The sequence below is a fragment of the Gopherus evgoodei genome, chromosome 21, assembly GCF_007399415.2.
Source record: "Gopherus evgoodei ecotype Sinaloan lineage chromosome 21, rGopEvg1_v1.p, whole genome shotgun sequence".
In the NCBI taxonomy this organism is placed as follows: Eukaryota; Metazoa; Chordata; order Testudines; family Testudinidae; genus Gopherus; species Gopherus evgoodei.
Window position 1 is genome coordinate 17205206 of NC_044342.1, and position 133404 is coordinate 17338609.

Below are 133404 nucleotides of genomic sequence, written 5' to 3' on the forward strand. Positions count from 1 at the left end.
AATGCTGTGTAGAGTTGGGCAAAGAAATCCCACATTATTTTGAAGAAGTGGTTTCTGTGCCCTGCAAACTCACCTTGTCACAGGCTTCAGGAGGGAAATCTATAGAAGAACCAATTTCCACCTAGACCTGCTGGGGTAACACCACTGTCACCAAGGGGGTGGTAATGTGGTGACTTGGAAAGCAGTTGGATTGCAGGATCCCAGCCAAGAAAATGGGACGCATAAGCCAATTACTTGGAAGGGATGTGCTTGAGATACAGGAGAAGGGTCCAAGAAGGGGCAGCCGCCTCAGGACCATGAGAGCAAATTTCCCAAGAAGGCAGCTGGCCATGATTTCAAAGACATCAAGAGATGGAGACTCCACCACTTCCCTTGGCACTTGGTTCCAAAGTTTAATTTCCCTCACTCCTAAAAAATGGTGCCTTATTTCTAAAATGAATTTGTCTGACTTCAGCATCCAGCCATTGGTTCTTGTGACTTCTGTGCTAGATTAAAGCACCCATTAGTATCAAGGGTTTTCTGCCCACAAAGGCACTTATCCACTGAAATCAAATCACTTCAGAATCTTAATTCTAAAAAGCCAAACAGGTTGAGCTTCTTAGCTCTCACTGCAAAGAATTTTCTCTAACCCTCACATATTTTTGTGTCTCTTTTTTACACCTGCTCCAATCTTTCAATGTCTTTTTTTTAAATGAAGACATCCATCAGGACTGGATGCAGTTTGGTCTCACCAATGCCCAGTACAGAGGTAAATTATCTCTGTACACTTGCTCACCACTCCCTTGTTTTTATGTTATAGGATTGCATGAGCTCCTTGTGGCACAGCATCACACTGGGAGCTCAGGTTGAGTTGCTTGTCCACTGTGACCCCTAAACGTGCTGTGATGGTGGTGAGGGTCACACACATGAGCTGCCCCAGAGAGGAACATGATTGTGATGGGATCATGCCTGTTCCTGAGACTAGGCCGTGGCACTGACCAACAGCATATATGGGAAGATGACTCTGCCCCATGCATAAAGAGAATGTCCTGAGCAGACTCCAGAGATGCTTTATCCCCTCAGTGAACTGCCAGCAAACCCTGGGACACATTCCACCCCCAGCTGCACACAGTAACCCAGCATATGTGTGTGATTTTGGCAAGGAACCGCAGGCTGATTCTGTGTTGCAGTTCCCACAGCCACTCTCTGGAGGGTGCCAGTTCAGCAATATTCAGAGCAGTGATGAGACATATCAAGGGGAGAATGGGGAATGATACAGAACAGTAAATGCACAAACCAATTCTGTACCTGGGAGAGGGTTCAGGCTCCTTGGATTCCTAATATAGCCATTTCCCTCCCTAAGATCCTCAGGATTTGACCCAGAAATGATCAGATTTACCTTTAATCCTCAGCATGAAGTGACGACCTCTCCATTGATGGTGACTAGGTGTTAAGATCAGAATCTGGATCCCACCATCACTCTGCTCTCCTTTGTGTCTTACACTGTCTTGTTCTCTCTGAAAAGACACCTACATTGTGCTACTGCGCTGGGCTTCTCTTTCCTTCTGGCTTGATACACATGCTTGTGTCTATAACACAGAACCCTAATGCCTCCTGCTCTGGACTCTTAAATGGTTTAAAAGGGAGAGCTACCTCATGCAGACTCATGCTGCTACTGTTATTTCACTTGTGGCTGCTGCTAATGGTCATTTTTAAATTGCCTTCCCAGGGGGTTAAATCCCAAGTTGCTTGTTAAACCGGTGCACGCACCAAGTCCTTTGCAATGCCCATTGCAGCCTCCAGGGACACCTCCCTTTTTGCATGCCCTGCATGTAGCGTGTGCGTCAAGAGTCTAGGGCCCAGATACACACAGAGACTTAGATGCCCAAACCCCAAATTTAGGTCCTAAATCCCAGACTTAGGAGCCACTGTGATCTACAAAACCCCCAGCTTGGCTGCCATCCAACCCTATCAGTGCCCAAACTCACTCTGCCCTTAATTTTCCACTCTACACGTTCCCTGGACACCTACATGCCTGCCTCTGGGCACATGCACTGCTCTCTCTATCCAGGTCTTTGGACGCCCCCAAAGTAATAGTCTCCTGCAGATAGAACTCTAGATACCCAGTACACTATTCACACTGTGTAGGACTGTGCTCCTACATCAAGTCTACATTGAAATTAGACACCATGGCTGGCCTATGCCAGCTGACTCGGGTTCACAGGGCTAGGGCTGTGGGGCTGTTTTATTGTAGTGTAGACATGCCAGCCTGAGCTCTGGGACTCTTCCACCTCACTGGGTCCTAGAGCCCAGACTCTAGCCCGAGACCGGATATTTACACTGCAGTGAAACATTGTGGGGCTCAACCTGAGCCCTGGGAGCCAGAGTCAGCTGGCATGGGCCAGCCACAGATATCTAAGTGCAGTGTACACATATCTTTAGAGATATCCCTTTGAAATCAATGGAAGCATGGGTGCAGTTAGGCATTACTCAACATTGGCTGAGATTTCCCTTCCAACCATTAAGTATTATGGTGGTGAGGGACAAGTAAGCAGATAGGTAGATAGATAGATAGACAGATAAATAGATAAGTGGATTGGGATAGTGTGATCCTAGACATCCCTGTATTCATACCCTACATACTATTGCAATTATTTTGGTATGTCTTGTAAAATATGTAGTCTTTTATTTATTTAAAGTGAATTTAGTGATGGGTTGAGCTCCAGTTGCTACTGTTTCGAGCTCAACAGAGTGAAATTGCCTCTGGTCCTCGCCTCAAATCTGGAGGCTCTAGGAATACAAGCAATGATAATTACCACAGACACAATCACAAATACAAAGTCTTATCAGTACTAAAAATGTATTAAAGCAATGAGTAAAGTTACAATTACCCATGCATATAAAAATCCTATAAAAACTACACAATAATAATAACTGTAATCATACATTCTCAATTATATCCTAGGGTCCAATGGACCTGTCAATAGACAATCGTTGCTAGAGGGAAGGTTCCTGCTGGGGTTTCCTGTAGGGTCTTCCCTTGGGTCTTCCCACTTTTACCCAAGCAAGGAATCCTCATTTAAATTGAAATTCTGACCACACATAACATCTTATCCATATGCATGCAGATGACAATCCTCTTTTCCTTATCAGTACTTCCACACCCCATGAATATTGGGTTTTCTCATTTTTTTAGAGGTTGTTTGTAGTTCCTCTTATTCTTATTAGCATCTATGCATGACATGTACCCTGCGATCAAGACAGCCATTCAAAGATGTTACAATCAGGTGTTGTGTGCCCTCGGACAATACATTGCGGTCTATTGCAATCACCTTTTGGCCTATCTTTACAGTAATCTTGTTACCTTTGGGGAACAGGGTAATTCCTAGGTCATCCACTCATGTCAAGCATTCTTAAGCCTGTGGCTTTGTGATGGGTTGGAACACAGAAACCCTTGGGGCTGCCAATCCCAGAAAGTAGGATTTAAGTGGTTCCAAGTAGTAACAGACAGAAGAAAGTGAATTACCAAGAAAAATAAAATAAAACACGCAAGTCTATGCCTAATAGAGTAAGAAAACTGAATACAAATAAAACCTCGCCCTCAGAGGTGTTACAGTAAGCTTCCTTTTACAGACTAGTCTCCTTCTAGTCTGGGACCAGCAATCACTCACACCACCAGTAGTTACTGTCCTTCGTTCCAGTTTCTTTCAGGTATCTTTTGGGGGTGGAAAGGCTATGTCTTGAGCCAGATGGAGACAAAATGGAGGGGTCTCCCAAGGATTTAAATAGACTTTCTCTTGTGGGTGGACACCACTCCCTCCCCCTGTGTAGAATCCAGCTACAAAATGGAGTTTTGGAGTCACAGGGTCAAGTCACATGTCCATGCATGACTGAGTTTCTTACCAGCCAAGCCACATTCCTGGGAAAGCTCCGATGTGGATTGGCATCTTCAAGTTCATTGTTGGCTTAAGTGGTTCTTGACTGGGCACTTAATTTGCATATTCCTTTCTCAAGTAGCTGACCATATCCTCTACTAGGCTACTTAAAATCAAGCAAGTACACAGCCAATATTCATAACTTCGAATAAAAGAATGATATATACATACAAATAGGATGAATATATTCAGAAGATCATAACCTTTGTAGACATATGTTACATGGCATATGTAGCATAAAACATATTCCAGTTATGTCATATATACATTCATAAGTGCATTTCTATAAAGCCTTATGGGATGCCACGTCACAGGAGTAATATGGCTAAGCTAAATTCTTACAGGTTTCAGCCTGTAGGCCTTGAGTCTCAGCCCTGCTTTACTAAAACCTAAAACACTCATCACTGAAATATTTATCAATCCTGCACATCCATAATACTAAAAATCTATTTAGCATACTTCATAACATCACATAATACAGTGATAAATGGATGATAAAATGAATGGATTGGCTACAACTATATCTAAGAATACTGCATGTGAAATGATGGATACTCACTAATATTATGAATTAATATCTGTGACTAAAAGGTGTTCAAACCAGGAATATTAGGTGGAGTTGAAGGTTTTCTCCAGGCAATGGCAAGAGTCTCTGGCCTCTGCTATGCAGCAGAACAGACTATATTTCACTGGTCCCTTGAGGTCTTAAAACTGTTAAGAATCTCTGACTTTCAGTAAAATTGTGCTCAATAACCGTTTAAAACAATCATTTAGTGTTATTTGTCCTGCTCCTCAATCTAAATTGCAACCCCCTCTTTTCCCAAATGAATAGATTTAGGAAGAGTTTAGTACATGATAATTTATTGATAGGTTGATTGGTGGCCAAGATTTTCAAACTTGGGAGCCTAAAGCTAGTAATAATAAATGGGCTGGGATATTCAAAGGAGCCAGTGGGAATTAGGTACTTAAATACTGTCAGGTTTCAATTGGACACCTAGGTCCAGATTTGGTATGGTAGTTAGGTGACACAAGAAGCAAGGAAGGGCCTAGTGGGATTTTCAGAAGCGCAGAGGCACCCAATTCCCATGGATTTCAATGAGAGGTAGGCCCCTCATGTTTTTGAATATCTAACTGGGGCCAGACTTTTGATGGTATTTAGGCACCCAATGGGGTTTTCTGAAGTCACCTAAATAACTTTAAAAATCTGACCCTAGGTGCCTTTCTAAGTTTTCAGACTCCTACACACCTTTAAACATCTAGCCCCAGGTTCATAATCTGTTTACACATTTTTTTGAATACCACTTTGTACCTAAATACCTTTGGAAATCTGACCATTAGACATTTTTGTAAATTTTGACTTATGTTCCTACAGGAGGTCACTGGCAGAGCTTGGACTGGGACCTTTTGGGACCCAAAACACCTTTTTTTGGCCCACGATGCTTCCAATGACAGCACTAGGCTGCTGCTTTTTCAAGCCAACTGAAGGATTTGGAGGTCCAATTCCCACTGAAATTAATAGAATCAGGGCATTCAAATCCCTTAGGCAGTTTGACAATCTGTTTAGTGTTGATCTTTTTAGGTTGCTGGGCAGCCCTGAATCCCAGTGGGGGTCCCTGGGAAAAGCAGCTGCCCAATACACTTGCAAATTAAGCCACTTTGAGTAATATGGATTTTTGCTGTCTGCCTTTAGGCACTTGCGTTTGAAAATTTTTGCCTAAGTGATTTGCCTGAGGTCCCTGGGGGTGACATTTAAATGGTGTGAATGTGACGTCAGTCCAGTTACATCTAAGGGGTCACTTTAGATCAGCGGTTCTCAATGTGTGGCCCAAGGGCTGCATGCAGCCCAATTAGCTCATAGCTGTGGCCCAGCTGTGTGCTAAAGGCCACATGGTGGGGTCCGGACTCCTGGCTGCCGACTGGCCCTGAGGATGTGAGATCCAGGGCTGCTGCCTGGCTGCCCTGCTGCCTGGCCCTGCACGGTGTGGTTCAGCAGGTCAGGGCTGCTGTCCAGCCCCCTCCCCAGGGCTCTGCTCCTGGACCTACTCTGTGCAGGGGTCTCTGGGCGGGAGGCACTGGGATAGTGGTCTGTGAAGGGGGGCAAGTGGGAAGCACGCTGTGGTTCTCAACCTGCAGCCCAGGTAACACACTGTGGGCCACATATGTGGCCCACAATGATAAATAGGTTGAGAACCACTGCTTTAGATTAACACTGTGAAGGCTCAGAACAGAAAGAGCAGGATATTAAGCAGTTTTGTGATATGTGTTACTATGTACATGTATGTCTGTGTGCTGCCCCTCACTGGAGTAAATGAGCCCTGCTCAGTGTGAATGTGTGTGTGGAGAGGCTGGGGGATGCCAGCTGCTTTGTGGTGCATTGAGACAGGCTCAGCTCTGTCCCAGGCCTGGCTCGTCAGGGGGTGCCACAGGTCAGAATGCAGCAGAAAAACCAGCGCCCTGAGGATGCTGGCCCCACCACTGGATCTGTTAGGCTAGCACTGCAGTGCACTGTCCAGATGATGGGACACTGCAGGTCACAACATCTGTACACTGATTGAGCTCAGTGGCATGGTGGGCTCAATGGGAATTGTCAGTGTTGTGTGTTTGGGGAAGGACAGCAATGTTAGGGTGGTTATTGTTCATTGCTGTGATGTATTGGCAGAGTTGGACTCATAGACTCATAGACTTTAAGGTCAGAAGGGACCATTATGATCATCTAGTCTGACCTTCTGCACAATGCAGGCCACAGAATCTCGCCCATCCACTCCTGCAACAAACCCCTAACCTATGTCTGAGCCACTGAAGTCCTCAAATCGTGGTTTAAAGACCTCAAGGTGCAGAGAATCCTCCAGCAAGTGACCCGTGCCCCATGCTGCAGAGGAAGGCGAAAAACCTCCAAGGTCTCTGCCAATCTGCCCTGGAGGAAAATTCCTTCTCGACCCCAAATATGGCGATCAGTTAAACCCTGAGCATGTGGGCAAGACTGACCAGCCAGCACCCAGGAAATAATTCTCTGTAGTAACTCAGATCCCAACCCATCTAACATCCCATCACAGATCAATGGGCATATTTACCTGTTAATAATCAAAGATCAATTAATTCCCAAAATTAGGCTATCCCATCATACCATCCCCTCCATAAACTTATCAAGCTTAGTCTTGAAGCCAGATATGTCTTTTGCTCCCACCACTCCCCTTCGACAGCTGTTCCAGAACTTCACTCCTCTAATAGTTAGGACAGAAACAGTAGGGGTATTGTAAATCAGAAGGACTCTAAGACGGGACTTGTATAGCAGGGGCTGGGAGTTAGAACTGAGGGGCACCAGCAGAGCTCTGTGTGTTGTGGGAGAGCCCGGGGCTGGGATTTCAGGGGGCTGCAGATCAGGACAGAGGGGCAATGACAGAACTGTGCATGTGTGGGGAGAGCCCAGGGGGTTGCAGATCAGGATTGAAGCTCATCAGCAGAGTGCTGTGTTGTGGGGCAGCCTGGGGCAGGGATAGCAGGGGCTGCAATTTGGGATTGAGGTGCATCATCAGAGCTATGTGTGTGTGGACCTAGAGAAGGAATGGTAGAGGGGGCTGTGGGTTCGGACTGAGGGGCACTGGAGGAGCTGGGGTTTGTGGGCAGGACAGCAAAGCCTGGCACGCGCCATCCCTGGCCTAGAAACCTGTAATTGCCTCTGTCTCACCACATCTGGGCCGTGCTTCCTTAGCTATCTGAGTGGGAATCCAATGTATGTTTACATGTCAGTTTCCTTGCAGCCATACTTCCCTCTTGCATTCCCTCCCTTCCTGGGGTCTAATGGAATATATGAATGAAGGGGTCACCCGTTCACACAGGCTGGGAATGACTGGCTTGACCCCTTTCACTTTAACCAGCAGGGGCTACTTGACACAGAAACAGACCTGTGCCTTCCTTTTTCTAACATTAATCAGTGCCTCTGACTTTCTCTTCTAATCAGTCCCAACGGGACTGCTTCTGGGACCTGCATTTCCCAACAGCATTTCATTTGTAATGGCCCTCGATGGGACCCATTAAAACAAGAAATAACTTTGTTTCTGTCCCCAGCCTGTAACTCCTTGAGAAGTTTGTTAAATCTCTCAAGCTGGGCTGAACACTTCTCAGAGTGCTCATTAAGGCATGTGACGTTCTAATGACCTATGTGTCCTCCTGTAGACCTCTGTGGGATCACAAGTGCTAAATGGGTAATTGAAGAGATTTCTTTTTAGTAGGTGCTTTGCTAATGGGGATGGATTTAACAAGCACATAATGAAGAGGCTTTATTCTTAATATATATATTTTATTATCTTATACAAGATTCAATTAAATTAATGTGTTTCATGAAGGGTTCCTTTATGCTGGGGATCTGTCACAGCAAATCTGTGATGGAAACAGCCACATCCTCAAAATCAAACACATTACACACCACGGACAAACCGTTCATTGCCACCTCTCTGAATAGCCACCAGGGAACAGGATAGCACTTGTTACAGTCTGTCCCCTTGCTGCAGCTGTCCAGAACAGAGTGTAATAGTCACTCGGCAAACCTCTTGTCAGCTGCAATTCCCACCTGCTCTGCCTGTGAAATTAGCTGCACACAGAGACAAGAGGAATATGCTGTTGTAAACAAAAATACTGATACAATTTTCAACTTAATAGAGTGCCTGTGACTTTGCCCCTGGCAACTGAAGTCCACTTTCCACAGAGATGGTCCATTCATGATTAGATAGATAGATAGATAGATAGATAGATAGATAGATAGATAGATAGATAGATAGATAGATAGATAGATAGATAGATAGATGAGGTGACCAGGAAATAAATGCAATCAGATTGTTGGGTAGAGAGATGATTAGGCAGATGACAAGATAGATTGACTGATGTTTAGATGAGCCATTAAGATTACCAGATGGGTAGATAACTAGATGGTCAAATAGAAGAGGGAGGAAAAAAAATGAACAGACATCTCGAAGGACAGAGACAGGGTGGGTGAGATAATATCTTTTATTGGCCCAACTTCTGTTGTCTCTCGTCTCACTAATATCCTTGGGACTGATTCTGTTACAACTAAAATGCATATCTTGATGGACAGATAGACTAATAGGGGGATGCACTTATGGTTATGCAGATGGATAGTTAGATGGATAGATAGGTGGACAAATGATTAGATAAGTCAGAGGGTATACGAACTATTTCACACGCACACATGCACCCTGTCCCTTGAGACAATGTGCTTCAAAAGCAACCAAAGAGATTCTTTCTGTGTGTCAGAACCTCTGAGTTCACACTCCATGTCTTCTGTGCCTGCCAGTGAGGAGGCCAAGTGATGCCATACACAATGTTGTCGTTTTCACACAGCTACTCAGGGAGATGAGAGAGGCTATATTTTTTTAAAAAAAACCCTCAGTAATAATGGGGAACTTCAACTATCCCCATATTGAGTGGGTACATGTCACCTCAGGATGAGATACAGAAATAAAGTTTCTTGACACCTTAAATGACTGTTTTTTTGGAGCAGCTAGTCCTGGAACCCACAAAAGGAGAGGCAATTCTTGATTTAGTCTTAAGTGGAGCACAGGATCTGATCCAAGAGGAGAATATAGCTGAACCATTGTTAATAGTGACCATGATATAATTAAATTTAACATCCCTGTGATGGGGAAAACACAACAGCAGCCCAACATGGTAGCATTTAGTTTAAAAAAGGGGGACAATACATACATGAGGAAGTTAGTGAAACAGAAATTAAAAGGTACAAGCGCCAAAAATTAAATCTCTGCAACCTGCATGGAAACTTTTTAAAGACACCATAATGGATGCTCAACTTAAATGCATATCCTAAATTACACAAGAAATGTGCCACCGTGCATAAATAGCAAAGTAAAAGAAGCAGTGAGAGCCAAAAAGGCATCTTTTAAAAACTGGAAGTTAAATCCTAGTAAGAAAAATAGAAAGGAGCATTAACTCTGGCAAATGTGGTATAAAAATATAATTAGGAAAGCCAAAAAATAATTTGAAGAACAGCCAGCCAAAGACTCAAACAGTAATAAGAAAAAAATGTTAAGTACATCAGAAGCAGGAAGTCTGCTAAACAATCAGTGGGGCCACTGGATGATCAAGATGTTAAAGGAGCACTCAGAAATGATAAGGACATTGCAGAGAAACTAAATTATGTCTTTGAATTGGTCTTCACAGCTGAGGATGTGAGGGTGTCATAAACAGATAGCTAAGGGTTAATGTCTCTTTCACCTGAAAAAAAAAGTAACCTGAAGCACCTGACCAGAGGACCAATCAGGAAACAGGATTTTTTGAACTCTGGGTGGAGGGAAGTTTGTCTGTGAGTTCTTTGTCTTCTGCCTGAATCTCTCTCAGCTAGAGAAGGATTTTTCTATTTCCTGCTTTTCTAATCTTCTGTTTCCAAGTTGTAAGTACAAAAATGGTTTGTTGTTTTGTATTTACATGTCTATAGTTGCTAGAGTGCTTTAAATTGTATTCTTTTTAAATAAGGCTGTTTATTCAATATTCTTTTAAGCAATTTATCCTCACCACAGGACCTTCCTCCTGATGTCTGATAACACTTGTACTCCTTAGTCCTTCAGCAGCACACCCTCTCACTCTCAGCTCCTTGTGCTTCTTGCTCCCAGCTCCTCACATGCATTTCCTCTCCTCTAGCTCCCCCCTCCCTGACTGGAGTGAGCTCCTTTTTAAACCCAGGTGCCCTGATTAGCCTGCCTTGATTGGCTGCAGATGTTCTAATCAGCCTGTCTGCTTTAATTGGTTCTAGCAGATTCCTGATTACTCCAGTGCAGCTCCTGCTCTGGTCACTCAGGGAACAGAAAACTACTCATCCAGTGACCAGTATACTTACCCTCTACCAGACTTCTGTACCTCACTGGTCTGGGACTGTCACATATACCTCCCCTCTGCTCAACACCAAGGGGTTGGACAGCTTGGGATGCCAGACAGTGCACACGTGACAAGCCATCGGCATTACTGCGACGGCTCTCTGCTCTGTGTTGCACATGGAACTGGAAAGGTTGGAGGGATAAGAACCACCTGGTCACCCTTGTGTTCTCCTTGTTCCGCTGCATCCATTGAAGAGGGGCATGGTTGGTCATGAGGACAAATCCGCGCCCGAGCAAGTAGTAGCGCAATGCTTCCATGGCCCATTTTACAGCGAGGCACTCTCTCTCCACCACTGCATATTTTTGTTCCCTTGGAAGGAGTTTGCTACTGAGATAGAGAATTGAGTGTTCCTCCTCCCCGACCATCTGTGACAGAACGGCCCCCAGCCCTACTTCCGATGCATCTGTCTGCAGGATAAATTCCTTTGTGAAATCAGGGGCAATCAGTACAGGGTTACTGCAGAGGGCAGTCCGTAGGTCTGTGAATGCTTCCTCTGCTGCGTCAGACCATCGCACCAGATCAGGTCCATGGGCTTTCACTAGGTCTGTCAAGGGGCTTGCCCTTGTGGCAAAGTGGGGGATAAATCATCGGTAATATCCCACTACACCTGGGAATGCCTGGACTTGTTTCTTGCAACGCTGTTGGGGCCAATTTTGGATGGCCTCCAACTTGTTCACTTGGGGTTTTACCAGACCTTTTCCCACAATGTAGCCAAGATATTTGGCCTCTGTAAACCCTACAGCATACTTGGCAGGGTTTGCTGTAAGGCCAGCTCACCTGAAGGTATCAAGGACTGCCTCCACCTTCTCTAGGTGGGTTTCCCAGTCTGGGATATGAATGACCACATCGTCCAAGTAGGCAGCAGCATAACTGCTTTATGGGCGTAATAGCTTGTCCATGAGGTGCTGGAAAGTAGCTGGGATCCCATGTAGTCCAAAAGGGAGGACAGTATATTGAAAAAGATCCTCTGGTGTAGAGAACGCAGTCTTTTCCTTTGCGTCTCCAGCAAGGGGAATCTGCCAGTACCCCTTTGTCAAGTCAAGGGTAGTCAAGTACCGGGCATTCCCCAGATGGTCCACTAGCTCAACTCTGCGAGGTATGGGGTACACGTCAAACTGGGATACTTCGTTTAGTCACCTGAAGTCATTGCAAAACCTTGTGGTGCCATCAGGTTTGGGCACCAGCACAATGGGCTGGACCCCTGACTGTGGGATTCTTCGATGATCCCCAACTCCAGAGGTTTTTTTACTTCTGCTTTTATTTCATCTCTTTTGGTCGCTGGCACCCGATAAGGCCTCATTTTATTCTGGCCCCAGGGTTCGTGACGATGTGGTGATATGTCTCGGTTGTTCGACCTGGTTTTGTCGAGAACACATCTTAGTTCCGGAAGATCATCTCAGACACCTCATTCTTCTGGTCTGGTGTTAAATCAGGAGACACTGTAACCTGTTTGGAAGGCTCGTTTTCCTGGGTTAGGTCTTTTCGGATAGTTATGCATGCCTCTTGTGCATGCTAGGGTTTCAGAAGGTTGATGTGACAAAATCTTTTCTTGTTTTCGGTGTCCTGGCTGCCGCACCTTGTAGTTTACTTCCCCAAGGGTTCAACCACCTCATAGGGCCCCTGCCATTGGGCCAGAAGCTTGCTTTCTGCAGTGGGTACCAACACCATCACCCGATCCCCTGGTTGAAACTGTCGGACTTTTGCCTGGAGATTGTAATAGGTTTTCTGGGCCTCCTGGGCCTTTTCCAAATGTTCCCGTACAACAGGGGTGACAAGAGCTATCCGGTCTCGCATCTGTATTACATGTTCCATTATATTTCTCCTCTCATTGGATTCCTCTTCCTAAATCTCTTCGGCAATATCTAGTATGCCACGAGGGTGGCGTCTGTATAATAACTCGAATGGGGAAAACCCAGTTGAGGCCTGAGGTACCTCCTGGATAGCGAACATAAGGTAGGGCAGTAGGGTGTCACAATCCTTCCCATCCTGACTTAACACCTCCCTTATCATAGCCTTGAGGGTTTGATTAAACCTTTCTACCAACCCATCAGTCTGCGGATGGTAAACTGAAGTTCTCAGGGTATGTATATGGAGCAGCGTACAGAGGTCCTTCATTAGTTTTGACATAAATGGGGTTCCTTGGTCTGTTAATATCTCCTTTGGTAGCCCCACTCGGGCAAAGATCCCCACCAGCTCTTTGGCTATCATTTTGGAGGCTGTGTTCCGCAGGGGGACAGCTTCTGGGTAGCGAGTAGCATAGTCCAAAACAACATGTATATATTGGTGGCCCCGAGCTGTCTTCTTCACGGGTCCCACTAGGTCCATGGCTATTTTCTCAAAGGGGACCTCTATGATGGGAAAGAGTACTAAAGGTGCCCTTAGGTGGGGACGGAGACTGTGCAGCTGACACTCCGGGCAGGATGCACAGTACCTCTGCACTTCTTCATGTACTCCGGGCCAGAAGATCCGTCGTAGGACTCGTGTCAGGGTCTTCTCTACACTCAAGTGTCCCCAAAAAAGATGATTATGCACAAGACTTAATACAGCGTTCTGGTGTTTTTGAGGTACTAAGATCTGCTGTACCTTCTGTCCCTGTACTGATGCAACTCGGTATAAGAGATTCTTCGTCATTATGAACCAGGGTCCTGGTCCCTGTGTTCTCCCTTCCACGGGGACCCCATCTAGTTCAGTCACCTCCTTTCTAATGTTGTCGTACCTTGGGTCTTCAGCCTGGTCCCATACAAAATTTCCGCTTCCGGGGCTAATCTGCCCAAGATCTAGGGGCCCAGTCTCTGTTGCCTCTACTGGTTCAGAAGCGTTAGGGTGGGGGTCAGACTCAGGAGCTTCTCCCTCCTGGGTGGCCTCCTTTTCAGCTGCTTGGGTCTGCCTACCTACTAGAGTGACCCTCTGGCTTTGAGCCAGTATTCGGGTTCCCAAGGCCTTAGCTGCGTTCCTTTCCCTTTTCAACTTTCTACCATATCTGGGAATGGAAAATAAATCTGGGGATATTTCAGAGAAGGCTGAGGGTTGACAGTCTACTGTGGATGTCTCACTAACTTCAGGATTCCCCTCTTTCTCCAATCCTCTTACTGGTAGTAAGTCTCCAAACTCTGGGAAGTCCCTCCCTATGAGCACTGGGTATGGGAGTTTATAGACTACACCTGCTGCTACCTCAGTAGTGTTCCCCTGAATCTCAATTTTTACTGGGATGGTGGGGTAAGAGCCAACTGTCCCATAGACGCATGTTATCCCTGTACACTTAGCCCACAGCAGCTGACAATACTTCACAAGCTTCCCTGAGACAAGCATGACAGCACTCCCCAAATCAACCAGTGCTGTGATCTCTACCTCTTTTAGCTTTACTGGTCCGGTGTACATATGTGGGATTTGTGAGACCCCCACAAGGTGGATTAGGGAGCATGGGTCTGCCCAGTTCCCCAGGTTACACTGCATAGGCTCCTCAGCATTGGGACACTGTGCAGCTATATGCCCTACTCCCCGCAGGCATAACATCTGTATGGGGCCTTAGACATTCCCCAGTCTCTTGGTTTGGGCAGTCTAACATCACGATCCTCTTCTCCCTCAGTGCTCTGACACTTTGTGGCTTCTGGTGGGCCTTCAGCCTCTCTTTTTCCACCTGGGCTCTCCTGGTGATCCCGTCTCTCAAGCTCTAGGGCTTAGTGCTGCTAGTTTAACCCGGGGTACCTCTTCCTTAGCTGGTCGGGTCAGCTCCCTCGCTGTCCTTCGCCTTTCTACCAGTACTACAACCTCATCATAGGTGGAGGGTTCGCTCTGGCCTATGCAGGCACGAAGGTCTGGCGGCAGTCCCCTCATGTATCGGTCCATGACCAGAACCTCTAGTATCTCTTCTGGATTCTGAGACTCAGTTTGCAACCACTTTTGTGCGAGATGGATGAGGTCATACAGTTGGGACCACGGGATTTTATTTTCCTGGTACCTCCGCTCATGATACCGCTGGGCCTGCACTGCAGTTGTTACCTCAGATCTGGCCAGGATCTCTGCTTTCAGCTGGGGGTAATCTGCTGCAGCCTCTTCAGGCAGATCATAGTAAGCCTTCTGGGCCTCCCCACACAGGAATGGGGCAAGGATGCCAGACCACTGATCTTGAGGCCAGGCCTCCCATAGGGCTGTCCTCTCAAAGGCCAGAAGGTATGCCTCTACATCATCCTCCCGCATCATTTTCTGCAGCCAATGGCTGGCCCGTATGATCTGCGTCCTCTCATGGCTGCGGTTCAGCTCTGTAAGGGTCTTTATCTGGTTTACCAGTTCTCGCAACATAGCTCGGTCTTGAGAAGCCTGGCGATTAGTCTCTTGCTGCAGTCGCATTGCCTCCTGTTGGGCAGCTGCCTGGGAGGGTAGCCTCCTGCTGGGCTGCTGTAGCTTGTATCAATGCCCGTACTAAGTCATCCATTGTGGTGAAAAAAAAAGAAATCCTTTACTTTCTTTTTTTTAAATCACCTTCCTTCTTCTGCTGCGCTGTGCACACCAGATCCCACTTCTAACACCAGTTGTCACAAAGTTCCTCCTCCACCTTGATGGGTCCTGCGCTTATTGGCAGATTTGCTCACCTCAGTGATCTTCCCCACAGTCTGGATTAACTCCTCCTTTGTCTGATCAGGAGTTGAGAGGTTTGGGGGGAACCCGGGCCCACCCTCTACTCCAGGTTCCAGCCCAAGGCCCTGTAGATTGCAGCTGTCTATAGTGCCTCTTATAACAGCTACATGACAGCTACAATTCCCTGAGCTACTTCGCCATGGCTTCCTCCAAACACCTTCTTTATCCTCACCACAGGACCTTCCTCCTGGTGTCTGATAACGCTTGTACTCTGTAGTCCTTCAGCAGCACACCCTCTCACTCTCAGCTCCTTGTGCCTCTTGCTCCCAGCTCCTCACACGCACTTCTTCTCCTCTAGCTCCTCCCTCCCTGACTGGAGTGAGCTCCTTTTTAAACCCAGGTGCCCTGATTAGCCTGCCTTGATTGGCTGCAGATGTTCTAATCAGTCTGTCTGCCTTAATTGGTTCTAGCAGGTTTCTGATTACTCCAGTGCAGCCCCTGCTTTGGTCTCTCAGGAAACAGACAACTACTCATCCAGTGACCAGTATGTTTGCCCTCTACCAGTCTCCTGTATCCCACTGGCCTGGGTCTGTCACAATAGCTAATGTGATGCCAGTTTTAAAAAAGGGCTCCAGAAGTGGCCCTGGGAACAGGCCGGTATGCCTGATTTCAGTACCAGGCAAACTGGTTGAAACTATAGTAAAGAACAAAATTGTCAGAAGCATAGATAAACATAACTTCTTGGGGGAAAGTCAACATGGTTTTTGTAAAGAGAAATCAAGCTTCACCAATCTACTAAAATTTTGAGGGAGGTCACTATTAAGCATGTGGACAAGGGGGATCCTGTGAATATAGTGTATTTAGATTTTCAGAAAGCCTTTGACAAAGTCCCTCATCAAAGGCTCTTAAGCAAAGTAAGCAGTCATGGGATAAGAGGGAAGGTCCTCACATGGACTGGTAACTGGTTAAAAGATAGGAAACAAAGAGTAGGAATAAATGGTCAGTTTTCAGAATGGAGAGAGGTAAATATTGGTGTTCTCTGGGGGTCTGTACTGGGACCAATCCTATTCAACATATTCATAAGTGATCTGAGAAAGGAGTAAACAGTGAGATGGCAAAATTTGCAGGGCTGCACAAAGGATTCAGGGGGCCTGGTGTCTTTGGCAACAGGGGGCCCCCGCTGACAAATTACTGCCAAACACCTGGCACTTTGGCGGCGGGTCCTGGGGCAGAAGGACCCCCTGCTGCCAAATTGCCATTGAAGACCTGCCCCGGAACCTGCTGCCAAAGTGCCGGAAGGACCCCCCCATCGCGGGTCTTCAGGGCACTTCGGCGTTGGGTCTCAGAGCAGAAGGACCCCCTTCCACCGAAATGCCAATGACAGCCCAGAGCAGAAGAAGAAGCTCCGGGGGTCCGTGGCCCGTGAGAGTTTTCTGGGGCACCCGGAGTGAGTGAAGGACCCCGCTCTAGGGGCCCCAAAAGCCTCTTGTGGGGCCACTGCAGGGTCTGGGACAAATTGCCCCATATGCCCCTGTCAAACCTTAGTCCCAGATTTGGACCTTAGCGACCAAAATATGGGGGTTAGCATGAAAACCTCCAAGCTTAGTTACCAGCTTGGACCTGGTACTTGCTGCCACCACCCAAAAAATTAGAGTGTTTTGGGGCACTCTGGTCCCCCTGAAAAACCTTCCCTGGGGACCCCAAGACCCAAATCCCTTGAGTCTCACAACAAAGTGAAATAATCCTTTTTCCCTTCCCCCCTCCAGGTGTTCCTGGAGAGATACACAGAAGCAACCTCTGTGAATCTAAGCAGAGGGAATCCACCCTCTGTAATTCCAGTCCTGGAAACACAAGCACTTCCCTCTTCACCCAGAGGGAATGCAAAGTCAGGCGAACAAATCCAACACACACAGACCTCCCTCTGACTTCTTCCTCCCACCAATTCCCTGGTGAGTACAGACTTAATTTCCCTGAAGTTTCCCAGTAAAGAAAACTCCAACAGATCTTAAAAAGAAAGCTTTATATAAAAAGAAAGAAAAAATACATACAAATGGTCTCTCTGTATTAAGGTGACAAATACAGGGTCAATTGCTTAAAAGAATATTGAATAAACAGCCTTATTTAAAAAGAATACAAATCAAAGCACTCCAGCAACTATAGACATGTAAATACATGATCTCTGTACTCACAACTTGGAAACAGAAGATTAGAGAGCAGGAAATAGAAATCACTCCTCATAGCTGAGGGAGCATCAGGCAGACAGACAAAGACTCAGACACAAACTTCCCACCACCCCGAGTTGAAAAAAAATCCTGTTTCCTGATTGGTCCTCTGGTCAGGTGCTTCAGGTGAAAGAGACATTAACCCTTAGCTATCTGTTTATGACACGCCCCCCAAATTGCAGACAGTGGGGAAGCTCACTGGCGGCGATTTCCTCCTAGAACTTTAAAATAAACAGATTAATACAACACATGCACCTTTACATATATCACTAAGTATATAACTAACAGACCTGTACATTTTAAGAACACTGTTTAACTACTGGATTATGGGAAACTCTCACGGGAGAGTGCATCAGCTACTTTGTTAGAAGCTCTGGAGATGTACTGAATTTTAAAATCAAAATATTGGAGAGCTAAACTCCAATGAAGAAGTTTCTTGTTGTTCCCTTTGGCAGTCTGAAGCCACTTTAGTGCAGCCTGGTCAGTTTGTAGTTGGAACCGCCATCCCCAAACATATGGGCGTAGCTTTTCCAGGGCGTACACAATGGCATAGCATTTCTTTTCACTGACTGACCAGTGACTTTCCCTCTGAGACAGTTTCTTGCTGAGAAACACGACAGGATGGAAGTTGTGATCTGTTGCTTCCTGCATGAGAACTGCTCCTATACCATGCTCAGATGCATCCGTGGTTACCAGGAATGGCTTGTCAAAATTCGGGGCCCTGAGTACAGGGTCAGACATGAGCATTGCCTTAAGCTGGGTAAAGGCCTTTTGACACTCATCAGTCCACTTAACTGCATTTGGTTGGGTCTTTTTGGTCAGGTCGGTCAGTGGGGCAGCGATTTGGCTGTAGTGTGGTACAAATCGCCTGTAGTATCCGGCCAAGCCTAAGAAGGATTGAACCTGCTTCTTGGAGCTTGGGACAGGCCACTTTTGGATAGCATCCACCTTGGCCTGTAGGGGGTTTATGGTTCCTTGACCCACCTGGTGCCCCAGGTAAGTCACTTTGTTTTGGCCTATTTGACACTTTTTGGCCTTAACAGTTAGTCCGGCCTGCCTGATGTGCTTAAAGACCTTTTCCAGGTGTAGTAGGTGTTCGGGCCAGGAGTCTGAAAAAATGGCCACATCATCGAGGTAGGCAACTGCAAATTCTCCCAGTCCTGCTAGTAGACCATCTACCAGCCTCTGGAAGGTGGCGGGTGCATTTCGAAGGCCGAAAGGAAGGACATTGAATTTATACACCCCCGCATGGATGACGAATGCTGACCTCTCCTTGGCAAGGTTTATCTAGCGGTACTTGCCAGTACCCCTTGGTTAAGTCTATTGTAGAGATGAACTGGGCACGTCCCAACTTCTTCAATAGCTCATCGGTGCGTGGCATTGGATAGTTGTCTGGACGAGTTACCGCATTTAGCTTACGGTAGTTCACGCAAAAGCGAATTTTCCCATCTAGTTTGGGTACCAGAACCACTGGAGATGCCCATGCACTGGTAGATGAGCGGATTATACCCATCTGTAGCATGTTTTGGATCTCCCATTTTATAGCAGCTTGGGCATGAGGAGACACCCGGTAGGGTGGGGTTCTAATGGGGTGAGCATTACCTGTGTCAATGGAGTGGTATGCCCGTTCAGTTCGTCCTGGGGTGGCTGAGAACAATGGGGCGAAGCTAGTGCACAGCTCCTTGATTTGTCGCCGCTGCAGATGTTCCAGGGTGGTTGAGAGGTTCACCTCTTCCACGCCACCATGCTTTTTCCCGTCGTAGTAGACACCGTCAGGCCACTCAGCATCATCTCCCTGGACTGTAAACTGACAAACCTGTAAGTCTCTGGAATAGAAAGGCTTGAGAGAATTAACATGGTAAACTCTAGGTTTTAGTGAGGAATTGGGAAATGCTATGAGGTAATTCACAGTTCCCAGGCGCTCTTGGACCGTGAATGGCCCTTCCCATGATGCTTCCATCTTATGGGCCTGTTGCGCCTTTAAGACCATAACCTGGTCTCCTACCTTGAAGGAACGTTCTCTGGCATGTCTGTCATACCAGGCCTTTTGCTCTTCCTGAGCATCCTTTAGGTTCTCTTTAGCAAGGGCTAAAGAGTGTCGGAGGGTGCTTTGTAGGTTGCTTACAAAGTCCAGAATGTTAGTTTCTGGAGAAGGCGTAAACCTCTCCCATTGCTGCTTCACCAACTGTAATGGCCCCTTAACCTCATGACCATACACAAGTTCAAACGGTGAAAACCCTAAACTGGGATGTGGTACAGTCCTGTAGGCAAACAGCAACTGCTGCAACACTAGGTCCCAATTATTGGAGAATTCGTTGATGAATTTTCGTATCATGGCCCCCAAAGTTCCATTGAACCTTTCCACCAGGCCATTGGTTTGATGGTGGTACGGGGTGGCAACCAAGTGATTCACCCCATGCATTTCCCACAGTTTTTCCATGGTCCCTGCCAGGAAATTAGACCCTGAATCTGTAAGGATGTCGGAGGGCCAACCTACCCTGACAAAGATGTCTGTTAGGGCCAGGCACACAGTGTTAGCCCTGGTGTTGCCTAGAGCTACTGCTTCCGGCCATTGGGTAGCAAAGTCCACTAAAGTCAGTACGTACTGCTTTCCTCTGGGTGTCTTTTTTGAGAAAGGACCCAGAATATCCACAGCTACTTGCTGAAATGGGACCTCAATTATGGGGAGTGGCTGGAGAGGGGCCCTGACCTGGTCTTGAGGCTTTCCCACTCTTTGGCATACCTCACAAGACCGGACATACTTGGCAACGTCCTTGCCCATCCCCTCCCAGTGGAAGGACTTCCCCAACCGGCCCTTGGTTCTGTTCACCCCAGCATGGCCACTGGGATGATCATGGGCTAAGCTTAAAAGCTTCCCCCGGTACTTAGTTGGAACCACCAACTGTTTTTGCGGCTGCCATTTTTCCCGGTGTCCACCAGAAAGAATTTTCTTGTATAAAAGTCCTTGGTCTATAACAAACCGGGATCGATTAGAAGAGCTGAGAGGCAGTGGGGTGCTCCGTGCCGCCGCCCAAGCTTTCTGAAGGCTATCATCTGCTTCCTGCTCAGTCTGGAACTGTTCCCTTGAGGCTGGGGTTACCAGTTCTTCCTCAGACTGTGGACTTGGGCTTGGTCCCTCTGGAAGCGATGTAGATGATGGGGTTGTTTCCGTTGCTGGTGAACCGCTCTCCGCTGGTGCACCTGAGGGTATTTCAGGCTCTGGCTGAGCCTTTTGGGTATGGCTGTATGTTGCTTCTGCCAGTTCTGGCTCGCTGGCGCCCTCTGGCGTTGAGTTTGAAGCTGTGGTTGCAATTGCTGGTGCTGGTTGCTGTTCCAGTTCCAGGCCTGGGACTGGAGGTGCTGTGGTGGTTTCAGTGGTAGGCATGGAATCCGGGTCCACTACCTCTGTCTGGGTCTCTGGTAACACAGACGGGGCCTCTGTGGACGGCTCAAGAACAGGAATGGGTCTGGAAGCTTGCCTGGTTTGGCTACGGGTAACCATTCCCACTCTCTTGGCCCGCTTCACCTGGTTGGCTAAGTCTTCCCCCAGTAGCATGGGGATAGGATAATTGTCATAGACTGCAAAAGTCCACATTCCTGACCAGCCTTTGTACTGGACAGGCAGTTCAGCTGTAGGCAAGTCTACAGCTTGTGACATGAAGGGGTAAATGGTAACTTTGGCCTTTGGGTTGATGAATTTGGGGTCAACGAAGGATTGGTGGATAGCTGACACTTGTGCCCCCGTGTCCCTCCACGCAGTAACCTTCTTTCCTCCCACTCTCAAATTTTCCCTTCGCTCCAAGGGTATTTGAGAGGCATCCGGGCCTGGGGATTTTTGGTGTGATGGTGGTGTAATGAATTGCACTCGCATGGTGTTCTTTGGACAGTTGGCATTGATATGTCCCAGTTCATTACACTTAAAGCATCTTCCATTTGATGGGTCACTGGGCCGAGGTGAGTTACTGGAGACTGGTGAGGTGGAAGAATACTGTGTCTGTGGCTTTACTTGGGTTGTAGGTGGGGTTTTTGGCTGTCCTCGGTTGTAGGGTTTATGGTCGGTGTGCCCCCTGGGGTATTCATTCCCCTTGACCGTAGCTTTCTTGCTTTCTGCCACTTCCATCCATCTGGCTCCAATCTCCCCCGCCTCAGTGAGATTTTTGGGTTTTCCATCTTGTATGTACCGTGTGATGTCCTCAGGAACACCATCTAAGAACTGCTCCATTTGTATGAGGAGGTGCAGTTCTTCCAAGGTTTTAACATTGTGTCCTGATATCCAGGCCTCATAATTTTTCCCAACGTAGTAGGCGTGTTTGGGAAATGACACATCTGGTTTCCACTTTTGGGTTCTGAAATGCCAACGGGCATAATCCGGGGTTATCCCCATTCTGTATCTGGCCTTGGTTTGGAAAAGTTTATAGTCGTTCATGTGCTGCTTAGGCATTTCAGCTGCCACCTCTGCTAAAGGTCCACTGAGCTGTGGCCTCAATTCTACCATGTACTGGTCTTCAGGGATGCTGTACCCAAGACAGGCTCTTTCAAAATTTTCCAAGAAGGCCTTGGTGTCATCACCTGCCTAGTAGGTGGGAAATTTCCTGTGCTGTGGAACGATAATTGGCACAGGGTTGTTAGGGTTGGCTGTGTTTTGCTTAGCCTTTTCTAATTCCATGGCCTGTCGGTGGGCTTCCCTCTGGAGTTCCAGCTGTTTTTGGTGGTCTGCATCTTTGGCTGCTTGCTCTCTTTTGTAGGCTGCCTCTCTTTCTCTTTCTCTCAGCTCCATTTCTTGTAGTTTTTTTCCAGTTCGCGCCTGTGTTCAGCTTCTTTGATTTGTTTTTTGGCCTCCATTTTTGTCTTGGTAGGCATGGTTCCTGTGTTCTTGTGTTGGGGTGCCCTCCGGTGTTTATCTTCTGAACTGCAGGCTTTGTTGCCTCCTGGGGTCTGCCTAGCAACAGGGCTTTTGCCCTTTGTTTTCAATGTAAAGCAAACCAGAAAAACCACTTTATTTGCATGTATATAGTGCTGGTAATTGACTCCTAATGGGAGTGCTATTGTGTGACAAAAGACCCTTAACAGCCTCTTAATGGCTTTTTGCTTACTATGCAAGCCACAAACTGCCAGAGAGAGCAGAAAAAAAAATTCTCTCTGGTTCCCTTTTAAAACCAAACTGTTTCTCTCTGCTAAAAAGCCCTTAGCAGAGAAAAGAAAAATATAATATTCCTACTGGCTTCTGGATTCTGTCTATCCCATAACCGCTGCCACTCATGTCAAACCTTAGTCCCAGATTTGGACCTTAGCGTCCAAAATATGGGGGTTAGCATGAAAACCTCCAAGCTTAGTTACCAGCTTGGACCTGGTACTTGCTGCCACCACCCAAAAAATTAGAGTGTTTTGGGGCACTCTGGTCCCCCTGAAAAACCTTCCCTGGGGACCCCAAGACCCAAATCCCTTGAGTCTCACAACAAAGTGAAATAATCCTTTTTCCCTTCCCCCCTCCAGGTGCTCCTGGAGAGACACACACAAGCAAGCTCCGTGAATCTAAGCAGAGGGAATCCACCCTCTGTAATTCCAGTCCTGGAAACAAAAGCACTTCCCTCTTCACCCAGAGGGAATGCAAAGTCAGGCGAACAAATCCAACACACACAGACCTCCCTCTGACTTCTTCCTCCCACCAATTTCCTGGTGAGTACAGACTTAATTTCCCTGAAGTTTCCCAGTAAAGAAAACTCCAACAGATCTTAAAAAGAAAGCTTTATATAAAAAGAAAGAAAAAAATACATACAAATGGTCTCTCTGTATTAAGGTGACAAATACAGGGTCAATTGCTTAAAAGAATATTGAATAAACAGCCTTATTTAAAAAGAATACAAATCAAAGCACTCCAGCAATTATAGACATGTAAATACATGATCTCTGTACTCACAACTTGGAAACAGAAGATTAGAGAGCAGGAAATAGAAATCACTCCTCATAGCTGAGGGAGCATCAGGCAGACAGACAAAGACTCAGACACAAACTTCCCTCCACCCCGAGTTGAAAAAAAATCCTGTTTCCTGATTGGTCCTCTGGTCAGGTGCTTCAGCTGAAAGAGACATTAACCCTTAGCTATCTGTTTATGACAGCCCCCCCCCCAAGTGGCCCTGAAAATTTGCAGATGATACCAAACTACTCAAGATAGTTAAATTCCAAGCAAACTGCAAAGAGCTACAAAAGGATTTCACAAAACTGGATGATGGCAACAAGATAGCAGATGAAATTCAATGTTGATAAATGCAAAGTAATGCACATCGGACAACATAATCCTAACTATACATATAAAATGATGGGATCTAAATTAGCTGTTACCACTCAAGAAAGAGATTTTGTAGTCATTGTGGATAATTCTCTGAAAACATCCATTCAATGTGCAGTGGCAGTTCAAAAAGTTGGGAATGTTGAGAACCATTAAGAAAGGGATAAATAATGAGACAGAAAATATCATATTGCCTCTATATAAATCCATGGTACATCCACATGTGTGTATAATACTGCATGCAGATGTGATCACTCTATCTGTAAAAAGAGATATCGGAATTGGAAAAGGTTCAGAAAAGGGCAACAAAATTATTAGAATTATGGAACAGCTTCCATATGAGGAGAGATTAATACAGTTTGAACTTTCCAGGTGGAAAAGAGATTACTAAGGGGGAATATCACTGAGGTCTACAAAAGCATGACTGGTGTAAAGAAAGTAAATAAGGAAGTGTTATTTACTCCTTCTCATAGCACATGAATTAGGGGTTTCCACTTGAAATTAATAGGTGGCAGGTTTCAAACAAACAAAAGGAAGTATATTACGCACAATGCACAGTCAACCTGTGGAACTCATTGCCAGAACACATTGTGAAGACCAAAACTAACAGAACTTTCAAAACAAACTAGATAAGTTCATGGAGGATAGGGTTTATAATGCAGTGTAGACATACCATAGAGGCCTGACCAGAGCTGTAAAAAGAGACACCATATGTGACTGCTGTGAGTAATAGATACACTACAATTGACCTATCAGGAGATTTCTATGCCTGTTTAGTTGTGTGTGTCATGGATTTATAGGTTCTGTGCTATGCCCCAGCCTTTATATGTTCCTGGGAGTAACCCCTTTAGTGTGGCAGCCATACCTCCCCCACTCCAGACTGTGTCTTGGGGCTCCACGAGACTTCTCTCCCTTTGGACAGTGAGTATCTGCAATGAAGCAGGGCAGCATTTGCAAACCAAGGTAGCATTTATTAGTTTCCTGGAAAATGGCCTCCAAAAGCCAATGTGGGAATGCCCCACACACATCAGAGTCCAATCAGTGGCTCCATCCATCTTGGCTCCCTGCCTCTGCATTTCTATTTTTAATTTTATTTTAATATTTATTTATGATATTTTTATTATATTATTTTTATTTCACTTTTTTATTTTAGTTTTCTGTTCTTTGTGGTTCATTTAATTTTATATTTGTTCTGTTTATTTTCTCACACATTCCTGCAGAACATTTTTATTTCAGTGATTTGATGTTCTCTGAGGGAAAAGAACGGAATCAAATATTTTCCTTGATTTTTTTTGGTTTGCTTGTCAAACAAAGAAAAATTAATTACTCTCCAAGCTCTACTGATGATACTTGTTCCCCTGGTGTTTTGCAGTTCTTGACATAGTCCAGAAAGGAGTTAGAATAAGGGGAAAACTTTAGGCTGAAAACTGGAGCTGGCTGGGAACAGAATTTTTGTCCCATTGGGAACACCACTGTTTCAACACCTGTTTTCATCCAAAATCTGGAGAACAGTCAAAATATTGAAAATTTTTCACCAAATGAAAAGTTCCCAATATTTTTGATTCGGAAATGTTAAGCAAAAGATGCCAACATTTCTGAATGGCATTTCCATTTTGAATCTGCACTTTTGACTGAAAATGTCAAAATGTCAGCTCAGAACAAAAAATTGTGTTTCAAACAGACATTTAGAAATTTCATTTCCAAAGGTTGATTTAAAAAAAAATGTTTTACAGTTCAGCCAATCACAGAATCATAAAAATCTAGGACTTGAAGGGGCCTCAAGAAATCATCAAGTCCAGCCCAACAGGACCAAGTGTACGTAGACCATCCCTGACAGCTCTGTGCCCAATCTGTTGTTAATAACCTCCAGTGATGGGGATTCCACAAAGTCCCTTGAAAACCAGCTGCAGAACATAAGTACCCTTAGAGCTAGAAAGCTTTTCCTTATATCTAACCTAAATTTCCTTTGCTGCACATTAAGCCCACTCCTCTTGTCTTGCCCTCAGTGGACAGACACAACAATTGAAATAACAATCCAAATTGACATTTCTCCTTGTGAAATTGCAATTTTAATGAAACCACATTTTCCAATCTGAAAATATTTCTGTCTGAAAAATTCAGCCAATTCTATTGAGAACATTACTGATAGCGAGCTGTCTTCAGCTATGGAATAGGATGTTAATGGTAGACTGGAGGTCCAATAAGAAATAATCCTGCACAGAACCGGATGATGCCCAGGATTCTAGGATCTATCTGCAGTTATAACCACAGGTATTGAAAGTGCCTACCTTCAACAAAATGAGTTTAAATTAAAGCTGGCATTTTCAAAAGCACCTAAGTGAGTTAGGAGCACAAGTCCTATTGACTGTCACTCTCATACAGTCTTGATGCACAGCTTTCTTGATGTATAAATCCATTTATTTACATTCTATGCTGAAGTTTAAAACAGTGGGAAAAAAGATTAAAAACAAACAAACAAACAACATATTTTCATAGGTTACAGACCAGGATCAAGTTATGGACATTAGAGAAAAATTTCAAAAGAGACTAAAAATGTTGGATTCTGAATACTGTTTGGGTGCCTAAGCAGGCAGATAGGAGTCTCATAGGATTTTCAAAAGCACCTAATCAGCTTTGGTGCCTAAAACCCATTGAAAGAAAACCTAACCTGCTTGGCATTTTTGATAATTCCAATAGACTTTAAAAATCTGTATTTTGGGGTGTCTGATTACCTTGGACAATCTGGCCCTAAATGACTTAGATGACTACATCCCATTGAAAGTAAATAGAATTTAGGCTCTTAAGTCACTTACATGCCTTGAATATTGTACCCACTACTCACATGAAGGGAGGTAAGGGTTCCCTTTCATTGTGGATGCTATTGTGAATGGATTGCAGGGGTAGGCCTGTGCAGTGGCAAATTGGAGAGTGGGGGCTCAAACCCTCAGTCAAGGCAGAGGAATGATGAATTTAAAGTTAAAGGAAGGGAGTGAAACACAAGTGGCCTAGTTTCCGTTGCCTCCAACACGGAATGTGTGGATGCTGCTTAACAGTCTTTGCCTTGTTCTTCATGCTTATAATGATGCTTCCCAAATGCTCTTAAGTGCTGGGAGAATAAATCCTGTGAATGAGTACAAAGCTCCCAGACACCACTGTGTTGAAGGGCAGATAAGAGCCTAGACAAAGGAAAAAGGTAGAGTCCCTAAGGCACACTTGTGTCTCCACAGAAGTCTAGGAATGAAGGCTGAGAGTTTGAAATGAGCCCAAGTGAGTTAGGCAGCTAAATTCCACCAAAAGGCAGTGGGAGTTGAGTGCCTAACTCCTTCGGTTTCTGAAAATTGTGTGGGCTTTTCAAAAGCACCTGTGTGTTTAAGAGCATAACTCCATTGCAAAGTCAGTGGTCTCTTGAAAATCCCACCCAATGACTTCCGTCCTTCTGCACCCACCCTTCAGATATGGAGGATGGACTCCACTCTGTTTTCTCCAGTCTCCTTTTCTAGCAACTGCGTGGAAAAATCTGCGTAATAGTTTTCCTGCAGGGTTCTCTCCTTGGACTCTGGAGTCTTTATTTCATAGTCACCAGTGATCTCATCACATGCGCCTGGTAAGAAAGGAGATTTCCTTGAAGGGAAGCAGTTTGACACTATCCCCACTGGAGGTTGTACCGCTTTCAAGAAATAACGTGTTATTTGTATTTCCGTGTGAGTAATTTAAAGTGCTCCTCAGTGGAAAAGTCAGGGGAGACACAGCAGAGGATAAATGATGAAAGAGTCCATCACTCTTTGGAGCAGGGTACAAGATTGAAAGGACCAAGCAGAAAAGCATAATGAGATCTCTTTGCTGAGACAGTTAAAGTGTATGAAGCACATGAGGAGAGAAGCTAAATTAAAGATTGAGGTCTCTGAGTCACTGAGGAGAAACATCACATTAGAAATTTAACCTTGTGCAGGAACATATTAAGAGGTAAAACAGCATTTCCACTCTTTTTATTTAAATTAAATATTGGAATAGAAATAATGTATTAATTGATCTTAGCAGTCCCTTATTGAAGGCAAGACTTCCCTTTACAGTACTAGGAATATTTGGCATTGGTGAAACCTCATCTGGAGCACTGTGTCCAGTTTAAGGCCCCACACTTACAAGAAGGATGTGAAAAAAATTGAAAGAGTCCAGCTGAGGGCAACAGAAATGATTAGGGGGCTGGAGCACATGACTTATGAGGTGAGGCTGAGGGAACTGGGTTTATTTAATCTGCAGAAGAGAAGAATGAGGGGGGATTTGATAGCTGCTTTCAACTACCTGAAGAGGGTTCCAAAGAGGATGGATCTAGACAGTTCTCAGTGGTAGCACTTGACAGAACAAGGAGTAATGGTCTCAAGTTGCAGTGGGGGAGGTTTAGGTTGGATATTAGGAAAACTTTTTCACTAGGAGGGTGGTGAAGCACTGAAATGGGTTACCTAGGGAGGTGGTGGAATCTCCTTCCTTAGAGGTTTTTAAGGTCAGGCTTGACAAAGTCCTGGCTAGGATGATTTAGTTGGGGATTGTTCCTGCTTTGAGCAGGAGGTGGGACTAGATGACCTCCTGAGGTCCCTTACAACCCTGATATTCTATGATTCTATAATTCTATCTAGATCTTATCATTTTTTCCTCTCTTAAATTAGCTGAGTAATCCCATAGATTAGGCTAAAATACAGAATAATGAAACGTTATTATGTGACACTACATTAAAAGAAGCTTAACATGTCAGAAAGGAATGGAAGAGAGAATTCTGGAATCTATCTGTCTATCTAATCTATCCTCATACACACCCATCTACCTAATCTATCTATTTATCCCCTGTGATCTGCATGGCCAGAGGGCAGCAGAAGAGGATTAGAAGGGAGCCTTATTCCCTGTGCAGGGAAGAAAGTTTGCTATAGATTAATTAAAGGACCTGAAGCCAATTACAGCACCTGAAGCCAGTCACCTGATAACACCCTCTCCCCCGGCTTCAGACAAGTGGAGGTGTTGGAACAGAGAGCAGTTTGGAGGAGTTGGAGTAGAGTGGATTGGTGTTGGAGCAGAGAATAGTTTGGAGGAAAGCAGAGGAAAGTTTGGAGAAGTGCTGCAGCAGGCTAAGAAGACCAAGACTCTAGGTAAGGGGCACCTGGCTTGTGCAGAGGGAGGGCAGGAAGCCCCCTCAAGCTGAAGGGTAGGAGAGGGAAGTAGCCCAGGGGAAGGAAACTCTAGTTCAAGTGGTTTACCACTATCCCTAGGGCCCCTGGGCTGAGACCCGGAGTAGAGGGCAGGCCTGGGTCCCTCCCTCTCCACTCCCCTCCTCTAGGACACTAGAGGGGTAGTTAATATCCCAGTTCAGGGGCAAGAAATGGTGTCCCTTCTGACCTATGGTCTATGAGTCTATGAGTCCTACCCCCACAAGAAGAAAAAATGTGAGACCCATCATAGTAGTGCCAGCAATTTGCCATGCCCCAAACATTTTTTTTGCCAGAAGCTGAGAATGGATGACAGGGGATGGAGCACTTGATGATTACCTGTGCTGTTCATTCCCTCTGGGGCACCGGGCACTGGCAAAATGGACCTTTGGTCTCACCCAGTATGGCTGTTCTTATGCTCTCTCTTATTTCTCTCAGTATAGACTCCATTCAATGTCAAAATAATTTTCAAATGAACACTGAGATAAAACCTTAACTAAAATAATTCAAAACAGATTTACATTGTTGTGTCTGCTTCTCTTTTCTCTCCAATCAGTGTAAATCAGGAATGATTCAGTTCTATTCTCATTCACACTGAAGTGATAGAATTACTTTCAGGCATGGGAAGAGCAGCGTCATAGTAGCACCAACAACAGTGAGTGGGTTATTGGGCAAATATTCAAATGTCTAGTAATTTTGGGGTGTCTAAGCTTTAAGAAGCCCAGATTGAAACAACTTGAAGTTGCACTTTCTGAAAATCAGATACTTTTAAGATGTATCAAGAAGAACATCCAAAATCTCTAGTCACTTCTGAAAGTCTTGACCATCCTATAGAGAGACAAAGTTTAATGTCTATAGAAGAAGAAAAAAAAACATCGTGGGGGAAAAAAGGAAATGTCTAAAATCTCTCACTCTCACTCTCTCACATACACACACACTCTGTCCCCTATAACGCATATCAGGCTAGGTGGTCACAATGGCCCCTTCTGGCCTTAGAATCTGTGAATCTACCTTAGAATCTGTGAATCTAAGAACTCTAGATTTCCAAAATAGAAATCTCCAGGGACTAAGTAATAATTAAGTGCAGATATTAGTCTGTTGGTAACTGTTATATGGGAAGAGCAGCTCTTGGTGCATTTTATTCTATACTATACTCTAGGAGCAATACTAATAACAGTAAGTGGGTTATTGGGCAAGCTGCATTGTATGTAGCTAAAAGGAATTCAGTCATGTTTTCAACATTTATAATTTTTCATGGTGTGGATAGAGAGAGAATTAGCTTTGAAAAAGTGGGAAACTAGAATATATATGATCTGACAAAGAGGGTCAGTGTTACTCATAGACTCATAGACTTTAGGGTCAGAAGGGACCAATATGATCATCTACCCTTACCTCCTGCACAAAGCAGGCCACAGAACCCTACCCATCCACTTCTATAACAAACCCCTAACCTATGTCTGAGTTATTGAAGTCTTCAAATTGTGGTTTGAAGACCTCAAGCTGCAGAGAATCCACCAGCAAGTGACCCATGCCCCACACTGCAGAGGAAGACGAAAAACCTCCAGGGCCTCTGCCAATCTGCCCCAGAGGAAAATTCCTTCCCGACCCCAAATATGGCGATCAGCTAAACCCTGAGCATGTGGGCAAGACTCACCAGCCAGCACTCAAGAAAGAATTCTCTGCAGTAACTCAGATCTCATCCCATCCAACATACCATCACAGACCACTGGCCATACTTATCTGCTGATAATCAAAGATCAATTGCCAAAATTAAGCTATCCCATCATACCATCCCTTCCATAAACTTATCAAGCTTAGTCTTAAAGCCAGATATGTCTTCTGCCCCCACTACTCCCCTTGGAGAGCTGTTCCAGAACTTCACTCCTCTAATGGTTAGAAACCTTCGTCTAATTTCAAGTCTAAAATATCTAGTGTCCAGTTTATACCATTTGTTCTTGTGTCTACATTGGTACTAAGCTTAAATAATTCTTCTCCCTCCCTAGTATTAGTCCCTCTGATATATTTATAAAGAGCAAGCATATCCCCCCTCAGCCTTCTTTTGGCGAGGCTAAATAAGCCAAGCTCTTTGAGTCTCCTTTCATATGACAAGTTTTCCATTCCTCGGATCATCCTAGTAGCCCGTCTCTGAACTTGTTCCAGTTTGAATTCATCCTTCTTAAACATGGGAGACCAGAACTGCACACAGTATTCCAGATGAGGTCTCACCAGTGCCTTATATAACGGTACTAACACCTCCTTATCTTTGCTGGAATGCCCTCGCCTGATGCATCCTAAAACTGCATTAGCTTTTTTAACGTCCATATCACATTGGCGGCTCATAGTCATCCTGCGATCAACCAATACTCCAAGGTCCTTCTCCTCCTCCCTTGCTTCCAACTGATGTGTCCCCAATGTAAATCTAAAATTCTTATTATTAATCCCTAAGTGCATGACCTTGCACTTTTCACTATTAAATTTCATCCTATTACTATTACTCCAGTTTACAAGGTCATCTAGATCTTCCTGTATGATATCCTGGTCCTTCTCTGTGTTAGCAATACCCCCCAGCTTTGTGTCATCCGCAAACTTTATTAGCACATTCCCGCTTTTTGTGCCAATGTCAATAATAAAAAGGTTAAATAAGATTGGTCCCAAAACCGATCCTTGAGGAACTCCACTAGTAACCTCCTTCCAGCCTGACAGTTCACCCTTCAGTACGACCCGTTGGAGTCTCCCCTTTAACCAGTTCCTTATCCACCTTTCAATTTTCATATTGATAACCATATTTTCCAATTTAACTAATAATTCCCCATGTGGAACCGTGTCAAATGCCTTACTGAAATCGAGGTAAATTAGATCTACTGCATTTCCTTTGTCTAAATAATCTCTCACCTTCTCAAAGAAGGAGATCAGGTTGGTTTGGCATGATCAACCTTTAGTAAAACCATGTTGTAATTTGTCCCAATTACTATTGACCTCAATGTCCTTAACTACTTTCTCCTTCAAAATTTTTTCCAAGACCTTACATACTACAGATGTCAGACTAACAGGCCTATAGTTACTCTGATCACTTTTTTCCCCTTTCTTAAAGATAGGAACTATGTTAGCAATTCTCCAGTCGTACAGTACAACCCCTGAGTTTACCGATTCATTAAAAATTCTTGCTAATGGGCTTGCAATTTCATGCGCCAGTTCCTTTAATATTCATGGATGAAGATTATCTGGGCCCTCCGATTTTGTCCCATTAAGCTGATCAAGTTTGGCTTCTACCTCAGATGTGGTAATATCCACCTCCATATCCTCATTCCCATTTGTCATCCTTCCATTATATCTAAGCTCCTCATTAGCCTTATTAAAGACTGAGGCAAAGTACTTGTTTAGATATTGAGTCATGCCTAGGTTATCCTTAACCTCCATTCCATCCTCAGTGTTTAGCGGTCCCACTTCTTCTTTCTTTGTTTTCTTCTTATTTATATGGCTATAGAACCTTTTACTATTGGTTTTAATTCCCTTTGCAAGGTCCAACTGTACATGGCTTTTAGCCTTTCTCACTTTATCCCTACATGTTCTGACCTCACTAAGGTAGCTTTCCTTGCTAATCCCACCCTTCTTCCACTCCTTGTAGGCTTTCTGCTTTTTCTTAATCACTTCTCTGAGATGCTTGCTCATCCAGCTTGGTCTACAACTCCTGCCTATGGTTTTTTCCCCTTTCTTGGGATGCAGGCTTCTGATAGCTTCTGCAGCTGCGACTTAAAGTAATTCCAGGCCTCCTCCGCATTTAGATCCACAAGTTCTTCAGTCCAATCCATTTCCCTAACTAATTTCCTTAATTCTTTAAAGTTAGCCCTCGAGAAGTCAAAAACCCTAGTCCCAGATCTATTTTTGTTTATCCTTCCATCTAGTTTGAACTGAATTAGCTCATTATCACTCGAACCAAGGTTGTTCCCTACAACCATTTCTTCTATGAGGTCCTCACTAATCACCAAAACCAAATCTAAAATGGCATCCCCTCTTGTTGGTTCTTCAACTACTTGGTGAAGAAATCCATCTGCTATCACATCCAGAAAAATCTGAGCCCTATTATTCTTGCTAGCACTTGTTTTCCAGTCTATATCTGGGAAGTTAAAGTCTCCCATGATCACATGTTTCCCATTAGTGTTTACTTCATTAAAAACATTAAAGAGGTCTCTATCCATCTCCAAATCAGATCCCGGCGGTCTGTAGCACACCCCAAGCACTATCTCAGGGGAGGCTCTAGTAGCTTTCTTTCCCAGTGTGATTTTTGCCCAGACAGACTCTGTCTTGTCCATTCCATCGCTTCTTATTTCTTTACAGTTAACCTCCTCATTGATGTACAATGCTACTCCACCACCTTTGCCTTTATTTCTGTCTTTCCTAAAGAGCACATAGCCTTCAATACCTGTACTCCAGTCATGACTACTATTCCACTATGTTTCTGTTATCCCTATAATATCCGGTTTCACTTCCTGCACCAGTAGCTCTAGTTCCTCCATTTTGTTACCTAGGCTCCTCGCATTAGTGTACAGATACCTTAATTTTTGCCGTTTGGCTTCACTGACATTCTTTACCCTGTTAGGCACAGACATTCTACCACCAGCATCACCTGTTAGTCTGGTATCTACACTATCCTTCCTCCTTATGTCAATTCTTCTGTCCACGACTGTATCCCCTCTTACTTTGTTTTCTTCCCTCTCAAGGTTAAATTCTGGCGTGGAGATCTCCTGGACATCTCCCAACCATCTCCCCCAAATTCCTAGTTTAAAGCTCTCTTAATCAGTTAGACAAGCCTCCATCCTAGAGGTCTATTTCCCTCCTTACTCAGGTGAAGTCCATCCCGAGAGAACAGTCTTCTGTCCATAAATTCTTCCCAATGGCCGTACATCCCAAAGCTCATTATAGCATCACTGCCTGAGCCATCTGTTGATCGCCATAATCCTGTCACACCTTTGTTGCCCTTCTCTAGGAACCAGCAGAATCCCACTGAAGATCACCTGAGCCTCGATTTCCTTAAGTGTTGCATCACTGTCTGGGATCTTGAAAACATAACCAGCAGCGGAAGTGGGGGACTGAGTATTTCTGGAGTGAGATCCAGAGATTACATAGAAAAATGACTTCATGTTCTCCCCCTGATATTGCAGTTTATTTTCTTTTCCTCTGATAGAATCCATGGCAAACACAGAATGGGGAAATCAAACGGCCATCACAGAATTCTTCCTACTGGGATTCAGGTCCCTAAGTTACAGACCCTTCTCTTCCTGCTGTTTCTAGTGATTTATATTGCAAACATGGCTGGGAACATACTCATCATTGCTCTAGTTGCGGCTGATCAGCAACTCCACACCCTCATGTACTTCTTCCTGGGGAACTTGTCCCGCTTGGAGACCTGCTATGCCTCGACCATCCTGCCCAGGCTGCTGGCCAGTCTCCAGATTGGGGATAGAACCATTTCTGATAATAGCTGTTTTGTACAATATTATTTTTGATGGGTTGTTAGCTGCAGAATGTTATCTCTTGTCAGTGATGTCTTATGATCGGTATTTAGCAATATGTAAACCACTGCATTATGGAACCCTTGTGAACGGCAGGTTTAGCCTCCAACTATCAGTTGGGTCTTGGATCAGTTCTTTTGTGATTGTTGGCATGTTCACATATTTGATATCACAATTAACTTCCTGTGGCCACAATGAAGTTGACCGCTTCTTTTGTGAATTCACTGTATTGTTAAAACTCTCTTGCTGTGATACATGTTTGGTGGAACTTATGGCTTTCATTGTCGCTTCCGTAGATACCTTCCCACCATTCCCCCCCATAACTCTAGCATCCTACCGCTTTATTGTAGCCATCCTGAGAATTCCAACCACCAATGGAAAGCAAAGAGCATTTTCCACCTGTTCTTCTCACCTCATTGTAGCTACATCCTTCTACAGGTCCCTTATGATTGTCTATGTCCTACCAAAACATATAAATGGAGAGCCCTGAACAAAGTGTTATCTGTCTTCTACACAGTCCTGAATCCCCTGGTCAACCCCATCATGTACAGCCTGAGAAACAAAGAGGTTAAGGAGACCCTGAGAAAAAATCTCAATACATTTATTCAAATTTGGTGAATCAGAGTTAATTCCCTTAAGTTACAATGGAGCAGTTATACCCTGAATCCAAGAGGTACAAACTGTGTATTGTACCCTAGTATGGGCCTGGCCATTTTGGTTCACTTTTGAGAAACCATTGAGATGAATTTCATCTCTTTTGCTGTTTAAACATCCAAGTATCATGTGAGTCCTTTTCACTACAGCATCTCACTTGGAATTCATGTTTGGTTGTTTGTCTACTATGCCCACTAGGTCCATTTCACAGTCCCCCTTGTTTTCCAAGATACAGCCCCACTTCTTGTATGCAGGTCCTTCATTTCTGGGTCCTAAATGCATGACCTCGCATTTGGCTGTATTAAAATTCATGTGGCACATTGTGAGCATCAAGTGAGCCTAGCTTACCATGCAACCGAGACCACTCTGTGTCAGTGATCTAACCACATCATTACTCCCCACTTGCCAAAACTGTATTATTTTCAAACTGTATCAGCAACAATTTTGTATTTTCCTGCAGGTCATTGGTAGAGATAGTGGATGGTGTTGGGCTGAGAACCACTCCCTAAGCGATTGGTTGTCACACATATTTTAGTCTATTTAATACAGGTGAGATTGATTTGCATACTTCTAATATGTTAATCAGATTGTCTGGTACTAAGTCAAAAGCCTTCCAGAACTCTAAGTATATTATGTCCACATAGTTACATTTATGAACCAGACTTTTAATTTGGTCTAAGAAAGATTGTTTGACAAGACCTATTTGCCATGAAACCCTTTAATTGTTTTTTTTTTGTTTGTTTGTTTTTTGTTTTCATTCTATTGAACCAGAGAAGCTTGTGTATAAACTGTTGCATTATTTCCCTGCTCTGATTTATGTTATCTATCACACAGCCTGTTGCCTGCTTTTCTTTCTATTCAGGTATTAAAATTATTATTTTATTATTTATTATTTATTATTATTTTTTGCATTACATTAACACAGGATCTTTAGTAGCAGACTTATAAAAATAACACAGAACTCTGAGTGGCTTTTATCAAGCTTCTTTGTAATGACTGAGATTATTTTGATTACTTAGTCTTTCTTGCTGAAGAGCCAGGGAGTTACAACAATATATTTTGTGTCCTACAGCAACTCAAATTTTAATAATGAAAGGTAAGGTCTCCTACTATTGTAAAGAGAAAGCATAAATACATTTCTACATCATTCACAGTTTGCATTTTTATTTTGTACTGGCAGTATCTCCTCCTCTGTTATATTAGATAGAAAGATTGGTCTAAGCTTTTCAGCTAAAGCTCATTTGAATTATAAATCTAGGCTGGGATTTTTGAAGCAGTCTAAGAAATTTAGAGAGCAAACACCCAATACATTTCAATTTCAGTTTCACTGAATTTTATTGAGATTTGGGCACCTAACTCTTTAGGCTCATTTCAGGATCTCAGCCAAAACAAAAAACAAAACAAAAGGCCTTTTTATTTATTTTATTCCTAATACTATTTATAGACATCTGCCAATGTGCTCAGTGCTGTGTGCAACACAGAGGAAAATACAGGTAATTTTGCTTAGATGTAGAGTCAGTTTCTTATGCAAATAGTTATTCCTTCCTGTCTGACCTTGGACAAGACACTTACTGTCCAACGACACAGCAGAAAAAAATCCCTGAGGCAGCGCATTTCAGAGCCTGGGTCAACTGACTTGGGGTTCCGGAGCTGAAGCTACTGGACTAAAAATAGCAGTGTAGATATCAGGTTATAGGCTGGAGCCTGAGATCTCAGACCCTTCCCGCAGTCAAGTTTTCAGTCCTATGCTGAGTGAGAATGTTCACACTGCTCTTTTTAGCCCCACAGCCCAAGTTCTATAAGCCCAAGTCAACTGAAGTGTTTTTTTTCTTTACAGTATAAACATACCAATAGTTAAAATGTTCTAACTTTTGTAAGTTGAAAGAGAGGTATAAAGAGACGGTGGGAACTTGTAACATGGTGAGAAAAAGATAATTTTGGCGCAAACAGGTTTTGTTTATTTGTGGGTTTTGTTTTGTTTTGTTTGTTTTATTCCATTTTCATTTTTGTTGTTTTCAAAGATTCTGAAGAACTGATTCAAAAACTCCTTTTATCATGAATGAAACCATGTTTTTCAATTAAAAAAACTAGATCAGCTTTGATGATGTCTGGTTGGTGACCTAAGACCAATGGAAGTAACAATTTTGAGAAAGACTACACAAACTTCTGCATATTTAAAGTTTGGAGACTATACATTTCCCCCCTCACCTCCACTTTCCGTAAATGAGGAATAATTCAACCATCAGCAACATTTTCTCTTAGGCAAAAGAGCAGGTCTTTGAGGCTGGCCATTAGTAATTAATAGTGTTGTTTATATTATCTCCAGCATAAATATATAATTAATTCCCTGGTCACAGTGACGTCAAGTTCCTTTCATCGATGGTATGAAAGAAGGTGCTGCTTGTTCCTAGAATGGATATAAAGATGAAGACATCTATTTTTCTGTAAGGATAAAAAGCAAAATCAATGGAATGGTGCAGGCATGCGAATGCATCTTCTTAGGAGTATGCAGGGTCTCTTTAAACAAGGGATAAAGATTTATGAAGAATTTCAGGAGACCAGACATCCTGCAGAAACCATAACCCAGTCATGGAAACCCTGAGAGAGGTGGTTGCATGAGAACTTCCAGCTGGTGATCCAGGTAGCCTAGTTCTTTACCAGTGCTGTTAGAACATAAGGATGGCTGTATTAGGTCAGAAAAATGGTCCATCTAGCCCAGTATCTGGTCTTCCGACAGTGGCCAGTGCCAGGTGCTTTAGAGGGGAATGAACAGAACAAGGCAATTACCAAGTTATGCATCCCCATCATGAAGTCCCAGTTTCTGGCTGTCAGTGGTTCAGGAACACCCATACTATGAGGTTGTGTCCTTGACCATCTTGGCTATTAAGCTGTGGATGGATCTATCATCCTGGGATTTATCTTATTCTTTTCTGAATCCAGAAAATATTTTGGGTCTTTACAACATCCTCTGGTAATGAGTTCCACAGGTTTACAGTGCATTGTGGTTAGAAATACATCCTTATGTTTGTTTTAAACCTCTGCCTGGGTGACCCCAAAGTTCTTGTGTTATATGAAGAAGTTAATAACACTCCCCTGTTAAATTTCTACTTGCCATTCATAATTTTTATAGACCTCTATCATATACCTCCCTTAGTTATCTGTTTTCTAAGATGAACAGCTCCAGTCTTTTTAACCTCTTCTTGTATGAAAGCTGTTCCATACACTTAATCATTTTTGTTGTCTTCCTCTGCATCTTTTTCCAATTCTAATATATCTTTTTTGAGATGGGGCAACCAGAATTGCATGCATTATTCAAGGTATGAGTATACCATGTATTTATATGGTGGCATTATTATACATTCTGCTTTATTATCTATCCTTTTCATAACGATTCCTTACATTGCATTAGCTTTTTTGGCTGCCGCTGCACATTTAGCAAATGTTTTCAGAGAACTAGCTGCAATAATTCCAAAATCTTGTTCTTGAGTTGTAACAGCTAATTTAGACCCCGTCATTTTTTATGCATAGTTGAAGTTATTTTTCCCTAATGAGTTTATTAGTTTCCAATTATCAACATTCAATTTTATCTGGCATTTTGTTGCAACGTCACTCAGTTTTGTGAGTCCCTTCTGTAACTCCTCACAGTCAGCTTTGGACTTAACTATCTTGAGTAATTTTTTATCACTTGCAAATTTTGCCACCTCACTGTTTACCCCTTTTTTCAGATAATTTATGAATGTGTTGAACACCACTGGCCCCAGTAAAGATCCTTGATGGACCCTGCAATTTACCTCTCTCCACTGTGAAAACTGACTATGCCTACCCTTTGTTTCTTGTCTTTCAATCTGTTACTGGTTTATGACTGCTTACGTTGCTTAAGAGTCTTTGGTGAAGGACCTTGTCAAAGGCTTTCTGAAAGTCCAGGTACACTATTTCCACTGGCTCCACCTTGTCTGAATGCTTGATGACACCCTTAAATAATTCTCATAGATTGTGAAGGCATAATTCCTTACAAACCTGGAGTGACCTCAAATTTCCCAGCACTTTGTGTTTAGAACTTATTATTGGTTTGTTCTGTTTAAAAGTGATGGCAGTTGGGAATGTGATGTGGGTGGTGTTTATGTAGGAGAAGGATATATCCCTTAAACTGAGTGTTTCAATGTCTCCTTGAACTGGTATGATCCAAACAGCAAGAACTGGATTTATTAAACAAACTGTAGTTACTTCTTGGAACAGGATTTGAGCTGGTCACAAAATATTTTTTCTCCTGAAATTTTTGACTAAAACTTTTTAAAACTCATAAACTGACCATTATTTTTGGCAACTGACAACTCAACTGTCATTAGCCAAAACTTGCTCCAAACCTATACACTTTCAGCCAAAAACTGTACATTTCTGGCTGAGAACTGACAAAATATAAATATTTTGGATGGAAAATGTTCAGTTTTCTGTTCTTTCAGTTTCCCAGTGGAAAAAAATTAACATTTTTGAGCAAAGCAGACACTTCCAATGAAATTTCTCATTCAGCTGAACACACGTTCATTCTTTTGGAAAAAAAAGTTTTTATGGAAAAAAAAATGACAAGTCCTGTACAGGATACGAAAGCTGTTCTCCTCATACAGCCCAGCCCTCTCACAGTTCACATTCATAGCTGATCCTGTCTTCTCTCCCGCTAGACACTCTTATCACAATAGGAATTATTTCTTGTTGTAAGCTGTCCTATATTCTCGTCTATCTCAGACTCTTCTCTGACCCCTCTTACTACAGTATCTGTGTACCTCCATCTTTTCATGTATTCATCCTCACAACACTCCTGTGAGGTAGGGATGTTCTATTATCTCCATTTTTTTGTCCAAGGAGAAATAAGGTAAGAAGAACCGAAATACCTTGCTGCCAATTATACAGGAAATCCATGGTACCAAGATTAATTGAATGCAGGTTTCATAAATCCAAACCAAGCACTCTAACCACAGGACCATCCTTCCTTTCTTCTTTCAAAGCTCTATTTCCCTCAGTTCTAAACAGGCTCTGAACCACAGCTGGTGTGAATTGATAGCAATATGTCAATTTATACTATAAGAGGATTTTCACATGACCTCTAAATCCAACTCCCATCTTGAATATCCCAAAGTGAGTGTGAGTGTTATATATCACAAATGATTTGGTCATGTATTAGTGAATCTTTAAGATTAATAAAATTAAAATTGCCAATCTATGATATTTTTGTCAATGGTTACTTTTGGCTCATTTTCTCTGGCAAAGAATTTATGACTGTAATAATGCTATATTTCTTGTACAAGTAATCTAATTTATCATGATGAGATCCAATTTTAATGTCCAAGCACATGCTCAGAATGAACTCACTCTGCTCACACAGAAATATGTGGGAATTTTATCCATTTACATTAATAGGAGCAGTGTTAGACTTTGAAAATCTCACTCAATATCACTAAATTTTCTTTTTCTTTCTTTCTTTCTTTCTTTCTTTCTTTCTTTCTTTCTTTCTTTCTTTCTTTCAGCACTTAATTCTAGAACTGGTCAGAAATTTTTTTTTTCCACAGAAAATTTTGACAAAAATTGAGGGGGGGGGTTGGAAATTATTTCATAGAAATGTTCAGTAGAATATTGCAACTTTTCATATAAAAATTGAAAAAACGTTGTCTGCTGAAAAATATTAGTTTTAAGGATAAAGGAAAACAGATACTTTCTGCAGAAGTTTTCATGTACATAGTTGAAAACTCAGTTTTCCATTGAAAAATAATATTTTATTGAAAAGTTTCAACCTACCCAAATCCAAACTCTCTGTGTACCTATCTCTCTGTATGACTCACAAATGGTTATTTTCCTTTCTTACTATATCATCAAAGATTATAATTTCTTCATTTGTCCTCCAGACACAATCCATGGCAAACACAGAATGGGAAAATCAAACGTACATCTCAGAATTCATCCTCTTGGGATTCGGGAATCTTCCACAGCTGCGTCTCCTTCTCTTCCTGCTGTTCCTACTCATCTACATTTTGACCATGGCTGGAAACATCCTTATCATTCTGCTTGTTTTGACTGATCATCACCTACACACTCCCATGTACTTCTTTCTGTGGAATTTGTCCTTCTTAGAAACCTGCTACACCTCAAACAGCTTGCCAAGGATGCTGCAGAGTCTCCTAACTGGAAACAGAGCTATTTCAGTTTGTGCGTGTTTCATACAAAACTATATTTTTGGTCTCCTGGCAGGCTCAGAGTCTTATCTCTTATCAGCCATGTCTTATGATCGGTATTTAGCAATATGCAGACCACTGTATTATGCAGCCCTCATGAATCGCCAGTTCTGCCTCCAGCTAGTGGCTGCATCTTGGATAAGTGGTTTGCTGGGTAATTCCATTATATTATATGTGTTGTCACGGTTAGTTTTCTGTGGTCCCAACAAGATTGACCATTTCTTTTGTGATCTAATTCCAGTTATTAAACTCTCCTGCAGTGACACTCACCTCATGGAACTTATGGTTTTCCTACTCTCTTCCATATTCTCTCTGCCACCATTACTACTCACCTTGTCATCTTATTTATGTATCCTTTCCACCATCCTGCGAATCCCGTCCACCACTGGGAGGCAGAAGGCCTTTTCCACTTGCTCCTCTCACCTCACTGTGGTCACATTGTTCTACGGAACCATAATCATTGTTTATCTGTTACCAAAAAACAATGCACTGAGACACCTGAACAAAGTGTTTTCTCTTTTCTACACTGTCTTGACCCCCATGGCCAATCCTTTCATATATACCCTGAGAAATAAAGAAGTTAATAATGCACTCAGTAAAGGTGTCAGAAAAATTAGGGCTTTCATGAGAGAAAACATAGGCACATAACTCCTGCCATCCTTGGTCAGACCAGTGGTCCATCTACTCCAGCAGCTTGTTATTAAAAGGGGCCTAACTTCAGATACATCACAATAGAGCTGGTCAAATTTTAAAATAATGTTTTGATTAAAAATGATTTTTTAATTAATATGTACAATTTTTAATAAAAATGAAACTGAATTTAGGAAACTGGAAAAAAAAGATCAGGTTTAGGTTTTAACTCTGGAAATGACAAAGGAAAGAAGAGAGAGAGAGAGAGAGAGAGAGAGAGAATGGGCTGGGGAAGATGAAGGGAGAAGAGTGAAAGAGTGGAGGACCAAAAACCAAAAAGAAAACTATTGGGTTGCTTTTTTTTTTTTTGGAATGCTGAAAAATTTCATGGAAAATTTTAAGTGAAACGAGAATTTAGGGGGGAGATGGTTTGATTTTTTTGCCAAATACATTCACCATTTCTCAACCAGCTCCTTTTCAAGGGAAGGTGAAAAAAATAGCAACATATGGTACAAACTGCCTTTATGAGAAATGTTTCCCTTTCCCCTATCAGTTTATACCTGGCAGCAAGAAGGCTTATATACTTTTCAAATTTTGCTGTCTTTTAATAATACTGTCATGTAACTGATGATATTCTTGTCTATGTACATGTCTAGTCCTTTTTCATTCCTGCAAAGTTCATTGCCCCAGTGATACTTCCTATTTTTTTGAGAAATGTGAATTTTAGAGAAATGAAAGTTTTAGAGAAATGTTTTAAAGTTGTTTCCTTAAATGTTCCCTTGAGTCCCAGGATTCATCTTTCATGGTCCCTTAATTAAGGCTAGTTTGAGTTTTGATTAAAAGCAGGATTTATCACTCTCTCTTTTACCATGATGCCACACTAGGGGGAAAAATAATTTCCTTTAAAAGTCAGTTTAATAGAACCAGGGATCAAAAACTCTGAAAACCTTCACCACAACCAAACGGCTATTGGTTGTTGTCATTAAGAGCAGAAATAAGGTTGCTTGGGTGTGCTAATTGTGCAGTTCCAGAGCTTAACGTGTTTATGTTTCTTTTCAATTTAACCTTAATTCTGAATTTCCTGTATTTCTATCACTTGGCTTTTCAATAACGACACCATCACTTTAATAGAGCTTATAATAAGTCGCTGATCTGTGCTCTCCTACTTAACTCCCTCTTCATGTAGTTTTTTTGTCTAGACATTATGAAAAGGATTATAAAGCCAGTTGGTCCAAAATTTTCCATCAATATTTTTTTTCAGTGGAAAACAGTATTTTGATTGAAGAAATTTTCTCTGATCCTGCCCACTTTCCTCAGAAATATTCCAATTTCCACCAGAAAACCTGAAAAATGTTGGTTGCCTTTATCCCAACTGGCAAAGGGAGCACCCTACACACTGTTGTAGAATATTTAGCCAAACAGTGACTTGTAAGTATCAGGGAGTAGCCGTGTTAGTCTGTATCCACAAAAACAGTAAGGAGTCTGGTGGCACCTTAAAGACTAACAGATTTATTTGGGCATAAGCTTTTGTGGGTAAAAAAACCTCACTTCTTCTGATGCATCATGTCTTATAAGGTATCATATAAAAAGTGATGACATGCTGGTCATTAATATTACTGCATGATGTCTGTACGGTGAGAATGTATAGAGTTATGTAAGTTCACTGGAAATATGTGAGATCAGAGACAATGGAAGTGACCTTTGCATTTGAGTCAACAGGAGAAGGCGGCAGACAGACGGCATGGCATCTGGGACAGAGGAACTCTTCCTGGGATATGCACTTGGGAGGAATATATTTCAGAGGCTTGCAGGGCTATCAGAAAAAGGGGAGAAAATCCCTTAGTTATGTTAGTGGACAAAAGGAGCCGGTGTTTTTGGAATCTGTGAAAAGTGGAAGCTTGAACCATGGGAGTGGAAGAGGCTGAGAACTGACTACAGGTGAGAAATCACCCGAGAGCAAAATTTTAACCTGTTAAATTTTAAAAACTAGAATGAGTGTTTTTACTTGTGCTTTGTTTGTAATAATTTCTGTCTCTTTGTCCTTGCTTAGCATCGCTTTAATGTAGGTTCTATATTAATAAACTCATGCTCAGTTTTATTATAAACCATCTCAGTGCCATGTATTAAGTTAAACAGCATGTCCTCAATGAGCCAAGAGGCCAGTGGGTGTACTGTCTTATTGCAGGCAGCAAACATGATGCCGTCTGTGTCTGTCAAGTGACAGGAACTGGACATTGCAGAGAGACTCCCTGGGGAAACTGAGGAACTGGAGCTCTGTGAAGATTACCTGCAAGGCACTGTTAACACTGGCAAATAGTTTGCTGATTTGGCAGGGAGACGAGGGTCCAGCAGAGCTCTCCCTTACTGAGGTAGAGAGGTAACACAGTAGCTTACCATTAAGAGCACCAGAGGCAAGTGTCACCATAACCAGACAGATTGTATCTATATGGTCAGTTCTTGGCAGTTTTCAGAGAAAAAAACAGTTTTCATTTGTTGCATTTTTCATTTTTTGACAAAAATTCCAATTAAAATGAACAATTTTTCTTCATTTTTATTGATGACAAAATTATTTTTTCTGACCACCTCTAGTAAATAGGAGCATAAGATCGACCTTCTCTATACTGCTCACCATGGTGTATGGATGCTATTTTTGAAGGACCCTATGGGAGTTCGGAATGCAGCTCCCATCGAAGAGCAATGCAAGTTGGGTCCTTAGGTCCTATCAGCCTCCACTGGGAATCCAGTTGTCATAAACAGATAGTTAAGGGTTAATGTCTCTTTTACCTGTAAAGGGTTAAGAAGCTGAGTAAATCTGGCTGACACCTGACCAGAGGACCAATGGGGGGACAAGATACTTTCAAATCTTAGTGGAGGGAAGTCTTTGTTTGTGCTGTTTGTGTTGTTGGTTGTTCGCTCTTGTGGCTAAGAAGGGCCAGACGTGCAACCAGGTCTTTCTCCAATCTTTCTAAAACAGTCTCTCATGTTCAAAATAGTAATTACTAGCTAGAAAAGGCGGATTAGTCTTATGTTTGTTCTCTTAACTTGCAAACCTGTATTTTGCTGGAAGGATATTTTACCTCTGTTTGCTGTAAATTGTATCTTACGCTAGGGAGCACGGAATCCCTCTAGTCTATATAAGCTGAAGACCCTGTAAACATTTTCCATCCTAATTTTACAGAGATAATTTTTACTTTTTCTTTCTTTAATTAAAAGCTTTCTTTTTTTAAAGAACCTGATTGATTTTTCCTCTTGTTTAAGACCCAAGGGGATTGGGTCTGAACTCACCAGGGAGTGGTGGGAGGAAAGAAGGGGGGGGAAGGTTAATTCCTCTCTGTTTTAAGATCCCAGGAGTTTGGATCACAGTAGTCTCTCAGGATAACCCAGGGAGGGGAAAGTCTGGGAGGGGGAAGGAAGGAGAATGGTTTATTTCTCCTTGTTTTAAGACCCAAGGGGTTTGGGTTTTGGGTTCCCCAGGGAAGGTTTTTGGAGACAGGGAGTGTACCAGGCACTGGAATTTTTGGTTGGTGCCAGCGCTATCAGATCTAAGCTAGTAATTAAGCTTAGAAGGGTATATGCAGGTCCCCACATTTGTACTCTAAAGTTCAAAGTGGGAAAAATACCTTGACACCAGTCTACAAGAAAGTGGTGATAAAGTGGCTCAGACACCAACCCATTTTGTCCCCTGTAAACCTAAAGGGAGCTTCCCTATGAGGGGGAGAGTAGACCAATCTCCATGTCCATAGATTTGGCTCTGGAAATATCTACACTGTAACACATTGTGGTTGGGTCCAGGTTAAGGGAATTTAAGGCTTTGGAGACACCGACACATGGATGTCACCTGTGAACCCACTCCTTTGTTTGGCCATGCCCCATGCACTGTGGTCCTACCCATCCTTTGCGGATAGCAGTGGTATCTATGTGGCTGGTGCAGGACCCACCACAACTCCTCTTTGGGCCTGGTGGATATTGCTTTTCCCTAGGCCATCAATCTCTGTCCCAAAGTGAGCTGCAGGTTGTCTCACAGAGACAAGGTGCAGTGGGCAGCAGTCGGTGTCCATTGCTCAAGAACTTCTTTTCCTTCCATCAAACAGTCTGCAGTTCATGTCTGTATCTTTTCCTTTGGTCTAAAACATTTTAAAATGAAATCTGAGATACTGAGCCATGGAACTAGCTGAATCTCTTCTCCCTTTCAGGTACCGTCCCTATGGGAGAAAACAATAAAAGTTCCTATACACCAGTTAAAAGTGTACCTGAGGTCACCCATCAATCTTATAGGCCTTCAGTAGGGCAAAGTCTTTCCAACCATTCCCAAAAATTGTCACTGATGAAGGCTCAACCATTATCCTGGATAAATTGCTCCAATGGTTAATTACTCTCCCCATGAAAAATTTATTTGTATTTCCAGTCTCAGTTTGTCTAGCTTCAACTTCCACCCACTGGATCATGTTTTACCTTCCCCTGCTAGAATGAAGAGCCCATTATTAAATATTTATTCCCTGTGTGGATACTTATAGGCTGGAATTGAGTCAACCCTCAACCTTCTCTTTGTTAAACCAATTAATTAGTAATCATATATAAACTATTTAAAAATGTAACTGTAAAATAAAATATGACAAAATTCCCATAGTTTTGCATGCATAACTTCTCCATCTATATATATTGTAATTGCTATGTTGGTAAATGAATAATTTATGAATAATGATGAATAATTTACAATTATTTTTTTCCCTTTGTGAATAGGGATGTCTACTGTGCTTGGCCATTATCAATTAACGGTGTTGTTTACATTTACTCTGATATAAACATAGAATTAATTCCTTGGTGACATCAATGAAAAATCCCCATGATCCTAGAATGCATATAAACATGAAGAGAAGGCAACATTAGTTGTTTTCTAAGAGCATCCAACAAAATGAATGGAGTAGCAGAGAGAGATTAATGCATTGTCTCAGGAATGTCTTTTCACAACTGTATGAAGAATATCAGGAAAATGGTTGGCATGTGGGAAACACAACCCAGTTACTGAAATCTTGACTGAAGAGGTTGCATCAGAAATTCAAGCAGATAATTAAGGTAACATAAGTCTTTTCCATGGTTGTTAGCTGCAGTGAAATCATAGAATCATAGAGGAATCATAGAAGATTAAGGTTGGAAGAGACCTCAAGAGGTCATCTAGTCCAACCCCCTGCTCAAGGCAGGACCAACACCTACTAAATCATCCCAGCCAGGGCTTTGTCAAGCTGGGCCTTAAAAACCTCTAATGGTGGAGATTCCATCATCTTCCTAGGTAACCCATTCCAGGGCTTCACCACCCTCCTAGTGAAATACTTTTTTTTCCCTACTATCTAACCTAGACCTCCCCCACTGAAACTTGAGACCATTACTCCTTGTTCTGTCATCTGCCACCACTGAGAACAGCCACTGAGAAATCACAGAGTGAAATACTGAATTCCTTAGTCAGTGTTTACTCAGCCCTGAAATACAGTGGATTCCTCTTATTAGCAACCTCTTGCTTCCCAGGAATCAGTTGCTATTATCCAGGAGTTGCAAATAAGCAAAAGTCAGGGAACAAAGCTCTGGACCTTGCTTTCCCTGAGTCCAGCTTCAGAAACCTGACTGCAGCTGGGGCCTTTCCTCCAAAAAAAAGTTGTTAAGCAGTATATCTGTTGCCAATATCCATATCCTATTAACATTAAAATGAAAGTTGTTACTACTAAGATTGCTATTAATTGGCATCCATTGTAAATTATGAATGGTCTAGAGAAGGGTGATCAGGAACTTCTGTTCTCCATGTGTAACTGCACATGAACAAGAGGACATTCAATGAAATTGAAAGGTAGCAAATTTCAAAACTCATAAAAGGAAATATCTCTTCACACAATGTGTAATTAGACTGTGGGACTCATTGCCACTGGAAGTTATTGAAGCCAGGAACTTAAAGAGTGAAAGAGGATATTTGTTTGTATTAAAAATCATTCAAAGTTATAATAGTTATAAGTAAAAAGACATAATTTTTTAAAGGGATATAAAAATCTCATTCTTCGGTGTTTAAATCGATCCAATGCCCATTGCACGGTTTCTTTCACCTTACTCTGAAACAATATTATGGCCAGAGAGAGGGCCATGGCTCTGATCAAGCTGTGTGTGTGTGTGTGTGTGTGTGTGTGTGTGTGTGTGTGTGTGTGTGTGTGTGTGTGTGTGTGTGTGTGTGTGTGAAAAAAATGTATGTAAGTTTCAGTGGTGTGTCTTTCTCATGTAGCCAAGGGCTAATACAAGAATTTTATAAAATGGCCTAATGGAGTTAGGTACCTGCATTTAAATGGCTTTTGGATATTGACTCTTTAGGCTCCTTTGAAAACCCCAGAATAAGTATTTTAGATTCTGGATCATGGCATTAAGAAGACAAAGTACACAGGAACATGGACAATGTATTGCTGTCTCAAATAATCTGCTATTGAGATACTTGTGTAATTTAATTTCAAACATGTCGAATTATAGGTCTTCCATCAACTGGAGGAGATTATAGTATGACCAAGTGGCCATCATTCTCCAAAAATGTTGTTTTATGGCCAATCTAAGATGTATCTTGAACACCTTAGTGTCAATATTATACTGGTGCTCTAAATAATTGATTTTATTCCTTAGTGTTTATGCTACATGTGGACAAATTTGCTTTGCTTAATTTTTGACATTGTTGAATACAGTGGGGCAAATTCAGAGCTGAATCAAAGGGAATGCAAAGGAGAGAAAGCTTGGATAACTTATGCAGCAAACAGCTGGAAGAGATAGGTTTAGTGGGACAAGAAAAGTAAAAGTATCATAAGATCTTACGTGTTAGACATCTGAGGACCAGAGAGAATACAAACATTATCATAAGAAAATTATTTTCCCTTCTGTTCTGTGAATTAGAATTACAATGAGTAAAAACTTATCACTGCTCATTATTGGACAAGTTATTTTGGTGCCTAAAGATGCAGATTGTCACCTTCAAGGAAAGATTGAAAAACAGACAAACCTGGGTTTGTTTTGTCTGCAAAAGAGAAGAGTCGGGAGGGAGGGAGGGGGGATGGAGTACATGATAACAGTCTTCAAGTAAGTAAAAGGTGTTATAAAGATGAGTTTAATAAGTGGTTCTCCTTAATCACTGAGGACAGGACAAGAAGCAATGGGCTTAAATTGCAGCAAGAGAGATTTAGGTTGGATATTAAGAAAAACTTGCTAACTGTTAGGGTGGTTAACCACTGGAACAAATTACCAAGAGAGCTTGTAGAATCTTTGTCCTTGGAAGTTTTTAAGAACTGGTTAGATAGAAATGGTATAAGTCAGCAATGGTATAAGTAATACTTAGTCGTGCCTCAATGAAGGGGATTGGACTAGATGACCTTTCGACGTCCCTTCCAGTCATACATTTCTGTGATAATTTCTATGACTTCAAAAGCAACTACTGTAACCGTGCCTTAGTGGGTCACAATTGAGGATGCCAAATTCAGGACAAACAGCTGAGAAATAGGGCAAACACAACCCAAAACTTGTGGTTATTCTTTTATAAGATATACCAAACCAGCCACAAAAGTAAACACCTGTTTCACCACACTGGCTAAAAAGAAAACATAAAGGCAGTTTCCTCAGGCATTCCAGTCCTTATATCACCACCAAAAACACTGGCTTCATAGATGAGTGGTTCTTTACAACCAGTTTCATCAAAAAATAGGTTCTTCTGATCCCAAAGGACCAGCCACACACCCGAGTCAATATATAACTCAGATCTCACCCAAAAATCTCACTGATGCCAATTCTTTAGTATCTAAAATCTAACGGTTTATTGAAAGGAAGAAAGGAAGAAAGAAAGAAAGAAAGATGAGAGTTAAAATTGGTTAAAGGAATCAATTACATACAGTAATGGCAAAATTCTTGGTTCAGGCTTGTAGCAGTGATAGAATAAACTGCTGGCTAAAGTCAAGTCTCTGGAATACATCCACAGCTTGGATGGGTCATTCAGTCTTTTGTTCAGAGATTCAGTTTGTAGCAGAGTTCCTCCAGAGGTAAGAAGCCATATTGAAGACAAAATGGAGGGGTTTCCAGGGCCTTTTATAGCTTTTGCCATATGAAGGGCATTCCATCTTTATTACTGGAAAATTACAGCAATAAGATGGAGTTTGGTGTCATGTGGGGAAGTCCCATGTCCGTGCATTTTGCCTAGTCACAGCAGGAATTTCCATTAAGTGTAGATGGGTGTCTCCCATGGTCCATTGTCAGTTCAATGTTCTTTCGATGGGACACTCAATTTGAATAATCTCTCCAAGATGCACTGGCTGGCTACCTTGTCAGCGGTACCCCAGGAGCACGCATTTGAAATCCAAGTATGGAGCCAATACGTATAAATTCAAATACAAAAATGATACATGCATACAGATAGCATAATCATAGCCAGCAAATCATAATATTTTCATAGACACCTCACTTGACAACCTTTTTACAGTATTTGCTGCAAATATATATCAGTGGTTGCAAAAATGATCTATACAGTCATATTGTAATCAGATAACGTCACATCTACATACCTGACCAGGGCCAGCTTTAGGCCGATTCAGCCAATTCCTGGGAATCGGGCCCCATGCCTAAGAGGGCCCCGCTCCTTAGGCACCTTTTAAATTTATTTTACTTACGCCTGCTGAGGTCTGCTCCAGGGTCTTCCATGGCCCCGCTCCCCTGACCAAAGCACCACCGGGAGCGTGGCTGCCTTGCAATCCCGCTGTCCTGGCTGGAGCCCCAGCCGGAGCACGGCAAGCTGCCTCGCAGCCCCGCTCTCCCGGCTGAAGGCCCGGCTGGAGCGCGGCAAGCTGCCCCGCAGCCCCGCTCTCCCGGCTGGAGCCCCGGCCAGAGTGCGGCAAGCTGCTTCGCGACCCCAGCTGAAGCCCCGGCCGGAGCGCGGCAAGCTGCCCCGTAGCCCCGCTCTCTCCCTGCTGGAGCCCTGCTCTTCTGGCTGGAGCTCCGGGCCTTTTAAATAGTCCCCAAAGTTGTTGGATAGCGGGGGGCTCCGGGGGCTATTTAAAGGGCCGGGGCTCCAGCTGCCTCTGGCACCCCATCCTTTAAATAGCCCCCGGAGCCCCACTGCCCCCATGTATTCTCCAGGGATCCTGTGGCTATTTAAAAGTTTTGGGGTGGAGCAGAAGCAGGGGATCCCTGGGCCCTTTAAATAACCCCCAGAGCCCTGGAATAGCAGGAGGCTTGGGGGCTATTTAAAGGGCAGGGGCTCCAGCTGCCTCTGCTGCACCCCCTGCCCTGCCCGCAGCAGCCCTGCCCCCCTGCCCGCAGCCAGCTCTGCACCCCGTGCCCATAGCCAGCCCCTACCAAACCCCCTGCCCTGTCTCCATCCACCCCTGCCACACACCCCTGTGGCCCTGCCCAAAGCCAGCCAGCCCCCCCCCACAGCCCTGCCCGCACCAGCCCTGCACACCCTGCCCATACCCAGCCTCAACCCCCCTGCCCTGTCTCCAGCCAGCCCTGCACCCCTTTCCCTGCCTGCAGCTAGACCCTACCTCCAGTCAGCCCCTGTCCTGCCTCCAACCAGCCCCATGTCCACTGCTGCCCTGTAGTTCCCAGGGCAGTAACCCTGCACACCTGCTTCAATGAGGGGGGCAGGGAGCAGCTGGGACCCACACATGTGCACACCCTCAGGGAGTGGCAGAGACCCACACATGTGAAATGGCGGTCATTAATAAGCAATCAACAGCATATATGATGCTATGTACATAATATATAATTGTATTACTTATAAAGTTATGGAAAGTAAATAATACATGGAAGAAATGAAAGGCTTTTTTTTACATCTTTTTTTTTTTAGTCATCGCTGCCAGGGCCCCGCTAAAAATGTTCGAATTGGGCCCCACGCTTCGTAAAGCCGGCCCTGTACCTGACTCCTATTCAAATCTTACCCCAAATCCTGAAGTCCTTACTTTGTTATTCCTCAGATGTAATTAAATCAAATTAAAAAAAGGTCATCAGGGAAGCTGTGAAAAGCATCCAGCACTTTTCAGCCCAATTCCAATACCCCAGCCACTACTGTACTGTAAGTCCCTGTCAGACCCGATACACTGCACATCAATGTAAACGAAAGGCTGAGGTAAGAGATGAACAACATCATATTACAAGGGGAAGAGAGCCAGGTCCTACATACTTCTCTCAGTTCTCAAAGTTTAAGATGATAATGATGGAGCCAGTGGTCGTTACCTATATATCAGGGAAACCGTGTGACAGTGTTGATGAGCTATGAAATATTAATCAGCTTTCCAGCCTGAAGAGTGTATCTGAATAGTGAGTTTCAGTAAGGCATGTTTTCTTTCTTTCTTTCTTTCTTTCTTTCTTTCTTTCTTTCTTTCTTTCTTTCTTTCTTTCTTATGAGTTTTCTGTCAAGGATTCACCAATATTTATTCTGGAGTGCAATACATATGGCAAGAGAATTTTGACAGTTACCCTTTAGAAAAAATCACTTTGTTCTGTGAAAATGTATGGTTGGCAATTGAGACTTTTATCTGTATTATTTACTTCCATTTTTCATTTCATTTCCTTGTCCTTAGGAAATCAGACCCATGGTAAACACTAAATGGAGAAATCAAATGTCCATCACAGAATTCATCCTACTGGGATTCGGGAGTCTCCAGGAACTGAAGACCCCTCTCCTTCTGCTGTTCCTGGTGATCTACATTGTGACTATGGCTGGGAACATCCTCATAATTGCATTAATTCTAATTAACAAGAATCTTCACACCCCCATGTACTTCTTTTTGGGGAATTTGTCCTGCTTGGAGACCTGCTACACCTCCACCATCCTGCCTAGTATGCTGGCCGGTCTACTGACTAGGGACAGAACCATCTCTATTGCTGGCTGTTTAGTATAATATTATTTCTTTGGTTGCCTTGCAGGTTCAGAATGTTACCTCCTAGCAGCAATGTCCTATGATCGGTATTTAGCAATATGTAAACCTCTGCATTATATAATGATGATGAATGGTAGATTTTGCTTATTTCTCATTACTGGCTCCTGGATAATCTGCTTTGTAATTAATTCCATAATTATATTTTTGTTGTCCCATTTGATTTTCTGTGGCCCCAATGAAATTGACCATTTCTTTTGTGATTTGACCCCCTTGATAAATATTTCCTGCAGTGACACTGAACTGATAGAACTATTGGACTTTCATACTCTCCTCTCTAATAGCACTGGGCCCTTTTCTATTAACCCTGACTTCCTACATGTGCATCATCGTCACTATTGTGAGAATTCCTTCAGCATCCAGGAGGCACAAGGCATTTTCCACCTGCTTCTCTCACCTTATTGTGGTGACCATCTTCTATGGGACTCTGATTCTTGTTTATCTGTTACCAAAAACCCACACACTGAGAGACCTAAATAAACCGTTCTTGTTCTTCTACACTGTCCTGACTCCCTTGGCCAATCCACTCAACTACAGCCTGAGAAACAAGGAAGTTAGCAAGGCTTTAGGCAAAGGTGTTAGAGAATTTACTGATTTTTTGGAAGGCAGACACTCCATTACTGCTTTAGATTAAAATAACAAATGTGTGTCAGGGAAAAGACCACCACTTTAGTGATTTGATCAGACAGCCTGAGACGCCTTTATTTCGTACAAGCAAATATGCAGGGAGAGACAGCATAGACCAAACGCAAGAGGCTGGCTTCTGCTCTACATGTTACAAATTTTACCAGGCTTATAAAGGTTAAAACCGCAAAACGTAGCACGCTGGTTACACATGTTATTTGCCTTATTTGGAATATAATGATAAAAAGCAAGCTGACCAATTAATTTTCCATCTATGGCAAAACCCCAATCTTCCATCTATGGCTTTTCCTGTTATTGTCTTTGCCAGTCAAGTCTGCGGTTTGACCGTTCTATTACTTTTTCTATTACTCAGCTGTTATAACTTAACAGATTTCCTGGTTCCCCTTTATCCAATTCTAGTTCCTCTTTTTGGGGCCCTGACCACATCTTTTTGCCTCAGCGTGCCCTTTGAATAGAAAAACAAGTTTAGCAGGAGTTAAAACTCTCGCTTCTAGCTAAGGGCCTACTCTTACTCTATTCTCAGCAAAAAGCCTGGGGCCTTGGGTAAGGTGGGGTCGGGGGGGTTTCCCTATCATGTGCAAGAAAGTTGACTATGAAGATGGAGTTCAAATTACTGACGATTTTTTATTAAGAGCTGGGCTAGGTGAACCAATAAATTTTCCACAGAGTCTATGTGAATTTATTATGTGGTTTTATTATTCCTGTTGCATGTATCTATCTGGCTATCTACTCATTCATCCATCTGAATTTCCACACTGTAAGATCTTTTACATATGCCATCCTTACTCCATATTCAGTCACATTCCTTCCTCCTTCTTACTGAATCCAATTCCCATTGGCTTCCACTGAGTATTTACTGAAGTGGCTGCTATAGAATCATAGAATCTCAGGGTTGGAAGGGACCTCAGGAGGTCATCTAGTCCAACCTCCTGTTCAAAGAAGGACGAATCCCCAACTAAATCATCCCAGACTGGTCTTTGTCAAGCCTGACCTTAAAAACCTCTAAGGAAGGAGATTCCACCACATCCCTAGGTAACCCATTCCAGTGCTTCACCACCCTCCTAGTGAAAACGTTTTTCCTAATATCCAACCTAAACCTCTCCCACTGCAACTTGACACCATTAATCCTTTTTCTGGTTACAGAGTAGCAGCTGTGTTTGTCTGTATCCAAAAAAAGAACAGGAGTATTTGTGGCACCTTAGAAACTAACAAATTTATTTCAGCATAAGCTTTTGTGGGCTACAGCTCACTTCTTCGGATGTTCCTTTTTCTGTCATCTGCTACGACTGAGAACAGTCTAGATTCATCCTCTTTGGAAGCCCCCTTCAGGTTCTTGCTACATTGACCAGAAGATTTCCACTGATGTTCTTAAACCACCTCTCTGAGAGGCAGTAGCTATGTCAACAGAAAACTTCTTCCATCGATCTAGCTGTGCATACACTGTGGGTTAGATTGAATTAGCTACATCACTCAGGGTTCAGAATTTTTCACAATCATGAGTTACGAAGCTAAGTTGATCTATTTTTTAAGTGCAGATCAAGCCCTAGTTAAAGAGGATGGGTCTGCTAACCAGATGCCAGGACTCTGTGTATCCCCCATTTTCCTCTTTTGTGCTTTCCAATTTCCATCCAACAACATTACAATTCTGCCCACTGAGGCCTAGAACATTCCCTGAAGTTTTGGACTGAATCAGATGCAGTTTTCAAACATTACTGAATTGTATGCAGATAGGTGGACCAACAGAGAGACAAGCTGAGAAATTCCATTATATCGAGTCTTTGTGCAGCAAAGCATTGTGATACTGCAACAATGAGGGTTATATAGGTACCTAATGCAGACAGACAGTCAGATAGATTGATAGATCAATTCCACAGATGGCTTTGAAAATCTCACCCATATTATGTAGGAATATTAGGCTGAGTGACCAAACACCAATCTAAGGATATGAACATCTCCTTAGAGAGATCTTCCTTTGGATGGAGACGCTCCAATGCCATGTTATGTGCATATCCTAGGATGTTTCTTTCCCCTAGCCTTTGGCATGACAGGGCACACTTACTGTTCAGACCTTAGGTGACTTATCTATTTCAGGCTGAGAAGAGCAAAATGGTGGCCAAGAAGATGATCTCTACTCCCAGCTCAGCCCAGCATCCAAGAGATGTTTTCTCTCTCTCTTTTTTTGAGAAAAATCTTTTCTTTGAGGAAAACAGACACTTTTATTTTATTTTACTCAACATCTCTATTTTCCTTTGGGCTGGTCCAAATGTGGGAGGGGAGCCCAAGACCCCACCACTGATGCAACAACCACATTGCTAGTGTTAGCATGCTAGCTCAAGCCCTGGTAGCACAAGTCTGTCTCCACAGGCTGGGAGGCTCGCTTCCAGTTGCAGTGCAGACATACCCCAAAGACCTTTTAAGGCAGGGCTTGTCTCTTTCTATGTTTGAATAGCACCTGGCACAAATGGTCCCTATCCTGTCTGGGTCCTGTGAGGCGCTAATAATAAACAATAATTATGATGATATTAACAAATCATAAAGGATTTCTGAAGAAGAACCCAGTTTATGAGAAACCCAGTTATCTATCAAACACCAAAAAATCTAGCAACCCTAGTAGATAATACACTGAAAAAGTAAGAGCAGACATAACACTTGTATGGGGATAAGTAGATAGAGAAGTATGTATGGGCCTAAATAGATGAGTAGCTTGGGGAACAGGTAGGCAGGTGTGGGGCCAGAAAGATGAGTAGCTAGGGGAACAGGTAGGTGGATATTCATGGGGCTAGTTAGATGAGTTGATAGGGGAACAGTTAGGTAGGTAGGTATACATTGGGCTAGATAAACAAGTAGAAGGGGAACAAGTAGTTAGGTAGGTATACATGGAGCTAGTTAGGTGAAGAGGAATGGGGATAGGAAGAGGGATAGATGAGCATGTATGAGTAGGGGAGAGAGTGACACACTGTTCCCCAGGAGTTCTGTTCTCTCTGAATGTTTACAACAGTCCCCCACTGCAAACTCTTCCCATCAGTGCTCCATTGATCTTAGTGGGGGACATGGAACTGCAGGGACCCCCTGACATGGAATCAGCTGCTGAGATTAGAGTTTTAGACCTTACCCTTTTCAGACAGGCCTTTTAATTTTACTTGTATTCAAGAACCAGCACAATGGGACCCCAAACCTCACCGGGGCATCTAAGAACCCATCCTATTGTGAGCTGAGCCTTTACCATAAGCCTTGAGGAATCCACCTTCTGTTTTCCCCTGTGTGCATCCCACTGCAGGGCAGGAGACCAAGTAAAAAGGAAGAAAGTTGCAGCACTAGAAAACATAGTGCCAATTACATTGCATGCAAATGTTGGGATTTTTCACTGATCTTAAGGCAGTTAGTCATCCAACTCTCTTTGGTACCCAATGGGCTTTCGGCTCCTAACTCCACTGAGTAACTTGAAAAATCCCATTGTCATAGTTATGGGGCTGGCTGCCTCTCAGGTCTCTCTGACCTGCCTCAGGGTAGAATCTCACTGTTATCACCCTCTGAAGATCCATCAGCCAGGGATGTGACTGGTAGCTCGTGTAGCCATATCAGCACTAGTTGTATTCCAGCTCATGCACTAATAGTACAAGCAAGGACAGGATAGCATAGGCTGCACAAGTCCACCCATCCCCCCCAGCCCTGGTTTCAGGTTTCAGAAGCCTGCTCTGAAACCACTGCGATGGCATCCTCACTTCTATTTTTATTGAGCTAACTAGAGTACAAGAGTACAAGTAGCGAAGCACACACCCGGCAGTAGTGTAGACATACCCTTGGCACTTGAGTTTTCCTTCCTCTGGGAACCTGTGACTAGTAGCTTCCTTAAAATAGAGTATATTTGTTTAGCAGCTGGAACAAAGTGTTAGATTAAGAAAGGATTTGAAAACAGAAAGCAACCTGTATGCATGTCTGTTTTACTTAAAGTCATGCCATGCTGTAATTGCAAGCCTAGCTGCTTTAGACAGCCCTGCTGTTCCCCTTCAGTGCCCCTTTCCAAAAGACAGTCTTTTAAAACCCTGGATGCTTCTTCAAGTCTTGTTAGGCTTTGGTTCCTCCTAATCAAACCAGCTCTGTAGACTGTCTGGGACCAAACCAGAGTCAACAGAGCCCATAGTTCGAGTATTTTCCCTTATCCACTCTTAAGGGGAAGCTGATGAGGGAATCATCTTGAGTCATCTTCCTGCCTGGAGCATTGCAGACTGTCCCTCACTGGGAAGCACTGAATCAAAAATATTTGCACAGAAAACACCATTGTGAAGCCAGCGCAGCATAGTTGCACCTGGCTTGGATTCTCCTGCCACTCCCGTACCTTGTTCAATAGGGCATGTTCCTGCCAGTGAGTGGTAGATTCAGAGGGCAAAAACTTGGCCCCTTTAAAGCCAATGGCACTGACTTCAATGAGATCAGGGTTTCATCCACTGATTTTAGGGGAATCAAAGACCAGCATGACCCAGTCCCCTGCGTAGCACAAACCAGAGAATTCCACCAAGTCACTCCTGTATCAAGCCCATGACATCTGGATGTGCAATTCATAGGTGTTAGGAGACATTTGATCCTATATTTTACTTACAGATAGGTTGACACTTCTTGATAATTAAGCAAAAGCTTTCCATTTATACAAGTACACCACAGGCTAAAAGCTTGTGGAAGTAGACAATGGTTTGAACAGATGGATAATTTGCAGACTACTAGTTGAAATCCTAAGTTCTCATGAAGTCCTATGTATAAAAAAAGCTGAAAATCTCTAAGAACTTAAAAATGGGATGAGACCAGACCATGAATACCAGTGAGGGCTGAACATGGTGATATTCCAAACTAAAAGAGCTCTCTACCAATCTTGTGGCTGTTTCCATCTGTTCACACTGACTCAATAGACATTCTAGGCTTCTGAGTGACAATCCTGGAATCTGATAATATAGATGAGAAGGAAGATACTATGTTTGGGTTGCGTGTGTTTGTCTTGCTTGGTGACTTTTTTCCAGAACTGATATCTGAAAATGACTTGAGAGAACAACCTAAAGAAAAGCTCCGTGTAGCTTAAAAACGTGTTCCTTCCACCAACATAAGTTGGTCCAATAAAGAGGTATTTCCTCACCTATCTGAAAATGAATGCATATAAATTCACAGACTGTCATGGGTACATTAAAAGAAAGAGACAACAAATTAGATACTTTTTTTTTAATTTTATGGAAATTTGACAGAATTGTAAAATGCTACATACACAGACACTATGGACATTCATCAGGTCAATTACCTTTTCACCTAGTTATACATATTCAGCATCCTCAGTCATGGCATAGATCTTGTTCTATGCAATTTGGTCAGATTTAGAATCATAGAATCATAGAATATCAGGGTTGGAAGAGACCTCAGGAGGTCATCTAGTTCAACCCGCTGCTCACAGCAGGACCAATCCCCAACTAAATCATCCCAGCCAGGGCATCATCAAGCCTGACTCAAAAACCTCTAAGGAAAGATATCCTACCACCACCCTAGGTAACCCATTCCAGTGCTTCACCACTCTCCTAGTGAAAAAGTTTGTTCCTAAAATCTATCCTAAACCTCCCCCACTGCAAAGTGAAACCATTACTTCTTGTTTTGTCATCTGCTACCACTGAGAACAGTCTAGATCCATTTGGATTCTCCACCTTGGGGGAGAGAGTGGGATGTTAGTTGCATTCCAAAAGGTCTGCATCCCAAACACTCCCAAGGCCCCGCAAGCCAGACACAGGCATTAAAGTTGAAGGAGCTGCCTAAGAACTCACTCCATCCTCACAGTCTCCTATCATGAGACTGAGGATGGAGTCTCCATCCTCACAGTCTCCATCCTCACAGTCTCCTATCATGGTTCCATACTTAAACATCATGTTGTTTAAGTATGGAACCATCAACATGCAGCCCCATCAGAGCATTTAAAATAGATTGATTAATCCTCTTCCTATTATAACCATCCAAATTCTGGTGATCACTATGGACCAGATAATCAGCTGGTGTAAATCAGCACAGTTGCATTGACTACAGTTTACACCTGCTGTGAACTGGATCCAGTGAACGTACTAAGAGCTTTTCTCAGGACCATATTTACATGCTTATTTCTCAGGCTGTAAATGAGGGGGTTGAGCAGAGGAGTCAGGACAGTGTAGAAGACAGAGAATACTTTATTTAGGTCTCTCAGTGGGTTGTTTTTTGGTAGCATGTAGACAATGACTAAGGTTCCATAGAAAATGGTCACCACAATGAGGTGGGATGAGCATGTGGAAAAGGCCTTTTGCCTCCCAGTGGTGGAAGGGATTCTCAGGATGCTGGTGATGATATATATGTAGGATGCCACCGTTAGTAGAAAAGGGGGAAAAGTATCGAAGAAGGAAAGGAATAAACTTACCATTGAAATCAGTTGTGTGTCACTGCAGGACAGTTTAAGAAGTGGAATGAAATCACAAAAGAAATGGTCTATTTCATTGGGGCCACAGAACGTTAACTGCAACATCAAAAATATAATTATAGTAATAGCCAGAAAGCCACTTACCCAAGACCCAGCTGCTAGCTGGAGACAGAACCTGCCATTCATAAGGGCTGAATAGTGCAGGGGTTTGCATATCGCTAAATACCGATCATAAGACATTGTTGCCAGGAGAAAACATTCAGTCACCACTAGGAAACCAAAAGAATAAAGCTGTATGATACAACCATTAAATGAGATGGTCTTGTCCCCAGTTAGGAGACTGGCTAGCATCCTAGGCAGGATGGTGGAGGTGTAACAGGTCTCCAAGCAGGACAAGTTCCCCAGGAAAAAGTACATGGGGGTGTGCAGATGCTGATCAGCCACAACTAGCACAACGATGAGGATGTTCCCAGCCATAGTAACAATGTAGATCACTAGGAACAGCAAGAAGACAAGAATCTGCAGTCCATGAAGATTCCTGAAATCCAGGAGATTGAATTCTGTGATCGATGTTTGATTTCCACATTTTCTTTTCTCCATGCAATGTAGCTACTTTAAGAAGAAATTATGAAAAAGTAATTAGAACATAAAGCACGAATAAAGCAGAATAAATATTCAACCAATTAGCTTTAAAAATCCAAAGAGCAAACTGAAATGAGGATTTATATTCTCTAACAGGGTCAAGTAATTAATAAGTCGCAAACTTTTTAAGAAACAAGAAATATAGCAATTTTCACACCCAACCAGCCCACTCTTACATCCAGTCTTGTACCCTATGTCTAACAGTAGCCATGAGCAGATGCTAGAAATCAGTGTGTAAGATCATCAAATGGACAACTGTACTGTAACATACATATATGGAAAATTTATCTCTAACCCCAAGCCTGTTAATTGTTGACCTTTCTCCTGAAGTATGAGAGCTTTGTAAATTTTCAATCTTAGCTAGTGTAACCATGGGCATCCTTTTTATCCACATGGATGGACAACCTCTTGTTTGAGTGCTACTAATTTCTTTGCATCAGCGATGTGACAGATCGCATAGACCTACCTCTGCTATTTCTGCTCCAGCTAATGCTGACTGGTGTCTGCTCAGCAGAGGTGCTGGAACTAGGTATGCGGAGGGGTGCTGCAGCCTCTCCCCCCCACCCCGGCTTGAAGGGGTTTCCATTATATACAGAGCAGCAAAGAATCCTGTGGCACCTTATAGACTAACAGACGTTTTGGAGCATGAGCTTTCGTGGGTGAATACCCACTTCGTCAGATGCATGCATCTGACGAAGTGGGTATTCACCCACGAAAGCTCATGCTCCAAAACGTCTGTTAGTCTATAAGGTGCCACAGGATTCTTTGCTGCTTTTACAGATCCAGACTAACACGGCTACCCCTCTGATATTATATACAGAGTTTACAGCTTGGTTCATTGGCTCTCAGCACCCCCACTACACAAATTGTTCCAGCACCCCTGCTGCTGAGGCTAGCTTTCAGGCACAATCCCTCCTCACCCCAGAATACATACTCATGTAATTAGCCCAAACCTCTGCTTGTGCCACCAGGGTTATTTTTAGGCAATTTGTTCACACAGACAGTGAATTCCCATGGGCTACTTCATTCAGAAGCAGTTAATTCATTTTTAAAAGCACTTCCAAACCCACAGATTTTCAAAGGAACTCTGGGCTAGATTTCCAAGGGCCCAGCAATCAAAACTGGGGCCAGATTTTCAACAGGGCTCGATAGCCCTGGCTCCCGTCGCTCGGTCGTTCCTTTCAGGTCCTGGGGAAGCAGCAGGAGCTGGAGGAGAGGGAGGGGGCAGGAGGGGGCTCCAGGTTCATGGTGCTTTGCTCTGCCACATCCATGCAGTGGGGGAGGGTCTGTTTTTTACATTCTCGGTGCATCCCTGCTACCTTTCTGCTCCCCTCCAATGCTCTTGCAGGGGTGAAGAGAAGAGGAGAGACACTGCCCTACAGCACTGAGCACCAGAGTCATTGAGGTCCTGTCCCCAGGGGCGGCTCCAGACATTTAGCTGCCCCAAGAATGGCGGCATACCGTAGGGGGCGCTCTGCCAGTCACCGGTCCCGCGGCTCTGGTGGTCCTCCCACAGGCGTGCCTGCCGAGGTTCCGCTGGTCCCGCGGCTTCGGTTGACCTCCCCCATGCGTGACTGTGGAGGGTCCGCTGGTCCCACAGCTTCGGTGGACCTCCTGCAGGCGTGCCTGCGGAGGGTTCGCTGGTCCCGCAGCTCCACCTAAGAGATCTACCGGAGCCACGAGATCAGCGGACCCTCCGCAGGCATGCTGCCGAAGGCTGCCTGCCTGCTGCCCTCCCGGTGACCTGCAGAACGCCCCCCGCAGCATGCCACACCAAGTATGCGCTTGGAGTGCTGGGATGTGGAGCCGCCCCTGCCTGTCCCACTGGTTAGGGAGCAAATGGTTTGCAATCTACCCCCAGGATGACCAGCGTCACAGGAAAGAGGGCAAACCTGATTCTGACAGGAGCCCTGCACAAAGGAAAGCTCCCCATTAGACACACTCACAGCTCATTCATAGACTTCAGGGTCTGAAGGGTCCATGATGATAATGTACTCTGACCTCCTGCATGCTGCAGGCCACAGAACCTCACCCACCCCCTCCAGTAACAGACCCATAACCTCTGGCTGAGTTACTGACATTCTCAAATCATGGTTTAAAGAGTTCAAGTTACAGAGAATCCACCCTTTGCTCTAGTTCAAACCTGCAAGTGCCCCATGCTTCAAAGAAGGTGAAACCCCGCTAGGGTTTCTGCCAGTCAGAACTAGGGGGAAATTCCTTCCTGGCCCCTCTCAGCTCCCCACAGACTGACCAGGGAAACCCTGAGTATCCTTCTGTCCCTAGTTGCACCCTGCAGCCCAACTGATAGGGGCAGGGCTGGCCTTAGGAAGTGCAGGCCCCAATTTGAACATTTTTGGCGGGGCCCTGGCAGGGATGACTTAAAAAAAAAAGTGGAAAAAAAGCCTTTAATTTCTTTCATGTATTATTTACTTTCCGTAACTATATAAATAATAAAATTATATATTATGTACATTGCATCATATTTGCTGTTGATTAGTTATTAATGACTGCCGTTTCACATGTGTGGGTCCCAGCTGCTCCCTGCCCCCCTCATTGAAGCAGTTGTGCAGTGTTACTGCCCTGGGAACTGCAGGGCACAAGTGGACATGGGGCTGGCTGGAGGCAGGGTCTGGCTGCAGGCAGGGCAAAGGGTGAGGGGCTGGTTGGAGATAGGGGGTGTGTGGGGTGGGCTGGCTTCAGGCAGGGCCGTGGGGGGATGCAGCAGGGGTTGGCAGGGCTGGAGACAGAGGAGTGTGAGACTGGCTGGCTTCAGGCAGGGGGGTGCAGCAGGGGTTGGCTGGAGACAGGGCAGGGTGTGCAGGGCTGGTGCGGGAAGCAGTGTGTGTGGGGCTGGCTGGCTTTGAGCAGGGCCACGGGTGTGTGGCAGGGGTTGATTGGAGACATGGCAGGGGGTTTGACAGGGACTGTCTGTGGGCATGGGGTGCAGAGCTGGCTGCAGGCAGGGGGAGCGGGGCTGGTGTGGGCAGGGCAGGGGGTGCAGCAGAGGCAGCTGGATCCCCAGTCCTTTAAATAGCCCCCAAGTTCCCTGCTATCCCAGGGATTTGGGGGCTATTTAGAGGGCCCAGGGCTCCCCAGCTTCTACCCTGCCCTGGACCTTTTAAATAGCTGCGGGAGCCCCGGGGAATGCATGGGGGTGGCGGGGCTCTGGCGGCTATTTAAAGGACCAGGGTGGCAGAGGCAGCTGGAGCCCTGACCCTTTAAATAGCCCCTGGAGCCCCTCACTACTCCAGGGCTCTGGAGGCTATTTAAAGGCCCGGAGCTCCAGCTGGGAAAGCAGGGCCATGGGGCTTGCCGCGCTCCGGCCGGAGCTCCAGCCGGGAGAGCGGGGCTTGCCGCGCTCCGGTAGGGGCTCCAGATGGGAAAGCGGGGCCTCGGGGCTTGCCACACTCCGGCCGGAGCTCCAGCCGGGAGAGTGGGGCTTGCCGCGCTCCAGCCAGAGCTCCAGCCGGGAGAGCGGGGCCTCGGGGCTTGCCGCGCTCCGGCCGGGGCTCCAGCCTGGGCCGTGGGGCTTGCTGCGCTCCGGCCTGCGCTTAGCTCAAGGGAGTGGGACCACGGAAGACCCCTGAGCAGATCGCAGCCAGGCACCCAGGGTAAGTTTAAAAAAAAAAGTGTCTAAGGCGGGGGCCCGATTCCTGGGAATTGGGCGAATCGGCCTAAAGCCGGCCCTGGATAGGGGACTTGAACTGCAAACCAAGTCTCTGCTGTGTCCCTGCTGCTATGGACTAGCCATAACTCACTGTTCCCAGCCCCTCTCTACAGCCTTGCAGCACAGCAATATCAAGAGGTGCTCTGAGACATATCAAGGGGAGAATAGGAAGGGAGATAGAGCAGGAACTGTGATGTTAATATGCATCCTATAGTGACAGAAGAGGCTAGTGTTTCCAGATATGCATGGATTTTCCACGCACCATGAATGTCTCTTAAAATGTACTGCAAGCCCCCATCTCCCACTGTAGGTGATAGCAAAAATGAAACGTCTCTATTTAGCTAATAATCCCAACAACAACAAAAAAAGCACAGATCCTGAAGTCCAGACTCAAGCAAATCTCCCATTGATCCTGCTCAGTGGGAGTTTTACTGGAGAAAACACTGAGCAAATGAGTCAGAGCACAGGATTTGCCCAAAGGATTGCGGCACTTACTTTTAATCCTGACCGTGAAGTGGCAACTGCTCCTCAGAAGCAGACTGGGCTTGGGAAGATAGAGCTGGTTTTCACTGTCTTTCTGCTTTTCTCGGTCTCTTCAGAAGGTCTGCCTCCATCTGCACCTGGTTTCTACTGCTCTGCTTGACTGCATGCATTACACCAAGGCATAGTGCCTCCTAACACAGTCTGCCTTGAGACAGCTAATTTTAATGATCACTTTTAAGTGATAGTGATTTGGGGAATCAGTTATATGTGCTTGTTAAATCAGTGTAATGCAGTGGGCATTCCATTCTCCCTTTTCACCAGGTCCCCCTGGGGAATGAGGAGTAAACAGGTAGTTAGGCACTTAATTTCCCCTGATTTGTGGAGGAATTAAGTGCCTAAATATCTTTAAAAACCTGGTGGGGGGTCAGAGAATCTTCCTATGGAGCTAAGAGGACTAAGGGATGAGCATTTAAGAGAAATCTGTGATTATCTGGTCATTTCTGGGCTAGGTTATAGTAACATTACTGCAAAAAGACTATTCATTTGAATTAAATTAGGGCTGTCAAGCAATTAAAAAAATTAATCACACAATTTAAAAAATTAATCGTAATTAATCATGCAATTAATTGCACAGTTAAATAATAATAGAATATAATTTATTTAAATATTTTTGGATGGTTTCTACATTTCCAAATATACTGATTTCAATTACAACACAGAATACAAAGTGTACAGTGCTCACTTTATAATTATTTTTATTACAAATATTTGCACTGTAAAAAACCATAAGAAATAGTATTTTTCAATTCACCTAATGCAAGCACGCTAGTGCAATGTCTTTGTCATGAAAATTGAACTTACAAATGTAGAATTATATACAAAAAAAACCTGCATTGAAAAATAAAACAATGTAAAACTTTAGAGTCTACAAGTCCTCTGAGTCCTATTTCTTGTTCAGCCAATCACTCAGACAGAGAAGTTTATTTATATTTGCGGGAGATAATGCTGCCTGCTTCTTGTTCATAACATCACATGAAAGTGAGAACAGGCATTCCCATGGCACTATTGAATGTGGTGTTACAAGATATTTACATGCTGAATGCACTAAAAATTCATATGTGCCTTCATTCTTCAATCACCATTCCAAAGGACATGCACCCATGCTGATTCTACTTGATAAAAATCCAAACAGTGTGGACCGATGCATGTTCGTTTTCATCATCTGAGCAGATGCCAACAGTAGAATGTTGATTTTCTTTTTTGGTGGTTCGGGTTCTGTAATTTCTGCATCAGAGTGTTACTCTTTTAAGACTTCAAAAAAGCATACTCCACACTATGTCCCTCTCAGATTTTGGAAGGCACTTCAGTTTCTTGAACCTTGGGTGCAGTGTTGTAGCTATCATTACAAATCTCACATTGGTACCATATTTGCGTTTTATCAAATCTGCAGTGAAAGTGTTCTTAAAACAAACAACATGCGCTGAGTCATCATCCGAGACTACTATAACATGAAATATATGGTAGAATGAGGATAAAATAGAGCTGGAGACATATAATTCTCCCTCAAGGAATTCAGTCACAAATTTAATTAACATACTATTTTTTTAACGAGTGTCACCAGCATGGAAGCATGTCCTCTGGAATGGTGGTTGAAGCATGAAGGGACATATGAATGTTTAGCATATTTGGCATGTAAATACCGAGCAATGACAACTACAAAAATTCCATGTGAATGCCTGTTTTCAATTTCTGGTGACATTGTAAATAAGACGTGGGCAACATTATCTCCCATAAATGTAAACAATCTTGTTTGTCTTAGCGATTGGCTGAACAAGAAGTAGGACTGAGTGGACTTGTAGGATCTAAAGTTTTACATTGTTTTGTTTTTGAGTGAACCAAAAAAAATCTACATTTCTATGTTGCACTTTCTCGATAAAGAGATTGCACTATAGTACTTGTATGACATGAACTGAAAAATACTTTTTTTTTTATCATTTTACATTATAATAATATAAAGTGAGCAGAGGACCCTATGTGTTCTCTGTGGTAACTGAAATCACTGTATTTGAAAATGCAGAAAAACATCTAAAATATTTAACAAGTTTCAATTGGTATTCTATCGATTAACAGCATGATTAAAGTGTGATTAATTATGACTAGTTTTTTTAATCACGATTATTTTTTTGAGTTAATCATGTGGGTTAACTGTGAGTAATCGACAGCCCTAAATTAAATGTATCAGAAACAATTTAAATTGTGAAAAGCAGAAGGAATTAGAAGGTCAGAGATTGTGTGCTTTCCTGCCTCCAAAGGATAAGATTGAACCCCTCACTGCTATGTATTTGTACCATGCCCTGAAGATTATCTGATCTGGGTTGTTTTTAATAAGCGTGGGGAGCAAATTCAAAAGCTGAGGCAGGACACAGCAAACCTAGACCATCCCTGGCAGGTGTATGTGCAACCTGTTCTAAAAACTTCCAGTGATGAGGATTCCACACCCTCCCTAGGTAACCAGTTCCAGAGTTTAACTATCCTAAGAGTTAGAAAGATTTTTCCTAATACACCTCTACCTTGATATAACACTGTCCTCAGGAGCCCTAAAATCTTACCGCGTTATAGGTGAAACCACGTTATATCGAACTTGATTTGATCCCCCAGAGTGCGCAGCCCCGCCAACCCCAGCACACTGCTTTACAGCATTATATCCGAATTCGTGTTATATCGAGCGGCGTTATAATGGGGAGAAGTGTATCTAACCTAAATCTCTCTTGTGCCAAATTTAGCTGATTATTTCGTGTCCTATTCTTGGGAGAAAGAAAGAAGGAAAGAAGGAAAGAAAAAGAAGAGTTAGTTAATTCTGCGTGGCCGCATCCATACAGAAGTTACAGCAGTTTAACTACAACTGTTTTTAAAAACAGTTGAATTAAAGCTGCGTTTTTAAACTGATTTAGTTAGTCCCCTGGGTGAGCATTTGTATCAGTTTAAACCTGGAATGATCAATTTAGTTTGTGCCTGTAAATTTACCAGTGTAAGCTCAGGGATCACATTACATCACGGTCCAGAGGGCTGGTGATTTAACTCATTAAGCACCTTTTTCTCCACAGATCTTAAAAGCACAGAGTAAATATTAAGACATATCAGTTCAGTATTATCTATCTATCTATCTTTCTAATCTGTCTTATATACTGACATATCCTCCAGCGCCATATTAGATGAGGGTCAGATGTTAATACTCTATTAATGTTCAGAAATGCCTTACTACACCTGTTCTTCCATTGATTTCAAAGGGATAACTCTCAGAGTGCAGTCCTATACAGTATGAATAGCATACTGGGTATCTAGAGAACCTGTCTCGTGAAGTTATTTTGGGGTGGATATCTGTCTCCATATTCTATGTTAGGGGTGTAGCTCCTGATGTTCTGGGGAATGGGACTATGTGGAGGTGTGGTATTGGCCGCCTGAAATACAACATGACCCCAGGCAGAGAATTGCCATCTGAAGCTGGGTAAGGCAAACCCAACGCTGATCTAGGCAAAATCAATCTAGACATAAGATTCAGAACACATGGCGTTGACTTGTTGCAAGTACATGTGTGACAGGGTGGATTAGCTCTTTTAGGCTCTGGGTGCCATCCTGCCTTAGTTTCCCCTCCTGTTGTAGAATGTCAAAGAAGCACGCTGAGCTGCTTCAGTTATAATAATACAGAAATGATTAATGAATAGAGCTGGTCAAAAAAATCCACTAAATCTGTTTTGTGACGGAAAGCTGGTTTTTGACTAAATGAACATTTTCATGGAAACTGTCTGGTTTTGACTTTTTCTCAAGAAATCTGAAAATCAAAAAATTTTTAATTTTCTCAGAGGGGGATTCCCCCACCACCAAGCTCTAGCATTTGTTCGCTACAATCATTGATGGAGCTGTTTAAGCAGTTTTGTTTTAGCCCACAACATACATCATATAAACCTACACAGAATATATAATTGCATGGAAAAGAGCTTGTTTCTGCATCAAAATGCTTTGTAGAGGGGCCTGTCCAGCTATCATCGAAAATATTTAGAAGATACCTGTCAAAATGCATATAACTACCACACCAGTATGTATGTAGCGAGTAGTCAACTACACTGTTGGGCCTGTTTCTCATTTACACTCAGGTCACTTGAAACCATTCTAGGGGTGTTATGGGGCATTAAAATAGGAGAAGATTCTGTTTATGGCATAAAGGGGCCTCACTATAGATGCAAATCAGGATTCTTATGCATTGGCCTCACTTCTCAGATTCTCATGTTGGTATTTTGCATTGTTCAAGACTAAAATGTCTGTCTGTTGGTCTGTTGCTGCTATTCATATCACCTAATAACCAAAAATAATACACTGTATCATCAAAAAATATGGCACATTTGCTGAGGTCAGGAGTCCTGGATTCAATTCCTGCCTCTTAAACTGATCTCTTGTGTGGTGTTGGGCAAATCACTTCTCCTTCCATTATCCCAGTTTCCCCATCTTAACATGTCTGTGAGAAGTGCTTTGAAAATCCTGGACTGTAACAGTATTGGTCAGAACAAGTATGTAAGTGACAATGTGTATTTCTATGTGAGGGGCCTACAAAAGGGTTGTGGCACAGAGCTCCGCAATGCCTAACTTTTAGATGCCTACAAAATACCTGGAACAGCAACTGGATCCATAAAAGCTGAATTAGCTACCCAGGATCCTTAGGCAATGTATGGGGAGAGAAAATAATTCACAAAAGCCAGCATGCTAGTCAAGGAGCTGTCTCAGTTGGCCAAATGACCTAAGTTATCCGTTCAGAAAATTCAGTGCCTATGGCTATGGCTGTGTTGGCACAACTTATGTTGCTCAGGGGTGTGAATATTCCATAGCTTCTGCTGCTCACAGAGGTGGGTTTTTTTATGCTGATGTGAGAGCTCTCTGCCGTCGGCATAGAGGGTCTTCACCAGAGGTGCTGCAGGGAGGCGCCTCTCTCTGCTTATGAGGATGAGTTGGGCATCAGCCTAACTCCACACAAAATGGCTGGGGAAAGGATTGAGCACAAGAAGCCCCATGTTTAGGGTGCTCCTCTGTAACAAAATAGATCCAGGTTCATTTTCTGAATATGCAAACCTAGGCAAAAGGATTTGAAGAGAGTTCTGCCACTTCTGAGGAGAGCACCCCAAGCAGAAGACCTAGAGTGGTTCTCACTTCTTTTTCTGAACCATTTAATACTTAATTAAAGTGAAAGAACTTCAGTAGGAGATCTGGATAGATGGAGTATAGTCTAGTCCAGATACTCCGCTGATACTTGGGGAGCCCCTCCTCATCAGTCAGAGAGGGGAATTGAATCAGGATTTCCCACAGATGGGTGAGTACCATCACCGCTGGCCTAAAAGTTATTAAAAGAAAGGTCAGCTGCTTCCTCCTATCTTTGTGTGTAGGTAGTCATGCTCTGAGAACACCTACTGGATTAGACCGAAAGGCAAGGTATCTTCCCCCAGTTTGAGAATTGTGTTAAAATTTAGGCATGGAATAGGTGTCAGGACAACTAAAGTCAGCAGTGCCTGTGTACAGAGGCTGAAATATAGGTTCCTAAAGAACTTTTACAGTGGAGACTTAGGCACAGAGGGACGTTAGGAGCCTAATGGGTTGGGCAGAAGCCAAAGAGGAGTTTTTTAGATCGCTTGGTGCTTAAATGTGAAACTTGGGTGCCTAAAATTGGGATTTGTAACCTAAGTCCCTTCTGCATTTCTGGGCTAGGGTAGACCATGGTCCATCTTACTCAGTATCCTGTCTCTAAGAGTGGCCCATATCGGAGCTCCAGGGGTAGTGCACAAAACAGGGCAGTTGCAATGATCCACCACTGTCTTCCACTCACAGCTTCTGGCATCAGAGGTTTAGGGTTGCTCCTTCATGAGATTACATGCCTGACCATCTTGGCCAATAGCCATTTATGGACTTGTACTCCAGGACCTTATCAAGTTCTTTTTTGAACCCACTTACATCTCTGACCATCACAATATCCCATGACAATGAATTCCAGAAGTATTCTGGGTGGAAAAGTATTTACTTTGATTTTTATTAAGCTAGACATCTGTTAATTTAATCAGGTGACCCTTGGTTTTTTTATCAGGTGACATGGAAAATAGCACTTCTTCATTCACTTTTCCTACACCACTCATGATTTAATAGGCCTCTATCATATCCCCCCTTAATAAGGTGAACGACCCCAATCTTTAGTTTTCCTTTCAATGGAAGCCAATCCACATCCTTGATCATCTCTGTGGCCCTTCTCTGAACCTTTTTGATTTCCATTTTATCCTTTATGAGATAGGCCAGCTGGAACTGGACCCAGTATTCAAGGTGTCTCTTAGCACATACACACACAGGGCCAGACAAAAAAAGGAGATAACCTGGGGGGTTCAGTGGGGATTGCACTGGACTTGATGTTTACACTGTTTTAACAGGCAACACAGATTCAATTCTTCCATGATGGCAAGTTTAAGCAGCCTCAAGGGAGATCCAAACAGCAGCCAGAACCAGGATGAGGCTGTTGTCTCCTATAAACCATATAAGAATACAGAGCAGCCAACACTAAGGTTCTGTGTAATATACACCACAGAGTGTATACAGCAGGAAAGCAAGAGCAGCTGCAGCAAAATGACAGTGTCTTTGCAGAGAGAGTGAGAGTGCATGAGACACTGAAGGGCACAGAGTGATGGTGAAATCCACGTCCTGATCCCCAGACCCAATCACCACTGATGGAGATGTCCCATTTCATGCTGGGGATTAAAGGTAAATCTGATAATTCCTGGGTAAAATCCTGAGGATTTTAGGGAGAAAAGGCTGCACCATAGGAAAGAAGAGCAGCTTGAAACATCTCTCTGATAAGCAATATGCTTGTTCATTTACCGCTCTGTATTATTCCTTATACTACACTTGATATGTCTCATATTGCTGAACCCAGACATTACAGAGAGTGGCTGTGAGTAACGCAGAATAGAATTTGCCTACAGTTCCCTGCCAACACACTCACACACGTGAGCTGCGTTACAAGATGCAGCTGGGGGTGGAATGTGTGCCAGGGTCTGTTGGAGAGTCACTTAGGGGTAAGAGTGAGAGGGATCGATGGAGTCTGCTCAGGGAGTTCTTCTTCCCATCTGTGCTGTTGGTCAGTGTCACTATGTAGTTTCAGGCACTAGCATGATACCATCATATTCCCCTCCCTCTCTGGGGAAGCTCGTGAGTTTGACCCTGACCACCATCACAGCAAGTTTAGGGGTCAGAGTGGGCAAGGAACTCAACACGAGCTCCTTGTGTGCTGCTGGGACAGAAAGGGTTAATGGGATCTTGTACTGTATAAACTGAGAAGTGTTGAGTAGAAGTAGGAAGGTGTGGTAACCCATATTAGACATTTGAGACCGAACAGTATCCAGTCTTTTTCTGTGACCACATTTTAAAAAGTACATTGAGAAACTGGAGAGGGTGCAAGAAAAAGTCATAGTAATATAGGGGCAGAGACGGAGAAAATGCCTTACAATGAGAGTGAAGGAACAGAAATGGCATTACTTATGAGAAAAAAGATTGAGAGGTGACTTGCTTACAGATGATGATCACCTTCATGGAAAGAAAATACAAGGGCTGAAGGGCTCTTTAATTCAGCAGAAAAAAGTCAGAACAAGAACCAGATTTTTTTTTTGAGGAATAAGGAACACACTATGAATGGAGAAGGTGGCTAACCATTGGAACAAAGTGCTGAGGGAAGTTGTGGATTGTCAGCCTCCTGATGTCTTCAAAATTAAGACTGGCAGCCATTCTGGAGGATTTGCTCTCATGCTCCATGGGTATGCTTTCTGTACTTAAACCATTGTCCGCTACCCCAAGCTCTGTGAAATCACGCTCTTCTTACACGCATTGAACTTTTCTAGTATCAAATGGCTGGGAATTTACTATGTTTGATTGCACAGCAAACTTCTTCAATACTAACGACTGTTTATCTGTCACTAGATAATTTCACGGAAAACAGAGGAAGACGCAATCTACATGGATATCATGGAGAAAGAAGAAGGGAAAAATGAAACATATATCACAGAATTCATCCTCTTGGGATTTGGGAATCATGTTGAACTGCAGCCCCTTCTGTTCCTGCTGTTTCTAGTGATCTACATTGTGACCATGGCTGGGAACATCATCATCATCACACTGGTTGTCACTGATCAGCACCTTCACACCCCCATGTACCTCTTTCTGGGGAACTTGTCCTGCTTGGAGACCAGCTTCACTTCAACCATCCTGCCCAGGGTGTTGGCCAGTCTCCTGACTGGGGACAGAAACATTTCTGTTACTGGCTGTATCACTCAATTTCATTTCCTCGGTCTTTTTTTGGGAGTTGAATGTTATCTCTTGGCACTTATGTCCTATGACTTAGCAATATGCAAACCACTACACTACACAGGTCTTATGAATAGCAAAATCTGCCTGCAGTTAGCAGCTGTGTCCTGGATGAGTGGATTTATGATAATTACCATAGTTACATGTTTAATGTCACAGTTACATTTCTGTGGCCCCAATGAAATTAACCATTTCCTTTGTGATTTTACCCCGGTGATTAAACTCTCCTGCACTGACACCAGCCTGATCACACTCGTGACATTTATATTGTCTTCCATATACACCCTGCCCCTGTTTCTATTAACTCTGGCATCCTACATTTGTATCATCTCCACCATCCTGAGAATCCCGTCCACCACCGGGAGGAGAAAGGCATTTTCCACTTGCTCCTCTCACCTCATTGTGGTGACAATCTACTATGGGACGCTAATCATTGTCTATATGTTTCCAGACACTGACACACTTAGAGACCTCAACAAAGTGTTCTCTCTCTTCTACACAGTCCTAACTCCCCTGGTCAATCCTCTCATCTACAGCCTGAGAAACAAAGAGGTCAAGGTGGCCCTGAGAAAAGTCATCAGCAATGTATGGAGCTTATAGAAATTGAGAATTAGTGATTGATATGGCAATGAATGAATTTGGAAGAGCTAGAGAGGGAGTTAGCATTTAGGCTGTCTCTAGCTCATGACAATGGGAGCTTTCTTGAGGCACATGAGGACATGCTAATTTGAGGGACGTCTGCATTCCCATTTTGTAAGAGTTGATGCTTGCTTCTCCCCTAGCTGGAATCTTAACTTTCCTGTTCTCTGCATTTAAGTGGAGTTCAAAGATATTACTTTCATGTTTTGTTTGCATCTTTCCTGTGAGCTGGGAAAAGTCTAGGTTTTACATTGCAGTGTTCATGAATACTACAGGTGGATTTGGATTATTAAAGTATTTAGTCTCTCACTTTGGTATCAGGTGTCCTATACAATTTTAGATTTGGGTAGATTGAACTGGTCTTTATAATTTTTTTTTTGTTATATATGTTGTCATGAAATGATTAGTGGCATGTAAGATCCTAAATGCATTCCTGGATATTGAAATAGAACAATTAATTGACTTGAATAATTTCTGGTGAAACATCTCTTTACCCTAAAGAACATTTTAATGTCCAATGAAAATAATAATAATAATGTGTGGAGAAACTGCTAATCAATTCTATATTTCAAAATTGAATTTGGAAAAAGCACCTAAATGACTAAAGTTCCTAAGTCCCAACGATTTTTCAAAAAATTTTTGAATTTGTAAGGGACAGACTTTGAAAGGTTCTAAAGATGCAGATAAGTGTCTAGGAGTATATCTAAATGTGGCCAGGCCTTAGACTCCTGGCCCACGTCCACAACGAGCATTACAAAAGGGAAGATTCCTGGAGGTTTGGGTGAGGATTGCAATGGCCTGGATTTAATAACCTCCATGAGGGCTATCGACCAATGATCATTATCAGCAATATCAAGGGAGAGACCAATAACAGCCAGGGTAAGTTGCTGTTCTCTGTAGCCCATGTAAGAATCCAGAGCAGGCAGCACTAAGGTTGGTTGTCATATATCCTAGTGTGTGCATCAAGCGAGAAAGCAAGAGCAGTGCAGCCCAGCAGCAAACTATAAGTGTCTTTGCAGAGTGAATGGGATTGTCTGAGACACTGAGGAGAGCAGAGAGATGGTGGAATACGGATCCCAATTCCAACTCCTAGCCATCATCAATGGAGAAGTCAACACTTCATACAGAGGATTAATGGTAAATCTGACCAATCCTGGGTCACATACTAGGGATCTGAGGGAGAAACACCTGCTATATTGGGAAGCAGAACAGGCTGAACTGCCTCTCCAGTACACAGTTTCCTTGTGCATTTACGGTGATATATCATTCTGCATTGTCCCCTTGCTGTGGCTTATCGCTTCTCTGAATATCATTGATCTGAGACTCTCCAGAGAGTGGCTGTGATTTCTGCAGCAGAGTCCTCCCACAGTTCCACCCCAGCAAATTAAAACACAAGATCTGGGTTATGTTGTGGCTTGGGGATGGAATGTGTCCCCAGGCTTGTTAGAGAGTCACTAATGTGATAAGAGTGAGTGGGATCTGTGGAGTTTATTCGTGTTCGTGTTATTCCCTTTGTGAATTGAGTGAAGTGCTTTTGGTCAGTGTCACTGTCTAGTCCCAGACACTAGCATGATGCCATCACATTTTTGTCCCTCTCTGGGGAAGTTCATGTATGTGACCTTTACCATCATCACAGCATGCTTGGGGGTCACAGTGGACAAGTAACACAACATAAGCTCCAGGTGTGATATTGTGGAGCTAAAGACTAATATGATCCTACAATGTATAAATAGAGGAGAGATAAATAGAAGTATGGAGGTGATCTGACCTCTATTAGGGATTGTTGAGACAAAATTGCATCCATTTAAAAAAGGATGTTGAACAATTGGAGAGGGTGTAGAAAAGTGCCACAAAAATGTGAGGGAGGGGTGGTGCAGGGAGGTGCTGGAGAAAATGACTTCCAGGGAGAGCAAAGGAACTCAAACTATTAAATGTATAAGAAAGACATTAGAAAGGTGACTGGACTATAGTGGATTCATAGCTTCCTGGGGATAACATATCAGATACTAAAAGGCCTTGAATCCATCAGAGAATGACAAAACAAGAACGAGTGGCTGGGAGCTGAAGCCAGACGTATTCAATTTAGAAATAAGGCACAAATGACATGATGATTCATGGGAGTGATTATCCACTCGAATAAAGCACAAAAGGAGAGGGTGGATTCTCCAACTTTGATGTCTTAAAAAATCATGACTGGCTGCATTTGTGCAAGATTTGCATTCACTTTCACTGGGCAGGCTGCTCCTTCCTGGAACTTCCTCCAGTTTCCCCAGTACAGCACTTGGAAGCGAGAAGCCTATGCTTCCCCTTCTCTTGGGTGGGATACTGAGATCCAACCATTCTCTGAATCTCCAGATTACCACCCCTTTGGTGCCAGCTGCGTTATCCCACCAGGTCTAACGGGAGTTTGGCCTTGCTATAGATTTCCATCCCTCAGCTGGTGATGGAATGAGCTTGCAGGTCGAGTCCTTCATAGATACAAAATTTGTTTCCACATCTCATCTGCAAATATGACCCACAGATACAAAGCGGATGTCTGCAGATTTGCATGGCTTTAGATATAAAATTTGGATCTGCTTCCATCCGTAATTCGCAGAACTCATCCTCAGATATCTGCATTCACATCTGCAGGTGCAGATATCTGTGGATATAAAGCAGATATCCACATATATGCAGTGCTGTATTTGCAGGACATAGGAAGAGCTTCCTCAAACCAAAGTGGCATGTATTAGCCCAAGGGATCACAGCATTGAGGAAAATGGGTTAAAACAACAAAGAGTCCTAAATATCTCTTGTTTTGCCTGCACTTAACTCATCTATCTATAGCTCAGGTTCTTCCAGATCCCATTTCTGAGTCTGAGGGATAGTTGAAACCCTGCAGACTCTCTCTCTGTGTCTCATAAGGAATCCTTTACTTGGACAGTTTCTTTTAATCTCTCTTTTCTCAGCCTTGGTAAACAACTGTGTAACCCTGCTGGCTACTGACATGGTCATAGTCTGTGTGCTTTGCCTTTCCTGTCTGGTTCCTCTAAAAACCCCTCTTGATCTCACCCATATAGCAAGCAATCCATCATTATTTAAAATACACAGCTAGGCACTTTACTGATACAAAATAATGCAGATATGTCCCACTTTGTCACATATGGTTTACTTAACCACAAGATATTGGGGGTAAATTCAGCATAAGTTGGGAAGTGTTATGGTTCTTCACATACAGGAGTCAGATTAGATGATGCCAGTAGTCCCTTCTGCTTTAGTTCAACCAAGGATTTAATTCAAGGAAGCCCTGTGACATGCAACATACACTCCTCTCTGGCCTTTAGATCTGTGTGTCTATGAATGAAAGAAGCTGGGGGCAGAAATGTGGAGAAAGTAGAAGGGGTAAATAAAATCCATATCACAGAATTCATCCATCTGGGATTTGGGAATCTCTCTGACCTTCAGCCCCTTCTCTTCCTTCTGTTTCTAGTGCTCTACATAGTAACCATGGCTGGGAACCTACTCATTGTTGCACTAGTTGTGACTGATCAGCACCTTCACCCTCCCTCTCCCCTCATATTTTTCTTCTTGGGGATCTTGTACTGCTTGGAGACCTGCTACACCTCCACCATCCTGCCCAGGAAGCTGGACAGTCCCATGAGTGGGCAAAGAACCATTTCTGTTGGTGGGTGCATCACTTATTTTTTTTCTTTTGCTTCATTGTAGGAGATGAATATTATCTCCTAGCACTTACGTACTATGACCAGTATATAGCAATACACAAACCACTATACTACACAGCTCTTATTAATGTCAGAATTTTCCCCAAGTTAGCACCTGTGTCCTGGATGAGTGGATTTCTAGCAACAATCATAATAACATGTTTAATGTCACAATCACATTTCTGTGATCCCAATAAAATTGACCATTTCCTTTGTGATTCACCCCAGTGATTAAACTCTCCTGCAGTACCACCAGCCTGATAAAACTGGTGATCTTTATACTCCCTTCCATATATATCCTGCCCCCATTTCTTTTAACCTTGGCATCTTATATTGCTATCATCTGGACAATCCCTTCCACCAGTGGCTGGAGAAAGGCATTTTCCGTCTGCTTCTCACACCTCGTTGTGGTAACAATCTGCTATGGGATCCTAATAATTGTCTATGTGTCTGACAAACTTAGAGAGCTCTGCAAAGTGTTATCTCTCTTCTACACAGTAATGACTCCGATGGCCAGTCCCCTTATATACAGCCTGAGAAACAAAGAGGTCAAGGAGGTCCCTGAGAAAGGTCATCAGTAAATGTCTAGTGTTCACTTGGACTCCGACAGAGTGATTGATATGGGAATGAATCAATCTGGCAGACCTTTAATGGAATTAGCACCTAGGTTTTCCCTAGTTCATGCCAATGGGAGTTTTCTTGGGGAATATGAAGATATACTATGTTTTGGGAAGGCAGCATTTATAGTTGATTATAGCTGATACTTCCTAATGACCCAACTGAAATAATAACTCTCATGTGCTCTGCATTCCACACAGTGGAATTAAAGATTTTCAGTTACATGTTTCATCTACTTTGTTACTCTGAGTGTACTGGGAAAAGTCTATACTTTACATAGTTCTGTCCTGGAATCCCTGAGGGGGGGTTTCAGATTGTGTAAATATTTTTCTCTCATCTTTTTGTCAGGACTTCCAATATAATTTTCTATTTGTGAAGATTGTACTGGACGGCTGATATTTTGTTTGTTACATATGCAATATTGCAATGATCAGAAGGTTTGTAAGATCCTAAATGGATTCCTGGATGTTGAAATAAAATATTAATTGAGATGAATGATTTCTGGTGGAACATCTCTTCATCCTAAAAGTCATTTCAATGTCAGGTGAAAAGAAAAATGTGTGTTGAGAAATTGATATTGATTTCTGCATTTGAAAAGTGTCAGGCTCTTTGAGAAAACACCTGAGTGACTTAAGGTACATCTACATTGTGATAAAAGATTCATGGCTGGCCTCAGTCAGCTGACTCAGGATCATGAGGCTCAGGCTGCAGGGCTATAAAATTTCCTTTCGAAAGTTTTGGGCTCAAGCTGGAACCCTGTCTCTGAGGCCCTGGGAGGTTTAATGCTGCAGTGTAGATATACCCTTAGGTTCCTCAGCCCAACTACTTTCAAACATAGTTGGATTAATCAGGGCCAGAATTTTAAAGTTCCTAAATATGCAGATAGGTATTTAGCTGGGGTTTCAAATGTGCCTGACTCCCTTTAATTGTTATATGTTTTCATACTTTATTGAAAAGTGCTGGGATCTATCTGAAGCACGTCCATGACTTCATTTCCTTCATCCCAATCATTTTGAAAGTGATCAGATTCCTAAGGGCCAAATTATGAAATGTTCTAAAGATGCAGATAAGTGTCTAGGTAGATTCTCAAATTTACCCAGGCATTTAGCTCCCATTTATTATAGTATGCTTTATTTAAAAAAGATGAGACCATATATCTGTCTGGAAAGAAGACTGGTTTGGGGATTAAAGCACTGTGCACACATTTCTGACTGTGGCACAATCTGACTGTTTGATCCTTCAGAGGTCATTTGGAAGAGAATTTCCAAAACAGCTTATGGGAGTAAGAGCCAAATATTTTCAATGGGATTTTTACGATAGTTTGAAAATTCCAGCCTGGTGCTCTGTTAGCTTGCAGGAGCTCAGGTTCTGGATTAGGATATTTGGGCACCAGCAAAGAGCCATTTAAAATAGAAAATAAAATAATGTAAAATAATGATGCTTTAGGGGTGGCGGTATGGTACAGTGAAGAGGGTACAAGATTGGGGCTCAGAAGATGGGGGCTGTAGTCCTGCTGCTGAGTGAGCCTGGGTAAATCACTTTTCTGTGCCTGTCTCAGGAAGGTGAGCTTGTTACCTAGGGTTCTTTCAACTGAAAGCTCTTGGTAACTTTTACTCTGTGTGAGGAGGTCTTAGGAAATAAATCAGGGGAGACACGGCTGTATGACCGATGGGTGGCTGGCACAAACAGGACAACACAACAGTCTTTTCACTTAAAGCTAAATTTTACTTAGTCTCAAAAATTTACACATGTCCTCAACAAGATTAGTAAAACACCTCCAACACTCGTACTTACCAAAGCTGAGTGTGGCTTTCGAGTGACATAGCGGCAGGCTTTAGGTGGCAAAATCTTTCCTCTGCTGATGAGGACCGCAAGACGTATCCAGAGGGAGAGTCCAAAAAGAGTCCCCAAATGTGTCCAACTATCTTAAGCTTTTTCCTCTTATTTATACATTAGTAATAGAATGACATGTCCCTTAACGAAACCTTGTTAAGTAAGCAGATTCAATGATCAAGCAAGAGGTTCCTTCTGATATTGATTAACCCCAATAGACATTCCTGGGGCATATCTTGCTCTTTTAAAATGTATCAGCAACTTCAACACAATTCTTATTAGGAAGGACGTGGGATCAAACTGCCCTTTTTGTGTCAGCCAAAAACCCCTCCCCTCCTGCTTTGGTCAAGCTGAGATTGCTGATTGGCCAATTTACAGCTTGCAGACTAGGCCACCTTTAACAATAAGCCATAGTGGTTTTAAGCACTTTACTGGTTTGCCAGAGTCTCCCTGTACAGGCTCATCAGTTGTTGCAGGCAGTGCACCTAGGAGAAGGAAAACTTCCATTTCCAACCAAGATCGTCAGCTGGTTTGTAAATATTAGAAATATCGCAAAAGCTCTAGGGGTCTGCACCACTGTCCCTGGCTAATGGGACAAAGTTGTTCATTGGGGTTTAGGCTCCAGAATGGAATGGATGTCTGCTAGATTGCCACAGTAATCTATTCTGCTAATCACATCAGAAGTCTCTGTTATTTATGCCAGGATGAGTATGGAGACATGACATCAGCTTCAATCAAATTGCTCCATACTCACATCAAAGTAACTGGGTTTGTGTTTTCCAAAAGAGGTGACTAACACATGGGATCACAGGAATTGTTTCAAAGGTTTAATATAGTGAGCTAAATCTATCTTCCTGCTTGTACTTCATAGTTCTTTGTACATCCAAGAGTACGTTAGCTCTTTTGGCTATAGCATTCCATTGAAAGACCACGTTCAGAGGTTTAATCACCATGAATCATAGTTACAATATGTATCTTAGTTATACACAGCTATCATACCTCTCTCCTTGGTATCTAAGATCCATATTTGTAGAAGTATTTATGTACCTAATGGGATTTTCAAAGCATCTAGATGCCTAACTCCCATTGACTTCAGTATATAAAACAACAGGAATGAGAACATCAACCAGCTAATGGAGTCACTCTTTTAGCTCAGTTGTAGAAGAATGCTCTGTTTTTCCAAAGCTTCAAAGCTGTAAGCTGACTTCAGTGGCAGTTAGGCTCCCGCCTTACTTGGATGCTTTGGAAAATCCCACTTGTGCCTTTCTGCATCTTTCGGTGCCTGCATCCCAGACCCACAAAAGGGTCCTGGTCCCTAAAGCCCACAGCTCAGTCCCAGACTTAGATACTAAATGATCCACTAAACCACTGCTCACCTGCCATATAACTCGGTAAATACCTAAATTCACTAGGCACCCAAATTTAAAAAGTCCCCATAGCTCATGTGTTATTATGGGATTGTATGTAACTTGTCTAGAAGACATGACTAATGTCACCTTGTGAAATCTTATGAGCTTCAAGGGACACTGTGATGAGGGGACTGGCCCCAGAGGCCTCCTGCTGGAGGCCTCAAGGCCCTGCTACACCTATCTCAGGAAAAGAGTAGTAGAGGAGTCCTCCAAGCTGCACAGAGTCTGCATGGGATGCGGGCAATGGGGTAGGCTGCATGGGGATAGCCAATCAGGGGGCTGCAGGCTGGTGTGAACGGAGCTACAGTGAGAAAAGGGGGCAGTTGCAGCTTAGAGCCTGAGCAGTGAAAATGGCCTTCTTAGCAGGTTGAAGGGCTACAGCAGCATGGACAGGTCAGTGCTGAAAGGGACTGGGACAGCGAGGACAAGCTTAGGCCTGGCTGCTGGGCCTGAACATAGGAGAACACAGAGGTATGGATGAAGCTTTGGTGAAGGCTGGAGCCATGAGGAAGTGGCCCAGGGAACAGAAAGCAGTTTCATTAAAGACATGTGGTCGCACATGGCTGCCATTCTTAGGGTTTCTGGCCTTGGACCCAGAATAGTAGGTTGACCTGGGTCCCCCCCATAAACCACTGGGGAAGTGACCTACAATTTGACAATGATCAACCCCCAGAAGGGGATATGAGCTATTAAGAAGCCCAGCTGGACATCTGGGGCCAGAACAGACTAAAGTGGTTGAAGTCAGAGGTTTAGGGTCACCCAATGCATGGGATTGCATCCCTGGCCGTCTTGTCCAACACTCATTTATAGACTTGTCCTCCATTAACCTATCCAGGTTTTTTTTTAACAATTACAGTTCTGCACATCAAAATATCCCATAACAAGGATCTTTACAGGTATGTTGTATGAAAAAGCCAGATACCTATGAATTTCTTCAGGGGACTCCTAGTATTTGTATTGTGTGAAGGGGTAAATTATTTCTTAAGCTTTTCCACTCTATTCATTAATGTATAGACCTCTATCCTATCCTGTCATTTTTCTAAGATGAACAGTCCTAATCTTTATTCTCTCATTGGATGGAAGCCATTCCATACCATTGATCAACTTTGTTGCCCTTATCCGAAACTTTTCCAGTTTCACTATGTCCCTTTGGATACAGACCAGTGAAACTGGACCCTGTATTCAAGGTCTCTGTTATCACGCACATGCACACCATGCAAGCCACGGCAAAAAGGGACATTCTCTGAAGGTTTTAATGGTGATTGCGATGACCTTGATGTTTACTCTGTTTTAACAAGCAACATAGGATTTATTTCTGCATGAAGGCAGTATTATAAATTCTCATTAGCAGCAGCCTCAAGGGAGATCCCAAGAGCAGCCAGAGACAGAATGAGGCTGTTCTCCCATATAATCTCAGGAAGAATCCAGAACAGCTGGCAATAAGGTGCGGTGTAACACACACAAGATTATGCATCGAGCAAGAAAGCAAGAGCAGCTTCAGAAAAATGTAAGTGTCTTTTCAGAGAGAGTGAGAGTGAGATACCGAGGAGAGCAGAGCGATGGAGGAAACCAGATCCTGATCACACACCCAGTCACAATCAAGGAAAAGGTTGTCCCTTTATGCTGATGATTACAGGTAAATCTGATCATTCCTAGGTGAAACTATGAGGATCTTAGGGAGAAAAACACTGTGATATTGGGACGACGAGTACCCTGAAATCTCTCAGGCAAACAGTTTGCTTGTTCATTTCCTTCTGTCCATCATTCCCCATTCTCTCCATGTGTCTCATTACTGCTTCCTATGTTGCTGAGCAGAGACTCTACAGATAGTGACTGAGAGTATTGCAGCACAGATTCTACCTGTGAGCAACAAAGATAATCGAAGGGATGGAATAGAAGCCATATGAGCAAAGGCTGAAGGAACTGGGTATGTTTAGTTTAGAAAAGAGGAGATAAAAGGGGTACACAATAGTGGTTTTCAAATACTTGATAGGCTGCCAGAAAAAAAGATGGAGAAAGTTGTTATCTGTAAGTACAGAGGGCAGGGCAAGATGCCATGGGTTAAAACTATAGCATAGCGGATTTATATCAGTGGTTTTCCACCTGTGGTCCTGCCTTTGTGCATGGAGCAGAGTCATTTTCCCGTCTGTGCTGTTTGTCAGCGTCACTGCCTAGTCCCAGGCACTACAATGATGCCATTACATACATGTCCCTCTCCTGAGAAGCTGATATATGTGACCCTCACCACCATCACAGCAAGTTTAGAGGTCATATTGGACAAGAAACTAAACATGTGATGTTATGGCACAAAGGGCTAATGCAATCCTGTGATGTATAAATGGAGGAGTGATGAGAAGGGGATTTTCTCTCTCTACCAGGCATTGGTGAGACTGAAATGCATCCAGTTCTGGTGTATGTGCACACTAAAAAAAGAATGTTGAAAAAATTGGTGGGGGTGTAGATAAGAGATACAATAATATGGCAGATTGAAGAAAATGCCTTGCAATGAGAGTGAAGGAGCTCAAACTGTTTAATTTCTAAGAAAAATCATAGAATCATAGAATATCAGGGTTGGAAGGAACCTCATGAGGTAATCTAATTCAACCCCATGCTCAAAGCAACACCAATCCCCAACTAAATCATCCCAGCCAGGGCTTTGTCAAGCCAGGCCTTAAAAACCTCTAACGATGGAGATTCCACCATCTTCCTAGGTAACCCATTCCACTGCTTCATCATCCTCCTAGTGAAATTTTTTTTCCTAATATCCAAACTAAACCTCCTCCACTGCAACTTGAGACCATTACTGCTTGTTCTGTCATCTGGTACCACTGAGAACAGTCTTGATTCATCCTCTTTGGAACCCCCTTTCTTTAAGTGTGGGGCCCAAAATTGGATACAGTACTCCAGATGAGGCCTCACCAATGCCAACAAGGTGCAATTCATCCCATCCTCCAAATCATTAATGAAGATATTGAACAAAAGATTGAGAGGCGAGTTGAATATAGTCAGTGAGTACCTTCTTAGAAGAAAATGCAAGGTACTAAGGGGCTCTTTAACCCAGCAGAGAAAGGTAAAACAAGAACCCATGACTGGAAGATGAAGCCAAAAAATTCAGTTTAGAAATAAGGTGCATGTTATGAAAAGTGAGGATGACTAACCAAATCAAGAACAGCTGCTGTCCTGAGTAGACTGTCCATTCTTGAACTCTTTTCTAGTCCCCCCCAAGTGCACCCCTTTCAAGTGAGAAGCCCATGCTTTCACTTCTCTTTCGTTGGATCTCAGGATCTTACCCTTCTCCTAATCCCCAGGTTAACCCCTCTTTGGTACCAGTTGTGTTACCCCAGCTGGTATATCTGGAATTTTGCTCTGCTATAGTTTTACCTCCATGAATCTGCTACAGAAGGAGTTTGCAGTGATGCAGGATTAAGTTCTTCAATACAAAGTGTTATTTATATGCCCAAGGGAACACAGCATTCAGGAAAATGGGATAAAACAACCAAGTGTCCTAGACAGCTCTTGTTTTACCTGCGCTTAACTTCTCTCTCCTTAGCTCAGGTTCTTCCAGATGCAACTTCTGAGTCTGAGGGACAGTTTGCCTCCCTGCAGAGCCTCTCTCTGTGGGTAGGTCTACACCACCACGTAAGTGGATGTAATGTATGTCACTCGGGGTTGTGAAAAAGATACCCCTGTGCAAAGCAAATTACAGCGATTGAAGCATTGTCCACCCCGGCCCTATGTCAGCAGGAGACGCTCTCCCATGAACATAGCTTCTGCCTATGGTGGAGGAGGCATAATTATGTTGATGGGAGAGTGTTCTCCTGTCAGCATAGAGTATCTTCCTCCAACACACTGCAGCAGTGAGCTGCAGCAGTGCAGCTTCATTGCTGTAATGCTTCTAGTGTAGACCGGCCTGTGCCTCACAGTGAATCCTTCACTTGGCCAGTGTCTTTGGATGTGTCTTTTCCCAGCTTGAGTCAAAGAACTGGCAAAGTTGGTGTCGCATGACCTGGTTAATTGTGAATGAAAGTTTGCTGCACTGCTCCTTATCTTGGTCACTTTTTTTTCTTTCTCTTTTTTCTTTTTTTTTGCCTTTAATGTTATGTTCCTCTTACAACCCCTTTTAATCTTACCCCATAGCAAGCAATCCATCATCAATTATCAAATAGAGATATGCACAGAATTGTTATATAATAATGACAGTATTTCCAGTTTTGTTACATATGCTTAACTCAAACAAATGCTCAACTCAATGCAAGAGTTATTGGAGAAGAGCTATGGCTCATTTTATCTAGGGGCTCAGAATAGGTGATTACAGGATTCCCTTCTGGATGTACTTCAAACAAATATGCCCTAGGTCAAAGAGAAATGAACTGAAGGAAATGCTATGGCTTACGACATACTGTCCTGGGTGACTTTCACATCAATGCATCTATGAAAAAGAGCTATGTCAAAAGAGTGAAAAATTAACAGTGTAGCTGCCATTTGGAGCTTGCAAGTGGGGAATCTCCATTCCAAAACACTGTGTATAGTATGTGATTAAACCAATGTCTTGGCTTTTGAACATTTATAAATCATTCTCTCTTTAAACAGTTTGCAGTATTCTACAATCAACTAGATAAAAATCTGATTTCAATTATACTGCAATCTCTTTCAACACTTGCTACTTGTTAATAGATACATTTCATGGAAAATTGTGGAAGACAGAATATATATTCACCTTATGAAGAAAGGAATAATCAAACATATGTTACAGAATTCAACCTCCTAGGATTTGGGAATCTCTCTGAACTGCAAATTCTTCTTTTCCTTCTGTTTCTAGTGATCTACATTGTGACTATAGGTGGGAACATCCTCATTATGGTTCTAGTGGTGGTTGATCGGCACCTACACACCCCCATGTACTTCTTCCTGGGGAACTTGTCCTGCTTGGAGACCTGCTATAGCTCCACCATCCTGCCCAGGATGCTGGTCAGTCTCCTGACCGAGGACAGAACCATTTCTGTTAGTGGCTGCATCACTCAATTTTATTTCTTTGGTGTGCTTGCAGCAAGTGAATGCTATCTCTTATCCATGATGTCCTATGACCAGTATTTAGCAATATGCAAACCACTACACTATACGGTTCTTATGAGAGGTAGAATCTGCCTGCAGTTAGCAGCTGTGTCATGGATGGGTGTATTTATGGCAACGACCATAGTAACATGTTTAATGTCACAATTACATTTCTGTAGCCCTAATGAAATTGACCATTTCCTTTGTGATTTCACCCCAGTGATTAAACTCTCCTGCAGTGACACCAGCCTGATCACACTCGTGACCTTTATATTATCTTCTGTAGACACCCTGCCCCCATTTCTATTAACCCTGACATCCTATGCTTTTATCATCTCCACCATCCTGAGAATCCCATCCACCACCCAAAGAAGAAAGGCATTTTCCACCTGTTCCTCTCACCTTATTGTGGTTACAAATTTCTATGGGACCCTGATGATTGTGTATATGTTACCAGACACTGAGACACTGAGAGAACTCAACAAAGTGTTCTCTCTCTCTCTTCTACGCAGTCTTGACTCCCATGGTCAATCCTCTCATCTACAGCCTGAGAAACAAAGAGGTCCAATGTGCCCTAAGAAAATTAATTGCGCACAGAAATTGAGAAAACTAGTCACTCCTTTACCTTAAAGGTAGAGCTCTGTTGTGCAGATCTGAAGATCTCACTTGGGAAGCTGGAAGTTGACCTCAGTGAGCGTTAGGCACATATCCTGCCTGGAGGCTTTTGAAAGTCCCATTTCTGCCTCTATGCATCTCCAGGTTTCCATGTCCCAGATCCACAAAGGAATTTAGTTGCCTAAAGCCCAAATATAGGCACCAAAATTCCAGATTGAGCTCCTCCTGTTACTCAGACGGTGCCTATTTATATAGGTGAGCTATCACTAGACACCCTAATTTATTCTGTAAAAGTCCCCTTAGCTCCTGTGCCGGGACATGAGACCTACTGTCTATGGCAGGCTCCTGGGCAACCCTCTCAAACCTCAACCCTAACACAACCCTTAAAGCAGATGAAGTCAGACATTGTGGTGCCTGTGATAGCTATGGTGATTTCCTGCATATGCTTAATGGCCCTTAAGGAATTAAGTTACAATGAATTAAGAGGAAGTGTCTTAGGAGCTCATTGTTTTAAAATGCAAATGTGTTGGTATTAATATAATCTGTATGAAACTTATCTAGGACACATGACTGCAGTAACCTTGGGAAATTGTTTGAGGTTCAAAGAACAATTTGAAACAATGGGATCAAATGAGAATGAACTGTTAGTTGAATAGTTTTCCTAAGAAATGCTGGGGAGGAGGCAAATGGAAATGACCCACCTCTCAACCAGATCTTTGGAAGCTTGTTCCTGGGGAGGGGATCTTTGACTACAGATTATGTATTCCCAAGATCCAAAGGCCCAACAACATGAAGAAGGGATTCTCAGAGTCATGGGGGGAGGGACTTGTTCTGAACAACAGGTGCTTGTAAGCAGAGGAGAACCCCAGTGTGAGATTTGAAGAGCTGTTCAACAGTGAGAGCCCAAGGTTGGAGTTAGGGTGGTCTCTGGAAATTGTTTTAGCATCTGTATAGGATCTTCCATTGTGTTAAGCTTTTCCCTGCGATGCTTTTACCTTAAGAATAAATGAGCTTTGATCCAAAGGGTTGTGTGGTAACAACTGTGTCAGTTACACTGTTTCTCATCTCTGAGGAGAAAGCTAATGTGGCCTGCAAGGGCAGTGTGGCTTACTGGGGAACTCAGAGCTATGTAGCCTGCAAAAGCCCTGGTCAGGAGAAAGAGAGCTGTGTGTCTCTGCCCAAGACAGATGATACCTAGAAGGTGAGCACCTTTGGCTGGCAATAAAGGGGGGGATATAGATTCAGTTGCCCTGAACTGTGACACTGTTCATATCTAAAATGTGTTGCTGTTTTTTCTATTCATATCACCTAATAACAAAAAATAACCTCCCTCATCGAACAATGAATATGCTCCACGTGCTGAGATGAGGAGACTTGTGTTGTAGTCCCAGCTCTGATCTCTTGTGTGCCCTTGGAGAAGTCTCTTCCCCTTCCTGGGACTCAGTTTCCCCTTTGCAAAGTGGGAATATTAGTAGTTATGTGCCTCTGGAAATTACTTTGAAAATGCTGGAATAAATATGCAGAATAAGTGGTAAGAACTACGACTGAAAAGAGGAAAATGCATGTCAGTGTCACGGACCTATGAAAAGGACATGGGCACTGCAGCATCCAGGCTCCATGTATAATAAATGAGGAGAGACAGGCTCCTAATAATCCCGCTAGGCAGCAGGCAGCCTATGCTAGCCAAGGAGAGACAGCAAAGATAAAAGCGTGGCCTAAGTCTCACCCCAGTCAGGGAATTTGGTGCCTAAATCTAGCTGCAGGGATGTGCCAATCCCTCATTACGATCCACAGACAGGATACCATCTCCTGGAGTCAAGCAGTTTGGGCACCTCAGTAATTTGAGGTGAGAATGAGTTCAACACCTGTCTCATCCCAGAAAAAAATAGCTGGGGCAGGGCATGGGCATAAGTAGGGCTTGTGACCTTTAGTCCTGGGGTTCGGGTACTCATCAGTAATGTGATAAACCCAGGTTCAATTTTTCTTCATGATAAGCTAAGAGAAAGGATTTGAACAGGGATCTGCCACTTCTCAGGTTGGTGCTCCAACCCTTGAGCTACAAAGTGCTTCTCAGCTTCTTTTGCTGATTATTTAATTAAATTGAAAGAACTTCAATAGGAGAGAGAGAGAGACAGAGCCCCCATTTCAGGATATCCTCTAGTTCAGTGGTGGAGGCATTCAGCTGACAAATGGGGAATCTCTAGTCATATACCTTCTCCAAATCAGTCAGAGGACAGAATTGAATTAGGATCTCCCATATCTTGGGTTTTTTCCCTCACCAATGGACTAAAAGTTATAGAAAGCGAGATCAGGTGCTTCATCCTCAATTATTTGGTGGTAGAAATGCTCTGACCCCACCTACCAGATAGAGCCATGGAGGTGATATATCTCTACCCCCATTGAGGAGTCGGTACAGGGGCTGCAAGCTGACACACTGCAAGTAAATGTGTGTCAGAGTCTCTCTCATGCCATAAAAGGGGCAGGTGTTCGGTACAGGGGCAAACTGGGCCAAATACATGCATGTGTTCACGCCACCCTGAAGAAGCCACCAGCTGATATCCCTGGTGGGCCTTGGGACCAGGGTGGAGTATAGGCGGGCCCACTGGGGCTCCTCACCCTCTAGAGGTGGCAGGAGGTCCTGCCACTTTGACTCAAGGTGGGACGTGAGGGTGAGAAAGTGAAGAGCGTGGAGCGTGAGCATGTAAAGATGCTTCTGTGGCGTGGTCTGGACACGGACTAGCTGCAAGCCGTGCAGCCAGCTCACAGAGAAGGGGTGGGTGTGGGGCCGGTTGAGTCCACAGGGCAGGGGTCCCATGAAAAGGTCTGGAGGGCGGTCAGGGCGTGCCCTCATGCAGAATTTGGTTGAGGTCGACCCCGAGCAGTGAACGGCAAAGCAGCCCTCACCTCCTGAAGTACATACCAGGGAGTACAAGGCCTGGAGAGCCCCATATGCTGAGTGCACCTCAGGGGATCCAGCCAGTCTCCCCAATTGTAATCCAGGAGGTCTCTGACTCCTGCCAGAACCAATCTCTGGCACACAACAGGGTACTCCACCACCTGCACACAGAGCTGGGGATTGTGTAGCAGGGGCTCTGCAAAGAGATCTGCCCCCTCAGTGGCTGCCACAGACCTGGTTGCTGAGAACAGTTTCCAGATCCAGAGGAGGTCCTGGTAGAAGACCATCAGCCCAGAGAGGTCTTGCAGTAGACCTCTCGAATCCAGATAAAGGAGCTGCCAGAAAGGATTTGAACAGGGACCTGCCACTTCTCAGGAGAGCACCCCAAGCAGAAGACCTAGAGTGGTTCTCACTTCTTTGTATAGAGATATACCTATCTGAAAGAGCTGGAAGAGAGCTTGAAAGGTCATGGAGTCCAGTCCCCTGCATTCACAGCAGGACTAAATACTGTCCCTTACAGATTCTTTTTTTCACCAGATCACTAAATGGCCCCCTTAAGGATTGAGCTTACAACCTGGGGTTTAGCAAGCTGTCAAGGTTTTTTCCCCACTTTGAACTTTAGCATCCAAAAAGTGGGGACTTGCATAGACCCTTCTAAGCTTAATTCCTAGCTTAGATCTGATAATGCTGCCACCAGCCAAAATATAGTGTTTGGCACACTTCCTGTTCCCCAAAAACCTTCCCTGGGGAACCCAAGACCCAAACCCCTTGGGTCTTAAAACAAGGAGAAATAAACCATTCCCCCTCCTTTCCCCTCCCCCCCCAGACTTTCCCCTCTCTGGGTTGCCTTTGAAGCTATATAGATCCAAACTCCTTGGATTTTAAAACAAAGAGGAATTAACCATTCCCTTCCTTTCCCCCCCCACCAATCCATGGTGAGTTCATACTCGATCCCCTTGAGTTTTAAAACAAGGAAAAAAATTACTCAGGTTCTTAAAAAAGAAAGCTTTTAATAAAAGAAAGAAAAAAGTAAAAATTATCTCTGTAAAATCAAGATATAAAATGCTTCACAGGGTATTCAGATTCATATAGCCTAGAGGGACTTCCCCACCCCTTAGCCGATATTCAAAGTTACAGCAAACAGAGGTAAAAATTATTCCAGCAAAATACACATTTACAAGTTAAGAAAACAAACATAAAACTAATCCGCCTTTTCTAGCTAGTACTTACTCTTCTGAAACATGAGAGACTGATTCAGAAAGATTGGAGGAAACCTCGGTGCACGTCTGGTCCCTCTTAGCCCCAAGAGCGAACAGCGAACAAAACAAACAGCACAAACAAAGACTTCCCTCCACCAAGATTTGAAAGTATCTTTTCCCCCCATTGGGCCTCTGGTCAGCCAGGTTCACTGAGCTTCTTAACCCTTTACAGGTAAAAGAGACATTAACCTTTAACCATCTATTTATGACACAAGCCAACGCTGGAACCACTGAATTATCTCTCCACCCTGGGTCATTCAATATTTAATTAAAGTGGAAGAACTTCAGTAGGAGACCTGGCTAGACAAAGTGCACCCCACTTCAGGGTATCATCTAGTCCAGTGGCTAAAATACTCCACTGACACATGGGGAGCCTCTCTTTATCAGTCAGAGGGGGGGAATTGAATCAGGATCTCCCACAGCCGGCATGATTACCCTCACCGATGGCCTAACAGTTACTAAAAGGCAGGTCAGCTGCTTCCTCCTCCACTTTGTGTGTAGGCAGCCGTGCTCTGAGAACACCTACAGGATTAGACCCGAAGGCAAGATAGAATGAACAACCTCAATCTTTAGTTTTTCCTTTAATGGAAGAAAATCAATACCCTTTATCATCTCTATGGCCCTTCTCTGAACCTTTTTTAGTTCCATTTTATCCTTAATGAGATAGGCCAGACAGAACAGGTCCCAGTATTCAAGGTGTCTCTTGGCACATTCACACACACAAGGCAAGACAAAAAAAAGGAGATACCCTGGAGGTGTCAATGGGGAATTCAGTGGACTTGATGTTTACACTGTCTTAACAAGCAACACAGGATTCAGTTCTTCCATAATGGCAAGTTTAAAAGAATCATTATCAGCAGCCTCATGGGAGGTCCAAACAGCAGCCAGAGGCAGGATGAGGCTCCTGTCTCCTATAAACCATGTACGAATCCAGAGCATCCATCACTAAGATTCTGTGTAATATATACAGCAGAGTGCATCCAGCAGGAAAGCAGGAGCAGCTGCAGCAAAATGACGGTGTCTTTGCAGAGAGTGAGAGTGCATGAGACACTGAAGAGCACAGAGTAATGGTGAAATCCACGTCCTGATCTCCAGACACAATCACCACTGATGGAGATGTCCCATTTCATGCTGGGGATTAAAGGTAAATCTGATAATTCCTGGGTGAGATCCTGAGGATTTTAGGGAGAAAAGGCTGCACAATCAGGAAGAAGAGCAGCTTGAAGTGTCTTTCTGATAAGCAATATGCTTGTGCATTTACCGCTCTGTATTATTCCTTATTCTCCCCTTTGTACGTCTAATATTGCTTAACCCAGACACTACAGAGAGTGGCTGTGAGTAACACAGAACAGAATTTGCCTACAGTTCCCTGCCAACACACTCACACACATGAACTGTGTTATAAGATGCAGCTGGGGGTGGAATGTGTCCCAGAGTCTGTTGGAGAGTTACTTACGGGATAAGAGTGAGAGGGATCAGTGCAGTCTGCTCAGGGAGTTCTTCTTCCCATCTGTGCTGTTGGTCAGTGTCACTATGTAGTCTCAGGCACTAGCATGATGCCATCACATTCACCCTCTCTGGGGAAGCTCGTGAGTGTGAACCTGACCACCATCACAGCAAGTTTAGGGGTCAGAGTGGGCAAGGAACTCAACACGAGCTCCTTGTGTGCTGCTGGGACAGAAAGGGTTAATGGGATCTTGTACTGTATAAACTGAGAAGTGGTGAGTAGCAGTAGGAATGTGATGTAACCCCTATTAGGCATTTGAGACAAACAGTATCCAGTCTTTTTCTGTGTCTACATTTTGAAAAGGACATTAAAAGACTGAAGACGGTGCAGGCAAAAGTCATAATAATATGAGGGCAGGGATGGAGAAAATGCCTTACAATGAGAGTGAAGGAACTGAAACATCATTACTTATCAGAAAGAAGATTGAGGGGAACTTGCTTACAGATGATGAGCACTTTCATGGGAAGAAAATACTAGGGCTGAAGGGCTCTTTAATCCAGCAGAAAACATCAAAACAAGAACCAGAAAAAAAAACATTTGAGGAATAAGGCACACATTATGAATGGGGAAGGTGGCTAACCATTGGAACAAAGTGCTGAGGGAAGTTGTAGATTATAAACCTCCTGATGTCTTCAAAATTGAGACTGGTAGTGTTATAACCTTATTCCCAGATTCTGGACCTTAGCGTCCAAAATTTGGGGGTTAGCATGAAAACCTCCAAGCTTAGTTACCAGCTTGGACCTGGTACTGCTGCCACCACCCAAAAAAATTAGAGTGTTTTGGGGCACTCTGGTCCCACTGAAAAACCTTCCCTGGGGACCCCAAGACTCAAATCCCTTGAGTCTCACAACAAAGGGAAATAATCCTTGTTCCCTTCCCCCCTCCAGATGCTCCTGGAGAGATACCCAGACACAAGCTCTGTGAAACTACGCAGAGTGATTCCCCCTCTCCGTTCCCAATCCTGGAACAAAAGCACTTTCCTCTTCACCCAGAGGAAATGCCAAATCAGGCTAGCAATCCAACCCACAGCTCTCCCCTTGATCTCTTCCTCCCACCAATTCCCTGGTGAGTACAGACTTAATTTCCCTGAAGTAAAGAAAAACTCCAACAGGTCTTAAAAGAAAGCTTTATATGAAAAGAAAGAAAAAATACAAATGTTCTCTCTGTATTCAGATGACACAACACAGGGCAATTGCTTAAAAGAATATTGAATAAACAGCCTTATTCAAAAAGAATACAAATCAAAGCACTCCAGCACTTACATTCATGCAAATACCAAAGAAAAGAAACCATAGAACTTACTATCTGATCTCTTTGTCCTTACACTTAGAAACAGAAGACTAGAAAATAAAAAGTACTTCTCCAAAGCTCAGAGAAGCAGGCAGACAAAAGACCTCTTACACAAACTTCCCTCCACCCAAAGTTGAAAAAATCCGGTTTCCTGATTGGTTCTCTGGTCAGGTGTTTCAGGTGAAAGAGACATTAACCCTTAGCTATCTGTTTATGACACGCCCCCCAAATTGCAGACAGTGGGGAAGCTCACTGGCGGCAATTTCTTTTAGAACTTGAAAATAAACAGATTAATACAACACATGCACCTTTACATATACTACTAAGTATATAACTAACAGACTTTAGATTTTAAGAACACTTTTTAACTACTGGATTCTGGGAAACTCTCACGGGAGAGTGCATCAGCAACTTTGTTAGAAGCTCCTGTGATGTGTTGAATTTCAAAATTAAAATCTTGGAGAGCTAAACTCCACCGAAGAAGTTTCTTGTTGTTCCCCTTGGCAGTATGAAGCCACTTTAGTGCAGCATGGTCAGTTTGTAGTTGGAACCGCCGTCCCCAAACATATGGGCGTAGCTTTTCCAGGGCGTACACAATGGCATAGCATTCCTTTTCACTGACTGACCAGTGACTTTCCCTCTCAGACAGTTTCTTGCTGAGAAACACGACAGGATGGAAGTTGTGATCTGTTGCTTCCTGCATGAGCACTGCTCCTATACCACGCTCAGATGCATCTGTGGTTACTAGGAATGGTTTGTCAAAATCCGGGGCCCTGAGTACAGGGTCAGACATGAGTGTTGCCTTAAGTTGGGTAAAGGCTTCTTGACACTCATTAGTCCACTTAACGGCATTTGGCTGGGTCTTTTTGGTTAGGTCGGTTAATGGGGCAGCGATTTGGCTGTAGTGTGGTACAAATCGCCTGTAGTATCCGGCCAAGCCTAAGAAGGATTGGACCTGTTTCTTTGACCTTGGGACAGGCCACTTTTGGATAGCATCCACCTTGGCCTGTAGGGGGTTTATGGTTCCTCGACCCACCTGGTGCCCCAGGTAAGTCACTCTGTTTTGGCCTATTTGACACTTTTTGGCCTTAACAGTTAGTCCTGCCTGCCTGATGCGCTCAAAGACCTTTTTCAGGTGTAGTAGGTGTTCGGGCCAGCAGTCTGAAAAAATGGCCACATCATCGAGGTAGGCAACTGCGAATTCTCCCAGTCCAGCTAGTAGACCATCTACCAGCCTCTGGAAGGTGGCGGGTGCATTTCGAAGGCCGAAAGGAAGGACATTGAATTCATACACCCCCGCATGGGTGACGAATGCTGACCTCTCCTTGGCAGGTTCATCTAGCGGTACTTGCCAGTACCCCTTGGTTAAGTCTATTGTAGAGATGAACTGGGCACGTCCCAACTTTTCCAATAGCTCATCAGTACGTGGCATCGGATAGTTGTCCGGACGAGTTACAGCATTTAGCTTACGGTAGTCCACGCAAAAGCGTATTTCCCCATCTGGTTTGGGTACCAGAACCACTGGAGATGCCCATGCACTGGTAGATGGGCGGATTATACCCATCTGTAGCATGTTCTGGATCTCCCGTTCTATAGCAGCTTGGGCATGAGGAGACACCCGGTAGGGTGGGGTTCTGATTGGGTGAGCATTACCTGTATCAATGGAGTGGTATGCCCGTTCAGTCCGTCCTGGGGTGGCTGAGAACAATGGGGCGAAGCTAGTGCACAGCTCCTTGATTTGTTGCCGCTGCAGACGTTCCAGGGTGGTTGAGAGGTTCACCTCTTCCACGCCACCGTCTTTTTTTCCGTCGTAGTAGACACCGTCAGGCCACTCAGCATTATCTCCCTGGACTGTAAACTGACAAACCTGTAAGTCTCTGGAATAGAAAGGCTTGAGAGAATTAACATGGTACACTTTAGGCTTTAGTGAGGAATTGGGAAATGCTATGAGGTAGTTTACAGCTCCCAGGCGCTCTTGGACCGTGAATGGCCCTTCCCATGATGCTTCCATCTTATGGGCCTGTTGCGCCTTCAAGACCATAACCTGGTCTCCTACCTTGAAGGAACGTTCTCTGGCATGTCTGTTATACCAGGCCTTTTGCTCTTCTTGAGCATCCTTTAGGTTCTCTCTAGCAAGGGCTAAAGAGTGTCGGAGGGTGCTTTGTAGGTTGCTTACAAAGTCCAGAATGTTAGTTCCTGGAGAAGGCGTAAACCCCTCCCATTGCTGCTTCACCAACTGTAATGGCCCCTTAACCTCGTGACCATACACAAGTTCAAATGGTGAAAACCCTAAACTGGGATGTGGTACAGCCCTGTAGGCAAACAGCAACTGCTGCAACACTAGGTCCCAATTATTGGAGAATTCGTTGATGAATTTTCTTATCATGGCCCCCAAAGTTCCATTGAACCTTTCCACCAGGCCATTGGTTTGATGGTGGTACGGGGTGGCAACCAAGTGATTCACCCCATGAGTTTCCCACAGTTTTTCCATGGTCCCTGCCAGGAAATTAGACCCTGAATCTGTAAGGATGTCGGAGGGCCAACCTACCCTGGCAAAGATGTCTGTTAGGGCCAGGCATACAGTGTTAGCCCTGGTGTTGCCTAGAGCTACTGCTTCTGGCCATCGGGTAGCAAAGTCCACTAAAGTCAGTACATACTGCTTTCCTCTGGGCGTCTTTTTTGGGAAAGGGCCCAGAATATCCACAGCTACTTGCTGAAATGGGACCTCAATTATGGGGAGTGGCTGGAGAGGGGCCTTGACCTGGTCTTGAGGCTTACCTACTCTTTGGCATACCTCACAAGACCGGACATACTTGGCAACATCCTTGCCCATCCCCTCCCAGTGGAAGGACTTCCCCAACCGGTCCTTGGTTCTGTTCACCCCAGCATGGCCACTGGGATGATCATGGGCTAAGCTTAAGAGCTTCTCCCGGTACTTAGTTGGAACCACCAACTGTTTTTGCGGCTGCCATTCTTCCCGGTGTCCACCAGAAAGAATTTCCTTGTATAAAAGTCCTTGGTCTATAACAAACCGGGATCGATTTGAAGAGCTGAGAGGCGGTGGGGTGCTCCGTGCCGCCGCCCACGCTTTCTGAAGGCTGTCATCTGCTTCCTGCTCAGCCTGGAACTGTTCCCTTGAGGCTGGGGTCACCAGTTTTTCCTCAGACTGTGGACTTGGGCTTGGTCCCTCTGGAAGCGATGTAGGTGATGGGGTTGTTTCCGTTGCTGGTGAACCGCTCTCCGCTGGTGCACCTGAGGGTATTTCAGGCTCTGGCTGAGCCTTTTGGGTATGGCTGTCTTTTGCTTCTGCCAGTTCTGGCTTGCTGGCACCCTCTGGCGTTGAGTTTGAAGATGTGGTTGCACTTGCTGGTGCTGGTTGCTGTTCCAGTTCCGGGCCTGGGACTGGAGATGCTGTGGCTGTTTCAGTGGTAGGCATGGAATCCGGGTCCACTACCTCTGTCTGGGTCTCTGGTAACACAGACGGGGCCTCTGTGGACGGCTCAGGAACAGGAATGGGTCTGGAAGCTTGCCTGGTTTGGCTACGGGTAACCATTCCCACTCTCTTGGCCCGCCTCACCTGGTTGGCCAAGTCTTCCCCCAGTAGCATGGGGATAGGATAATTGTCATAGACTGCAAAAGTCCACATTCCTGACCAGCCTTTGTACTGGACAGGCAGTTCAGCTGTAGGCAAGTCTACAGCTTGTGACATGAAGGGGTAAATGGTAACTTTGGCCTTTGGGTTGATGAATTTGGGGTCAACGAAGGATTGGTGGATAGCTGACACTTGTGCCCCCGTGTCTCTCCACGCAGTAACCTTCTTTCCGCCCACTCTCAAATTTTCCCTTCGCTCCAAGGGTATTTGAGAGGCATCTGGGCCTGGGGATCTTTGGTGTGATGGTGGTGTAATGAATTGCACTCGCATGGTGTTCTTGGGACAGTTGGCCTTGATATGTCCCGGTTCATTACACTTAAAGCATCTTCCATCTGATGGGTCACTGGGCCGAGGTGAGTTACTGGAGACTGGTGAGGTTGAAGAGTAGGGTATCTGTGGCTTTACTTGGGTGGTATGGAGGGTCTTTGGCTGTCCTCGGTTGTAGGGTTTATGGTCTGTGTGCCCCCTGGGGTAATCGTTCCCCTTGACAGTAGCTTTTTTGCTTTCTGCCAGTTCCATCCATTTGGCTCCAATCTCCCCCGCCTCAGCGATAGTTTTGGGATTTCTATCTTGTATGTACCGTGTGATGTCTTCAGGAACACCATCCAAGAACTGCTCCATTTGTATGAGGAGGTTCACTTCTTCCAAGGTTTGAATGTTGTTTCCTGTTAACCAGGCCTCATAGTTTTTTGCAATGTAGTAGGCGTGTTTGGGAAATGACACCTCTGGTTTCCATTTTTGGGTTCTGAAGCGCCGACGGGCATGATCTGGGGTTATCCCCATCCTGTATCTGGCCTTGGTTTGAAAAAGTTTATAGTCATTCATTTGCGGCTTGGGCATTTCAGCTGCCACCTCTGCTAAAGGTCCACTGAGGTGTGGCCTTAATTCTACCATGTACTGGTCTTCGGGGATGCTGTACCCAAGACAGGCTCTTTCAAAATTTTCCAAGAAGGCCTCGGTGTCATCACCTGCCTTGTAGGTGGGAAATTTCCTGTGCTGTGGAGCAAGACTTGGCGCCGGTTGGTTAGGGTTGGCTGGCACATGCAGCCCAGCTTTTGCCATCTCCAGTTCATGTTTTCTCTGTTTTTCCTTCTCTTCATTCTCTTTTTGTTGTTTTTCCATTTCTCGGCGGTGGGCCACCTCTTCTTCTTCTAGTTTTCTTTTGTGTGCTGCCTCTTGGGCTGCCTGTTCTCTTTGGAAGGCTGCCAGTTTGAGGCTTTCTTCCTTTTCTTTCATCTCCATCTGTCGCCTGTGTTCAGCGTCTTTGATTTGTTCTTCGGCGTCAATCTTTGCCTTAGAAGTCATGGTTCCTGTTTTCTTGTGTTGGGGTGCCCTCCGGTGTTTATTTTCTGAACTGCAGGCTCTCTGTTGCCTCCTGAAGTCTGCCTAGCAACAGTGCTTTTTTCCTTTTCTCTCTCTAGCTAATGTTCAATGAAGGGAAACCAGAAAAACCACTTTATTTGCATGCATATAGAGTGCTGGTATGACTCTCAATGGGAGTGCTATTGTATGACAAAAGACCCTTAACAGTCTTCTCGCTTAATATGCAAACCACAACTGCTAGAGAGCAGAAAAAAAAAATTCTCTCTGGTTCCCTTTTAAAACCAAACTGTTTCTCTCTGCTAAAAAGCCCTTAGCAGAGAAAAGAAAAATATAATATTCCTACTGGCTTCTGGATTCTGTCTATATCCCGCCGCTGCTACACCATGTTATAACCTTATTCCCAGATTCTGGACCTTAGCGTCCAAAATTTGGGGGTTAGCATGAAAACCTCCAAGCTTAGTTACCAGCTTGGACCTGGTACTGCTGCCACCACCCAAAAAAATTAGAGTGTTTTGGGGCACTCTGGTCCCACTGAAAAACCTTCCCTGGGGACCCCAAGACTCAAATCCCTTGAGTCTCACAACAAAGGGAAATAATCCTTGTTCCCTTCCCCCCTCCAGATGCTCCTGGAGAGATACCCAGACACAAGCTCTGTGAAACTACGCAGAGTGATTCCCCCTCTCCGTTCCCAATCCTGGAACAAAAGCACTTTCCTCTTCACCCAGAGGAAATGCCAAATCAGGCTAGCAATCCAACCCACAGCTCTCCCCTTGATCTCTTCCTCCCACCAATTCCCTGGTGAGTACAGACTTAATTTCCCTGAAGTAAAGAAAAACTCCAACAGGTCTTAAAAGAAAGCTTTATATGAAAAGAAAGAAAAAATACAAATGTTCTCTCTGTATTCAGATGACACAACACAGGGCAATTGCTTAAAAGAATATTGAATAAACAGCCTTATTCAAAAAGAATACAAATCAAAGCACTCCAGCACTTACATTCATGCAAATACCAAAGAAAAGAAACCATAGAACTTACTATCTGATCTCTTTGTCCTTACACTTAGAAACAGAAGACTAGAAAATAAAAAGTACTTCTCCAAAGCTCAGAGAAGCAGGCAGACAAAAGACCTCTTACACAAACTTCCCTCCACCCAAAGTTGAAAAAATCCGGTTTCCTGATTGGTTCTCTGGTCAGGTGTTTCAGGTGAAAGAGACATTAACCCTTAGCTATCTGTTTATGACAGGTAGCCATTCTGGAGTATTTGCTCTCATGCTCCATGGGTATGGCTTTCCATTCTTGAACCTTTGTCCACTACCCTGAGCCCACCCCTTTCAAGTGACAAGCCTGTGCTTTGACTTTTCATGGGTGAGATCCTGAGGCCCAACCATTCTTCCGAACCCCAGTTTGCCACCTTTTTAATTCCAGTTGTGTTACCGCAGCAGGTCTAACTCTAGACTTGCCCTGCTATAGATTTTCCTCCCTGAGCATGTGACTGAATGAGTTTGGACAAACACAGGATCAGCGTCTTCAGAACAAAGCAGGATTTATTTGCTAAAGGGAACACAGCATTGAAGAAAATGAGTTCAAACAACAAAGACTCCTAGATGCCTCTTTTCCTACATAAACTAAATTCCTCTGTCCATAGTTCAGGCTATTCCAGATCCCATTTCTGAGTCTGAGGGATAGTTTTCATCCCTGCACACTCTCTCTGTGCTGTACACTGAATCCTTTGCTTAGCCAGTTTCTTTTGCTTTTCCTCTTCCCAGCCTTAGTAAAACAACTGTGCAACTTTGCTGGCAAATAACTCGATTATTGTATATAAATGTTTGCTCAGAAACTCCTTATCTTTTACCTTTCCATTCCGGTTCCCCCAAGAACCCATTTTAATCTTAACCACATAGCAAGCAGTCCATCCCTAAAATTAACACATAGAACTATGCAAAGCATTGATACAAAATAAAGCAGATATTTCAAGCTTGTTACATATACTTAACTCAGTGCCAAGGTAACTGGAGAAGTGCCATGGTTCATCATATAAAGAACCACAGCCTACATGATTACAGTATTCTCTTCTGGCTGCATTTCTAAATTATATGCTTTAGTTAAAAAAGGAATGAATTCAAGGAAATGTTAAGGCCTAAAATACACTCTCCCAGTGACCTTTCCATCTATGCACATATGAAAGAAAGAAGTTTGGGGTAGAAGAGTGATAAATAACCAATGTAGCTGGCAAGTGGGAAATCTCTATTCTAAAACCTTGTGCAAAGTCTGGGGGGGTGGGAAGCAGTGTCTGGATCTGTGAAATGTAATAAATCACACTCTTCTTATGTACGTTGAACTTTTCTAGAATCAAATGTATGGGAATTTACTGTGTTTGATTGCACAGTAAACTTTTTTAATGTTCATGACTTCTTATCTGTCACTAGATAATCTCACGGAAAACAGAGGAAGAGGCAATCTACATGATGTCATGGAGAAAGGAGAAGGGAAAAATGAAACATATATCACAGAATTCATCCGCCTGGGATTTGGGAATCATGCTGAACTACAGCACCTTCTCTTCCTGCTGTTCCTAGTGACCTACATTGTGACCATGGCTGGGAACATCCTCATCATCGCACTGGTTGTGACTGATCGTCACCTTCACACCCCCATGTACTTCTTTCTGGAGAACTTGTCCTGTTTGGAGACCAGCCTCAGTTCGACCATTCTGCCCAGGATGCTGGTTGGTTTCCTGACTGGGGACAAAAACATTTCTGTTACTTTCTGTATCACTCAGTTTTATTTCCTTAGTCTTTTTGTGAGAGTTGAATGTTATCTCTTAGCACTTATGTCCTACGATCGGTACTTAGCAAAATGCAAACCACTACATTACACAGGTCTTATGAAGGTCAGAATCTGCCTGCAGTTAGCAGTTGTGTGCCAGATGAATGGATTTATCATAGTTACCATAGTTATATGTTTAATGTCACAGTTACATTTCTGTGGCCCCAATAAAATTAACCATTTCCTTTGTGATTTTACCCCAATGATTAAACTCTCCTGCAGTGACACCAGCCTGATCACACTTGTGACATTTATATTATCCTTCTTAGGCACTCTGCCTCCATTTCTATTAACCCTGATGTCCTATATTTTTATCATCTCCACCATACTGAGAATCCCATCCACCATTGGGAGGAGAAAGGCATTTTACACTTGCTCTTCTCACCTCATTGTGGTGACAATCTACTATGCGACTCTAATTATTGTCTATATGTTACCAGACACTGACACACTTAGAGACCTCAACAAAGTGTTCTCTCTCTTCTACACAGTCCTGACTCCCCTGGCCAATCCCTTCATCTACAGCCTGAGAAACAGGGATGTTAAGGAGACTCTGAGCAAAGTAATCAGCAAATATATAAAACTTATAGAAATTGAGAAGCAGTGATTGATATGGCAATGAATGAATCAGGGAGAGCTAGAAAGGGATTTAGAATTTAGGCTGTCCCTAGCTTATGACAATGGGAGCTTTCTTGAGGTACATGAGGACATGCTAATTTGAGAGATGTCTGCATTCCCTTTTTGTAAGAATTGATGCTTGCCTTTCCCCTAGATAGAATCTTAACTCTCCTATTCTCTGCATTCAAGTGGAATTCCAGGTTTTACTTTCATGTTTTATTTACATCTTTGCTCTGAGTTTGAAAAAATCTAGATTTTACATTGCCATGTTTTTGAATACCTACGGGTGGATTTAGATAATAAAAATATTTAGTCTCTCACGTTGGTATCATGTGTCCTATACACTTTTAGATTTGGGTAGATTGATTTGGTCTTCATAATTTTTGTTTGTTATATATGTTGTCATGAAATGTTTAGTGGTGTGTAAGATCCTAAATGCATTCCTGGATATTGAAATAGAACAAATAATTGACATGAATAATTTCTGGTGAGACATCTCTTTACCCTAAAGAACACTTTAATGTCCAGTGAAAAAAATAATAAATATGTGTGGAAAAACTGCTAATTAATTCTGCATTTCAAAATTGAATTTGGAAAAAACACCTAAATGACTAAAGTTCCCAAGACCCAGTGATTTTCAAAATTATCTGAATTTGTAAGGGACAGATTTTGAATGGTTCTAAAGATGCAGATAGGTGCCTAGGTGTATATCTAAATGCCCAGGCCTTAGACTCCTTGCCCACATGCACACGGCATTACAAAAAAGGAGATTCCCTGGAGGTTTGAATGGGGATTGCAATGGCCTTGATGTTTATGTTGCTTCAATAAACAAAATAAGATTTAATACCCTCCCTGAGGTATCTTAACAAGAAACACCTGTGAAATTGGGAAGCAGAACAGGCTGAACTGCCTCTCCAGTACACAGTTTTCTTGTGCATTTACAGTGCTGAATCATTGTGGATTCTTCCCTTGCTATGGCTCATGACTGCTCCAAATATCATTGAACTGATACCCTCCACAGAGTGGCTGTGATTTCTCCAGCACAGAATCCTCCCACAGTTCCACACCAACAAATTCAAATACAAGATCTGGGTTATGTTATTGGTTGGGGATGGAAAGTGTCCCCGGGTATGTTAGATAGTCACTGACGTGAATAAGAGTGAGGGGGATCTGTGAGTTTGTTTGTGATATTCCCTTTGTGCATTCAGTAGAGTCATCTTCCTGCCAGTGCTGTTGGTCAGTGTCACAGCCTAGTCCCAGGCACTAACATGACGCCATCACATTTTTATCCCTTTCTGGCGAAACACGTTTGTGTGATCCTCACCACCATCACTGAAAGCTTGGGGGTCACAGTGGACAGGGAACACAACATAAGCTCCAAGTGTGATACTGTGGAGCAAAGGACTAATGCAATCCTACAGTGTATAAATAGAGGAGAGATGAATAGGAGTATGGAGGTGATCTGACCTCTATTAGGCATTGGTGAGACTGAATTGTATCCAGTTCTGGTCTATGTGTGCATTTAGAAAATGATGTTGAACAACTGGAAAGGGTGTAGAAAAGTGCCACAAAAATGTATGAGAGGGGCGGTGCAGGAAAGTGTTGGAGAAAATGTTTTCCAGTGAGGGTAAAGGAGCTCAAACTATTCAATTGAAAAGAAAGATTTTTGAGAGGTGACTTGACCACAGTGAATTCATAGCTTCCTGGGGAGAACATCGCAGATACTAAAAAGCCCTTGAATCCAGCAGAGAATGACAAAACAAGAAGGAGTGGCTGGAAGCTGAAGCCAGATGTATTCAATTTAGAAATAAGGCACAAAGTACATGACTATTCATGGGGGTGATTATCCACTAGAATAAAGAGCCAAAGGATGGGGTGGAGTCTCCACCCTTGATATCTTCAAAATCATGTCTGTCTGCATTTCTGCAGGATTTGCATTCACTTTCACTAGGCAGAATGCTCCTTTTTGGAACTTTCCCAGTTTCCCCAGCACACTACTTGGAAGTGAGAAGCCCATGCTTCCCCTTCTCTTGGGCGGGATCCTGAGATCCAACCATTCTCTGAGTGTCCAGATTACCACCCCTCTGGTGACAGTTGTGTTAACTCAGCACGTCTAGTTGGAGTTTGTCCTTGCTATAGATTTCCTTCCCTCATCTGGTGACAGAATGAGTCTGCAGGACAGAAGAACCATTTATTCAAAACAAAGTGGACATGCAGGTTGAGTCCTGCACAGATACAAAATTTGTATCTGCCTCTGTCATGGTATAATTCCCCAGTCTGAACCTTAGAGTCCAAAAATGGGGTAAAAGCATGAATTCCTCTAAGCTTAATTACTAGCTTAGATCTGATAAGCTGCCACCACCCAAAAATATAGTGTTTTGGGGCACTCTGGTGCCCCCAAAAACCTTCCCTGGGGACCCCAAGACCCAAATTCCTTGAGTCTTACAACAAAGGGGAATAAACCATTTCCCCTCCTTCTCCTTTCTTCCTACCAGATCTTTCCTGCCCTGGGTACACTAGGAGATCACAGTGATTCAAACTCCTTGAATCACAACACAGAGAAATCAGGTTTTTCCCCCCCTTCTCTCCCCCTCCCAGGTGTTCCCTCCCTGGGCTATCCTGGAGAGAGAGACAGATTCAAGCTCCGTGAATCTAAACAAAGGGATTCCACCCTTCCCCCCTCCCTTCTTTCTCCCTGTCCCTCACCAATTCCCTGGTAAGTACAGACTCAATTCCCTTGTGCCTCAACAAGGGGAAAAAATCAAACAGGTCTTAAAAAGCAAAACTTTTAATAAAAAGAAAGAAAAAAAGTAAAAGTTGTCTCTGTAATTTAGATGGTAAAAGTTACAGGGTCTTTCAGCTTATAGACACTAGAGAGAAGCCTCCCCCTAGCAAAATACAATGTAAAATACTCCCAGCAAACTACATATGTGCAAATACAGAAAACAATCAAAAGACTAAACTCACCTTTTCCTGGTACTTACTAAAATTAGAACAGAAGAGATTTTTTCAGAAAGATTGGAGGAATCTGCTTACATGTCTGGTCCCTCTCAGAATCCAGAGAGAACAAAGCAAAACCCAAAAAACACAAACAAAGGCTTCCCTCTACCGAGATTTTAAAGTATCTTGTTTCCTGATTGGTCCTCTGGTCAGGTGTTTTTGGTTTACTATTTGTTAACCCTTTACAGGTAAAAGAGACATTAACCCTTAACTATCTGTTTATGACAGCCTCTGATATGCAAAAACGAACCATGGTTACAAAGCGGATATCAGCAGATATGGATGGCTTTAGAGATAAAATTTGGATCTGCTTCCATCCGTGATCAACAAAAGTGGTCCTCGGATATCCACAGTCACATCTGGAGGTGCAGATATCTGTGTATACACAGCAGATATCCACAGATATGCAGTGCTGTCTTTGCAGGACATAGGAAGAGCTTCTTCAAAACAAAGTGGCATGTATTTGACCAAGGGAACACAACATTGAGGAAAATGGGTTAAAACAACAGAGTCCTAAATTTCTCTTGTCTTACCTGCACCTAACTCCTCTATCCATAGCTCAGGTTCTTCCAGATCCCACATCTGAGTCTGAGGGATAGTTGAAACCCTGCAGACCCTCTCTCTGTGTCTCATAGGGAATCCTTTACTTGAAAAGATTCTTTTAATCTCCCTTTTCTCAGCTTTGGCAAACAACTGTGTAACCCTGCTGGTTACTGACATGGTCACAGTGTGTGTGCTTTGCCTTTCCTGTCTGGTTCCTCTAACAAACCCTTTTGATCTCATCCACAATACATAGCTATGCACTTTACTGATACAAAATAATGCAAATATGTCCCAGTTTGTCACATATGGTTTACTTAACCAGAAGGTATCGGGAGTAAATTCAGGGTAAGTGGGGAAACATCAGTCATTTTTGTTTTCCTTTATTTCCTTGTGGGAGATTAATGTTATCTCCTAGCACTTATGTCCTCTGATTGTTATTTAACAATATGCAAACTACTGCACTACACAGGTCTCATGAATGGCAGAATTTGCCTCAAGTTAGCACCTGTGTCCTGGAGGAGTGGATTTCTAGCAACAACCATTATAAAATGTTTAATGTTACAATTACATGTTTATGGCCCCAATGAAATTGACCATTTCCTTTGTGACTTCACCGCAGTGATTAAAATGTCCTGCAGTGCCACCAGCCTGATAAAACTGGTGGCCTTTATACTCTTGTCCATGTATATCCTGCCCCCGTTTCTATTAACCTTGGCATTCTATGTTGCTATCATCTCCACTATCTGGACAACACCTTCCACCAGTGGCTGGAGAAAGGCATTTTCCACCTGCTTCTAGTACCTCATCATGGTTGCAGTCTACTATGGGACCCTAATCATTGTCTATGTATTACCAGACACTGACACACATAGAGACCTCAACAAAGTGTTTTCTGTCTTTTACACAGTAATGGCCCATGGCCAATCCTCATACATACAGCCTGAGAAACAAAGAGGTCAATGAGGCCCTGATAAACATCATCAGTAAATGTTTAGTGTTCACAGGAACTCTGAAAGAGTGACTGATATGGGAAGGAATCAAGCTGGAGAATTTTAAGGGAATTAGCATCTAGGTTGTCCCTAGTTCATGCCAATAAGAGTTTTCGTGGGGAATGTGAAGATATACTATGTTTTGGGAGGGCAGCATTTATAATTGATTACAGCTGATACTTTCTAATGACCCAACTGAAATAATAACTCTCATGTGCTCTGCATTCCACACAGTGGAATTAAAGATTTTCAGTTACATGTTTCATCTACTTTGTTACTCTGAGTGTATTTGGAAAAGACTATACTTTACATAGTTCTGTCCTGGAATCCTTGGGGGCGGGCTTTCAGATTGTGTAAATATTTCTTCTCTCATCGTTTTGTCAGGACTTCCAATATAATTTGATATTTGTGAAGATTGCACTGGACATCATATATTTTATTTGTTACACATGTAATATTGTAATGATCAGAAGGTTTGTAAGATCCTAAATGGATTCCTGGATGTTGAAATAAAATTATTAATTGAGATGAATGATTTCTGATGGAACATCTCTTCATCCTGAAGGTCATTTCAATGTTAGGTGAAAAGATAAATGTGTGTCAAGAAATCACTATTGATTTCTGCATTTGAAAAGGGCCAGGATCTTTAAAAAAACACCTGAGTGACTTAAGGTACATCTACATTGTGATAAAAGATTCATGGCTGGCGTAGGTCAGCTGACTCAGGATCATGAGGCTCAGGATACAAGGCTATAAAATTTCCCTTTAAAAGTTTCAGGCTCAAGCTGGAACCCTGTGTCTGAGGCCCTGGGAGGTTTAATGTTGCAGTGAAAATGTACCCTTAGGTTCCTAAGCCTAACTACTTTCAAACATAATTGGATTCATAAGGGCCAGAATATTAAAGTTCCTAAATATGCAGATAGGTGTCTAGCTGGAGTTTCAAATGTCCCTGACTCACATTAATTGCTATATGTTTTCATACTTTATTGAAGAGTGCTGGGATCTATCTGAAGCATATCCATGACATGACTTTCTTCAGCCCAATCATTTTGAAAGTGGTCAGATTTCTAAGGGCCAAACTATAAAATGTTCTAAAATGCAGATAAGTGTCTAGGTAGATTCTCAAACTTACCCAGGCATGTTTCAGAGTAGCAGACATGTTAGTCTGTATCCAGAAAGAAAACAGGAGTACTTGTGGCACATTAGAGATCACCTGGTGTCTGGACTTTGTGACTTTGTCCTCACCCACAACTATTTCACATTTGGGGACAATATATAGCTTCATGTCAGCAGCACTGCTATGGGTACCCTCCTGGCCTCACATTATGCCAACATTTTCATGACTGACTTAGAACAATGGTTCCTTAGCTCTCATCCCCTAATCCTCTTGCTCTACTTGTGCTACATTGATGACATTGTCATCATCTGGACCTATGGAAAAGAAGCCCTTGAGGAATTCCACCATGATTTCAACAATTTCCATCCACCTGAGCCTAGACCAATCCACACAAGTGGTCCATTTCCTTGACACTACTGTGCTCATAAGCGGTGGTCACCTATACTGGAAACCTACTGATCACTATATTTACCTACATGCTTCCAGCTTCCATCCAGGACACATCACACTATCCATTATTTACAGCCAAGCTCTAAGATTCAACCGCATTTGCTGCAATCCCTCAGACAGAGACAAACACCTACAAGAGCATTCTTAAAACTACAACACCCACTTGCTGAAGTGAAAAAAAAACCAGATTGACAGAGCCAGAAGAGTACCCAGAAGTCACCTACTATAGTACAGCCCCAACAAAGAAAATAACAGAAAGCCACTAGCTGTCACCTTCAGCCCCCAACTAAAAACCTCTCCAGGGCATCATCAAAGATCTACAACCTATCCTGAAAAATGATCCCTCAGTCTCACAGATCTTGGAAGACAGACCTGTCCTCACTTACAGACAGCCCCCCAACCTGAAGCAAATACTCACCAGCAAACAAGAACAAAAATACTAACCCAGGAACCTATCCTTGCAACAAAGCTCCATGGCAACTCTGTCCATTTATCTATTCAAGTGACACCATCATAGAACCTAATCACATCAGCCATGGCATCAGGGGCTCATTCACCTGCATATCTACCAGTGTGATATATGCCATCATGTGCCAGCAATGCACCTCTGCCATGTATATTGGCCAAAATGGAGAGTCTCTATACTAAAAAATAAACTGACACAAATCTGACATCAGGAATCATAACATTCAAAAATCAGTAGGAGAACACTTCAACATCTCTAACTACTCAGTGACAGACTTGAAGGTGGCAATTTTGCAACAGAAAAGCTTCAAAAACAGATACCAAAGAGAAACTGCTGAACTTGAATTAATAAGCAAACTTGATACCATCAATTTAGATTTAAATAGAGACTGGGAATAGTTGAGCCATTACACACACTGAATCTATTTCCCCATGTTAGGTATCCACACAAACAATTTTTTTTAATCCTGCTCATAATAGCTTGTCAAGGTTCCTTCTCCCACTCTGAACTTTAGGGTACAGATGTGAGGACCTGCATGGACACTTTTAAGCTTAATTACCAGCTTAGATCTGGGCTCGCTGCCATCACTCTCAAACTAACTCCCTTTTTTGGATAGCCTTGAGAGACTTCCTCACCAAGTGCCTGGTGAACACCGATCCAACCCCTTGGCTCTTATTACAAGGAGAATTTAACCATCCCCCCTCTTTTCCCCCACCAATTCCTGGTGAGTCCAGATCCAATCCCCTTGAATTTTAAAACAAGGAAAAATCAATCAGGTTCTTAAAAAGAAGGCTTTTAATTAAAGAAAAGAAAGGTAAAAGAAAAAAAACCCTGGGAGATAGCATACAAGCTGATCTCACAGGCAACAGATGTTCCCTTGGGCAAAAACCTTAGTACACACAAGAATTCCCAATTTGATTATTCCCCTAATGCCAAGACAAGTTACAAAGAGAAAATAAATATAAACGTATTTTTTCTTTTCTAAAACTTTACTACTCTGATAAGAGACTGGTTCCTTGATCTTTTTTACTTAGGCTGAAACTGAAACTGACCTAAACAAAAGAAACTTCCCTCCTTCCTTTTGAAACATCTTGTTCCCCCATTGGTTCCTTTGGTCAGGTATCAGCTAGGCTAGGTGTGGCACAAGGAGCTATTGTGATCCTATAATGTATAAAATAGGGGAGAGATGTGAACCGACCTCTATTAGGCAGTTGTAAGACTGAACTGCATCCAGTCTTGGGGTTATGTCCGCATTTTAAAAAGGATGTTGAACAATTGAAGAGGCTGTAGAAAAGAGCAACAAAAACATGGCGGGCGAAGGGGAGGAGCAATGAGGCGCTGGAGAAGATGTCTTCCAGTGAGAGTAAAGGAGCTCAGACTATTAAATTGATAAGAAAGAAGCTTCAGAGGTGACTTGATTACAGTGGATACATAGCTTCCTGGGGAGAACATAGCAGATACTAAAAGGCCCATGAATCCAGCAGAGAATGACAAAACAAGAATGAGTGGCTGGAAGCTGAAGCCAGACATATTCAGTTTAGAAATAAGTCACAAATTACATGATGATTCATGGGGGTGATTATCCACTAGAATAAAGCACCAAAGGAAGGGCTGGATTCTCCACCTTTCCTGTCTTCAAAATCACGACTGGCTGCATTTCTGCAGGATTTGCATTCACTTTCACTGAGCAGGCTGCTCCTTCTGGAACTTTCTCCAGTCTCCCCAGAATGAGCCTGCAGGACAGAAGAACCATTTCTTCAAAACAATGTGGTATTTATTTGTTTGAGGGAACAGAGCACTGAGGAAAATTTGTTAAAACAGCAAAGAGTCCTAACTCCTCTTGTCTTACCTAAGCTTAAATCTTCTATCCTTAGCTCAGGTTCTTCCAGATCCTACTTCTGAGCCTGAGTGATAGTTGAATCTCTGCAGACCCTTTCTCTGTGTCTCATAGTGAGTCCTTTACCTGGCCAGTTTCTTTTAATCTCTCTCTTTTCAGCCTTTGTAATCAACAATGTAACTCTTCTAGCTAATGACCTGGCTATTGTGTGTGTGTGTGTGTGTTTTCTGGCATGCTCCTTATCTAGGTCACTGCTTTGCCATTCCTGCCTGGTTCCTCTAACAAACCCCTTGGATCACACCGACGTAGCAAGCAACCCATCCAAAATTAAAACACAGAGGTAAACACATAACTGGTACAAGAGTATGCCGATATATCCTAGTTTATGACATATGATTTATTCAACCACAAGTTATTTGGATAAATTCAAGGGTAAGTACGGAAGTGTTATGGTTCCTGATTTACAGGAGGTCAGATTACATGGTCACAGTGGTCACTTCTGCTTATTTTTTCTAAAGTATATGTTTTAGTTCAACCAGGAATTAATTCAAGGAAGTCCTGTGGGATGCAATATACACTCCTGTTTGGCCCTTGAAGCTGGGGACAGAAAAGTAAAAATTAACAGTGTAGCTGATGTTGCCATTGGCAAGTGAGGTACATATAGTCCTAAACCTCATCTGAAGTCTGGGATAATAGCAGTGTCATAGCTCTGTGAAAGTTTATCAATTGTGCTTTTTTTTGTGAGGTTAGAACTCTTCTAGAACCAACTGTGTGACATTGCATGATTTTCTAAAAGTATGCTGATGAGTGTGAATATAATATAACTAAATTATGCTTCATACAAAAGATCTCTTGTAAGGTATCATTACAAAGCTTATTGGCTTATTGTCTACTGAGTGTGGTCAGTAGATAGATGTATAGATGTATCACTCTTGTATGTGAAACTAGAAATATGAAACATAATTCTGAGGGCCTATTGTAATTATGCAAAGTATGGACCGTTAATGGTGGTTTGAAATCTTGATGGCTCCCATCAACCAGGGCAATTGACTTTAGATGGCTTTGTTTGCAGGCAGGCCTTCCTGTGAGTCAGGCTGGGAGGAATGAAGGCTTGCTGTCTTACAGTGAAAAGTGATCAAGTCACCTGAACTGGAATCCATCATTAACCTGGTGCTTTTCTATTTAGAGGGCTGGGGGCGGGGAGGGGGAGCAGAGGGACAAAGGATTTCCATCTTGTTGAAAAGATATTTAAGTGGGTGGAACAGAACAAAGGGAGAGCCATCATGACAAATGCCCTAGCTACCACCTGAGCTGGAACAAAGGCTGTACCGGGGACAGGATTGTGCCCAGACTAGGAAGGTGTCAAGTCTGTGAAAGAAACTTACTGAAACATCTCTAAGGGTGAGATATCATCTGTATTCAGTTTTCTTAGATATAGACTTGCGTGTTCTATTTTATTTTGCTTGGTAATTCAATTTGTTCTGTCTGTTACTACTTGAAACCACTTAAATCCTACTTTCTGTATCTAATAAAATCACTGTTACTTATTAATGAGTAGGTATTAATACGGGAGGGAAGGGCAGGGGCGGCTCCTGGCCCCAGCACGCCGAGCGCGTGATTGGGGTGGCAAGCTGTGGGGGGCGCTCTGCCAGTTCCACGGGGGTGGCAGGCAGGGTGCCTTCAGCAGCTTGCCTGCGGGAGGCCCGCTGGTCCCGCGGCTTCGGTGAACCTCCTGCAGGCATGCCTGCGGAGAGTCCACTGGTCCCGCGGCTTCTGGACCTCCCACAGGCACGGATGCAGCAGGTCTGTTGAAGCCGAGGGGCCAGCGGACCTCCCGCAGGCAAGCCGCCAGACGCAGCCTGCATGCCGTGCTTGGGGCGGCGAAATGCCTAGAGCCACCCCGGGGGAGGAGGGAAGCAAACAGCGAACAATTTATGTGTTTACACATATTTATTTGGGGTTTAAGCTTTTAAGCTTTATATTGGGTAGAACAGATTTATTTGGGATTTGGACCCCCATTGGGAGTTGGGCATCTGAGTGTTAAAGACAGGAACACTTCTGTAAGTTGCTTTCAGTTAACTCTGCAGCTTTGCGACACATGGTTCAGACCCTGGGTCTGTGTTGGAGCAGACGGGCATGTCTGGCTCAGCAAGACAGGGTGCTGGAGTCCCAAGCTGGCAGGAAAAGCAGGGGCAGAAGTAGACTTGGCACTTCAGTTGTTGCTCCCAAGGGGGTTACTGTGATCCAACCCACCACAAACTGGATGCAAATATAATGAGTTCATCTTTACAGCTAATGCTTCCAATGCTCCTTTTTCATGTATCACTAAACATACCTCATAAAAAATGCATGAAGGAGGAACCCATATACACTTCTTGGCGAAAGAAGAAGGGGAAAATAAAGCCTATATCACAGAATTCGTCCTTCTGGGATTTGGGAATCTCCTTGAACTGCAGACCCCCTTCTTCGTGCTGTTTCTAGTGATCTACCTTCTGACCATGGCCGGGAAAATCCTTATCCTTGCGCTAATTGTGGCTGATCAGCACCTGGGGAACTTGTCCTGCTTTGATACCTTCTACACCTCCACCATCCTGCCCAGGATGCTGGCCAGTCTCCTGACTGGGGACAGAACCATATCTGTGGGGGTATGCATCACTCAATTGTATTTCTTTAGTTTTCTTGTGGCCTTTGAATGTTTTCTTTATCCATTATGTCCTATGATCGGTATTTCCAATTTGCAAACCACTGCACTACACAGGCCTTATGAATGCAGAATCTGCCCCCAGTTAGCAGCTGTAGCCTGGATGAGTTCATTTATTTCAGCTACCATAGTACTATATTTAATGTCACAATTACATTTCTGTGGCCCCAATGAAATTGACCATTTCCTTTGTGATTTCACCCCAGTGATTAAACTCTTCTGCAGTGACACCAGCCTGATCATACTAGTGACCTTCATAATTACTGCCATATTCACCCTGCCCCTATTTCTATTAACCTTGGCATCCTATGTTTCCATCATCTCCACCATCCGGAGTATCCCTTCCACCAATGGGTGGAGGAAAGCATTTTCCACCTGCTCCTCTCACCTCACTGTGGTTACAATCTATTATGGGACCTTAATCATTGTCTACATGTCACCGGATACTAACTCACTGCGAGACCTCAACAAAGTCTTCTCCCTCTGCTACACAGTCCTGACTCCCATGGCCAATCCCCTTATATATAGCCTGAGAAACAAAGAGGTCAAGAAGGCCTTGAAAAAAGTCACCAGTAAATGTCTAGTGCTCACAGGAACTCAGAAGGAGTGACTGATATGGGAATGAATCAATTTGGCAGACCCTGCTATGGAGTTAACATCTAGGTTGTCCCTAGTTCATGCCTATGGGAGTTTCCTTGGGGAAAGTGAGGATATGCTATATTTTGGGAGGACAGTGTTTAGAGTCGATGACACTGATATTTGCTAATGACCCCATGATCGGATCCCTCGGGTGCAGCCTGGGACTGTGGATCCACTGTGCCCCTTTATCTCTCCAGCCTCCACTGTCTCTCACAATGCTTTGCTAATGACAAGCAGCAAGCCCCTCCAGGTACTATTATCACTCAGGACAACTGCATGTGAATCCCCACACCCACCTTGATTGCATGAATGTTCCCAGAGCCTCTCATGAATCACATAGAGAAAGGCACCAGCCAAATCCCCCCAGCTCTCAGCCTTGTGCTAAAGGAATATACCATCTTGCACGGCTCAAGATGAGCATTGCAAATTTATTCATTGGTTCACCACTTCATCAATGGAAAGTGAATGTACCCCAGCCTTTGCAAACCTGAGCAAACATCCATGCCAAACACTTCAGGCAAACTCACTGGTAATGATAAACAGTGAAACAAGTTGATTGACTACAAAGGTAGATTTTAAATGATTATAAGTGATAGGATAAAAGTCAGAGTTAGGCACGAAAAGGAAATAAAATATATTCATGCAGTCTAATCTCTCAGTACTATTAGATTGGGTAACATCTAAGTTAAGCAGTTTTTGCTCATCCCACTAGCTATTACAGTTCATAGTACACAAGTTTCACCCTTGAAAGCTGGGCCAGTCCCCTCTGTTGGAGTCTGCAGTCTTCTGAGTGTCCTTTTTTTTTGGAGCATAGTTGTGGGAAGGAAAAAGGCTAAGCATGGGGCCCCTGTGTTCTGTTTTATACCCTCAGTCCCACGTGCTTGGAGAACACCAGTGCAGGAATGTCTGGTGGGCACTGCTGAGTTGCCAGGCAAGGTTGAGCCATTCCCCTGCTGTGGCTTTGTGCAAGTGAGTCATTTAATTGTATCTCCCTTGTTGGACAATGGCTGGTTGTTTGACACACACTCAGGCATTGTCTCTGGAGAGCTAGTATCTGAGCACTTCCCAAACCTACCGCATATTTTAGTGAAAGCCATATAACACAATTTTCATAATTTCATATGCATTTCATAATTTCATATACATATGGAACAGTGGGTTTCAGCAGATTAGACCCTTCCCCATGATACCTTACATGGCCTGCTTTATATGCAAGATCACAATTATATAATAATGGGGAATATGGAGGTTACAGGTCACTCCCCCAAAGTATAGAACAGGGGTAGGCAACCTTTCAGAAGTGGTGAGCCGAGTCTTCATTTGTCCACTTTAATTTAATTTTATAGGTGAATTGGAAAGGACTCTTCAAAATAGTTCAAGTGAATTAGCTCCAAGTATTTCAATGTGCTCTTGAAAATCCCAGCCTGGTGCTCTGTTAGTTTGCAGCAGCTCAAGTTCTTGACCAGGATAGCTGAGCACTAATAGCCATTGAAAATAGTTAATAAAAATTTAAAAAAAACCTGAAAAAGAGCTCTGTTTCAGAGGAGGAGTGTGGTACAGTGGAAAGGGTACAAGACTGGACTCGGAACATGTAGGCTCTAATCCTGCTGCTGGGTGAGCCTGGGCAAATCACTTTTCTTCTCTCAAGAAGGTGAGCTCATCAGCTGTGTCAGCCAGTGGACATAGAAGAAGGAAAACTCACATTTCCAACTATGATCATCAGCTAGTTTTAAGTGTTATAAACATTGCTCACCCTCTATGGGTCTGCACCACTGTCCCTGGCTAATAGGATGAAGCAAATCCATTTCAGTGGTTTGATCTTTCTTATCAAGCTCTAGCTAGACACTGAATTCCTAAAGTTGTTCATTGGGTTTTAGACTCCAGAATGGAATAGATGCCTGCTAGATTGCCATGGTAATCTATTCTACTAATCAGATCAGAAGCTTCTGTTATTTATGCCAGGATGAGTAGGGAGACATGACATCAGCTGCAATCAAATTGCTCCATACTCACATCAAAGTAACTGGGTTTGTGTTTTGCAAAGGCGATTAAGGGAGTAACGTGCCCAAGACTCACTGACATTTAACAGGGTGCCTAACTCCTTGGGGTTTGTTAAAAAATCTCAGCTGAAGGCTAGAACCAGTTCCAGAGATATGGGCTACATCAAATTTCCCAGTTTCAGTTTTAACATATTATCTAGACCTGGAACAAAAATGTATGTTTTCAAAAACTTTAAATCTGGACATTAAAATGATTTAGTTTCCAGCAACTGAACGACTATGCTCGTTTTTCAGTTTTCCAATAAAAAACCAGAGCTCCATAGGAACATGGAGAAATTTCCCCTAAAAAATTGCATTTAGTCAAATACCCAATATTCTGTTGGGGAAAAGAGAACTGTTTCAATGGATTTTTTTTCCTTCAACTCTATTTTTATTAGATCCTGGCCTGTCTTCACACAGTGTGGAAACTGGCTAAGGCTGAAGAAATCTTTCCCTAAACTTGGGCCTGATCTAAATCCAAAGTGGGTGAAGTCAAAGGTTTAGGATCACCCTGTGCATGGGGTTATATCTCTGACCATCTTGTACAACACCCATTTCTAGACCTGTTCTCCATTAACCTATCAGTTTTTTAACCCAACTTCAATTCCGCACATCATAATATCCCATGACAATGAGTTCCATAGGCATATTGTGTGAAAAAGCTACATACCTATTAATTTCTTCAGGAGACTCCTGGCCTTTGTATTGTGTGAAAGGGTAAATTACACTTCTTTCTTCACTTTTTCCACTCCATTCATGAAGGTATAGACCTCTATCCTATCCTGTCATTTTTCTAAAATGAACAGTCCTAATCTTTATTCTTTCCTTGGATGGAAGCCATTCCATACTATGGATCAACTTTGTTGCCCTTTTCCAAACCTTTTCCAGTTTCACTTTGTCCTTTTGGATATGGACTAGCCAGAAATGGACTCCGTATTCAAGGTGTCCACTATTGCACACATACACACACCACGCAAGCCATGGCAAAAAGGGACATTCCCTGGAGGTTTCAATGGGGATTGCAGTGACCTTGATGTTTACTCTGTTTTAACAAGCAACACAGGATTTATTTCTGCATGAGGACAATTTTAAAACTCTCATTAGCAGCAGCCTCTAGGGAGATCTCAACAGCAGCCAGAGCCAGGATGAGGCTGCTGTCCCATATAACCTCAGGAAGAATCCAGAACAGCTGGCAGTAAGGTGCCGTGTAACACACACAAGAGTGTGCATCGAGTGAGAAAGCAAGAGCAGCTTCAGAAAAATGTAAGTGTCTTTTCAGAGAGAGTGAGCATGTATGAGACACTGAGGAGAGCAGAGCGATGGAGGAAACCAGATCCTGATCACACACCCAGTCACAATCAAGGAAAAGGTTGTCCCTTTATGCTGATGATTACAGGTAAATCTAATCATTGCTGGGTGAAACTGTGAGGGTCTTAGGGAGAAAAACACTGTGATATTGGGATAACGAGTACCCTGAAATCTCTCAGGCAAACTGTTTGCTTGTTCATTTCCTTCTGTCCATCATTCCCCATTCTCTCCATGATATGTCCCATTACTGCTCCTTATACTGCTGAACAGAGACCCTACAGACAGTGACTGATAGTATTGCAATACAGAATCTGCTTGTGAGCAACAAACATAATTGAAGGGATGGAATGCAAGGCGGAGGAAACTGGGTATGTTTAGTCTGGAAAAGAGGAGATTAAGTGGGTACATGATAGAAGTCTTCAAAGACTTGATAGGCTACCAGAAAAAAGATGGAGAACGTTGTTATCTGTCACTGCAAAGGGCAGGACAGGAGGCATTGGGTTCAAACTATAGCATAGCAGATTTATATCAGCGGTTTTCAACTTGTGGGCTGCAGACTTCTCCGTGTCCACAGACTATGCCTAAGATTTCCAAACAGCTCCATACCTCTATATGAGATATCTATCTATCTATCTATCTATCTATATGTATATATATTTTGGGATCCACAAACAAAACATGTTTGAAAACCATTGATTTAGATTAAATCTCGGGGAAAAAAATTCCTAACTGTATGACTAGTAGGACAATGGAATAAAATGCCTGTGGAGAGCTTGGAGTCTCTTTCCCTGGAGGTTTTCAAAACAGAGACTGGGTAGTCACTGATGGGATAAGAGTGAGAAGGACCTGTGGAGTCTGGTCGGGGTGTTCCCTTTGTGCATGGGGCAGAGTCATTTTCCCATCTGTGCTGTTTGTCAGTGTCACTGCCTAGTCTCAAGCATTAGAGTGATGCCATCACATTCACATCCCTTTCTCAGGAAACTCATATATGTGAACCTCACCACCATCACAGCAAATTTAAGGGGCATATTAGAAAGGCAACTCAACATGTGATGCTATGGCACAAAAGGCTAATGCAATCTTATGATGTATAAATGGAGGAGTGTTGAGAAGGATGCGATTTTGTCTCTCTGCCAAGCATTGGTGAGACTGAAAGGCATCCATTTCTGGTCTATGTGCACACTAAAAAAAGAATGTTGAAAAAATTGGAGAGGGTGTAGAAAAGACCCACAATAATATGGCAGAACTGGAGAAAATGCCTTACAATGAGTGAAGGAGCTCAAACTGCTTAATTTATCAGAACAAAGATTGAGAGGCAAGTTGAATATAGTCAGTGAGTACCTTCTTGGGAATAAAATGCATGGTATTAAGGGGCTATTTATTCCAGCAGATAAAGGCAAAACAAGAACCCATGGCTGGAAGATGAAGCCAAAGCAATTCAGTTTAGAAATAAGGTGCATGTTATGAAAAGTAGGGATGGCTAACCATTGGAAGAAAGTGTCACAGGATGGCATGGATTATCTCCCTCGATGTCTTCAAAATCAAGAACAGCTGCTGTCCTAAGTAGACTGTCCATTCTTGAATCTTTCTCCAGTTCCCCAGGAGCACCCTTTTCAAGTGAGAAGCCCATGCTTTCACTTCTCTTTGGTTGGATCTCAGGATCTCACCCTTCTCCTAATCCCCAGGTTAACACCTCTTTGGTACCAGCTGTGTTACCCCAGCTGGTATATCTGGAGTTTGGCTCTACTATAGTTTTACCTCCATGGGTCTGCTACAGAAAGAGTTTGCAGTGACACAGAATTAACTCCTTCAGTACCAAATATTATTTTTATGCCCAAGGTAACACAGCATTCAGGAAAATGGGATAAAACAACCAAGTGTCCTAGACAGCTCTTGTTTTACCTACACTTAACTTCTCTCTCCTTAGCTCAGGTTCTTCCAGATCTGACCTCTGAGTCTGAGGGACAGTTTGCCTCCCTGCAGAACCTCTGTCTTTGGGCAGGTCTACACTACCACTTAAGTGGATGTAATGTATATCACTCAGGGGTGTGAAAAAGATACCCCCTGTGCAAAGCAAATTATAGCGATTGAAGCACTGTCCCTCCCAGCCCTATGTCAGCAGGAGACACTTTCCCATGAACATAGCTTCTGCCTCTGGTGGAGGTAGCATAATTATGTTGATGGGAGAGTGTTCTCCTGTCAGAGCAGCTTCACCAGATGCACTGCAGCAATGAGCTGCATCAGTGCAGCTGCACTGCTGTAGTGCTTCTAGTGTAGACCGGCCCTGTGCCTCACAGTGAATCTTTTACTTGGCCAGTGTCTTTTGATCTGTCTCTTCCCCTCTTTAGTGAAAAAAACCCTGGCAACTTTGGTATCTAATGACCTGGTTAATTATGAATGAGAGTTTGCTGCAATGCTCCTTATCTTTGTCATTTTTTTTTGCCTGTATTGTCTGGTTCCTCTAACAACCCCTTTTAATCTTACCGCATAGCAAGCAATCCATCATAAATTAGTAGATTGAGATATGCACAAAATTGTTAAAAAGTAATGCCAGTATTTCCAGGTTTGTTACATATGCTTAATTCAACCACATGCTTAACTGAATGCAGGGGTTATTGGAGAATAGCTATGGCTCATGATATCCAGAGGCTCAGAATAGGTGATTATAGGATTCCCTTCTAAATGTACTTCAGACATATATGATCTAGGTTAAAGAGGAATGAATAGAAGGAAATGCTATGGCTTACAATATACTGTCTTGTCTGACTTTCACATCTATGCATCTATGAAAAAGAGCTAGGTCAGAAGAAGGATAAATTAACAGTGTAGCTGCATTTTGGAGCTTGCAAGTGGGGAATCTCCATTCCAAAACACTGTGTACAGTATGTGATTAAACCATTGTCTTGGCTTTTGAACATTTATAAATCATCCTCTCTTTATGCAGTTTGAACTTTTTCTACAATCAATTAAATAGAAATCTGATTTCAATTATACTTCAATCTCTTTCAACACTCACTACTTGTTATCTATGAATAGATAAATTTCATGGAAAATTGGGGAAGACAGAATCTATATTCAGCTCATGAAGAACGGAATAATCAAACATATGTTACAGAATTCAACCTCCTAGGATTTGGGAATCTCTCTGAACTGCAAATTCTTCTTTTCCTTCTGTTTCTAATGATCTACTTTGTGAGTGTAGTTGGGAACATTTTTATCGTGGTTCTAGTTGTGGTTGATCATTACCTTCATACCCCCATGTACATCTACCTGGGGAACTTGTCCTGCTTGGAAACCTGCTATAGCTCCACCATCCTGCTCAGGATGCTGGCCAGTCTACTGACTGGGGACACAACCATTTCTGTTAGTGGCTGCATCACTCAATTTTATTTCTTTGGTGTGCTTGCGACAAGTGAATGCTATCTCTTATCCATGATGTCCTATGACCTGTATTTAGCAATATGCAAACCACTACACTATATGGTTCTTATGAATGGCAGAATCTGCCTGCAGTTAGCAGCTGTGTCCTGGATGGGTGGATTATGGCAACGATCATAGTAACATGTTTAATGTCACAGTTACATTTCTGTGGCCCTAATGAAATTGACCATTTCCTTTGTGATTTCACCCCAGTGATTAAACCCTTCTGCAGTGACACCAGCCTGATCAGACTGGTGTCATTTATGTTATCCTTCATAGGCAACCTGCCCCCATTTCTATTAACCCTGACATCCTATGTTTTTATCATCTCCACCATCCTGACAATCCTGTCCACCACCAGGAAGAGAGAGGCATTTTCCACTTGCTCCTCTCAACTCATTGTGGTTACAATTTTCTATGGGACCCTGATGATTGTGTATGTGTAACCAGACACTGACACACTGAGAGAACTCAACGAAGTGTTCTCTCTCTTCTACACAGTCTTGACTCCCATGGTCAATCCTCTCGTCTACAGCCTGAGAAACAAAGAGGTCCAATGTGCCCTAAGAAAATTAATTGCGCACAGAAATTGAGAAAACTAGTCACTCCTTTACCTTAAAGGTAGAGCTCTGTTGTGCAGATCTGAAGATCTCACTTGGGAAGCTGGAAGTTGACCTCAGTGGGCGTTAGGCACATATCCTACTTGGGGGCTTTTGAAAGTCTCATTTGTGCCTTTATGCATCTTCAGGTCTCTATGTCCCACATCCACAAAGGAATTTAGGTGTCTAACGCTCAAGTACAGGATGCTACTGTGACTCAGATGGTGCCTATCTTTATAGGTGAGCTATCACTAGGCACCTCAATTTATGCTGTAAAAGTCCTCTTAGCTCTTGTGTCTGGACATATGACCTGCTGCCTATGGCAGGCTCCTGGGCAACCCTCTCAAACTTCAACCCTAACACAACCCTTAAAGCAGATGAAGTCAGGCATTGTGGTGCCTGTGACAGCTATGATGATTTCCTGCATTATGCTTGATGGCCTTTATGGAATTAAGTTACAATGAATTAAGAGGAAGTGTCTTAGAGCTCATTGTTTTAAAAATGTAAATGTGTTGGTATTAATATAATTTGTATGAAACTTGTCTAGGAGACATGACTGCAGTAACCTTGGGAAATTGTTTGAGGTTCAAAGGACCATTTCAAACAATGGGATCTAATGAGAATGAACTCTTAGTTGAATAGATTTCCTAAGAAATGCTGGGGAGGTTGCAAATGAAAATGACCCACCTCTCAACCAGATCTTTAGAAGCTTTTTCCTGGGGAGGGGATCTTTGACTACAGATTATGTATTCCCAGTATCCAAAGGCCCAAGAACATGAAGAAGGGACTCTCAGAGTCATGGGCGGGAGGGGCTTTTTCTGAACAACAGGTGCTTGTAGGCAGAGGAGAACCCCAGTGTGAGATTTGAAGAGCTGTTCAACAGTGAGAGCCCAAGGTTGGAGTTAGGGTGGTCTCTGGAAAGTGTTTTAGCATCTGTATAGGATCATCCACTGTGTTAAGCTTTTCCCTGTGATGCTTTTACCTTGAGAATAAATGAGCTTTGATTCAAAGGGTTGTGTGGTAACAACTGTGGCAGTTATACTGGTTCTCATCTCTGAGGAGAAAGCTAATGTGGCCTGCAAGGGCAGCGTGGCTTAAGAACATAAGAACATTAGAACGGCCGTGCTGAGTCAGACCAAAGGTCCATCTAATCCAGTATCTGTCTAGCGACAGTGGCCAATGCCAGGTGCCCCAAAGGGAGTGAACCTAACAGGCAATGATCAAGTGATCTATCTCCTGCCATCCATCTCCATCCTCTGACACACAGAGGCTAGGGACACCATTTTTACCCATCCTAGCTAATAGCCATTTATGGACTTCACCACTATGAATTTCTCCAGTTCTCTTTTAAATACTGTTATAGTCCTAGCCTTCACAACCTCCTCAGGTAAGGAGTTCCACAAGTTGACTGTGCGCTGCATGAAGAAGAACTTCCTTTTATTTGTTTTAAACCTGCTGCCTATTAATTTCATTTGGTGACCCCTAGTTCTTGTATTATGGGAATAAGTAAATAACTTTTCCTTATCGACTTTCTCAACATCACTCACGATTTTATATACCTCTATCGTATCCCCCCTTAGTCTCCTCTTTTCCAAGCTGAAGAGACTTAGCCTCTTTAATCTTTCCTCATATGGGACCATCTCCAAACCCCTAATCATTTTAGTTGCCCTTTTCTGAACCTTTTCTAGTGCTAGAATATCTTTTTTGAGGTGAGGAGACCACATCTGTACACAGTATTTGAGATGTGGGCGTACTATGGATTTGTACAAGGGCAATAATATTTTCTCAGTCTTATTTTCTATCCCCTTTTTAATGGTTCCTAACATCCTGTTTGCCTTTTTGACCACCTCTGCACACTGCGTGGACATCTTCAGAGAACTATCCACGATGACTCCAAAACCTTTTTCCTGACTCGTTGTAGCTAAATTAGCCCCCATCATATTGTATGTATAGTTGAGGTTATTTTTTCCAGTGTGCATTACTTTACATTTATCCACATTAAATTTCATTTGCCATTTTGTTGCCCAATCACTTAGTTTTGTGAGATCTTTTTGAAGTTCTTCACAATCTGCTTTGGTCTTAACTATCTTGAGTAGTTTGGTATCGTCTGCAAACTTTGCCACCTCACTGTTTACCCCTTTCTCCAGATCATTTATGAATAAATTGAAAAGGACTGGTCCTAGGACTGACCCTTGGGGAACACCACTAGTTACCCCACTCCATTCTGAGAATTTACCATTAATTCCTACCCTTTGTTCCCTGTCTTTTAACCAGTTCTCAGTCCATGAAAGGACCTTCCCTTTTATCCCATGACAGCTTAATTTACGTAACAGCCTTTGGTGAGGGATCTTGTCAAAGGCTTTCTGGAAGTCTAAGTACACTATGTCCACTGGATCCCCCTTGTCCACATGTTTGCTGACCCCTTCAGAGAACTCTAATTGATTAGTAAGACACTATTTCCCTTTACAGAAACCATGTTGACTATTGCTCAACAGTTTATGTTTTTTTATGTGTCTGACAATTTTATTCTTAACTATTGTTTTGACTAATTTGTCCGGTACCGAAGTTAGACTTACCTGTCTGTAATTGCCGGGATCATCTCTAGAGCCCTTTTTAAATATTGGCGATACATTAGCTAACTTCCAGTCATTGGGTTCTGAAGCCGATTTAAAGGACAGGTTACAAACCTTAGTGATAGTTCCACAACCTCACATTTGAGTTCTTTCAGAACTCTTGGGTGAATGCCGTCTGGTCCTGGTGACTTGTTAATGTTGAGTTTATTGATTAATTCCAAAACTTCCTCTAGTGACACTTCAATCTGTGACAGTTCCTCAGATTTGTTACCTACAAAAGCAGCTCAGGTTTGGGAATCTCCCTAACATCCTCAGCCGTGAAGACTGAAGCAAATAATCCATTTAGTTTCTCCGCAATGACTTTATCATCTTTAAGCGCTCCTTTTGTATTTCGATTATCAAGGGGCCCTACTGGTTGTTTAGCAGGCTTCCTGCTTCTAATGTACTTAAAAAATATTTTGTTATTACCTTTGGAGTTTTTAGCTAGCTGTTCTTCAAACTCCTCTTTGGCTTTTCTTATTAGACTCTTGCACTTAATTTGACAGTGTTTATGCTCCTTTCTATTTGCATCACTAGGATTTGACTTCAACTTTTTAAAGGAAGTCTTTTTATCCCTCACTGCTTCTGTTACATGGTTGTTAAGCCATGGTGGGTTTTTTAAATTTCTTTTACTCTGTTTCTTAATTTGGGGTATACATTGAAGTTGGGCCTCAATTATGGTGTCTTTAAAAAGCACCCATGCAGCTTGCAGGGATTTCACTTTAGTCACTGTACCTTTTAACTTTTGTTTAACTAACTCCCTCATTTTTGTATAGTTCCCCCTTTTGAAATTAAATGCCACAGTGTTGGGCTGTTGAGGTGTTCTTCCCACCACAGGGATGTTAAATGTTATTATATTATGGTCACTATTTCCAAGTGGTCTTGCTATAGTTAGCTCTTGGACCAGCTCCTGCGCTCCACTCAGGGTTAAATCTAGAGTTGCCTTACCCCTTGGGGTTCCTGTACCAGCTGCTCCATGAAGCAGTCATTTAAAGTATCGAGAAATTTTGTGTTTGCATTTCGTCCTGAAGTGAAATGTTCCCAGTCAATATGGGGATAATTGAAATCCCCCACTATTATTGGGTTCTTAATTTTGATAGCCTCTCTAATTTCCCTTAGCATTTCATCATCACTATTACTGTCCTGGTCAGGTGGTCAATAATAGATCCCTAATGTTATATTTTTATTAGAGCATGACATTTCTATCCATAGAGATTCCATGGCACATGTGGATTTGCTTAAGATTTTTACTTCATTTGAATCTACATTTTCTTTCACATATAGTGCCACTACTCCCCCTTCATGAACTGTTCTGTCCTTCCAATATATTTTGTATCCCGGAATGTTTGTGTCCCATTGATTGCTCTCAGTCCACCAGGTTTCTGTGATGCCTATTAAAGCAATATCCTCCTTTATCACAGGACACTCTAGTTCACCAATCTTATTATTTAGACTTCTAGCATTTGTGTACAAGTGTCATAGTATAATTCCCAATTCTGAACCTTAGCGTCTAAAATATGGGTACTAGCATGAATTCCCCTAAGCTTAATTACCATCTTAGATCCTGTAGTGCTGCCACCAATCAGGACTTAGAGTAGAGTTCCTGATAAACTCTAGTCTCCCCCAAAACCTTCCCTGGGGACCCCCAAGCCCAAATTCCTTGAGTCTCACAATAAAGGGGAATAAACCATTTCTCTTCCCCCTCCTCCCCTCCAGGTATTCCCTCCCTGGGCTCCTGGAGAGTTATACAGACTCAAGCTCCGTGAATTTAAACAAAGGGATTCCCCCTTCTCCTTTCTTCCTCCCAGATCTTTCCCACCCTGGGTACACTAGGAGATCACCGTGATTCAAACTCCTTGAATCACAACACAGAGAAATCAGGTGTGTTCCCTGCCCTTTCTCTCCCCCTCCCTTCTCCTTGCCTGTTAAGTACAGACTCAATTCCCTTGAGCCTCAACAAGGGGAAAAATCAGACAGGTCTTAACAGCAAAACTTTTAATAAAGGAAAAAAGAATAAAGAAAATCACTGTAAATTCAAGATAGAATATTACAGGGTCTGTCAGCTTATAGAAACTGGAGAAAAAAGCCTCCTCCAGCAGAAATACAATTTAAAATATTTTTAGCCAAATACACATTAGACCCCTACCAGCCAGATGCACATTTGCAAATAAAGCAAAAACAATCAAAAAGACTAAATTGCCTTTCTACCTTTTGTACTTACTAAATTGGAATAGAAGATTAGAGAGCCTGTAGGTACGTATGGTCACTCTTAGAGCCCAAAGAGAACAAAGCAAAACCCAAAAAACACAAACAAAGGCTTCCCTCCATCGAGATTTGAAAGTATCTTGTCTCCTGATTGGTCCCCTGGTCATGTGTTTGGTTCCCTGTTTGTTAACCCTTTACAGGTAAAAGAGACATTAACCCTTAACTATCTGTTTATGACCCTCCCCAAATCGCAGACAGTGGGGAGCCTCACTGGCGGTGATTTCTTCCTAGAACTTTAGAATAAACAGATTAATACAATACATGCACCTTTACATATACTACTAAGTATGTAAACTACAAGACTTTGTACATTCCTTGGGAAACTTTTACGCATCAGCCACTTTGTTAGAAGCTCCTGAGTGTTGAATTTCAAAATTAAAATCTTGGAGAGCTAAACTCCATCGAAGCACTTTTTTGTTGTTCCCCTTGGCAGTATGAAGCCACTTTAGCGCAGCATGGTTTGTTTGTAGCTGGAACCACTGTCTCCAAACGTATGGGCGTAGCTTTTCCAGGGAGTATACAATGGCGTAGCATTGCTTTTCACTGACTGACCAGTGACTTTCCCTCTCAGACAGTTTGTTGCTGAGAAACACGACAGGATGGAAGTTGTGATCCGGTGCTTCCTGCATGAAAACTGCTCTTATACCATGCTCAGATGCATCTGTGGTTACTAGGAATGGTTTGTCAAAGTCCGGGGCCCTTAGCACAGGGTCAGACATGAGCATTGCCTTAAGTTGGGTAAAGGCTGTAAGTCTGTGGAATAAAAGGGCTTGCGAGAATTAACATGGTACACTCTGGGCTTTAGGGAGGAATTGGGAAATGCTATGAAGTAGTTAACAGCTCCCAAGCGCTCTTGGACCGTGAATGGCCCTTCCCATGATGCTTCCATCTTATGGGCCTCTTGCGCCTTCAAGACCATAAACGGTCTTCTACCTTGAAGGAACGTTCTCTGGTATGTCTGTCATACCAGGCCTTTTGCTCTTTCTGAGCATCCCTTAGGTTTTCTTTACCAAGGGCTAAAGAGTGCCGGAGGGTGCTTTGTAGGTTGCTTACAAAGTCCAGAATGTTAGTCCCTGGAGAAGGCGTAAACCCCTCCCATTGCTGCTTCACCAACTGTAATGGCCCCTTAACTTCGTGGCCATACACAAGTTCAAATGGTGAAAACCCTAAACTGGGATGTGGTACAGCCCTGTAGGCAAAAAGTAACTGCTGCAACACTAGGTCCCAGTCATTGGAGTGTTCATTTACGAATTTACGTATCATGGCCCCTAAAGTTTCATTAAACCTTTCCACCAGGCCATTGGTTTGATGGTGGTACGGGGTGACAACCAAGTGGTTCATCCCATGAGTTTCCCACAGTTCTTTCATGGTCCCTGCCAGGAAATTAGATCCTGAATCTGTAAGGATATTGGAGGGCCAACCTACCCTGGCAAAAATGTCTGTTAGGGCCAGGCACACAGCTTTAGCCCTGGTGGTGCCTAGAGCTACTGCTTCCGGCCATTGGGTAGCAAAGATCACGAAAGTCAGCACGTACTGCTTTTCTTTGGGTGTTTTTTTTTTTGGGAAAGGACCCAGAATATTCACAGCTACTTGCTGAAATGGGACCTCAATTATGGGGAGTGGCTGGAGAGGGGTCTTGACCTGGTCTTGGGGCTTTCCCACTTTTTGGCACACCTTACAAGACCGGACATACTTGGCAACGTCCTTGCCCATCCCCTCCCAGTGGAAGGACTTTCCCAACCAGTCTTTGCTTTTGTTCACCCCAGCACGGCCACTGGGATGATCATGAGCTAATCTTAAGAGCTTTTCCCAGTACTTAGCTGGAACCACCAGCTGTTTTTGCGGCTGCCAGTCTTCCTGGTGTCCACCAGAAAGAGTCTCCTTGTATTAAAGTCCTTGTTCTACAACAAACCAGGATCAATTAGAAGAGCTGAGAGGCGATGGGGTGCTCCGTGCCACCGCCTAAGCTTTCTGAAGGCTGTCATCTGCTTCCTGCTCAGTCTGGAACTGTTTCCTTGAAGCTGGAGACACCAGTTCTTCCTTAGACTATGGACTTGGGCTTGGTCCCTCTGGAACCGATGTAGGTGATGGGGTTGTTTTCGTTGCTGGTGAACCACTCTTCGCTGGTGCACCAGGTGGTATTCCAGGCTCTGGCTGAGCCTCTTGGGTGTGGTTGTCAGCTGCTTCTGCCAGTTCAGGCTCACTGGCGCCCTCTGGCATTGGGATTGAAGATGGGTTTGCAAGCGCTGGCATCAGTGCTGGCAATGGTTCTGGTGCTGGCTGCTTTTCCAGTTCCTGGTCTGGGACTGGAAGCACTGTGGCTCTTTCAGTCATTGGTAGGGGATCCGGGTCCACTACCTCTGTCTGGGTCTCTGCTAACACAGACGGGGCCCCTGTGGATGGCTTAGGAACAGGAATGGGTCTGGAAGCTTGCCTGGTTTGGCTGCGTGTAACCATTCCCATCCTCTTGGCCCGCTTTACCTAGCTGGCCAAGTCTTCCCCCAGTAGCATGGGGATGGGATAATTGTCATAGACTGCAAAAGTCCACATTCCTGACCAGCCTTTGTACTGGACAAGCAGTTTAGCTGTAGGCAAGTCTACAGCTTTTGACATGAAGGGGTAAATTGTCACTTGGGCCTTTGGGTTGATGAATTTGGGGTCCACCAAGGATTGGTGGATAGCTGACACTTGTGCCCCTGTGTCTCTCCATGCAGTAACCTTCTTTCCGCCCACTCTCAAAGTTTCCCTTTGCTCCAAGGGTATTTGAGAGGCATGTGGTCCTGGGGATCTTTGGTGTGATGGTGGTGTAATGACTTGCACTCGGTTGGGGTTCTTTGGGCAGGTGGTCTTTATATGTCCCAGTTCATTACATTTAAAGCATCGTCCAGCTGACTGGTCACTGGGCCGAGGTGGGTTACTGGAGACTGGTGAGGTAGGATAGTGGGTAGTCTGGAGCTTTCCTTTGGTTGTAGATGGGGTCTTGGGCTGCCCTTGGTTATAGGGTTTATTGTTGGTGTGCCCCCTGGGGTATTCGCTCCCCTTGACAGTAGCTTTCTTTTTTTCTGCCACTTCCATCCATTTGGCTTCAATCTCCCCGGCCTCGGTTACTGTTCTGGGTTTTCCATCTAGGATGTACCTCTCTATTTTCTCAGGAACACCATCTAAGAACTGCTCCATTTGTATCAGTAGGTGCAGCTTGTCCATATTGTTAACTTTTGTTCCTGATATCCAGGCCTCATAATTCTTTGCAATGTGGTAGGCGTGTGTTGGGGGAATGACACATCTGGTTCTCATTTTAGCGCTCTGAACCACCGACGGGCATGCTCAGGTGTTATTCCCATTCTGTATCTGGCCTTGGTTTGAAAAAGTTTATAATCGTTCATGTTCTCCTTAGGCATTTCAGCTGCCACCTCTGCTAAAGGTTCACTAAGCTGTGACCTCAGTTCTATCATGTACTGGTCTTCAGAGATGTTGCACCCAAGGCAGGCTCTTTCAAAACTTTCCGAGAAGGCCTCAGTGTCATCACCTGCCTTGTAGGTGGGAAATTTCTTGGGATGTGGAACAGTAACTGGAGAAGGGTTGTTAGGGTTGACTGGAGCATGCTGCCTAGCCTGCGCTAATTCCAGGGCCTGCTGGTGGGCCTCCCTCTGGAGTTCCAACTCTTTCTTTTTTATTTTCAGCTCTCTCCTGTGGGCAGCCTTTCTTTTTTTTTTTTTCAGCTCCATCTCTTGTAGTTTTTTTTTTCATGTCTTGCCTGCGGTCTGCGTCTTTGATTTGTTTCTCTGCATGGAGTTTTGCCCTGGAAGTCATGTTTCCTGCTTTTTTGGTGTTGCGGCGCCCTCTGCTGGTTTACTGCCTGAACTGCTGCTTCTTTGTTGCCTCCTTGCGTTTGCCTAGCAACAGTGCCTTTTTTAACTTCTTTTACCTAATCTTTTGCGTTTAAATTAAAACAAAAGAAAACCCTTTGATATGCAAAGGTGTTCTGCTGGTGTCTGTTGCTGACCACTTAAGCCTGCTTTGTTTAACAAAAGACTCTTGTTAAGCATTAATATCTCTGCCTTCAGTGTACTCAGAAGGAAGGGAGAAAGAAAAACAACCTGCAGACTTGCTTTTAAAAACCCCCTTTTCTCTGTTAAGAAGCAGCTAGCAGAGAAAAAAGAAAAATAATAATCTTACTGGCTTTTGGATTCTTATCCCACCCCTGCCACCATGTCATAGTATAATTCCCAATTCTGAACCTTAGCGTCTAAAATATGGGTACTAGCATGAATTCCCCTAAGCTTAATTACCAGCTTAGATCCTGTAGTGCTGCCACCAATCAGGACTTAGAGTAGAGTGCCTGATAAACTCTGGTCTCCCCCAAAACCTTCCCTGGGGACCCCTAAGATCCAAATTCCTTGAGTCTCACAATAAAGAGGAATAAAGCATTTCCCTTCCCCCTCCATCGAGATTTGAAAGTATCTTGTCTCCTGATTGGTCCCCTGGTCATTTGTTTGGTTCCCTGTTTGTTAACCCTTTACAGGTAAAAGAGACATTAACCTTTAACTATCTGTTTATGAGAACAAGCACTTTAAAAACTTGTCCCTGTTTATTTGTCTGCCCTTTTCTGATGTGCCAGATTCTTTTTTATGTGACTGTTCATCATCTGATCTGGCCCTTACATTATCCTCTTCTGTCCTCTGCTCCTGACTATAACCTGGATATTCTCTATCTTCAGACTCTCCCCTGAGAGAAGTCTGTGTCCAATCCACATGTTCTTTTGCAGTAGTCGGCTTTCCCCCATCTCCTAGTTTAAAAACAGCTGTACAACCTTTTTAATGTGTAATGCCAGAAGTCTGGTTCCACTTTGGTTTAGGTGGAGCCCATCTGTCCTGTATAGGCTTCCCCCATCCCAAAAATTTCCCCAGTTCCTAATGAACGTAAACCCCTCCTCTCTACACCATCGTCTCATCCATAGATTGAGACTCTGAAGCTCTGCCTGCCTACCTGGCCCTGTACGTGGAACTGAGAGCATTTCTGAGAATGCCACCATAGAGGTCCTGGATTTCAGTCTCTTCCCTAGCAGCCTAAATTTGGCTTCCAGGACATCTCTTCTACCCTTCCCTATGTCATTGGTACCTACATGCACTACGAACACCGACTCCTCCCCAGCACTACACATAAGTCTGTCTACAAGCATCGAGAAATCCGCAATCTTCGCACCAGGCAGGCAAGTCACAATACGGTTCTCCCGATCATCACAAACCCAGCTATCTACATTTCTAATGATCAAATCTCCCATTACTAACACCTGCCATTTCCTGGAAACTGGAGTTCCCTCCCCCGGGGAGGTAATCTCAGTGCAAGAGTTAACTCCAGCACCATCTGGAAGCAGAGTCCCAACTATGGGAAGGTTTCCCTCTGCTCCCATGGACTGCTCTGCTTCTCTGGGCCTTTCTTCCTCCTCAACAGCTCAGGGGCTGTCTGACCAGAGGAGGGACAATTCTACAGTAGCCCGGAAAGCCTCATTAACATACCTCTCTCCCTCTCTTAGCTCCTCCAGTTCCGGCCTCCAAAGTCTGTAAGTGGTCTCCAAGGGCCAGGAGCTCCTTGCACCAACTGCACACATACGCCACCCGCCCACAGGGCAGGTAATCATACATGCTACACTCAGTGCAACAAACTGGATAGCCCCCACTCTGCTGCTGGGCTTCTGCCTGCATAGTCTCCTAGTCCCCTAGCTTACTGGGGAACTCAGAGCTATGCAGCCTGCAAAAGCCTTGGTCAGGAGAAAGAGAGCTGTGTGTCTCTGCCCAAGAGAGATGATGCCTAGAAGGTGAACACCTTTGGCTGGCAATAAAGGGGGGGATACAGGTGCAGTTGCCCTGAACTGTGACACTGTTCATATCTAAAATGTGTTGCTGATTTTTCTATTCATATCACCTAATAACAAAAAATAACCTCCCACATCGACCAATGAATATGCTCCATGTGCTGAGATGAGGAGACTTGAGTTGTAGTCCCAGCTCTAAGGTCTTGCGTGCCCTTGGGCAAGTCTCTTCCCCTTTACAAAGTGGCAATATTAGTAGTTATGTGCCTCTGGAAATTACTTTGAAAATGCTGGAATGAAAATGCAGAAAAAGTGTTGTAAGAACCATGACTGAAACAAGGAACGTACAAGTCTGTGTCACAGACCCACCAAAAGGACACGGGTATTGTGGAACCTGGGCTTTGTGTACAATAAATGAGGAGAGACAGGCTCCTAATAATGGGTTCCACAAAATCCAGACAGCTAGGCAGCAGGCAGCCTATGCTAGCCAAGTAGAGATAGCAAAGATAAAAGTGTGGCCTAAGTCTCACCCCACTCAGAGAGTTTGGTGCCTAAATCTGGCTGCAGGGATGTGCCAATCCGTCATTACGATCCACAGACAGGATACCATCTCCTGGAGTCAAGCAGTATGGACAGCTCAGTAATTTGAGGTGAGAATGAGTTTAGCACCTGCCTCATCCCAGAAAAAAATAGCTGGGGCAGGGCATGAGCATAAGTAGGGCTTGTGACCTTTAGCCCCGTGGTTTGGGTATTCATCAGTAATGTGATAGACCCAGGTTCAATTTTCCTCCATGCTAAGCTAAGAGAAAGGATTTGAACAGACATTTGCCACTTCTCAAGGGGGTGCACCAACCATTGAGCTACAAAGTGCTTCTCAGCTTCTTTTTCTGACTATTTAATCAAATTGAAGGAACTTCAATAGGAGAGAGAGAGAGAGAGACAGAGCCCCCATTTCAGGATATCCTCTAGTTCAGTGGCAAAGGCATTCAGCTGACACATGGGGAATCTCTAGTCATATACCTTTTCCAAATCAGTCAGAGGGCAGAACTGAATTGGGATCTCCCATATCTTGGGTTATTTCCCTCAACGTTGGGCTAAAAGTGTTG

At 43.4% G+C, this 133404-nt stretch overlaps 4 protein-coding genes and 3 pseudogenes across 4 annotated transcripts; 6 read left to right on the top strand and 1 right to left on the bottom strand.

The window, feature by feature from the left end:
* Nucleotides 1–41159: 41159 nt before the first annotated feature.
* Nucleotides 41160–42125, top strand: LOC115638129 (olfactory receptor 6B1-like). The gene has a single exon (XM_030539710.1). The coding sequence runs from the start codon at nt 41160–41162 to the stop codon at nt 42123–42125; it is 966 nt and encodes a 321-aa protein (XP_030395570.1).
* Nucleotides 42126–52696: 10571 nt separating this feature from the next.
* Nucleotides 52697–53675, top strand: LOC115638130 (annotated as a pseudogene).
* A 6060-nt stretch (nt 53676–59735) lies between these two features.
* On the bottom strand, nt 59736–60695 carry LOC115638131 (olfactory receptor 11A1-like). Its single transcript, XM_030539711.1, has one exon. It carries the CDS (start codon nt 60693–60695, stop codon nt 59736–59738), a length of 960 nt encoding a protein of 319 aa, XP_030395571.1.
* Nucleotides 60696–73110: 12415 nt separating this feature from the next.
* Nucleotides 73111–73866, top strand: LOC115638132 (olfactory receptor 5-like). Its single transcript, XM_030539712.1, has one exon. The coding sequence runs from the start codon at nt 73111–73113 to the stop codon at nt 73864–73866; it is 756 nt and encodes a 251-aa protein (XP_030395572.1).
* A 12283-nt stretch (nt 73867–86149) lies between these two features.
* On the top strand, nt 86150–87122 carry LOC115638133 (annotated as a pseudogene).
* Nucleotides 87123–101530: 14408 nt separating this feature from the next.
* Nucleotides 101531–102493, top strand: LOC115638134 (olfactory receptor 2AP1-like). The gene has a single exon (XM_030539713.1). It carries the CDS (start codon nt 101531–101533, stop codon nt 102491–102493), a length of 963 nt encoding a protein of 320 aa, XP_030395573.1.
* An 18145-nt stretch (nt 102494–120638) lies between these two features.
* LOC115638136 lies at nt 120639–121459 on the top strand (annotated as a pseudogene).
* The last annotated feature ends 11945 nt before the right edge of the window (nt 121460–133404 follow it).

Excerpts from the sequence above, each read along its gene's own strand:
- LOC115638129 (XM_030539710.1), top strand. The coding sequence starts at position 41,160 with ATGGCAAACACAGAATGGGAAAATCAAACGTACATCTCAGAATTCATC.
- LOC115638131 (XM_030539711.1), bottom strand. The coding sequence starts at position 60,695 with ATGGAGAAAAGAAAATGTGGAAATCAAACATCGATCACAGAATTCAAT.
- LOC115638132 (XM_030539712.1), top strand. The coding sequence starts at position 73,111 with ATGTACCTCTTTCTGGGGAACTTGTCCTGCTTGGAGACCAGCTTCACT.
- LOC115638134 (XM_030539713.1), top strand. The coding sequence starts at position 101,531 with ATGGAGAAAGGAGAAGGGAAAAATGAAACATATATCACAGAATTCATC.